The 144179-nt window shown below is 38.4% G+C and overlaps 3 protein-coding genes and 1 long non-coding RNA gene across 12 annotated transcripts; 1 reads left to right on the top strand and 3 right to left on the bottom strand.

The window, feature by feature from the left end:
* Positions 1 to 6477: 6477 nt before the first annotated feature.
* LOC125094017 (60S ribosomal protein L27a-like) lies at positions 6478 to 6960 on the bottom strand. The gene has a single exon (XM_047719797.1). The coding sequence runs from the start codon at positions 6958 to 6960 to the stop codon at positions 6478 to 6480; it is 483 nt and encodes a 160-aa protein (XP_047575753.1).
* Positions 6961 to 48867: 41907 nt separating this feature from the next.
* On the bottom strand, positions 48868 to 94924 carry TRIML2 (tripartite motif family like 2). Of its 5 annotated transcripts, XR_007125402.1 has the most exons (10): positions 94603 to 94924; positions 94245 to 94340; positions 92222 to 92413; positions 90972 to 91112; positions 88875 to 88897; positions 88590 to 88690; positions 84183 to 84247; positions 56714 to 56860; positions 50420 to 50542; positions 48868 to 49110 (listed from the first exon to the last, which is right to left on the bottom strand). XR_007125402.1 is itself a non-coding variant. In XM_047719770.1 (7 exons), the coding sequence occupies exons 1-7, from the start codon at positions 94789 to 94791 to the stop codon at positions 83658 to 83660; spliced, it is 1332 nt and encodes a 443-aa protein (XP_047575726.1). In that variant the 5' UTR covers positions 94792 to 94924; the 3' UTR covers positions 83610 to 83657. The 5 variants fall into 5 exon arrangements, 1 of the variants encoding a protein (XP_047575726.1); XR_007125403.1 differs by lacking the exon at positions 50420 to 50542; XR_007125405.1 differs by lacking the exon at positions 56714 to 56860.
* A 4688-nt stretch (positions 94925 to 99612) lies between these two features.
* Positions 99613 to 110130, bottom strand: LOC125094328 (uncharacterized). The gene is made up of 4 exons (XR_007125463.1): positions 110072 to 110130; positions 109427 to 109603; positions 108910 to 108968; positions 99613 to 99708 (listed from the first exon to the last, which is right to left on the bottom strand). It is a non-coding gene; the product is annotated as an uncharacterized LOC125094328 (long non-coding RNA).
* A 6690-nt stretch (positions 110131 to 116820) lies between these two features.
* Positions 116821 to 125637, top strand: TRIML1 (tripartite motif family like 1). Of its 5 annotated transcripts, none has more exons than XM_047719768.1 (8): positions 116821 to 116843; positions 117787 to 117854; positions 118676 to 119009; positions 119253 to 119348; positions 120580 to 120810; positions 122055 to 122077; positions 122269 to 122366; positions 124366 to 125637. In XM_047719768.1, exons 2-8 carry the CDS (start codon positions 117820 to 117822, stop codon positions 124914 to 124916), a joined length of 1368 nt encoding a protein of 455 aa, XP_047575724.1. In that variant the 5' UTR covers positions 116821 to 116843; positions 117787 to 117819; the 3' UTR covers positions 124917 to 125637. The 5 variants fall into 5 exon arrangements, with proteins under 5 accessions (XP_047575724.1, XP_047575723.1, XP_047575725.1 ...); XM_047719767.1 differs by having other exon boundaries at positions 116826 to 116869; XM_047719769.1 differs by lacking the exon at positions 118676 to 119009 and having other exon boundaries at positions 116832 to 116843.
* The last annotated feature ends 18542 nt before the right edge of the window (positions 125638 to 144179 follow it).

Genomic DNA, 144179 nt, shown 5'->3' with positions numbered 1-144179 from the left:
ATCTTGGATTTCAGGCGTCCAGAATGTGAGAAAATAAATGTCTGTTGTCTAAGCCACCCAATCTGTGGCATGTTATTACAACAACTCGAACAGATTACACAGGCCACTTTGTGGAAGTGCAGTCAGAAGAAAGAGTAGGAGCAACGGCACAGAGGCCAGAAACAGCATCCACAGGCAGGAATAAACGCTGGGCAAGAACTTCCAGAGAATAGACTGGAGGCGTGCATAGGTGCCTTAGGCTAAAGAGATCTTCATATTGAGCCAAGGAGCTTTAAATTCTCACAAGTAGAAACTTAAGCCTTTGAAGGGAGAGTTCTAGGTCACTGAGGGTGTTTTGTTTTGTTTCATTTTAATTGCTTTTGTTTTAAGAACTGAGAACATTTTCAAGAAATGTAGCAAAGTATAAAGTGCAAATAAAAGAGAAATACACTAAAATTTTTACTAACTAGAAGGAACCTACTGGTGAATACATTCCTTAAATGTCAGAGAGTTTATTCAGAAGAGCAATACGTTCAGATCTACATGTTCTATCTAACACTATCGTGTGACCTGTGGATGTCAGCATCTGTGAAGCAGGGGAGGAGAACAGATTGAGAAGATAGGTCTATTTGGAAAAGATACGGAAAGCCTGAAAAAAGGCAAATACTGTAGGGATAAAGAGGAAAGAGATGAGTAAGGTAATGGGTAGGTGAAATCATCAGGCCTATGGTGATGCATGGGAGGAGGAAGAAACTTCTGGAATGGTCTTTAGGTTTCCAGTTTGGAAGAGTGAGTAGGCTATTGATACCAGGAAGGGAAATGGAAGCTAAAAATGCAGGAGGAGGAGAAAGGAGAAACTATGTGCTATGTTCAGTTTAAGAAGAGACTCATTGTGTGTGTTGGGATAAGAATAAGAATCACTATAAATCAAATTTGAGGAAGCTAAGAATTCACATTCCACTATTTTATGGACTTCTTAAGACATTTAAACTCTGCATTGCAAAATAAATAAATAAATAAGTAAATAAATCAGAGAGGATAAGTAGTATTTTAACAGATTAAATGTGAGATAGTTTCATTACATTTTCAACCCACCAGATTGACTAATAAGTCCGTGACAAACTTGAAACATGTAAAATCAAAATCAAAACAGATCAAAGCCATTTTTCTGTAGCAGTCAAATATTTATTTGCACATAAGATAGATATGATCGAGAATGTCCAGCCAATCTTTAAAATAATTAGGAATTCAAAGACCTGTTATCTAGAAATTTCTCTAGTCAAAGAAATAACCATAGTTGTAAAATAGCTGACAAGCCATTTATTAAAACAGCAGGCGACTAATGCTTCTCCTTGTTACAAGGTTACATTATAAATCAACTTAGAGGGGCAAAAACCTTGTAGGAGACCTGTAGGAGGATGAGCAGAACAATTTAAACTATTAAAAAAAAAAGTCCTAAAGTGCGTATCTTACTTACAGAAAGAATGAGGTTTAAAAGGATGATAATTAACAGAAATTGACACAGCTGGCATCCAGCAAGTTTCAACTGCAAAGATCATATAAATTGATTTATAATGTTCCCATGTGACTAATGAAAGTAGATTGGTGACCATATTGTTCTAAATGACTGCATTAGAGAACATTATTACTTTAGAGAAGCCCACATTAATAATAAAATCATTATCACCAAGGAATAAATAAAGTAATACTTTTCAGAATCAACGTGTTGGATTTTAACACTCATACTTTATTATTAACCATCTTTCAAAATGATTAAAATGAAAACTTTAAAGAAGCATCAGTTCTATTCTTCATTTTATTTTTCCCTTGGAAGAAAGAAGGATTCAAACCTTCCTGATGTCAGCACTTAGAAAGGTTAATTATTCACACAGAACAATGAAGAGGAAGCACTAGATTTAATTGGACACATGCTTTTCACATTTAAAGATAGGGGAGTAGATAATGATGTCCCTTTTGTGTCCTTCCAAAAGAAATATGGGGAGCTGATAATGTCTCACATAAGTCTTAAAGGAAGAAAATGTAGAGCATGCATTTTCGTAAATCACTCACTCATTAAGGAAAAAACTCAGAAGAAATGTAGTCTCAATAAAATGTAATCCTTTCACAGAGCTTAGATATGATCATATTTAAATATCTTACTTTGGAAACAGTAAATTTGACATCACTAGCCTCTGGAGACTAGTAGGAAATTCTGACATATAAAGTTTGTTTTTTTTGTTTTGTTTTTAAAGATTTTATTTATTTATTTGACAGAGAGAGAGATCACAAGCAGACAGAGAGGCAGGCAGAGAGAGAGAGAGAGAGAGAGGGAAGCAGGCTTCTTGCTGAGCAGAGAGCCCGATGCGGGACTCGATCCCAGGACCCCGAGATCATGACCTGAGCCGAAGGCAGCAGCTTAACCCACTGAGCCACCCAGGCGCCCCTGACATATAAAGTTTTATCTAAATACAGGGACTTTCTGATCAAGGAACTAAAAGGAATGAACAAACAAAAAAATTGGACCACAGGGCATTCCACCAATGAATTCTGGTGAAAGCTTACATAGAAATGGTGACAGTAATATTCTTTTGCTCAAAGTAAATAAACTATACTGTAAACTGCATGAAGAAAGATAAACTAAAACTTTTTGTTTATCTCTATATCCCCTGTGCCTACCATAGTATCTAGTATGTAGTAAGTAGGCAGGGACTAAACTATATGTTGAAAAAATGAACTTTGGAAAGGTCAATTCTAGGACATGTACTGACAAGAAGTAGTAAGTATTCTTAGAGCAAAAACCATTCATTTACCAAATTTTTTTTAATGCAAATCCCTTTTTGACGTATTAGATGCAGACAAATGTATATATCCTGAAGTCATTTGCATTCCACTTGCCCCCTTCCAGACATTATCCACCCTCACCCAAGACCACTCTGCTGACCTCTAACACCACTGTTACTGTCAATGGCATCTGGGAAGTTTCTGGTTTAAGGCTGTTATAAATAACACTGCTATGAATATTCTTATGTCTTTTGGAGGAAAAAAAGTTCTCATTTCTTCTGAATATAATTAGAAATGGAACTGCTCATTCTTTGGATATGTATATGACGAAATTTAAAAGATATTTTCAGTTTTCTAAAGTGAGAGGGAAAATTCCTCTAAAGAGTTGTCTTAAGTGATGGGTGGGAGTCCTTTATTAGTTGTGTATGTGCTCAGTTCCCTCCCCCATGAACCAGGTCTCCAACATTCTCTACCTGGTCTACCCTCTCTGGTGATCTCATCCAATTTTAGGCCTTCATTCTATTATTATTTTTTTAAGATTGTGTTTATTTACTTGTTTATTTACTAGCGAGAGTGCGAGCAAAAGCAGCAGCAGGGTTGGCGGGGGAGAGGGAGAGTCAGCCCGAAGTCTGATGCGGGGCTTGATCCCAAAACCCTGGGACCATGACTTGAGCTGAAGGTAGATGCTTTACCGAATGAGCCACCCAGGCACCCTCTGTGGGTAACATAATTCCTCAAACGTATACTACCTACTTATCACCTCCACTTAAATATCTTCTATGAATCTCAAATTCAACATGTCTTTATCTCTACACTTCAAATTCCCCTCCCTCCACTCTCTTTTGGTGTTACTCTTGCATGCTCAGACTCCTCTCTGTCCACATTGACCTCCTTATTCCACAAGGAAGGTATAAGTATGTTTCCACTTCATATGTTTCCACTTCAAGGCCTTTATCCGTGCTGTTGTCTATTTCTTCTGTCTGGAAGACTCGAGATATCCACCCCACTGGATTCCCCACCCCATAATTTTCATTAAGTCTTTTGGGGAAACTTCTCAGCAAGATCTTATCTAATTACGGTTTTCTGCTTTATCACTCATCACCATCTAATATATATTTTCTTGTTTATTTGTGTTATTTTCTATCTCTCTCCTTTGAAATGTGAACTCTATGAGGGCAGGAATGTTAGTTCACTTCTGTATACTCCATGAGTTCAGTAACTTTGTTTTGTTTTTGCTATATCCTAAACATCAGTAAGAGAGTCTAGTGCACAATAGCCATACAGTAAATATATACCAAATGAATAATAAACTTATTGAAATCTTATTTGGCAATGTTAATAGCCTGAAATTAGTGATAATACTACAAATAGAGTCTTACAAGTAGCCCACAAAAAGAAATTATAATCTATCTTATGTACTCTCTCTTACATATGTGAAGCCTTCTCACAGATAACACAAAATAGTTTTGAACAGTTGTTTCATTTATACTCTCTGAATCTCTAGGTTTTTATGTGCTGCAACCTTTCTCAGTATCTTGCCTGAGTCAAAATAAGCAATATAGAATTTTACCCACTATACGAAGATCAGCCTAAAATTCATTCCATATTTTACTCTCTATATATATTTTAGTACTCTAATACAAGATACACAATGCATCTTCCATGTCCTAAGAATTTTAAAAATACAAAAATCTAAAAATTATAATTAAAAAATAAAAAATACAAGAAATATTTTATTCACTACAAAACAATAAGCAAAAGTACAATTCGAGTGGCATATACATGAGTGACAAGGGGTTATCTGTACAAGCTTCACTAAAATGCTAATTCTTCTATCTTCTACTCTTGAATATAGAAAAAGAGCGATCAGTGAGAGTACTTCATTCTTAAAATTCCAGTAAACTATATATGAATTTATAGGTTGTATAAAGTTTATAAGCATTTACTTTCTACTTATTATAATTTTTGATAATGGAAGTAATACATGATTATGATGCACAATAAGAGAATGTACAGGAGTGCCTGGGTAGCTCAGTCAGTTAAGCGTCCAACTCTTGATTTGGGCTCAGGTCATAATCTCAGTGTGGTGGGATTGAGCGTTGCATCAGGCTCTGTGCTGGGCACAGAGTCTTCTTGGGTTTCTCTTTCCCTCTGCCCTTCCCCCTGCTTGTCTGAGTGCTCTCTCTCTCTCTCAAGTAAATGAATTAATCTTGAAAAAAAAAAAAATACAGAGTGAAAAGTTAGCCACATCACACCCCCCTACTTCTTTCTTCATATGTCATTACTGTTAAGTGTGTAGTATTTTCCCTCTCCTTGTTTGCATCTGAAAGTGTATGTGTATATACCTAAGTTTGTAATACATATTTATAGCATGCATGGTATGACTTTATCTCCCCCATGAAACTCTTGCTATATGTGTCTAGATATATTTGGATTTTTTAAAAAATTGGCTACTTTGAATATTATATGACCATGTTTTACTAGTAGCACTATATTCTAGAGGGTTTTCTGTATATAAAGGTCTACCCATTCTTTTTAATGACTGCATAGTATTCCTTAATATGAATACATTGTATTTTATTTAACCATTTGCTATCAGAGAGTATTTAAATTATTTACAATGTCTTGTTATTATCAGAAATAGTATAGTAAATCCTGGTGTATGACTTGTGCATAAGTTGTGACTATTTCTTTAGGTCAGTAGTTCTCAAGAGTGTGAGTCTGGAGCCCCCTAATATGTTATTTACCTTTGTACTTGTGTCAATATTTACACCTATGAGGCAAAAGCAACAATGAATAAGCCAGTCTGCAGTTTAGAACAAGTCAAGGCACTGGCACCAAACTGAACTAGAGTCATTATATCCTTCTCTACCATGCATCAAACACTGACACTTTTATAATGAAAAAATAATTTATAATAGACTGCATCTAATCCAAAATTATAATCATAATGGTTATTATGATTATGGTTATTATGATTATTAATGAATGGTTCCAAATTCATATATAAATTCTGTTAACTTCTGTTCAAATTAAAATTCTTTTGACACATATCTCATAAATTCCTAAATTAAACTCATAGATAAGTTCACTCCAAGTCATCTAAATGAGTTGATTTGGGCTCTGTGCTAGATAGCCTGCCAATATGGCTGCCAACAATTCTTCCCAACTAACCCTTCAAGCACAGACCACTCCTCACATCAAGAGTAGATTCTAGGGCACATGGGTGGCTCAGTTGGTTAAGCAACTGCCTTTGGTTCGGGTCATGATCCTGGAGTCCCGGGATAGAGTTCCACATCAGGCTCCCAGCTCCACTGGAAGTCTGCTTCTCCCTCTGACCTTTTCCCCTCTAACACTCTTTTTCTCATGCGCGCTCTCTCTCAAATTAATAAATAAAATCTTAAAAAAAAAAAGTAGATTCTATTTCCTCTCCATTCGAAGATGAGCTGTATTGTGACTTATTCTAACAATAGAATTTGGCGGAGGACACATTCTGGGACTTCTGAGCCCAGGCTTTTTGGAAGAAGTTTCTAATTATAAAGCAGCTAAGGCTAAACTATTGAATGAAGAGAAGCCCTAAGAAATGACCACCCATCGGGTATATTCCTGCCACTGCTGAGCTTTTAGTTGAACACAGCAGAACAAATACCTTCATCTTTTTTTTTTTTTTTTAATACTTGTTTAATGAGCATTTAATGAACCTCCCCCCAGGAGGCTTCAAGCTACTAGAATGAAGGTGCCATCCTCACCCTTAATCTTCGTCTCTGCTCTTCTACTGAAGAATTTGACCTTCATGATGACAGGCTGTTTTGGGAGTTTTCTCTTTCCCAAAACTTTATAGTAGCTGGATCGCACCACATCAATGGTAGGAGAAGCTCCAGTCTTGTTTTTGGTGGCATTTACCCATGTCTGCTCACTAATTAAGGTCCTCAGTTTATCAAAGTTGACAGTTGGGCAGAAGCTCTGGTTCCTCTTTAAGTGGTCATGTCTCATACTAACTTTTACAAAGTAACCTGGGGGATATTTGTCTAAGTTGATCCTATGGTGATGTATCCTACTACCAGCATTACCCTGGTTTCCTGGGTGCTTCTGGTGCTTTACAATGTGGCTGTGGCCGTGGCTCATGTGGCCCCAAAGTTTTCGGGTCTTCCTCAGTCTGGATGGCAAGTCAGCAGCCCAGAATACCTTCATCTTATGCATTGTGAAGAAGAAAAGCTTCCCAGCTGAACTCAGTCTACCCTCAAGATTATAGATAAAATAATAAATTGTTATTTTAGGTCACTGAGTTGGTGTTTTTTAATTATTTAGCAACTGAAAAATCACTTTTTTCAAAGTAAGCAATGAATAATTGACCATTCAACCATCATATTTGAATATCTAACACTAAGCCACATGAAGTTTTTTTCAGAGGGAGGCATTTTTTTGGTTAATATTTTATTATGATATAATTACAAACTCACAGAAAAGTTGTAACAAGAATAGGATGAGGGATTCCCATATACCCTTTACATTTTTATCATCTTTGCTCTATGATTCTCTGTCTCTATCTGTCTCTGTGTCTCCTTCTCTGTCATTCTTCCTTACATTTGAAAATAAGCTAGAAACATCCTATCCCTTAATTCCTAAACATTTCAGTGAGTATTTCTTAGAACAAGGATATTTACTTACATGAATACAACACAATTGTCAAATTTAACTTTGATAAAACTATTATCTGATAGGCAATCTCTATTTCAAATTCTGTCCATTTCCCCAGTAATATCCTTTATGGCTACTACCTCCCCTGTCCCCTGGGTTGAGGATCCAATCCAGGTTCACGTATTTATTACATGACAATTGTCATAACCTTTTCCTTTCCTTTAATATAGAAGAGTTTCTTAGCCTTTCTTTGTTTTTCTTGACCTTGACATTTTTGAAGAGTACAGACCAGTTATTTTGTAGAATGTCTCCCAAATTGGGTTTGTCTGTTGTTTCCTTATGATTAGACTCAGGTTGTGCATTTTTGGCAGAAATATAACCATAGTGATTTGGGGGCCTTCACTGTGCATTATATCAAAAGGCACATGACATTGATTTGTTCCAAGGCCAGGTTATCTTTGAGCACTTTGTTAAGGTTGTGTCTGTTATGTTTCTCTACTGGAAAGTTACTGTCTTTCTTTTGTCTTTCGTAAGTAATTTGTGGGGAAAAACCTGGAGACTATGCACACATCCTGTTCTTATCAAACATTCACTCAGTAGTTTTAGCACAAACTCATAAGAAAAGGAATATTTTGAACAAATATATAATAATAATTAACTATTAAGAAACTTCTTGAAGCAGAATGTTAATTGTATTTTAACTATAAACAAATCAGAAATGTATGGCTTCAATTTTCTATAAAATATGTTTACTGAAAATTCAGTGGAGATGTGCTTCACAAAATGCATTCTAAGGCTTTATTGAATGAAATATATTTTCAAAAAACAGACTGATATATTCATAAATTTCAAAATCAGAGCTGCTCAACCCTACTAAAAATTTTTAACTATCTTCACAATTTACTTACCAACCAAAAAAAAAAAAAAAGAAATGTTAGTATATATAATACACATAGTTTAACCTGATTCTATGACAAAATTAAAAAACTGTTATACTGTAAATGGAAAAAATGCAGATTTTGTATTTAATTAACATTTATTGAAAGTCTATTACCTGCTAAGCATTATGATACACACTCCCATTCATACTAAGTATCTTATTTTATTATCACAATTCTATAGAGTAGCTGCATTGTTTTTTCACATAAGAGAAACTTTGAGAGGTTTATTGACTTAGCAAATCATGACTACCCTGTGCCAAAATTGTTAAGCCTTAGAAATACAATATGGATAAAGGTAGAAATGGCTCTCTTATAATCTAGGCAAGACAGACAAGTAAACAGCCAATCATAACATTCTGTGCCTAAGTTTAACAAATGGTAGGACTGAGCTCTGTGTGGTATAGTAAGAGAGGCCCATAATGCAGACTCTGATGTTGTGACAGACTGTGGACAGAACTGATGTTTAGGCAGAGAAATGAAAGGTGAGCAGGAGCTATGTGGGTTGGTAGTGGTGGAGAGAGGGCCCAAATATCCCTGGAACATTTTCAAAGGTCCCCTGGCTATGCAGACATTTTCATTACAATGGGAACAGGGAGAGTCCGGGCAGATGATAAAACAATGCTGCAAGGGAGATAAAGGCTGAGTGAAATAAGAGCTCCTTGAAGACTGCACTCTCAACTCACCACTTGAACATCGCTCAGGTATCACTCCTATCACTTTGAGAAGGTTTTGACATAGTTTACACTGATTTTAGTTTGTTCATTTCGGAATCAAAGGATGGCAGTTTCTGCTGCATCTAGGATGTTCTGAATCATTAAAATGCTGAAACACTTTGAAGAGTTTATTCTGGTCCTGCCCAGAAGTCACTAACCTAGCTGAAACATCAAATACCAAGGTAATTTGGCTGAAAATAAATAATAGATTATGTTAATACAGACAAGGATTAAATAATTAGAAAAACTTCTCAGTTCTACAGCATATTGAATGGTTTATTTATGAATCAAAATGAAGCAAATAAATTGCTTTAAATGATTACTCTTTTAGGTGTTCTTAATACTCCCATAAATTATAAATTAGGATAAGCAAGAAAAGACCTCTACATTACAGAGTTAAATTATTTTATAATTCTGACAGAGAACTGAACTACTTCTTCTTCTTTTTTTTTTTTTTTTAAAGATTTATGTATTTGAGAAAGCACATGCAGGAGGGGGAAGGACAAAAGGCAAGGAAGAAATGCAGATTCCCTGCTGGGTCTGGTTGTGGGGTGGGGGGAGGGCAGGGGAAGGACTCCTGGAAGAACTCCTAAGGGAGCCTGAGCACAGGGCTTGTTCTCAGGGCTCTAGAACAAGACTGGAGCCGATATTGGCAATGGAAGGCCCAAAGGACAGAGCCACCCAGGGGCCTTTCCAACATAATATTGGTCATATTTGTTGACCACTTACTATGCATAGTCACTGAATTCTGAATTTCTTACATCTTTACATATATATTAAGTCAAATATCAAAAATTGCCCCAAATCTCCCTTACAGAACTGATAAGTCGTATTTGTATTGTCTTATTTCTTAAAAACCATTGTGTATACTGAACCACAACTGGCCTCAAGGGTTCTGGAAGAGGGATTTCTGGACCTATATATTTAATATGCCAATTAATAATTAACTGCTGTATTAATAATTAACTTAGTATACCCATTAAAATTAATATTTGAATTAAAATGAATATTTTAATGAATATTTGAATCCAGATATCAGTATAAAGAAATTGCAGAATATCAAATAAGATTAAATTATCACAAGTTTTAGAAAGAATTATGTTGTTCCTATCTGACAAATCCAGGTGGTTGTTCTCTCATGCAGCATCTATGGATTATGGCCTAGAATTTAGTGTAGCTGGAATATGAAACACTGAATGGAACCAATCACTGTCCAGGACGTGACTGGAGATCCAGTTTGAATCTTTTGTCTTTAGTTTAATAAGTTATATAGCAATAAGGAAATTACCAAGTATCCCATGCCCTAATTTTCATTTCTGTAATATTATGATAATAATTTATGACTCTGGGTTACTCTGAGAATTGAATAATAAGATAATGTGGGTCTTTACATCTAACCTCTTAATAAACATGTAGTAGATGGTAACTATTATTAAGTCTAATAATTATACACAGGGATAATATTTTTCTATCAAAGCTGACAAGGTTTTGATTAGGTAAATGTCTTCATAAATGTTAAATATGCTGAAATATGTAAGAAGCGTACCTGACATGAAAAATTTCTCGTAGTGCTAAAGCACTTAGTGATAAAGCAATTGTGGAGATTAGCTTCTGGAAGGCCGAGCTGGAGAATGACTTAAACAAGCAAACTGAGGGGCACCTGGGTTGCTTAGCGGGTTAGGCATCTGCCTTTGGCTCAGGTCATAATCTCAGCATCTTGGGATAGAGCCCCACATCAGGTTCTCTGCTCATCGGGGAGTCTGCTCCCTGTCACTCTCCATCTGTGCTCGCTTTCTCTCTCAAATAGAATCTAAAAAAAAAAAAAAAACCCATAAATTATAAACAAGCAAATTGAAATAAACATTAGAAAATGATATATGCTATGGGGGGAATCAGGAAAAAGCAGAACTGATTTTAAACAGATCATGGGGGACTGAGAAGGCATGAGTTACAAAGGTAAAAAGGTGGTAAATATAGGCTGAATTAAGATCATGATATTTGATCTGAGACTTGAAGTAGGTAAGGGCCAGGTAGATATCTGCAAAAAGAGTTATTTCCGGTAAGGAATTTCTAGGGCAAAGGCCCTAATCAAGAGCTGTGTGCTAGGATGGATAAAGCCCTAGGCTTGCAAGCCCTAGGCTTGCTTGAACCTCTGAGATGGCAAGGGGCTACAGGTTGGGGTGGGGAGACCAAACAGACACAGAGATAGGAGATTGGAGGAGGGTAAGAACCACGTAGGATTTTATAAGCACTCAGATGGTTTCTCCAAGTGTTATGGACTTCCACTTAAAATATTCTGGCCCTGCAGCAATGTCCACAATAGCCAAACTATGGAAAGAACCTAGATGTCCATCAACAAATGAATGGATAAAGAAGATACATACATACATACATACATACACACACAATGGAATACTATGCAGCCATCAAAACCCCCCAAATCCTGCCATTTCAACAATGTGAATGGAACTAGAGGGTATTATGCTAAGCGAAGTAAGTCAATCAGAGAAAGACAATTACCATATGATCTCTCTGATATGAGGAATTTGAGAGGCGTAGGGTGGGTGGTCATGGAGGGCAGGGAGGGAAAAAATGAAACAAGATGGGAACCAGGAGGGAGACAAACCATAAGAGACTCCTAATCCCAGGAAACAACTGAGGGTTGCCCAGGGGTGGGAGGGGAGGGATAGGGTAGCTGGGTTATGGAACTAGGGAGGGTCTGCGCTATGGTGAGTGTTGTGAATTGTGTAAGACTGATGATTCACAGACCTCTACCCCAAGCAAATAATACATTATATGTTAATATAAACAAACAAGCAAACAATATTCTGGCCCAGAGTCCAGCAAACTTTCCCTGTGAAACTCCAGATTGTAAATATTTTAAACGTTATAGTCCAAATGATCTCCATTGCAACTACTCAACTTAGTCCTTATGGCATGAAAGTCATAGGCAATATGGAAACAGATGAGCATAATTCAGTTTCAATAAACTTTATTTAGGGGAAAAAAAATTAGGCCACATTTTGCCTACTGGCCATGGTTTGCCAACCTCTGCTTTGGCCTAAATTATGGACACATTGTTTTCGTCCCTGTTTTTTTTTTTTTTTTTTTTTTTTTTTTTTTTTTTTTCCCCAAGAAGTTTATAGTTTTATTTTTACATGTAGATCTAGGACCCACTTTGAGGTCATTTCTGTGTTATGAGCTAAGAACTTAGTTTCTTTTTTTTTTTTTTTAACTTGTTCTTTCTTTTTTTTTTTTTTTTCTTTTTCATCTATGGATACCTAATTGCTCAGCACTTTTTGTTGAATAGATTAACTTTTCCTTTTACCCTGGCACTTCTGTCAACAATCAATGGAATGTGTGTATGTGCTATTTTTGGAGTCTATTGTACTCCATTCATTTCTGTGTTATTCTTACACAAACACAACACTATTTTGATTACTCTAGCTTTATGGTAAATCTTGACTTCAGGTAATCTAAGACCTTTAACTTTGTTCTCACTCAAAATTATTTTTGTTATTCTATGCCCTTTGCACTTGCATGAATATTTTAGGACCAGCTTTTCAATGTCTACCAAAGAACCTATTGGGGTACTGATCCAGATTTCAATGAAAGCCATAGATCAATCTAGGGAATATTTACCTCTTAACAAAGATTTCTTTGATAAGGTGCCAAAGGTACATTTAAAAAATTGAAAACTGCACTTCACCAAAATTCAAAAGGCACAAAATATAAAAGGACAAGCCATAGACTAGGAGAAAATATATGCAAAAGATGTATCTGATAAAAAAAAACTTGTACCTAAGTACATAAATTATATAACTCAAAAGTAAAATAATAATCAAGCTAATTAAAAACCAGCCAAAAGATCTGAATAGAAAATTCATCATAAATATATATGATGGCAAATAAATGCATAAAAAAACACAACATTGTTATTTACTGGGAAAATGCAAATTAAAATCATAATAAGATACTAACACACATCTACTATAAGACTGAATTTAAAAAGACTGACACTATCAAACATTAAAAAGGGTGTGAAGCAACTGGAACTCTCAAACATTGTTAATGGGAATTCAAAATGATGCAACCACTTTGGAAATTAGGCAGTTTTCTTAAGAACTTTACCATGTACTTATGGCAAACTCACTCCTAGGTACTTATCCAACTGAAATGAAAAATATGTCCACAGAAAGACTTGCACTGCAATTTTCATAGCACCTTTATTCAAAATTGACAAAAACTAAAAACAACCCACATGTCCATCAACTGGTGAGTGGATAAAACAGAGTATGGTATATTTATGCAATGGAATATTTCTGTGAAATCAGAAGAAACTGAGTGAGACATCCAACAACATAAGCAGATTTTAAAAGCATTTGCGAAGTGAAATAAGCCATATGCAAAAGGATACATATTGTATGATGCCATATAAACAAAATGAATTCTAGAAAAGGCAAATCTATGGTGACAGATCAGATCAGTGATTGCCAGACACTTGTCAGCAGATAGTAGGGAATGTGATAGAAGGACTAACTAAAAGGGATATGAGGAAGGTTTTGGGATTGAATTTTTTCCATTTTGTGATTCCTGTTGTTCTGTGACTTTTTGTGCTTGTAAAATCTTAAAGAATCACAATAATCAAGCAAACTGATGAAAGCTGGACCAATGTGGTAGTGGAGGAAGTTGGTGGAGAGAAGTGATCAGATTTTTTATTTACTTTGAAAACAGAGTCACAGGATTTCCTAACAGCTTGGATGTGAAATATGAGAAAAAGAAAGAAGGGGGTAAATGAACCTCCAATGACATAAGATATTCTTTCTCAACCGTTATCAAAGACTGTACTACACGCTCACTGGGAAAACCCACTTGGGAGCAGTACAATACAATAGTAAACAGGCTAGACTGGGAGATATTGCTGTGGCTTGTAGAGGGCCCTGCAAACGTCTTAACCTTTCTCAGCCTCCTCTTCTCATTTTGTAAAATGGGGTTAATCCAATGTCTATCTCGTGGGCCTATTTAAAGTATGAAATGAGTTAACACATACAACATGTTTCGAATGGGGCTGACACACAATAAGCCCTCAATGAGCATCAACTCTTACTTCTCAAAATCAGATTCAAGAAATAAACTTAAAGGAGCACTCAATTTTTTCCCCCTAAAAGGAATATTTAGTCAGCTTAAAGCTCTTTGTTTGGGGAAACAGCTCTCTGTGCTTGACCAACTAGCCTATCTTCCCATCTTGAACGTCAGTCTGCAAGCTAATTGCTCCTGACCCAGGTCTAGCCTACCTTCAAAAACTGCTGAGCCTTGGCACCAACTGGTGCCAGGTAAATTTTGTCTTTCTCTCTCTCTCATTTCTATAAATGTCTCCAGTTACCATAAGCAAGTCAGAGCATTTTTTTAGAACAGTTTTAGATTTACAGAAAAATTGAGAAATAGAAGAAACACCCATATACTCTAGACAGCCCTTATGATTAATCTCTTACATTGGTATGGCACACTTATAACAATTTTTGAACTAATATTCATACATAATTTACTCAGACTTCTTAATTTTAACCTAATGTCCTTTCCTTGGTTCTAGGAACCTATGCAGTATAACACATTACAATTAGTCCTTAGGTTCCCCTTTGGTGTCTCCCTAGGTTCCTCTTAGCTGTGACAAGTTTCTGAGACTTCCCTCAATTTTTATGACTTTGGACTTTGACAGTTTTTCAAAGTACTGGTCTTGTATTTTGTAGCATGCTCTTCTATCAGGATCTTTCTCCTGTTTTTCAAGATTAGGTTGGGTTAATATGTTCTGGAAAGGAAGACCACTGAGGTTAAGTGCCATTGTCATTATTTCATTACCGCAGTTGATGTTGGCCTTGATCACTTAGCCAAGGTGGTGTTTCATAGGTTTCTTCACTAAAAAGTTAGCTTTTTCATGCTGTAGTCTTTGGAGGGAAGTCAGCATATGCAGCCTATATTTAAGTTGTACTCCCTTCTCCATCCATGGCATGTTTGTGTTTTTGTTTTTAAGATTTTATTTATTTATTTGAGAGAGAGGGAGAGCACAAAAGGACAAGGGTGCAGAAAGAGAGGGAGAAGCAGGCTCTCTGCTGAGCAGGGAGCCCAATGCAAGACTTGATCCCAGGACCCTGGGATCATGATCTGAGTCTAAGGCAGTTGCTTAACCAAACAAGCCACCCAGGGGTCCCCATCCATGGCATTTTTAAAAGTGAAAATTTCAGGCATTTGAAAGCAACTAAGCATTCTGCTATTTTACCTACTTTTATTTCATGGGTTCCCCCTGAAGTTAGATGATGTTATAAATTCAGGGCCCCAGCCCAAAAATTCAAATTCAGTACCTTGAGGGTGGAGCCAAGGATTTAACAAATGCCCCTAGGATGATTCAGAGGCACATACTCCAGCAGTCCACTTTAAAAAGCTCTACTCTAATCACTTACTAATGGTAATTATTCTGAACTAAAGACCTTTTTACTGACTCCAGAGCTATTTTTCCCTTGGTTAAAGGTTTTTGTCATTAGTTTCCTGTCAGAGTTGGGGGAATACCTCTCTGCCCTTGTCTGCCTGCTTAACATTCAAAATACCTGAACTAATTTAGCAACCACATAATTATTATTCATTGCCCATGAGGAAATTCAAATGCAGTGTACAGTTCTGTGTCTCTTACTCCTTCCTACCAAAAAAGTCCCAAATACATACAAATTAGTGTATAAATTATTGAAAATGCACTTAAAATTAATCCCACGATTTCTAAAAATAGCGAAGTCAAGGCAATTGTTAAGAATTCTTCTAAAGATGGGGTTATGGACATTGGGGAGGGTATGTGCTATGGTGAGTGCTGTGAAGTGTATAAACCTGGCGATTCACAGATGTGTCCCCCTGGGATAAAAATACATTATATGTTTATTAAAAAATTAAAAAATTTAATTAAAAATATCATTTATTAAAAAAAAAAGAATTCTTCTAAAGTGGGGCGCCTGGGTGGCTCAGTGGGCTAAGCCTCTGTCTTCAGCTCAGGTCATGATCCCAGGGTCATGGGATCAAGCCCTGCATAGGGCTCTTTGCTCAGCAGGGAGACTGCTTCCTCCCTCTCTCTCTACCTGTCTCTCTGCCTGCTTGTGATCTCTCTGTCAAATAAATAAATAAAATCTTAAAAAAAAATTAAAAATAATTAAAAAAAAGAATTCTTCTAAAGATTTGGAAGGAAGGAAGGAAGGAAGGGAGGAAGGAAGGAAATAATAGAAGATATTCAATGAGGACAGTAGTTTCTTCTGAGGAGAATATAGAATCTAATGCTGAGAATTCAATGAATCAACATCCTGACTGGCCTTTATCTCTAATTAGCTGTGTGACCCTAGGCAATGTACTTAATTTTTTTACTTCAATTTCTCATCTGTGAAGAACAAACAAGCAACAGTCTTACTATATTGAGTTTGAGTTTAAGATAAAATGGGATACTGTATGAGGATCTGAGGATTAAAGATCTCAATGCACAGATATGAAGTTTCTTTGTAAAGCAGAATTTGCCAATGTACTTATGGGATCAAATAATTCAACTTTCAATGTTTTGTATCATAATTATTGCATGTCCATATCTAGAGTAAGGAAACAAAGTACCTCTGATCCTCCAGTATATAAAAGAACAGGCCAAGATATATACTATACAAAACTATTCACACCTAAAACCTAAAATAATTTCCAGAAACTCTAGAATATTCATATTGTTATACTTTAGTTGTTTAAAGTAATTATATTTGCATTAAAAAAATTAAACAATATGACATTTCTGAAACTTTAACACTGGCCTTTCAAAATGGAGGCCCAATAGCCATTTCATTAGAGAAGCTATAAGTTATAAAGGCTTTGGTCCCTGAATTATGGTTGTAAATTCTGGCTCTGCCACTTTGGCAAGTTTCTTGGGCAAGTTTCTCAACTTGGGTTATCTTGGGAAAGTTTCTTAACTATTCAGTTTTCATATCAGTAAAATAAGGATAATAACAGTACCTACATGGCATATTATTGGTGAGTGATTAGAGTCAACATGTGTAAAATTCTTTAAAACACTGGCACATGTGATACTATTATTATTATTTACTATTAGCCATTTTAGAGGATTAAAATCTATGGAAGCCAATGAGATTAATTTTTAAATAAGAAAAAGAAATACTGGCAGTCAAAGTTTGCAACTACTTTATGTAACAACTGAAAATTATTTGGATTTAGTCAAAATTTAAATTTAAAGTAAAACACCAATATCTACTCCCTCAAGTTAAGTACCAGATAGAAAATGGATAGAAAAAGAATTAACTGGATGACCAAACGATAGTTGGTGACTCAATTACTTCTGTTTATTAACTAATAAAAAAAAGTCTGAAGAATTAAATTGGAAAGACTTTACTGTCATGAAAAATTGAGTTAGATAACTAGCTACACAATTCTATATTTTCTGTTAAATGAGACAGGCCTTACTCTCAATCATGATATACTATCCTATTGACTAATATTTAAAACTGCAAATCAGTTATCAAAATCCACATTTTAAAGATTAAGTTCAACTTCTGACTCCATCACAAAGATTCTTTGACTACCCTGTGGAGAAGTGAGTTCTTCCTCTCCATGTGCAGATGAAGATGGGGTACTGTAATTTTGGTGATTATTAATATCACTAGCATAGTTTCATATAGCACCTACAACAAAGGAATTTGTCTTATACTTATTTTTGTACACCCTCACTCCACCAAGCACAGAGTATAAAGGTATCTGTCCATGGCCATGCAAATAGATGCCAACATTGGACTACAACTCAGATCTTCTGACACTGTTTCAAATATGCTTTTCCTCACACTTTTCACTCATATATATGCCCCATCTAGTCTGAAACTCCAGGACTTGAAAATTCAACAAGAAAAAAATTAGCTGAATAATAATAAGGAAAAAAAGACACTTTTTCATTTGATCAGTTTTTTTATACATGACTACACAGTCATAATATACATGAGGTAGTAATACTCTCCATTTTCAATAACGAAATAACATTCCACAATGTAAGTCCTAACCTAGAATTCATTAAAAATGGAAGTATTTGGTTCTGCTATGGCCAATATATTACTTTTTTTATATGTGTTTGCTATTAAATTTGCTATTAAATATAGGTAGGTAAATATGTAATTATGGCAATGTAGCAGGATACAAGGTTAATATGCAAAAGTCAATTTCCTTCCCATATAGCAGGAATGAACAAGTGGAATGTGAAAAATGCAATACCATTTATACTAGTACCTAAAAGAATGAAATCCTTAGGTATAAATCTAACAAAATATGTCCAAGATCTATATGAGGAAAATATAAAATTCTGATGCATAAAACAGAAAGGAACTAAATAAATGGAGAGATATACCATGTGCATGAACAGGAAGACTCACTGTCAAGATGCTAGTTCTTCACAACATGATCTATAGATTCAGTGAAATCTCTGTCAAATTCCCAGCAAATTATTTCACAGATACTGGCAAACTGATTCTAAAAATTATATGGAGAGGCAAAAGACCCGACTAACCAACACAATATTGAATGAGAACAAAGTTGGAAGATTGCCACTACCCAATTTCAATACTTATTATAAAGCTAGAATAAGGGACGCCTGGGTGGCTCAGTTGGTTAAGCAGCTGCCTTCGGCTCAGGTCATGATCCCAGTGTCCTGGGATCGAGTCCCACATCGGGCTCCTGGCTCGGCAGGGAGCCTCTTCTCCCTCTGCCTCTGCCTGCCACTCTGTCTGCCTGTGCTCGCTCTCTCTCCCTCTCTCTCTCTGACAAAATAAATAAATAAATAAAAATCTTTAAAAAAAAAAAAAAACAAATAAAGCTAGAATAATTAAGACAGTGAAATATTTTTGAAAGAATAGACAAACAGGTCAATGGGACAGAATAAAAAGTCCAGAAATTGAGCCTCATATAGTCAACTTATCTTTGACAAAAGAGCAAAAGCAATATAACGAAACAAGTATAGTCTTTTCAACAAATGGCACTGTAACTGCTGGGTATCTACACATTAAAAAAAAAAAAAATCTAGACACAAACCCTACATGCTTCATAAAAAGTAATTCAAAATAGGTTACAGACCAAAATATAAAAGGCAAAGGTATAAACTAAGTATAAAATCCTGGAATGTAAGGCAGGAGAAGATTTAGATGACCTTGGGTATGGCAATGACTTTTAGATCCAACATCAGGGGAAAATCTATGAAGTTCATTAAAATTAAAAACTTCTGCTCTGAAAAGACTATGCTAAGAGAATGAGAAGACAGACTGGGAGAAAATATTTGCAAAGATATGACTAATAATGGACTATTATGCAAAATATATAAAGAACTCTTAAGACTCAACAATAATCCAATTAAAAAATATACCAAAGACCTTAAGAGACACTTCACCAAAGATGTACAGATGGCAAATAAGCATATATGAAAATTTTCTATATCACAGGTCATCAGAGAAATGAATATTAAAACAAGGTACCACTATACCCACATTAGAATAGCCAAAATCTACAACACTGACAACACCAAATATTGACAAAGATGTGGAGCAACAAGAACTCTAATTTATTGCTGGTTCATTGCAAAATGGTACAGTCACTTTGGAAGACAGTTTGGTAGTTTCTTACAAAACTAAATATATTCTTACTATATGATCTAGCAATTGTGCTCCAAAGGAATTGAAAACTTATGCCCACACAAAAACTTACACATAGATATTTACAGCAACTTTGTTCACAATTTCCCAAACTTAGATGCAACAAGAGGTGCTTCAGCAAATGGATGCATAAGTAAACTGTGGTACGTCCAGACAATGGAATATTACTCAGTGCTAAAAAGAAATGAGCAATCAAGTCATGAAACACATGGAGAAACTTTTTTTTTTTTTAAAGAAATGTACCTTTTATTAGCTCATACCCTCCCCAATGTCCATCACCCAGCCACTATTTCCCTCACCCCATCCCCCAGAAGCCCTCAGTTTGTTTCCTGATATTAAGAGTCTCTTATGGTTTGTCCCCCTCCTTGATCCCATCTTGTTTCATTTTTCCCTCCCTTCCCCCCATGGGCCCCCTCCCTACCCACATGGAGAAACTTTTAAGTACATATTGCTAAGTGAAAGAAGCCAATCTGAAAAGGCTATATACTTTTATAATTCTAACCAAATGACATTCCGGAAAAGAGACAACTATGAAGAAGAGTAAGATCAGTGGTTGCTGGAGGATGAGGAGGGAGAGATGAATAGGTATAGCACAGAAGATTTTAGGGGAATGAAAATATTCTGCATGATACCATAACGATGGAACTATGTGATTATACATCTAGCCAAATCCATAGAATATAAGACATCAAGAGTGAACCATAATTTAAACTATGAACTTTGACTGATTATGATTTATCGACATAGATTCACCAGTTGTAATAAATGTACCACTCTGTTGGGAGATGTTGATAATAGGGAAGGCTATGAATAAATGGGGCCAAGAGTTATGTGGGAAATCTCACCTCCCCCTCAATTGTGTTATGAACCAACAACTGTTGTAAAAAATAAAATATTAATTTTTAAAAAGCTACACAGAAGAATAAAAATTTTAGGCCTTCCGTATATGTGTGTGTATACACATACATACATGTGTGTGTGTATGTATATATTTGTAGGAGAAGAATATATTTTTGAATTCAAGGATTTTGTTGAGTTCCTGATTTTGAGATCCATTCAGGGCAAATACATTTTCTGGGTCTTAAAGATTCTTCCCTTTATCTTTAAAATCTCATTTATGCATTGAATTATTTATGCTCTAAAGTTCCTGTCTAGCTAATAACAGGTGCTTACTGCTAACTCCCACAGCTGTCTTTATTTAAGTGTATATGTTAAGTTTATTTTTGGTACAGTTACTTTAAAATATTTATTTTACCAATGCTTAACTTTAAGTGGATTGTGATATAAAGAAAATCGTGGTTAATTTTTTTTGTTAAATAGGTAATATATTGGAAAAGAAAAATAATCCTGTTTTTAATTTAAATGATCTTTTCCAAATAATCTTTTTTTGATTGTCCATTTGTTTTGTTTTTACTTATTGAACCTCTAAAATTTAGAGGAAATGGAACATTTAGAATTTCATATCATGCACTTAACATTTTCAAGTGACATATGTACTTTAGGTCAAGCTCCTTTTTTATACTAGCACTGAATAAAGGAACAGAAAAAGATTTGTTTTGTTTCAGTTTCTTTCTTTAAAGATTTCATCTATTGGGGCACCTGGGTGGCTCAGTGGGTTAAGCCACTGCCTTCAGCTCAGGTCATGATTTCAGGGTCCTGGGATCGAGCCCCACATCGGGCTCTCTGTTCAGTGTGGAGACTGCTTCTCTCTCTGCCTCTGCCTGTCTCTCTGCCTACTTGTGATCTCTGTCTCTTTCTCTCTGTCAAATAAATAGATAAAATCTTTTTTTTAAAGATTTTATCTATTTATTTGACAGAGATAAAGAGAGATCACAAGTAGGCAGAGAGGCAGACAGATGGGGGTGGGGGAAGCAGGCTCCCTGCTGAGCAGAGAGCCTAATTTGGGGCTCGATCCCAGGACCCTGAGATCATGACCTGAGCCGAAAGCAGAGTCTTAACCCACTGAGCCACCCAGGCACGCCAAGATTTGTTTTATCATGAAAAGCAAACAAAATGTCATACACACTGATCTGTGTTTACTGTTCTAATTTCAGTGCTGTTTCCCTGCAAATATGAATATTACCTAGCCTTTGTTTGTTTGACAAAGCTTTCCTCCATGATAAAGCCAAGGGCAAAGCCAAGTACCTCTTTCATGAGGTAAAGAAAGATAAGTACAAGTTTATACTATGTGGGTGTTTAAGGCAGGGTTTTTTTTTAATTTTTATTTTTAAAAAAAATTTTTTATAAACGTATAATGTATTTTTATCCCCAGGGGTACAGGTCTGTGAATCACCAGGTTTACACACTTCACAGCACTCACCACAGCACACACCCACCCCAGTGTCCATAACCCCACCACCCTCTCCTGATCGCCCTCCCCCCAGCAACCCTCAGTTTGTTCTGAGAGATTAAGAGTCTCTTATGGTTTGTCTCCCTCCCAATCCCATCTTGTTTCATTTATTCTTTTCCTACCCCCCAAAGCCCCCATGTTGCATCTCCACTTCCTCATATCAGGGAGATCATATGATAGTTGTCTTTCTCCGATTGACTTATTTCGCTAAGCATGATACCGTCTAGTTCCATCCACGTCGTCGCAAATGGCAAGATTTCATTTCTTTTGATGGCTGCATAGTACTCCATTGTATACATATACCACATCTCCTTTATCCATTCATCTGTTGATGGACATCTAGGTTCTTTCCATAGTTTGGCTATTGTAGACATTGCTGCTATAAACATTTGGGTGCACGTGTCCCTTTGGATCACTGTATTTGTAACTTTAGGGTAAATACCCAGTAGTGCTGGGTCATAGGGTAGTTCTATTTTCAACTTTTTGAGGAACCTCCATGCTGTTTTCCAGAGTGGTTGCACCAGCTTGCATTCCCACCAACAGTGTAGGAGGGTTCCCCTTTCTCCGCATCCTCGCCAGCATCTGTCATTTCCTGACTTGTTCATTTTAGCCATTCTGACTGGTGTGAGGTGATATCTCATGGTGGTTTTGATTTGTATTTCCCTGATGCCGAGTGATGTGGAGCATTTTTTCACGTGTCTTTTGGCCATCTGGATGTCTTCTTTAAAGAAATGTCTGTTCATGTCCTCTGCCCATTTCTTGATTGGATTATTTGTTCTTTGGGTGTTGAGTTTGCTAAGTTCTTTATAGATTTTGGACACTAGCCCTTTATCTGATATGTCATTTGCAAATATCTTCTCCCATTCTGTCAGTTGTCTTTTGGTTTTGTTAACTGTTTCCTTTGCTGTGCAAAAGATTTTGATCTTAATGAAATCCCAATAGTTCATTTTTGCCCTTGCTTCCCTTGCCTTTGGCGATGTTCCTAGGAAGAAGTTGCTGCGGCTGAGGTTGAAGAGGTTGCTGCCTGTGTTCTCCTCAAGGATTTTGATGGATTCTTTCTCACATTGAGATCCTTCATCCATTTAGAGTCTATTTTCATGTGTGGTGTAAGGAAATGGTCCAATTTCATTTTTCTGCATGTGGCTGTCCAATTTTCCCAACACCATTTATTGAAGAGGCTGTCTTTTTTCCATTGGACATTCTTTCCTGCTTTGTCAAAGATTAGTTGACCATAGAGTTGAGGGTCTATTTCTGGGCTCTCTATTCTGTTCCATTGATCTATGTGTCTGTTTTTGTGCCAGTACCGTACTGTCTTGCTGATGACCGCTTTCTAATAGAGCTTGAAGTCCGGAATTGTGATGCCACCAACTTTGGCTTTCTTTTTCAATATTCCTTTGGCTATTCGAGGTCTTTTCTGGTTCCATATAAATTTTAGGATTATTTGTTCCATTTCTTTGAAAAAAAAGGGTGGGATTTTGATAGGGATGTTTAAGGCAGTTTTAAGAAAAATAGCCAGGGGCACCTCGGTGGCTCTGTCAGTTAAGCCACTGACTCTTGATTTCCTCTCAGGTCATGATCTCAGGATTGTGAGTCAAGCCCCAAGTCAGGCTCATATACTGGGTGTTGTACCCACTTAAGATTCTCTCTGTCTCCCTCTCCTGCTGTCCCTCCTTCCTTCCCTCTCTAAAATCAAAAAAAGAAAGAAGAAAAATCCAATGTGTTGAAAAAACAAAATGGTCTTGAACTACTACTTTTCACCCCCTAATAAACTGGTTCAAAAATTTCACATTGGTCTCCCTATGTTTAAGTATGATCTTCTGTTCAGTTTAAAACTTACATATACAGAAAAATGAAATGCACCACCATTTGCTAAACATTGATGTGTGATATCATTACTTTTGATGCTGAAGAAGAGCTATTTTGCCCTAGCCTTGTACTTTCTACAATTGATAAAACCTTACTGATGTTTCCAAATGACTTTTAGTATTTTCTTTTCCATTACTAGTAAGCCCCCAAATTAACTTCAGGTACTTGAAAACCTATTTAAACTTTTGTTATGGACTGAGTCTTTTTATCCCCCCACCCCCAGAAATTCACATGTTGAGCCCTAACCTCCAGTGAGGCAGTATTTGGAGATGGGCCTCTAAGGAAATAAGGGTAAATGAGGTCGTAAGGGTTGGAGTTTCAACCTGATGGAATTAATGTCCCAAAGAAGAGACATCAGAGAACTCTCTTTTATACATGCCATCAACTAAAGGCCCTGTGGAGACATACCAAGAAGAAACTATCTGCAAGCCAGAGAGCTCTCACCAGAAATAAAATTTGAGGGCACCTTGATCTTGGATTTCCAGTCTCCAAAACTGTGAGAAACAAATTTCTGTGGTGTTAGCCATTCTGTGTATAATATTTTGTTATAGCAGTCCTACTAGACTAATACAATTTGAAATCTTTGTTTACTCTCTATAAATTCATGTATCACTCTTACAGGAAACACAAAGTACACACAAATGAACAAAATTATTTGAATAATATTTTATTCTCAAAGGACTGAAGAACTTATATTAGTATAAGACATTCTTTGGTGGGGAAAATATTTGCAACTTCCTGACAGAAAATTTCACACCACAATTTTTATACTCAAGGATATAAAGGGACAATATCTATATTATTTTTTACCTTGTATGCTATGTAAATGAAACTTTTTTATAAAGGCATTTATTTATTTGAGGGAGAGAGAATGACTGGGGGGGGAGGGGGAGAGAAAGTGGGGAGAGAGAATCTCAAGCCAACCACACTGAGCATGGAGCCCAGCACAAGGCTTGATCTCACAACCCCGAGATCAATACCTGAGCCAAAACCAAGAGTTGGATGCCCTGTAAATGAACCTTATAAAAGAGTAGTGATCTCTTATAAAAAACATTTTTTTTCAAAATTGAGAAAAACTAAAGGATAAAAATTCAAAGAGACTAAGGAGGAATAAAACTAGTAAATAATGAATGTTTAGCTTATTCACTGGATAAATGGATATTATCAACTCAGGAATAGACAAAAATGCAAAATTCATGAGAATGAACATTTTTTTAAAAAGAGATAGCATTAAGCCAGTTTGTTTTTTCCTTTGCTTAGAAGAGATGATGATGCTACCTTAGGTTAGTATCCTTTTCTTTTTTTTTTGTTATTTATTATATAATATTTATAATAACCCTAATGTCAAAGATCAATAAACCAATTGTTAAAAGTTAAAACATGCTTCTCATAAAAATATAAATTGGACATTTATTAAATATTTATTTCATTCAATCATGAGGGAATCAGTAAGATCACTAAGCTAGTTCCAAAAGAATTTCTTTTGGAACTTCCAAAAGAAACTTGGTATTTAAGGCATTTAGAAAAAAAGAAAAGAAATATTAGAATAATGTTGGTAGGCTAGGGCTTTTTGTTTGTTTTCATTTGCTTAATATCTAACAGAGCAATAAACCATAATCTTTGGGTTATCTTTCTAGACAGAAATCATTCCCATCTTTGTCAGAAATAAAACTATAAGAAAGAAATTAAAAGAAATAAAACTATAAATAACATTACATTTTGCAGAAATTGAACCCTTAATAACAAGTAACAAATATAAAAAATGGTATTATCCTCCTGAAAAATTAGCATCAAAGCATGATACTAATTTTATGAACCCATATATTGGCCAACTGAACTCCAGAAAGGCTGTGTCAATCTTTACTTCTACCAGCAGTACGGAAGAGGCTTCTCTTAAAAAACATTTAATGTTATGTTATTTTTTTCTTTGGAAGAGAAAATTCAAAGTCATGAAGATTTCCAAAGCCCTATTTCGAAGCCGAGATTAGAATTCATTTTATTGCTGTATTCTCTTCCATGACTCTGGATGCCAATAGATTGCTAGTCTTGAGTTTCCTTCATTTATGAGTATTCTTCCTATTCCGGCCCTTCCCAAAGACCCACGAGTAACTCTGCTGCTAATTACCCATTGCCATACCGTTCTAAGGTTTGTCCTCTCCTCATAATACTTTGCTCTTTAACTGTTTTTAACCTAGCTCTTAACCCATTACACTTCAACTCATTTTGCAGAAATTTTATAGCCCCTACTTGGTTTAATACATTTGAAACTTTTAAGCCTATAATCTTAAACCAAAGGGGAAAGACAATATCAATATTTGGAGGTTTCACAGAGGTAGGGGTGGATTGAGAGGAGTGTGGGATTGAGGATCAAACGGCATTCCCCAAATCCTTTAAATCACATCATATAAACTAGAAGATTATCCTTTCCACATGCATGTGTACTAGCTGAAATTCTTATTTCCTACTCAAGAAATCCAGGACAAAAAGGTTCTGGAAGTATAACTACTCTAATTTGTGAATGATACAGTTTACAATTGGGGTATTTTATTGTCAGTAGCAAAGAACCTATCTCACAGTTGTGGATCAAGACAAATCCTTGTGCTGCTACACTGAATTTGAGAACTGCTGATAAAATTATCAGCTCTTAAAACGGCTCTGCTACTTGTGCCAACACTATCTTTAGAACTTTCACTAATCACCATGTCCTAACTCCAGTTGTTAGATATATTTTAGGATAGCATCATTCCAACATCTCCAGTATTCAATGCGTGGTAAAAAAAAAATACACATCTGCCTGACCCTAGAGCCTACCAGCCTGTGGGTAAAATGAGGGTCATCAGCATTTATAGTCATTTTATCAGTTCCTCTTACTCAGCCTGCTTAACCTGCTTGCTAGGACCTAAGCCTGTGTAGAGTCTTACCCAACATTTTTTTTGGCAAGTTCCCAATCAAGCAATCGGATAGTTTTGAAAAAAATCTGACCCATCTGAATACTAACATTTTTTTTTTTTAAAGATTTATTTGACATAGAGAGAGAGAGATCACAGGTAGGCAGAGAGGCAGGCACAGAGAGAGGGGGAAGCAGGCTCCTTGCTGAGCAAAGAGCCCGATTTGGGGCTCGATGCCAGGACCCTGAGATCATGACCTGAGCCGAAGGCAGAGGCTTAACCCACTGAGCCACCAGGCGCCCTTTATCTAGGATTTATTAAATTAAAATATCTAAAGTTATCTATAATTTATGATAATCTGCAATTTCAATAAATTCCCCAGCTGACACTTATGCACCTTCAAGTTTGGAATTGTTATCTCAAAGACATGATCACACAAGTGTGAAAAGTTAGTCATGGAAGCATTGTAACAGTGGAAAATTGGTACCTGGCCAAAAACCACATTAGTCTCAACACCACCTAGAAAATAATCTCATCACGGGGCGCCTGGGTGGCTCAGTGGGTTAAGCCGCTGCCTTCGGCTCAGGTCATGATCTCAGGGTCCTGGGATCGAGTCCCATGTCGGGCTCTCTGCTCAGCGAGAAGCCTGCTTCCCTCTCTCTCTCTCTCTGCCTGCCTCTCCGTCTACTTGTGATCTCTCTCTGTCAAATAAATAAATAAAATCTTTAAAAAAAAAAAAAAAAAAAGAAAATAATCTCATCAAACTGTTTATTGTGAATCTAACCCCAAGGAAACAATTAGACAAATGCAGTTCTCAGAATATCCTATATGATAGCGACCTCAGTTTTCAAAAAATGGCAATGCCATGAAAAAAAAAAAAGAATGATAATAATGTAAATTAATCTTGTCCATAAAAATACAAACTGTGTCCAGTGGAATGCAAACAATTACTGCCACAGATATACTGACAACACTAGTTTTTCCATCTATTTGGAAATCCATTACCACATTCCTTATTTGACATATATATGTAGTTTTTGAAATTCTCCTTTAAACTCATTATGATATCTTGCTTGAGTCCTTCATAAACTAAGAGAATAACAAAAATCTTCACTCATTTTTATATTTGTATGGGAGCCATGATTATAGCCTCTTTTAAATTTTGTCTTTGACAAATATTTGTCTTACTATGTTTTATAAAAATATTAATAGTATTTTTAAAAAGACATAGTATCGTATAAAATTTAAAACATCTAAAATGTGCTTATGGTTTCTTTTTCTAAAAACAACTTTTCATTGTAAAATATGTATACAGACACAGATGCACACATATAGTAAGATGTAAAACAGATCATAAAATAACCTTATATATGAAATATAAAGATATAAGATAAAATTATACAACCTGGAGCTCTAAGTTACCTACCTGGGCTGCTGTAACAAAGCCCAAAGCCAGAAGCCCTTAAGCAGAAAAAAATACTGATGAGTAGAATTATAGAAAAGACCAGACACCATTGAAGGCAAAATCTGCCTTTATTATATAGAGTCCTTACTGTCCAGCACAGTGAAGGCCTGAGTTTCAGGGAATTTGTTAGTTATTTATTGCTGTGTAATAAGTAATAATAATATTTTGTACCAAAATATTCATTGATTATCTCATAGATTCTTTTTTTTTTTTTTTCCTAAAGAGTTTATTTATTTGACAGGCTGATCACAACTAGGCAAAGAGGCAGGCAGAGAGAGAGAAGGAAGCAGGCTCCCTGCTGAGCAGAGAGCCCAATGCAGGGCTCCATCCCAGGACCCTGAGATCATGACCTGAGCCAAAGGCAGAGGCTTTAACCCACTGAGCCACCCAGGTGCCCCAATTATCTCATAGATTCTATAGGTCGGGGCATAGGGTTCGGGCCTTGTCCTAGTGCCACAACATCTGGGTCCTCAACTGGAAGACTCTAGGCTAAAGAGCTAAAGTCATCTGAATGCTTCACTGAGGCAAGGGAATCTGCTTCCGAGTTGGCTCCCCCAGAAAGCCGGCAAGTTGGCTCCTTTACACATGGGGACCTCTCTACAGGACTGACTGACTCTCCTACTAACAAGGTAGCCAGCTTCTCCCAGACTAATCCAAGAGGAAAAGGCCAAGTGGAAGCTCCCCTTTCCTTGGAAGTCACACAGCACCACTTCCACTCTCTTCCACTAAAGGAGAGTCACAGATCCCAGCCCGCATGCAAGCAGAGCGGAATTAAGTCTCCACCTAAGGAAGAGTATCAATGAATTTGAGAACATGCTAAAATAATCTCAAGGACACTGACCAAACAGTGAAGTCTACCAGCAAACTCAACTCAAACAACAGGTGAGGAAAGGAAAAGAAACAAAACTTTAATTTCAAAAAAAGCCATTAATTCTTCAATTTATTTAACCATCTCTTGTTTTTTTGATATATCTATGTTTCAAACACCTGAAATCTTCTTTCACCTCAAATCTTTTTAAATAAGTATCATTAAAGTTATTAGTTAGTTTTTGAATGACTTAGACTTGAACAATGACATAATAAAAGTAGAATCTGAGAAAAGAATAAGAACAACTAGATGGAGAGAGACTAGAGGCGTAAAAATCAGCTTTAAGGTTCTTGTAGAGATCAATTGGGAGATGTTTAGGTAAAAATCAGTATGGTTTAGTAATTAATTAAAAACTATAAAAAAATCTTTAAATATTGAGTTTTGAATACTGGGCTGGTAGTATACTCATCATTCTTGAGGTCTGCTGAAAAAAATTTTAAACTAGTAAAAATTAAACTAGTTTAAAATTCTTCAACATAAATCAGTTTAACTAAACCAGGCATAAATTACTGAAGAAAAATTTGACTTCTTTTATTTGTTACTGGCGAGAAATAAGCAATTTTTAAGGTAAATTAGAAAAAAACATTTTCATATTCAGAAACAAAATCCAAGTAACAATATTTGACAAATGTCAAATGCGTAATCATCTGGGTAATCAAAGTCCTATGTGGAAACAAAAGAAATTACAAAACCTTCCTGGCAAAAGCCATAGAAAGTGTTCAAATAGTCTCAAAATATGTGCTGTCACAACCCTGCTATTTCTTTGCATGGATTGGGTGCATAAAAAAGGACAGGCTATATATGTAAATTAAAAAATGACTTCTCTCAAGTGTCTTTGATTCTAAATTGAATATATAGTCATGTGTAATAATCTGAGAAGTCAGGAGGATGATCCAATTAAAGAACAAGTCTCTCTAGGAAGATGAGACAAAACAATAGAAGACTATGAATTCAAGCCTTCAGGAAAGATAGGAGAATTGCTTTGATTTGAAAAATATCCTAACAGGTGAGCCATTGTGTCATAAAGAAATCTGAAACTTGCTCCCTTTCAAGCCCTGCTGGGTAATAAGCAAATAGAGAAGGATGTTAAAAACAGAAACAGTGAAGAGGTTAAACAGTGAAGAGGTTAATAAAGTGTTGGAAATTCATCTGTGATAAAAGGTGATGCAAAAAACAATGAGCAGACAGGTGTGACATTCCTATAACAGTAAAAGTGAGTGATCTAAAAAATAGGCAGTTTCTGAAGAACTCTTTCAAAAAAGAATACTACTACTTCATAGTATTCTAGTAACCTTTGTGCCTCCCCCCATCTTTCATTCCTGTAAAGGATCTACAATATTCATTTTTTACTTAATAGATTACCTGTTATAAAATAAAGCAAAGTAAGTAACTTTCTGAAATGACTCCAATTTTTTAATGCATCTTCTTATAGATATATTTTAGCACAACTTATTTTTTAATTTGTGTGCAAAACTATACAATAATTTATTCATATAGTTAAAAAAGAAAATTATCCTTCCCATTATTTTTTATGCAAATGCAGCATATTATATACTCTCTGTCTATACCTTGCTTTTTTAACTTAATGATCTGTCTTGGAAGTCTTCCCTATTAGTCCCTTGAAAGTATCCTTATTTTTTGTGCAGCTGCTTCCTTCTATTTTTATGGACATATCATAATTTCTTAACAGACCCCTACCAATGGACATTTGGGTTTGGACATTATTTCCTCTAATAACCACAAAATATTTGCTTTTGACTTCTTACTTTATTCAGAGATCACAAGTAAAAGAGACTCAAGCACTCAAAATTATTTAGTTAAATACACAGTTCTGCTCAAACTGTCTTTTCAACTTAAAATTTTATTTTCCATTCAAGATAGACATCACTTAAATCCAATATGGTACGATTAACTTTTTCATGCTAAGTTAAAAACAGAATCAAATAAAAAATATCTTTCTATATACAAAAAAAATTTTTTTTTAAGATTTTATTTATTTATTTGACAGAGAGAAATCACAAGTAGGCAGAGAGGCAGGCAGAGAGAGAGGAGGAAGCAGGCTCCCCACTGAGCAGAAAGCCCGATGTGGGGCTCGAACCCAGGACCTGGGATCATGACCTGAGCCGAAGGCAGCGGCTTAACCCACTGAGCCACCCAGGCGCCCCTCTATATACAAAAATTTTAAAGGATTTTCAAAATTACTGTTGAAAGCCTCATTAGTTAGATTCTCTAATTGAAATTATGTGTTTTAATTTAAGTTTTTTTTTTTCTTTCCCTGCTAAAATCATTCTTTTTATGTGGCTATTCACTGTACCAAAAAAATGTGTCAAACATTTATCAGTTAAGTTTGATTATCTACCAAGAGTAATTTCTCTACATTTCACAAAATTAATAAGTTTTTACTCAAAAAACCTTAGAGTCTTTAGAATTTCAAATGAGATTTAATAAAACATAAAGTATGTGTTACTCAATTCCTAAGCTCAGCTACATGGCTGAAAGATCAAAAGTTCATTATATTCAATGCAGATCAGATAATACCACCATTCTCAAAATGAGTACTCAAATATGTTAAGTATATACATTTAAAAATAATTTTAGTCCTCTGTACATTAAAGATTTCAGTGATTTTTTTCCTGTAGAAATGTGATTATGTACACATTTTTACATAGGGATAGATACATAAAATAGTGATATTAAAAAAGAATGTTCTGCCCAATCGCTTAAATAAAATGTAAACTTTATTTCTTTTTCCTATTTTTTCAATGAGGGCCCAGACGACTGAGCAGCTCTGTTCCACATGGTCATTCAGGGATACAAGATCCTCCCCATTCTTTAGTTCTGCCACACCCTCCATTACCAACTACCTGGCTAAGGCTGGGTTGCTACCATGTTTCTATTGGAGCCGATGGGCTGGAGAAAATGAACTTAAAAATTCAGTTCCACAAGTGACATGAATTAGTTTCTCACTCATTCCATTGATAAGCATTGAGTAACAAGACCATACCTAACAGTGAAGAAAATGGCTCTATCAATGTTAAAGAAGAAGAAAATGGATTTCAGCTGTCAACTAGCAATATCCACAATCCTCTCATGTTTTTATATTTTGTTACTCTCTATATATATATCATTTATATATAAATGATATAAATTTATATATATAAATTGACATATAAATGATATATATAAATGATATATATATTTATATTTATATAAATATAAATATATATATATCATACATGGGAAAACAGACAGCTGGGGCAGGCCACCTATTTCCTTCCACAGTGAAATTCTAGAGTTGTCAAAGAAATAATGATGACAGAGAACATCCTATTTTTGTTTCTGACTTTAATCTTGCATTTCAGTATAACACTTGCTCTAGATTACATTTTTGTTTGCTTTCTTTCTCCCTTTCCCTTTCTTTCTTTTTCTTTCTCTTTGTCTTTCTTTCTTGTTTTACTATGCTAAATAGAAAAGGTCTTTCTGTACCTATTACCTAGTTTCATTAATGATCAATATTCTGTTCTTTTACTTCATTTATTATACCAAAAACCTTTTTTTGAGTATTTTAAAATAATTTCAGACATGACCTATCATCTATAAACATTTTAATATGCATCTCTAACAGATAAGGAAAAAATTTTTAAACAATCGTAATACCATCATCACATCCAACAAAATTATGATTCATTCTAGATGCTCTTTCCTATAATTTTTTTTTAACCACTAAAGTTTTTTTTTTTTTTTCTTCATAGTGTTCTCATGTATTCTTTGTGAGAGAACAAATTAGTTATTTTCCTGGAAGTATAAACCTCTGAAACAGGCAAATGGGGAGAAGGAGGTATGAAAACAGTTCACCAGGAAGCCTTCTTTTCTGCTCTAGGCCACCGTGTTTTCAACTGGTAGCATTCTTGGTTCCTGTGATACAATTTAGCTCTTAATTGTCAACTGTCTTTTCAAATTTCTCATGTATGGATCTGTTCTCCACCTATGCAGTGAACTCACTGAAGGTAAGGTTACTTATAATGCCTTATTTTACATGGTGCTAGACTCAAGCTCCCAACCAGTAATATTCTCTTTCCAAAAATTCTTTGAAATCTCTTACATTCTTTAAGTATGTTTTCAGTGACATTTCAGGACATGTATAAACATAAACAATATATAAATATATAAACATATAAACATAAACAATGAAATCAAGTGCCATTTTTAACTGTTAAGATTTATTTATTATTAAATATGCAGGAAAAATAAAGCTTTATTTAAGAAAAAAAGTTTAATGTTCGTGTTTTTCAGTCTGAGTCAAAATTGACATATAAAACTGCAACATCAAACCTCTGCATCAAAATGTCAAGTACCCACTGCAGGATACTGGAGTAGGGAATTGCTGAAAGACTGTTGGTTGCCTTTCTCTCACTCTTGTTCAAGTAAAAACCAAGGACAACAAGAAAATCTGGAGAGATAGGTTTCTTAAAAAACAAAAACAAAACAAGGCTTCTCAAATAAATATGACAGAGGCCTTTTGTAAGCATCTTTTATTCAGAAACCACTCACTGTTCATGTGTGTATCTAATTAGAAGAACTAGTAGAATGCCTAATTTGCATTTTTAAATACAAAGTCCAAGGATAATTTTGTATAAGTGATCAAAATAAAGCCACATAATTAAGAATGATTGTGGCAAGACTGCACCGAAGAGAAGTGGGGTTTATAAATATTGTTAATAATTACAGATAGTAAAGCATTATTTTAGTTACAGCTAATAAATAAAAACATGATTGCAGGTATGCCAGTGAACCAAGCAAACTGGGATATAGTAAATAGGTGTTCTTATACCAACCTTTTAAGAATTAGAATGCTAAGTTCATTATTTGGTATTGCCTGGGTTCTTACTAATTAGAACTTTCCTTTTCTGTCATTATCCCAGAATCGGCTCTTGACACTCTCTCAGCTCGACTTTTCATTCCTTTCCCTGATTTCCACACTTGACTTCCCCGTCCAGTGTTGATGTAAGTAGGGGGCAAGGCTAATATTAATTTGAATTGGAAAATATCTCAAAAATGATAGAGCCTATGCTGAATTTTAGATAGGGATACTTACCTGGAAATGAATACCAACATTTAGAGTATATTACTTAGAGAACATTTGTCATGAAATCAAGAAACAGAGGTTTATTTTATGAGATATTAGATAGCTATCTTTTTCTCCCTTGCTTAATTTCTGTACCTCTCTCTTAGGTCTCAAAATTTCTCCTATGATTCCGTTTGTATTGAACTGTTCACTTCCTGAATACCTCTTTTTTACCTCAGTATTTTTATGTCATGGTTTATACTGGGAATATCAGTGAATGACATATGTGAATTTAATGATAGGTATATATACATCCCTTGCAAGACAACCTGGGGAGAAACTTAGAGTTTAGTTCTCTTCAGCAAGTGTTTAATGGTTGACCATGAACAAGTCACCTAATTTCTATGACCTTTAGATTTTTCATCTGTGAATAAAGGGATTTGATTAAACTGATCCCTAAACTCTATTCCCAGTCTAAAATCCTATGAGTCCTTAAAAACTCTTAGTTCATTGGGGGTCAGATTTCTACAAGATTTTCTGTTTGCTCATGGGCCAACAGTCATGAGAGTATTAATAGAGTCTACCTTATAACCATCATCAAAAAAACTTCATAAACTAGGAAGATAAGGTAACCATGTGATTAACAACTGCTCAATAACAGAACTAAGTTTTATACATTAGATCTTCTTCAGGGTCTTGGAAAACCTTTGTGTAAATAAGATCATATGCACAGTAATTTGGAAAATCTTCTGATTCATAACTTGCCTTGTTAACTTAAAAGCTAATCAAAGTTGGCAAACCCGATGATTATAAAACACATGAAGCCTGAATATACATTAATCTTCTGTTCAAAGACCACCACCATTAGGGTGATATTTTTGGGTCGGTTCTGTCTTGCAAATATAAAACTACATTTTAAAAGTTTTACTTAATTGCTAAAGGACCTTGCTAATACCATCAAATTGGCTTTATTCTGCTAATATCTAATTCTCATGGTAGAAAGTTTCCAGATGAGAATTTTTTTGTTGTTTATTTTTCTGTTTTTTTAAACCCTGGCTGTATTATTTGGCACGAGCCAAATTTTGAGGTAGTGTCAATTTGAAATTGTGCCAGGCATAAAAGGCATTCAGCCTACTGGCTTAATTTATATGGCCACTGACTTTATAGCTTATCAGGCTTGATCTTGTCATTTTTGGCTGAGAGAGGCAGATTTTCACCTTCATACAAGGTTTCAGCTGTAATATTTGTTATTTTCAAACAGAGCCAACTGTTAATTAACTTTTTAAGAATAAGTAGTACATGTGTGCCCAGGATACAAAATTTGAAATACACAAAATGATATACAATGGAAAGTGTCCCTCTCATACCAATTTCCCAGCCACCCTGTTTCCTACCAGCTTGCATAATTTTGGCAGATTGAGATCAGCTTATAATTGTTTTGTCATCTCTGGGAAAAACTATTTAACTGGAAAATGAGGGAGCACTTTCCAATGTTTCTATAACCTTTATTAATTTAAGATGGACTTATGTAGCATTTTACAAGTAAAGCTCAGGATGCTTTACATTCTTTCAATAATCACTTTCATTTCTTCAGAAAATGAACTATTTCAGAACTGAAAGTGGGTACACTTTTTTTGTTAGCTGAGATAGTTTTTTTTTAATTTCAATAAACATTTATTTTACAATAGCTGTAGGTTTACAGAAAATTTGGATAACACAGAGATACCTCACATAACCTGCCCTCAATTTCCCTTATTGCTAATATATCACACTGTGATGGTACATTTGTCACAACTAAGCACCAACATTCATACTATTAACTATCAACTATACACAGTTTACTCTACTTCACTAGTGCTATGGACTGAATGCTTATGTCCACCATCCCCCCAAATTCATATGCTGAAGCATTAATCTTCCCTTTGATGATAGCTGGAGGTGGGGGTATTTGGAGATAACTGGGTCATGAGGGTAGAGCCCTTCTGAATGGGTTGGTGCCCTTATAAAAAGGGACACAAAAGAGGTGATCTCTCTCTCTCCATCATGTAAAAACACAGCAAAAGGTGGCTGTGGGTAAACCAGGGAGAGGGCTTTCACCAAGAACGTGACCACACTGGTACCCTGATCTTAGATTCCCATCCTCCAGAACAGTGAGAAATATATGTTGTTTGAGCCACCCAGTCTATAGTAATTTGTTCAAGCAGCCTGAGATGACTAAGAAATTAATTTTTCCTAATGCAAGTCTTCTTAGCCTCCTCTGGTCTGTGACAAAATCTCAGACTTCCTTTTTGATGACCTTGATGGTTTTGAGAAATACGGACAAGATATTTTACAAAAAATTCCTACAGAAGTTCCTCAATCGTGGCTTGGTGCTTTTTTTTATGATTAGACTGGAGTTACAGATTTGGGGGATGAAGATCAAGATGAAGTGCCATTCTTATCATATCAGAGTACTTGCTATCAACATGACATTGCTGACGATGTCAACCTTAAGCACCTGGGTGAGAAATGTTTGCCAGGTCCCTTTCCTATAAAATGACTCCTTCTCCTATTTCTTTTCCATACTCTAATTTTTTAAAACAAGTCACTAAGCATAAGCCCATTCAAGGGAGAAAGAAATTAAGCTCTGCCTCATTAACTGGGGGAGGTATTTATGTAAATTTTATGGAATTCTTTTCTATGGGAAATTTGTTTCTTCTCCACTGTTGACTCTACTTCATGTGTATTACAGGGTTCTTTGTATATGAGAAACACCAGCTCCAATTAAACATTGTTACCTGAGATATTTCTGTTATACCTCTAAGTGAAAAAAGTAAATGCTGAGTTAACTGTTAGTTTATCCAACTAACATATATTGAACATCTTTAGACAAGCTTCTTTATTAGGCACCTGATAAATACTACATAACACACTGAATGTTCACAATGAAACTTATAGTCTAACAGAAATATACAGTATGGTGTCATTAGTTAGTGTGAATATATGAATATACAGAACATACTAAGGACTTCTATTCAGAAGGAACTTATGGTCATCAAACTTAATAGAAGGAAGGGGATTCCAGGTAATTTAAATTACATTTGTGTAGATCTTTACACATTGCAAAACTGTCAACTGTTTATATGTGTAAAAATTAGTGGTAGATGGAAGAGAATAGGTACCTCCTACTAATATAGTTCTGTGGTTTGGTGGAATGATGTAAAACAAAAGGAAAAAAAAAACATGGTCTTTGGAGACTGACATGCTTTTTTTTTGACACCAATGTCACTCCCAGGTATTGTGGTCTAATTTTAGATTAGTAACTTTAATTCCTTGAGCTTTCTTATTGTCTCAAGGCTGTTATAAGTATTCAAGCTAAGTCAGCAAAAACAGCTACATATTTTCCCCATTCTTTTTTTTTTTTAAGATTTTTTAATTTATTTATTTGACAGACAGAGATCACAAGTAGGCAGAGAGGCAGGCAGAGAGAGAGGAGGAAGCAGGCTCCCCGCTGAGCAAAGAACCCAATGCAGGACTCGATCCCAGGACCCTGGGACCATGACCCAAGCGGAAGGCAGAGGCTTTAACCCACTGAGCCACCCAGGTGCCCCTATTTTCTCCATTCTTTATGCATGCCTCTGCAATGTGATTTTACATTTAGGTCACCAAAAGGTGAAGACCATTCTTCTACCCTTTAATCTAGCGTTGGCCTCTTATGACTTGTCTTTTGCTATTGGGAAATAAGTAAACATTATGCACAGGCTTTAAGAGAACTTAGTTCAGGGAGGGGGTTCACTTCTGTGCTGTTTCTGGAGTCCTGCTGGCATGTGCACAAATTCAGGTTTTCCTGTTAAAGGATGAGACCAGTGCGGGAGAACCGAGGTACCTCACCTATTAACAGCCACTCCGAGAAAGGCAGGTGAAGCCATCTGGATAAACCAACCCCAAGGAAGGCTACTCGCTAGCCAGAGAATGAGCAACTGACCACAAACACATGAATGAGCCCTTCCAAGAAAAGTAGAAAAACTGTCCTGATCAGCCTAGCCCAAACTGAGGATACAAAGGATGATGAGCCAAAAAATGACTGTAGTGTTCAGACACTGAGTTTCAAATGGTTGATTACAAAGCAACAGATAACTGACAGAATCATATATACCAGCTAGAATGGCGACAGGAACCAAACCTGGTAAACGTTCCAAGTTTCAGAGATAATACCTTTTTTTTTTCTTTATGAGTGAGGTTAGACTGCAGTATCTACTTAAGTTTAGAATGAAAATGGTATTCCCAAGCAGTCCCTAACCTGTTTCTAAAAGCCTTTACCCTAGCCATCTAATTTCCTACAAATTCTGACTAGTGATTTTCATAGTCCAGTGATTATACCATGTTACCTCTTTTCCTATTATCAAACAGTTGTGAATGTGCATGCTCTGGGGAAAGAGTACTTTCATATTCTAAAACCCCCTTTCAGGGGAAAAACTAACCTAGTTGTTTTTCCCCAGAGATGAAATAGTTTTTGCTGATCCTAACAGAAAAGAAGTGATTCTGACTTCGAAAGTACCACATTCGATCACTGTAATTAGAACAAGAGAATGCTGTGATTTTTCTCAAAAGAGTAAAGCTGACTTGTCCTGCAAAATAAAGATCTTTCCAATGATAGGGAAGAATGCAAGTGGGGGATTCCTAGCCCTAAGAATAACATGGATCCAGAAGGTAAATATGAGTCAATAAACATCACTGAGCCCCCACTGGGACTACAACAACAACGACAACGACAACAACAACGGGACCAACACTGACCCCTCTAGAGTTAAACTGAGGGCTCAGGGGATAAGCGCCACTGAAAATGGGAGTTGTGGCATGGTGTGGCATGATGACAAATCTATGAACAGGATGGATGTGAACCCATATATTAAATGAGGCTTCAAAGCCTCCCCAATAAGTGTCTCCTGCATATTTCAGCATGACTGCCATTGCTTAAAATGGTGTCACTTATTTGTGGAGCTTAACAAATAGCATGGAGGACAAGGGGAGACGGGGAGGAGACGGGAGTTGAGGGAAATTGGAAGGGGAGGTGAACCATGAGAGACTATGGACTCTGAAAAACCATCTGAGGGGTTTGAAGGGGCGGCGGGGGGGTTGGTGGGAGGTTGGGGCAACCAGGTGGTGGGTATTGGAGAGGGCACGGATTGCATGGAGCACTGGGTGTGGTGCAAAAACAATGAATACTGTTACACCGAAAAGAAATAAAAAATTTTTAAAAAAATGTTGAGCTCTTCATGGGGAACATCATGAGAAAGCTAGCTTATCATGATACAGACAGGCCTCATACTGGGAAGTACACAAGATGTAATGAGGAAGTCAATACTACAGAAATCAGGAGCAGAGGAAAAGGGGGAATATTTTGTCTCCCCTCCATCCCCGGGGGTGGGAGGAGGAAGGAAATAATGATTATCTCCACTCTGGTAAGCCTGAAAGATAACTACCATAGATTATAGTTTTCCTGTCAACTGTACCATTCATTGTATATAGTTTCTCAAAGTAAGTTCCATATCATGTTAATAGATGCTACTTAAACCAGTTCAACATCTCAATAATTGCTTATGCGCCTTCTCTCCCACCTTTGTTCCACCACTACATACACAAAATCACCCAACAGCTAATCACAAATAAGTATTATTGAGTTATTAGTTCATCAATAAGACTAAATGGATTGTGATGCCTTGGGTGGCTGAGTCGGCTAAGCGACTAACTCTTGATTTCCAGCTCAGGTCAGGATCTCAGAGTTGTCAGATGGAGCCCCATGTCATGCTGGACCTGCACCCTGCTTAAGATTCTCTCCCTCTCCTCTGCCCCTTTCCCCTCTCTCTCTCCCTCCGAGGGGGGTTAGGGAGAGGACTAAATGGATCAATAGGGTAATAGGATTTAAAACTTCACTTTGCCTCAGAAACCTAGTTATTCAATTATTGCCATCTTACTGTATGTCTATTTTGTAGGAGTTTTATAGGTAAAATAAAATTTACCTGAACTTAAAGGGAGAGAGAACTTCCCTCCGACCACATCAGTTAAAACTGATTAGAATTCATTATGTGTTTCTAGAGATTAGAGCAAGCAATAAATTGGAGATCTGACCAGTTCTGGAACCTAATGAGCTAGAGGAGATAGGATGGGAATCCAAGAGGTACAGAGAAAGAATAGTTATGAATGTTGACCCTGTCCTTGGTGATGGCTACATAAACAGATTATATACTAAAGACTTACTGCTCTTTTTTTCTAAACTTGTCTGAGTCTACTTTTATTAAAATATACAACCAAAATACTTGTTAGAAGGGTATGATTTTCAGGGTGAACCTAAATTTGAGAAAGAACCCTTAAAAATAGTGTTTGAAATATGAGATATAGAAAGAAGTTTATACTCACTCCACAGAAAAACACATTAATTTTGCAAGCACACATGGAATATTAAAACAAAATTTGTGTGTGTGTTGTAGGACACAAGAAAGCCTCAAAACATTCTGAAGATCAACATCAATCGTATAAATTACGGTCTGCTGTCAATGCAATAAATTCAAAATCACTAACAGGTTTAAAAGTTTAAGCAGGTTTAAAAGGCTTAAAGGTTTAAGCAGGTTTAAAAACAGATTTAAAGTATTACCTGGAAAACTAACAACGCGGCTCTTCAAAAGCTCCTGAGGGGTTTTAGTTCCAGCTGGTGACGGAAGAGTCCCCTGAACCCACATCCTCCCACGAACACACCTTACCCACAGTTACATCTGGGACAAGGGCCTCGGGGGGCAAGAAAGACCAAAAGCTGGTGGACCGACTCCTATGCCAGTAAGAGAAGGCCCACATCAGCAGGTAGGAGAAGCTGGGTCCCCATCTAGCCACGAACCCCATCCTTGGCGCAGTTCGGAAGGGAACTCAAAACCCTGAGCTTTTCCTTGAGAAGCAAGGGTTTAAACCCCACATCCGTCACCCCAAGTTTTTAAGACCTGCACCTGCATGCCGAGCCCCCAAAATACATAGCTCTGAAAGGCAAGGCGCCTCTCGTCCCCAAGACCCACAAGGCTATCCAGGGCTCGCGCGCTCGGACTCACCCGCCTCAGTGGTAGACGCTGAAGCAGCTCCTTGAGCGGCGAGGGCCGTCCAGACTCCGCGTGGGAGATGTTCCTTGCTTTCACTTGTCTCAGGGCTTGAGCCTGAGGGGCAGGCATGTGATTTGACACCCATTCGGGGACTTGCTGGGGGCCTCACCAAGGAGAGGGCCTGCTCGCCTTGGGAGCTGCGTTCGGCGCCCTCTCCTGAGCCTCAGCTTGCCTGTGGGTATCTCTCCGCCCGCAGCTTTATCCTGCGTGCGGTGCGGGGGTCATTGCGGCTGCGCGGAGGAGATGCCCCTTGATCAGGCTCTGGTGGCTGCGGGGGGTTGAAAGGAGTGGTGCTGGACTCCTGGGTCCTATGGGGCTTTAACATTCCGGGAAATCATTCTTGGCAGGGTACCATGCCCAGGGCACAGCACAGACTGACAGATCTGCCTTTTCTGTTGGGGGCGGGGGGGGGGGGGGGGGGGGGCGGAGGTTATTTGCTTGCCCTAAAGTTTACGCCTAAGAGGCGGGCTTTAGGTTTGACTCTCAAACCCCTTCAGATCCCTTTGCTCTCATGCTCTCAGGGAATGTAGGCTGGTGCACTCCATCTTTGTGCTTTCCCACTGCCTTGCTACAGCTTACCGTTATATCCCAGACCAGAGCTTATACACTCCTCTGGAGTCCCGATATTTGTGACTGCTGCCCAGGGGACAACTCTAGATGGCCTGACACTGGTGGTTCACAGGGCTTAGGCTTGCAGTCCCACTGGACCGTCTATATTTGCATACTTTAAAAGCTGCTCCCTGAGGATCTGGCTTTGCAGCACCGACAGGTCTTGGTACATCGTCAACTACTGGGAGATATTAAAAACAAAATAGGCTGCTTGAATAATCATAAAGTTTTGAGAGACCACTGAGAGGTAGGGCAAGGTTGAACAATCAGGTTCATTTCCTCTGAGTCTTCTCCTTCAAGACTGGAAGAGGTGCATATTTTATCTAGGGCATAGAGATCAACACAGAGAGTCAAGCAAAATGAAGAAATATGTTCCAAATGAAAGAAAAAAGTAGTATCTGAGAAAGGTGGTCTCTTCTTCATGAGTTAGATTCTTCATAAGGCTATTAGAGACAGAGAATTTATTAATAGTCATCCAGGAGTTTCAATAAAGCCATTTGGTGATTTCTTTTTTTCGAAAACTCATAAACTGAATACTCTCCTCATTGCCATCTTCATCTCTGTTTCTAAATGTGCAGATGTGTAGATGACTGGATTTAGAAAAGGAGTTAAAACTACATCAAATACAGGTAGAAGTTTATCCAGATGTATTGAAGGAGAGGATCACATGGAGAAAAAAAAAAAAAGTCAGTGGGCAAAAAATAAAATCACACAGTGATGTGAGCTGGCTGAGTAAAAGGAGTCTTGGATGATCACCTGAGGAGTGTTCCTGCAGAGTGGCCAGGATGGAGGTGTAAGAGGATGAGCAAGAAGAAAGCAACCAAGTTAAATGAACCCACTATCAGTAGTGACCATGAACTTCAGTTATAAGTATCTGCGAAGGCAAATTTGATGAGCCAAGGTATGTCAGAGTAAAAGCTGTCTAATACGTTAAGGGCTACAGAAGGACAAGTTTATCACAGAATCCAAATGGGCCAATGAGCAAGTAAGGCCAATGGTCCAGGTAACCACTAAAATAAAAATGCACATGGGCGCCAGGGTGGTTCAGTCATTAAGCATTTGCCTTCGACCCAGGTCATGATCCCAGGGTCCTGGGATCTCGCCTCACATCAGGCTCCCCGCTCAGCAGGAAGCCTGCTTCTTCCTCTCACACTCCCCCTGCTTGTGTTCCCTCTCTCGTGTGTCTCTGTCAAATAAATAAATAAAATCTTTAAAAAAATAAAAAGGACCATATAATCTTTTAAAAATAAATAAAAATAGTAAAATAAAAATGCACATTCATGGACTCATGATGGACAGGTGGTAGAGAGGCTTACATATGGCCTTATATCAGTCAAAGCCCATGGTTATGAACAGCAAATGTTTCCTCCAATAGCATGGCTGAGCTTCAGAGCCCCCAAAGGAGATGACTTCCTGAAAAAAGATCACAAATTATCCTGGGTACTACAATGGAGCAAAATATCCGGTCAGTGCTAGAGAGATTGCCTGAGAGAAAATTCATAGGGGAGTGTAAGGGTCCGAGGTCACAGAGACCATTATGAAGAAGTCTACCCTCATACTAGACACGAAAGAAAAAAACCACACATGTGTGCGCTCTCACACAAACACACATACTCACACACACACAAAAAAGTGAAAAGACACTGGATCTCTCTGGAATTGGAGACTTTCAGGAACACAAACTCAGAAACCACAGACTGGTTGGCTCCATCCATGGGCTCATATGATAGGTTCGCTATAAACCTGCCTTATCTAAAGGAAGAAAATAACGCAATTCAAATTAATACTATTATATTAATACCCTCTATGGAAAAGTATATACATTTTGGAAGTCAAATATTACCTGAGCATTTCACAAAAACCAAATAACATCTTTTTGGCCAATTTTATGTAGTTACATATGACAGTAACAGTCACTAAGTAGCCTTGCTAACACAAAGAATGATGCCTAGGAAAATTTGTTTAAATGGCAAGTCTTTCAAATCCTACATGATCACTTCTGGGGCAGTGGCTAACTCAAATGTAGATGTTTAAGCAACTGGGAATTTTGACAGTATAAAAAGCCAAATAAATTTCGAACATCTGGTACTATCCAAGTATAATGAGCCTAAATGAGATACATCAGAAAGAAGAATTGGACAAGGAAACAAGAAAAATAGGGAGTCTGGAAATGAGTCCAATAATCTAAAAAGGGAAAGGAAGCAAAGCAAAGAACTGTATAGCAGAAGACAGTAACATGTAAATGGCTTGTGTCCTCAGAGTTTCAAAAACAAGACTTGTTCCTGGTTGAATACACAAAACCAGAAGAAGATATCCAATTGCTCCTGAAATAATAATGCTGAGCCATCTCCTTTAGTTCTGAACAAAATAAGAATAATTTTATTTATTTATTTATTTATTTATTTATTTAGGTCTCAACAGAGCAGTTTATTGAGCCATAGTAAAGTGATAGTACAAAGCTCTTAAAGAGGGAGGGGACCTGAGAGGGTTGCCCAAGAATAATACTAAACAATTTAGAATTAAACAACAAAAACATCCTGTGTTAATATTTGTGGAAGAAAGCTAAAGCAGTATCTAGAGGGAAATAACTTTAAATACACTAATCAAAAAATAAGAAACTTTGGGGCACCTGGGTGGCTCAGTGGGTTAAAGCCTTTGCCTTCAGCTCAGGTCATGATCCCAGGGTCCTGGGATCAAGCCCCACATCGAGCTCTCTGCTCAGTGGGGAGCCTGCTTCCCTTCCTCTCTCTCTGCCTGCCTCTCTGCCTACTTGTGATCTCTGTCAAGTAAATAAATAAAATCTTAAAAAAAAAAAAAAAGAAAGAAAGAAGAAACTTTGGAGGCTCCTGAGTGGCTCAGTTGGTTAAATATCTGCCTTCAGCTCAAGTCATGATCTCAGGGTCCTGGGATTGAGCCCCAAGTCAGATACCCTGCCCAGTGGGGAGTCTGATTCTCCTTCTCCCTCTGTCCCTCTCCCCCATTCATTTTGTCTCTCGCTCTCTCAAATTAATAAAATCCTTAAAAAAAAAAAAAGAAATAAGAAATGTTGGCAACAGATAAATTAAGAGTTAACTTTTTAGTTTTCCTGAAGTACAGTTCTAGACTATAGAACGCTATGTTGATTAAATAATGATTCTCAGGATGGTGGGATTATAAATAAATATTTATTTCATTTATACTTCCATTTCTCAGATTTTTTTAAATGAAAAATGTCTAACCATACAATCGGGGTGGGGGGGAAGCATTCCTTTTGAAAAAGAAATCAGGCAATAAAGATATCTTTGCAACTCAGTAAAATTCCTCTCCTTTTCTTAAGTATTAAAACTTCTGTATATACATTTAAAAAAATTTAAGACTTCTCATGAAATCTGAAACCGAGGTCGTTTCTGGATGTTTTTTATGAAAGAGGCTCATACTAAAGTTAAGACCTCTGTTTTATGTCATTTTCAAAAAGATAGCACCTCTTGTGCAGGGGTATTGGTTCAATACTCACTCAGAGGAATGAACAGCACTTCCTGAATCACCAATACCTTTTTTCTACAGAACCTCAATTTTCCCTAGAGGCTTCCTATCCACACATACACAACACTGACAATACTCAGAGGTTATAAAACCTGACAAATCACAGCTTGAGGTGAAAAAGCTTTAGGACTGAAAAATATCAAGAGGAATTAGAAATGAAAGGTGAATGCAATTATATTCATTCATTTTATAGGTAAATTATGAGAGGGAGAAAAGCAAATAGAAATATATTTTTTTTAAATCTGAAGACTGATTATAACTATTAGCAGTATCATAATGTTGACCTGTTGTACATTAAGAATATCCTTTTTCAATGAGATGTTAAATTTAGTAAGTTAATGAAGAAATGACTTTTCAGAAAAGGTAATAGGGGAGTTTTTCATTTTGAATTTCATACTTGTGCTTCACTCTCTAGAATACTTTTATTTAGAAGACAGGGGTGTTAGAAAGATTGTTGATATAAGTTATTTTCCTTTCACAGACTGGACAAATAGAAATTGACTAACATAGTCCAGCTTCTGTTGATTCCTTTTCTTAAAATAAAAAAATAAAACCTTTTCTATAGTATCTTATAAAGTTTGTCTAACTAATTTAGCCACAAATATATACCAAAATGTTTCTGGTTCTCAAAATAATTTGATTTTAGAGAAGTATATGGGAACCAGCTGGGTCCTCATTTTTTTTTCTCCCAACTTTTTCCTTTGAAAATGTTCAAATCTATAGAAAAGTTGCCAGAAAAATCCAGTGAATACCTATTTCCATGGACTGAATTGTATCCCTCCAAAATTTATGTGTTAGAGCCTTCACTCCTAGTACTTCAGAATGTGATTATTTTTGAACATAGGGCTTTAAGTTAGTGATCACGTTAAGTGAAGTCCATTGGGATGGGCCCTAATTGAATCTGACTAGTATAAGAAGAGGAAATTTGGACACACAAAGATACCGAGGGTGCAAATGCACAGGGCCTATGAAGAGGCAGAAACACGCTAGCCATCTATAAGCCAAGGAGAGAAGCCTCAGAAGAAACCAGTCCAGCTGGCACTTTGATCTTGCTCTACAGCCTTCAGAAATGTGAGAAAATAAGTCTCTGTCGTTTAAGCCAGCCAGCTGGTATTATTTTATTATGCAACTCTAGTGAATACCCCTATATGCTTTTCATATAGAACTAATTAACACTTTGCTACATTTGCATGTCCCCTCTCTCTCTCCACACACTCACACAGACATGCACATGCACTAAATATAAAGCACACATACACATATATACACCTATATAACCACCTTTCGGCCAGGCCAGAGGAAGGGATGAACTATTTGAGTGTTAACTGCAGGCATCCTGATACTTTTCTCTAAATACATCAGAGTGGGCACTTCCCAAAGATTAGTACATTTTCTTATAAAACCACATCACAAATTTTACATTCAGGAAATATAAATGAAACATAATATATTAAATATACTGTTAACTGTTTAAATATACTGTTTAAATTTTCCCATTTGCCCTAACATAGCTAGGGGTTTTTTGTTTGTTTGTTTGTTTGTTTTAAAGATTTTATTTATTTATTTATTTGACAGAGAGAAATACAGCGAGAGTAGGAACACGAGCAGAGTAACTGGGGAGGGAAAGCAGACTTCCCACGAAGCAGTGAGCCCAATGTGGGGCTCGATCCCAGGACCCTGGAATCATGACCTGAGCCGAAGGCAGATGCTTAATGACTGAGCCACCCAGGCACCCCACCTAGGGTTTTTTGTTGTTGTTTTCTCCAACCCAAAATTTAATCAAGGTACACAAATTTCATTTAGTTGTCAGGTCTTTTTAATCTAGAATGGTTAGCCCCTTTTTTTAGGACTCTTATGATATTAACATATCAGAGATCACAAGTAGGCAGGAGAGAGGGGGAAGCAGGATCCCTGCTGAGCAGAGAGTCTGACGCGGGGCTCCATCCTAGGACTCTGAGATCATGACCTGAGTCGAAGGCAGAGGTTTAATCCACTGAGCCACCCAGGCGCCCCTGATATTAATTTTTTAAAAAAGCAGTTGTTTTGCAAAATGTCTCTGTTTGAGTTTGTCTGATGGTTTCTTCATAATTAGATTCAGGTTAAGCATTTGTAGCAGGAATACCTGCTCATGTGATGTGTCCTCAGTGTGTTGCATCAGGAAGCTTATGTCAGTTTGTCCTCTTATTGAGGATGCTAAGTTTGACTATTTGGTTAAAAAGGTATCTTCTAGATTTCATCATTGAAAAGTATTCTTTTATCTTTGTAATTAATAAGCTATTTTTTGGCTGATAATTTGATACCAAGTGACTGTCATGTCCCCCAGTAATCTTTTCTCATTGGTTTTACTTTGTTGATGATCCTTGTCAGAATAAATTATTATGATGGTAGTTATCGTATGGTAGTTAAAAATACATGTATTTGTTGGAATTTTTCTTCAAAAGAGAACTCTTTTCCCTCTTCCTATTTAAAAATAATTTCCCCTCCCAGGGGCACCTAGGTGGCTGTCAGTTAAGCCACTGGCTCTTGATTTCAGCTCAGGTCACAATCTCAGGGTTGTGAGACTGAGCCCGGTGTCAGGCTCTGTGCTTAGGCAGGAGTCTGCTTGAGATTCTCTCTATCCCTCTTCCTTTGCCTCCTACCCTGTGTGCACTCTTTCTCTTTAAAATAAATAAATCTTAATTATTTTTCTTTTTTTGCCAGAGTGGACTCCTTAATATTTATTTATTTATTTATTTATTTAATGTAAGTATGATTCATTTATACTTTAATAAATTAAGTATAATATACAAGTTAATATTAGCTGCAGGTGTACAACATAGTGATTCAACAATTCTACACATTACTCAGTGCTCAATGATAAGTATAGTCACCATCTGTCACAAAACATTACTAAATTATTACTAACTATATTCCCTATGCTGTACTTTTTTTTCATCTCTGTGACTTATTTTATAACGAAGAGTTTATATAACTTAATCCCCTTGATTTGAATTTATTTTACTCACTTTTTCTTTTTTTTTTAAGATTTATTTATCTGAGAAAGAAAGAGCATGCACGTGTGCATGCCCATGCCTGAAAGTAAGGGGAGGGGCACAGGGAGAGACTCTTCGAGCAGACTCCCCACTAAGCATGGAGCCTGATGCAGGTTTCCACATGGGGCTGCCATCTCAGGACCATGAGATCATGACCTGAGTCAAAACCAAGAGTCAGACACTTAACGGACTGACCCACCCAGGCACCCCATTTTATAACTTTTTCTAATACATTTCTGTCATCATTCATTTGGATGTTAAAATTGTTCCAAATTTCACAAGCAAGAGTGGTTTCAAGTTGACTCCTAACTCCTGGGTTTTTGAGCACGCCTTTGTTTTCTGGCACAAGAGATATTTGTTTAAACCAAAATATAATAAATGACAAGTATTCCCATTTTGCTGTTATACCTCTTAGGGTATTTTTTAATCTAGAAGAATTCCCCCTCTCTGTTTTAAAATCATACTGACGTATTGAAGAATCTGGTCTAGTAGCTGTAGTGTTCCACCTTCTAGATTTGTCTAGTTTCCTCATGGTATCATTTAACTTCCTTTATCACCTGTATTTCCTATAACTTGAAAATAAGATGGTTAATATATTATATTCATTAGTTATAGAGTAAACATTTTTGGCATTTTATAAGTTTTACTATACTTTATATTATATCACATTACGAGCCATATACTATTTAGTTGCCCTGCTATTAAATTTAATAGTCGCCCTACTATTAAATTGAGATGTTATTCCATCACGTGTGTACAATAAAATGTTTTACCACATTCACAAAACTCATGTTATTTTTCATCCAAATGAGAGATTATTACCTAATGAGATTTTACTTATTCCAATAAATGTATTTAATAGCTTCTTGAGAATATACTTGTAAATAATAGAAAATTGCAAGGAGAGGAACACCTGGGTGGCTCAGTCAGTTAAGGGGCTGCCTTCAGCTCAGGTCATGATCCCAGGGTCCTGGGATCCAGGCCTGCATCTGGCTCCCTGCCCAGTGGGGGGCCTGCTTCTTCCTCTCCCTCTGCTTGCTGCTATGCCTACTTGTGGTCTCTATCTCTCTGTCAAATAAATAGATAAAATCTTAAAAAGAAAAGAAAATTGCAAGGAAAGTAAATTATCAACACTTTTTAAAAATTAGATTCTAAAATCAGAATTTTCCTTTGGTCTCACCAATTCAATGATTAGATATTCCACAGACCCTTGTCAAGTTCATAAATATAATGTAGAAGGATATTCAAGACAGGAATACTTATAGTTACAAAAACGTAAAAATAATCAAGGGTTCATCAAGAGGGGACTTGCTGAACTTAATGTGGAACATTTACAATAAAAATGCCAAGTAGCCATTAAAGCCAATTAAGTAGTTCTCTTTGTATGCATACAGAATGCTGGGCAAGATTTATTTAGTAAGGAAGGCAAGTTTCAGAACCCTGTATATAGTGTAATTCCATTTATGTTTAAAAATTTTTAAATAACTGATTAAACAATTAGAGAATATCTGAAAACATACACAAGGAACTTTTACAGGAAAATGTTAAGTGATAACTTTGATAAGGTCAGAAAGGATTGCTTTTTAAAAAAAAATATCCAGGGGCGCCTGGGTGGCTCAGTGGGTTAAGCCTCTGCCTTCGGCTCAGGTCATGATCTGAGGGTCCTGGGATCAAGCCCGCATCAGGCTCTCTGCTCAGCGGGGAGCCTGCTTCCTCCTCTCTCTCTCTGCCTGCCTCTCTGCCTACTTGTGATCTCTGTCTGTCAAATAAATAAATAAAATCTTAAAAAAATAAAAATAAAAATAAAATTAAAATAATAAATAAATAAATAAATATATCCATTCTGAATAAAGATTTATTGAGGTTAAGACTTACTCCTGAGTCTTTAAATTTTTCCAGGTTACTTTTCAAGCATATATTGCATAAAGTCTCTATATCTAACACTTCTCAAATTTTTAAGAATAAAGGACCGTCTTTTGCAGAATTCAGTATTATTCACTATAAGAAAAGCAAATAAGTTGTATTGAGTTTATATCTGAGCAGGTCAACTTTAAAGCATTCTCTGGCTAATCTATATAACCACAAATACGACTCTGAAATTGAAGATCGACCAAAGATCCCTCTTGTTACAGAAAAACTAAAGCCCAGAAATCAGAAAACTTTATAGATCTGAAAACTTGGATTTCACAAAGATAAAAAAAATCACAATAATAACAACCATAGCAACTACTAGGAACAATTCTCTTGATAAATAGGAGAGTAAAGAAGCAGACTACTATAAAAATGATTGTACCTCCTCAGAGGAATAGTTTGTATTGAATGACCACCATCATCAACAACAAAAAATTAGTTAATTTAACTGATTTAGAAATTCAATTTAATAGCACACCTCTGGCTAAATGAAGGTTCTAATTTAAAAAAAAATTATCTGCAGAGAGCATTCATACACACCACACACACACACACACACACACATTTGTTGTTTGTTTTGCTGATTTATTCTCTTTTTTGAGATTCCCTAATTGAAGATTATACACACACGCACGGGTGCGCGCGCACACACACACGTACTGACTGACCGCTCTTCAATTTCAGGAGACTATGCTTTCCGTTTGTACATTCTCGTAAATGACATGTTCGGTTAGCCTGCAGGAACTACTAGTTCTTTGTGTTTCCCAGCAACAGTCTGTCCCCTTCTCTTTGGGAAGCACTTAATGAGCCATGTACTCTTGGAAGTGAAAAGAGAGCACACAAGGGCTCTGGTTCTGCTGACAGAGTAGTTTCCACCGCTCCTGCTCCTACCGTTTTTGCTTTTCACATTGTATTCACTTCACCTTTAAATATAGAAAATGAGTCTGGTTTCTTTGTTTCCTTTTGATTTTGGTCATCTTCCCCAAATTAACTTAAGGCTCTATCTCTAAAATAGAAAGCTAACATCCAGTCAAGTCAGAAATATGGGGGTAAGTTTATTTTTTTTTTTCTTCTTACAGATAATCTTACAGATATTGTTGAGATATTCAGCAAGACCTACACCTACATTCCAAGACTGCGGATTTAATTATATTGTTAAAAAAAAAACAACTGAACAACTAGGTGATCTTTGGTCATCGTCAGATACAGCTAACAAAGGATCTTCTTTGCTTGTAGATAAGATCCTTAAAGCTAGCAACAGACAAAACTGTACCCTTCTTTTATGTTATACCAGTTCAGTGGCATAGAGACCCAATGACCCCAAGCTGTCCAAGAACTGTGATATTTAAGGACACTGTAATGGCTCAGGCCACCTCCTGGCACTTTCCCAAAGAAGTTTTGCTAAAGCATCTCTCCTCTCAGATTTCAGCACACAACTGGAAAGTGACCTCACGAACATTCCCTCCATCCATATTTATGTAAGTTCTCTGTGTTTTTTTTTTTTAATTTTTTTTTTTATTTATTTATTTGACAGAGAGAGATCACAAGGCAGAGAGGCAAGCAGAGAAAGAGAGAGGAGGAAGCAGGCTCCCTGCCGAGAAGAGAGCCCGATGCGGGACTTGATCCCAGGACCCTGAGATCATGACCTGAGCTGAAGGCAGAGGCTTAACCCACTGAGCCACCCAGGTGCCCCTCTGTGGTTTAATTTAATAGAATTCACCTCCCTATCCAATCTAATTTTCACACAAAAACAAATACATTTCTACTTCAAGTAAAGGAATGGTAATATGCCTATGCTTTGCTTATCTCCATGGGCTATTGCATTGTGTTCTATCATAAGGAAGCTAGTCTTTTGGGGAATACACAGAAATTAGAGCAATTAGACAGCTCAATAAAATAAAAAGGAATTTAATTCAATCAACTGAACAAGGAGAATAATCACATTAAATACAGTACTAGTGTATGGTGTATGGAATATTATCACAGTAATTACAAGCCTCTTGATACACCACAAAGCACATCAAGATAAGATACTTCAACTTAGCTAACTGACTGGCAAGAAAAGTATGAAACAAACATTCCCTCAGTCATTTCTATTTTGACCTCATAATAATCTATATTTCTACTTTACTTTCTTTCTGTCTTCCCTGGTAGCTTACTATTTAACTTCTAATATAATACCTTCTATTCTCAGAACATTTCCAAAGTGTGTCTTTCTAAAGCAAATACCTCAGGTGGCACAACTAGTGGCTGATTTTCCTTTATCCCCTCTTCACCCTGCACAATGATCCCATTAACTATGTTAGCCTAAAACTCACCTCCCTGACTGCTTTGTCCCTCAAGGCCTTATTTTCTCTTTAATCCTTTTGTTGCCTCTCTCTCTTCAATGGCTTCTCTTGTAGGTTTTACCCCAAAAGATGTATCTTCTTTCTGTGGACTTAACCTTGGTCATCCCATAGTTACCTTGTATGCAAGTGAAATGCCAAGCAAATCTCAAACCCCAACCTGTCTGCCTCCCCTCGACCTTTTTTCCCATTCTCAGCTATTTCTAATGATGTCTTCTTTTTCTAAGATTTTATTTTCTTATTTGACAGAAAGAGTATAAGCAGGGGAAACGGCAGGCAGCGGGAAAGGGAGGAGGAGAAGGAGACTTCCTATGGAGCAGGGAGCCCGATGTGAGGCTCAATCCCAGGATCCCAAGATCATGACCTGAACTAAAGGCAACACTTAACCAACTGAGCCGCCCAGGTGCACCTCAAATGATAAGTCTTGAAATCATCTAGAACTGAACATATCCCAAAGGCAGCCCCACACTTTATTCTCTCTCTCTCACTCTGGCATATTCTACCACAGAGTCAAGAAGACTCAAATCTTTAGGATCACAGTTGAGATTTTGCCCTTGAGACCTCTAAACCCTCTCTCTCTCTCAGCTCCTGCTTCACCTGCACCATTTCCTTTGTTTATTCAAGTTCATAAAACCTGTTAAAAAATCCATTGTGATAATCCTTGAATTCCTCCACTAAATTTGAGATTTTCATCCTCTAAGTCTAGTATCCAAACTCTAGCCTCCTTTATCTGAGCCCTAACTTCTTCACTTAACTTTAAGGTTTGGCTTTCTAATTTTTTTAAAAATTGACAATAAAAATAATTTTCAAATGTACAGTTTTACTTGTATTTAAAATTGATGTAAGAAGTTTTTTTAAATGCTTGTGTTTCATTATAAAAACTAGAACAGTTTTTTTTTTAAAAGATTTTATTTATTTATTTGACAGAGAGAAATCACAAGTAAGCAGAGAGGCAGGCAGAGAGAGAGGAGGAAGCAGGCTCCCTGCTGAGCAGAAAGCCCGATGCGGGGCTCGAACCCAGGACCTGGGATCATGACCTGAGCCGAAGGCAGCGGCCCAACCCACTGAGCCACCCAGGCACCCCAGAACAGTTTTTTGTTTTTGTTTTTCCAAGACTGCATTTATTTATTTGACAGAGAGACATGGCAAAAGAGGGAACACAAGCCAGGGGAGTGGGAGAGGGAGAAGCAGGATTCCCACCGAGCAGAGAGCCTAATGAGGGGCTTGATTTCAGAGCCCCGGGATCATGACCGGAGCCGAAGGCAGACACTTTAACAACTGAGCCACCCGGGTGCTCCTAGAAGAGTTTTAGATTTGAAAAAGAGCAAGGGCTGGGATGCCAGGGTGTGCAGTCAGTTAAGCCTCCAACTCTTAGCTTCAGCTCAGGTCACAGTCTCAGGGTGGTGAGATCAAGCCCTGAGTCAGGCTCTGGGCTCAGTGTGGAATCTGCCTAAGTTTCTCTTTCCCTCTCCCTCTGCCCATGCCCCACACATGCACGTATGCACGCTCTCTCTCACTCTCTCTCTCTCTCTCTAATAAATAAAATAAATCTTTGAAAAAGAGCAAGGGCTAGAACAATTATTTTATGTATGCACATAAACAAAAGAAAAAATAAGTGTTATTTATTTTAACCACCAGATTGATCATATTTGTACTATGAGCTTTAAATGTGTTTGTACTATAAACATGTACAATGTAAACTTCATACGTGTACGTGCTTTATCTCCAGCGACTACCTAAGTGCCAGGCATTTGATCGGTCTCAGTAAATATTTGCCGAGTCCAAAAATTATCAATTCCAACAGCTACTAGCAGGTATAAAGTAATTTTCCCTTCCATCTCTCCAAATACTTAGTTTCTATCCCCAGAGGCAATTACCACTTTAGCATTTTCTTTTTTTTTTTAAGTGATTTTAAAGGTGCGTGATGGATATTATTTTTTTTTAAGATATTATTTATTTATTTGACAGAGAGAGATCACAAGTAGACAGAGAGGCAGGCAGAGAGAGAGAGAGAGAGGGAAGCAGGGTCCCCGCTGAGCAGAGAGCCCGATGCGGGACTCGATCCCAGGACCCTGAGATCATGACCCGAGCCGAAGGCAGTGGCTTAACCTACTGAGCCACCCAGGCGCCCTAGCATTTTCTTTTGTATTTTTTTGGAGGTATTGTTAAGTCCGATCAGCATGTGTGCATCTATGCAGACAGGCAGATATATGAGTTTGTGTGTGTATGTGTGAGTGTGTGTACACACCATAACTTATCTTTTTTCTCAAGTGGGAACAATCTATACAAATTTATCTTACCTTTTGAATTTATATATTTTAGGGATCATTTCTTTTTGGAAAACTGTCTTATCTTTATAAAGATGACACAGTATTCCTCGAATGAACATGTACTCAATTGATTTGATCAGTCTGTTATTGGGAGTGTTAGGGCTACCAGGATTTTGTGATTTTTAAACAATTCTTGTAGGGATCTCATTGCTCCTATGTGCCAGTATACGGAGGATAATGTCCTAGAAGTAGAATTGCTACACCAGATTAAATGCATTTAAAATTCTCATTGATATTGGCAAATTTCCTATCATAGACATACCAATTTATATTTCCACCAAAATGGTGTATAAGAGCACCATTTTCCTTCATAGTGGCCAAGACAAGACCATGAATTTTTTTTCCTTTTTTTTTTTTTAAATGTTTCCATCATCTGAGTTTTTTATTGTTTTGTTTTTTTAATTCCAGTGTATGGGGCGCCTAGGTGGTTCAGTTGGTTAAGCCTCTGCGGGGAGTCTGCTTCTCCCTCTCCCTCTGCCTCTCCCCTGCTTGTGGTCTCTTTTTCTCTGTCAAATAAATAAATAAAAATCTTTTTTAAAAAATCTGTTTTTTGGTTTGTCTCTCTTTCTTTTTTCCTTTCTTTGTTTTATTTCTTAAATTCCACATGCGATCAAAATCATACGGTGTTTGTCTTTCTCTGACTGGCTTATTTCACTTAACATTACACTCTCTAGATCCACCCATGTTGCAAATGGCAAGATTTCACTCTTATTTACGGCTGAGTAATATTCCTTTATATATATATATATATATATAGCCACATCTTTATCCACTCATCTAACAAGATCATCAGATTTTGAGATCATTTCCACGTATGAGTTGAAAAATGGTATCACATTATAACTTTCACATCCTTTTTAAATATAAATGAAATATGTTCTGTTTAAGAGTCCTTACCTTTTATAGACATCTATGGAAACATTTACGAATGCAATTGTATAACAGCTGAGATTTGCAGCAAAATAATGAGAAGAGGGGAAACAGATATGAGTATAGAAGAAACAAGATTATTCACAAAGATGGTTGAAGGGTACAGGAAGATTGCTTATGTTTCTCTGTCAATTTTTGTGTATGTCTGCAATTTGTCATAACAAAGTATTTTTAATGTGCATAAAAATTTAATAAAATAATTGTCTTTTTCCTGATACCAGAATAAAATTATGTGATGTTCAAATTCAAAAAAGAAAAAGAAACGTAAATAATATATAATATATGTTAATATGTTAACAGACATATTGTATTAATTATTCCCACATTTTAGGGGCCCCTGGGTAGCTCAATCAGTTAAGTGTCTGCTTTGGGCTCAGGTCATAATCCCAGGGTCCTGGGATAGAACCCCACATTGGGATCCCTGCTCAGCGGGGAGCCTGCTTCTTCCTCTCCCTCTGCTGCTCCCCCTGCTTGTGCTCTCTCACTCTCTCAGTCAAATAATAAAATCTTTAAAACAAATTATTCTCACATTTTAAAGACATTTGTCTTTTCATTTCTATGAACTGCCAGGAATGCTATATATCATTAACGTTATTTTTACTGTTTTCTATTCTATTATAATTTAAGTCGTTACCTTTTTCTCACTTTCCCACCTTACTGGCTTTGCATTTGCAATCCTCTTCCTGAAACGCTTGTTAGCAGCATTGCCTTATATCTTAACTGGGAATCCTAATTCCGTATGCATAGAGTATCTCCAGGTGGTGGTTCAACCTGTACCAGATCATTTCTAGGTAGACGAACTGGGTGAACGGAAACAGAGATTAGACTTCTCATTGCAATAACGTTCATACTTTTGGATTTTATACAATGCTTATATGTAACCTATACAGGAGCAAACGCACACATTAACACACACTTGTTAATAATTCACATCTTTGTTTTTTTAGGTATAGCTTCAGTGCAATTTTGAGCTGAAGGTTATTTATCTTTACTATAATGAACACTCATAAAAACTAACTATATACGCATAATATATTCTTTGAATTCTGCCAACGTGCCTAGCACATTCCTTAATCAATGTAGGTACTCAAAAACTGTTTAATTCATTTAGCAAACATTTATTGAGCTGCTGTTCTGGGAAAGTATCTTGGTAATAGGATTTATAGTCATAATCCTTGCCCTTAGAGATCCCAGTTAATGATGAAAATAAACACAAAGATAAATAACATTAATAGGTGCAATTGAGACATGCAAAGAAAGAAAATACTAAACACGAAGCGATTATCTATCTTAGCAATTTCCAAAGACTGAGTCAAGTAGCCCCTTCTCATGTTAATTTTAGTTGGTCACCAGAAACACTTTTTTATTAGATAATGATTTATTGCAAAAATAAATTACAAAAACCCCATAATTTGTGAAGATTAATCTGGTATGAGGTTACAGTAGACAGTTAATTTTAAGAAGTCAGTCACAGTAAAGAAAAACTAAGTAAATAAGAGTTTAAAGAGAACACAGCTCTTGCAACACTAGCGAAGCAGAGGTAAGGATGGTGTTTGGTGTTTGACAAATGTTGATTGATCACTCGCCAACCAGAAACATGTTGCATTCATAATGATGATCATAATTAAATATTATAATATTATCCTTTTTTGAGGGTTTACTCTGTATCCACAATTAGGTATGTTTTTCTATCCATCAATAGTCACAATATCCCAAAGACGTGTACCTTCTTGAGGAAACAGAGATTAAGCGAAGTGATGGCAGACATAAGAAAAAGTGTATTCTTTAATTTCTGTACAGTCATACTTACCAGGTGCTGAGTACTGGAGGAAATAATAGTTAAGTTTACTGACGTGACCTGACCTTGTAAATTTTGGATTTGAGTGGGGAAAACAAATGCCAGGTTAATAATTGCCATTTATGAGAGATGCTATGAAAGGGGACTCCAAATGAGCATTTGTGGCAGAACAGTTAGGGGTGGGAAGTAAGGACAGAGAAGACTTCCTTCAGCAGGTGATGTTAAATTTGGCTCTCACGAATTAAATAGCGGTTCCTGGGCACTACACAAAGAAAGCTTCAGTGAAAGTTCCTAAGGAAGGGTATAAAAAAGTCCAGTGTGCTTGGGTACAGGGAATTCTCCAGTCCCACAAACAGTGACAGAAGAGTGCCTGTGTTTCCACAGCCCTGCCAAGGGTAATTGTCAAAGTTTTGGATTTTTGTCGGTCTCGTGGGTAAGAAATGGTATGTCAATAGAGTTAGGTTCCATTTCCCTTATTATGAATCTCTTTTCTTAAGTTTAAGAGCTATTTACATTTTTTTTTCCATAAACATATTATTGGCACATTTTTCTATTTAAGTAAATTCATCTTTTGTCTACAATGTGAAGTATGTATTTTCTAATTTGACACATACCTTTCATTTTTATTATTTTAATTTTTTGGTGATGAAGAAAGCTTCTATTATTTTTTAAGCCAAATCAATCTGTGTTTTATGTTGTTTTTGAGGTTAGTGTCATACTGAGGAGTGTTATAAAACCCAAGATTACAACCTATTCTTCTGTGTCTTCTTTTAGTACTTCCATTTCATCAGTTTTCAAGTGTAAATACATGATCATTGGGATTTATTTTGGCACAAGGTGTGAGGTATGGATACCATTAGATCTTCCTTGAATTATTTCCACTTGCTGCAACACCATTTGTTGAAAAATCTATCTTTTCCCAATTGATTTGAATGTTGCCTGAATGCTGCCTTAATCCAACGCCAGATTCTTGTATTTGAGTCCTTTACTGGATCCATTCTTTTTTTTTTTTTAATTTAAGATTTTATTTATTAATTTGAGAGAGAGAGAGAGCAACAAGCAGGGTGAGGGGCAGAGGGAGAAGCAGGTCCACCGAATGGAGTGCCAGACGCGGGGTCTGATCCCGGGACTCGGGAGTCATGACTTGAACCAAAGGCAGATGTTTAACGGACTGAGCGACCCAGGTGATGAGTCTATATATTCCTGCACTACTAAGGCCAAGATTTAATTACTATTGTTTATATTGTTTTGTTATCTTGTAGGGCACTCACCTGCATAGAGTATTCATCTGTTTTAGAATTTTTCTAGTTTTTCTTATTTAAAAAAATGTTCTTACACATTAAAATTGGCTTTCTGCTTTAAAATTTCTTCTTTTAATTAAAATGTGTACTGAGAATTAGATTGAAGGAAATGAGGGAAGGAGCCAGGGAACTATTTTAGGGAGAACATTCTGGGCCAAAGAGATACAGTGTGTCAGGACCTAGAGCGGAGTGTGTCTGATGTGTTTGAAGAATGTGGAGACTGGAATATTGCTGCAGCAGAGAGAATGAGTTGAGTAAAGATCAAAGACAAGATCAGAGAGGTCATGGTGGTGGGGGTATGGAATGTGAGGGACAGAGCCCCACTGGTCCTTATAGATCATTATAAGGATTTCGGCTTCTAGACTGAATAGGATGAAAAGTTCCTGGCAGATTTAGAACATACGAAGCAGAGTAGAGCAGAGAAGTATCATATGCAAAATTTTTAAATTTTTGGTATCTGTTAAATGTCCAGCCCGTTCAATTCTAGGCATCCATCTGAAAGAGACGCAAACATACACAGGGAAAAAGAGAAAAAGAAAAAGGCAATCTACAAAGATATTTATTGCAGCATTGTTTGCTGGAGTGAAAATCTGACAACTGAAATAGCACAATAGGGAAATGGTTATTAAAAAAATTCCATGCTATTGACACACTATAGAACACTAAGAAGCTGTTACATGCACGGAGTAGGTTTGAAAGCACAGAAAAAATAATGATAGAGCTATTATTTCAAGGGCAAAGTGGCATAATGAGGGGAGCGCAGGCTCATCTTCTGGAGATGCTCATGGATGTGTTTGTGGATGAAGGGATGTGACATCTGGGATCTGGCTTGGCTCCTCCAACAGGCAGGAGCAGGTGTATGGATAACAAGAGTTTCAGTGAGTGGGCACTTACTGAGGTTAAGTTGCTGGCATAAGAGGATTAATTTCATTTTTCTCTCTACTTTGAATATGTTTGGAAAATTCCATAAAAGTAAAAAAAAGAATTTAAAAAGAGTATCAATTCATTAAGGATTAAAAACGTCAATGAAGAGGCACCTGGTGGCTCAGTTAAGCATCTGCCTTTGGTTCATGTCATCAACCTGGAGACCCAGGATCAAGATCCCATCGGGCTTCCTACTCAGCAGGGGAGTCAGCTTCTTCCTGTCCCTCTGCTGCTCCCCACTGCTTGTGCTTTCTCCCTCACTCACTCTCCCTCTCAAATAAATAAATAAAATCTTTAAAAAAATAAATAAAACATCACTGAAACATAAAAGTCAAGAAATAATTCCATAAAAGCCTTGGCTGTTTTCTGTACATTCAAGGCAGGTTCTTATTAGGAAGATAGATTTGTAATAAGTGTTTGGATATAGGAGACAATTGGTGTTCTGAGAATTAAATGAGATGATACATGTAAATTGTTTAGCCCAGGATTTGCAATACATATAAATCCAGAAGGTTTTCTGGAAGTTGCTTTTATCACTCAAAATGTATCTCAGTAATCTTTTTCACCTATCTTTCCACCTATCTATCCATCTCCTGGGTAACAGTCACATGATGTTTATTTATTTGGCTCTTCCCCATTGACATTTTCCCCTCTTGTAACTACCTTACAATGAATGTCTTCTAACACGTTTGTGCACCTGTTCAATTATCTCCATGGGGTAAGCCCCAGAAGCAGATTTGCTGGATTGAAACCAATGCATTTAAATAGATTTTTCCACGTTACCCTATAAAGAGATTGTACTCAAATACATTATCTCCAAGTAATTATTAAAGAGTCTATTTCCCCACAACCTTGGCAAGAGGTGCTATAAATATTTGTACATGTAAAAAAAAAAAAAAAACATTGTCTTCTTAATGCCCGAATATGTATTCCATGCATTATTAGTGAGGGTAAATGTATATTTATGTGTCTATTTTTGTTTCTGTCATTGCAAAATACTTTTCCACTTTTTTTTTTGTTTTGTTTTCCTTATTTTTCTATTGGATTCTTTGTCTTTATTGATTTGTTGGAGCTCTCTATATTAAGATTATTAATACTTTGTCGTATGTGTTGCAAACTATTTTCCCTAGTTTGCCATTTGTTTTTATGTAGTTTTAAATATTTTAACCTTTATTTTATGGAATCCAGGATTTATGGCTTGCTTAGAAAAGCCTTCCTATTCCAAAATTATAAAGCTATTTTTTTCTGTAGTCTCTCACACTCTTGGATTAATTTGTTTGCATTTGTAGCTTTAATCCATCTGGTCTTCATTACTGAGTTTGAGGTAAGGATACGCATTTTATTGCTAAATGCAGAGCCAACTGTTCTAGACTGCTTACTGAATAATGTATTGTTTATATCCAATTGGGAGTGACCATCTCATTATTATTTTTTGGATACTATGTATCGGCTCTTTTCACACCTTTGTTATTCCACATACACTTTAGGACCATTTGTTGTGTTTCAAGAATATCCTGAAAGGACTACATTTGAAATTACTTTAGGTATTAGGTGAGAATTGCCATTTGTGCGGCATAGTGTGTCTTCCCACTTCTAAGATATTTAGATAAACTTTATCATTAACTTCTCCATAAGTCTTTCAGTTCTTGTTAATTCCTATATATTGTATCATTTTGAGGGTTCTTTATACTTATATACGTATATGTATATACATATACATATATATATTTAATTTTATCTATTTATTTGAGAGAGAGAGAGAGAGCGACAGAGAGCATAGGTGGGGAGGAGAGGGAAAAACAGGAGCCTGTTGTTGGACTCATCCCAGGACCCTGGGATCATGACCCGAGCCGAAGGTAGATGCTCATCTGACTGAGCCATCCAGGCACCCCTTAAGGGTTTGTTTCCTTTCAATGAGATTATTTTTGCCTTACATTATTTTAGATATTGCTACATTATTTTAGATATTGCTAATGTTACATCTTTAACATACAGTGGATCTTTGCATGTGTGCGTACAGACACAAACACACACACACACACACACACACACGTGTAAATGAGTTTAATAATAGAGTGCTAAAGGGCGCCTGGGTGGCTCAGTGGGTTAAAGCCTCTGCCTTCGACTCCAGTCATGATCCCAGGGTCCCGGGATCGAGCCCTGCATCAGGCTCTCTGCTCGGCGGGCAGCCTGCTTCCTCCTCTCTCTCTGCCTGCTTCTCTGCCTGCTTGTGATCTCCGTCTGTCAAATAAATAAATAAAATCTTTAAAAAAAATAACAGAGTACTAAGATGTGCGATGGATATGAACCTATGAACCTTTGGGTGCATCATTCTATTTGCACATGTTTCAGGATTCTATGGCCCAACAATTACCCTCCCAGATAAGTGAAGTCAATGCATGTATCCACCAAAAAAATGTGTATACAAACATTTATAGCGGTTTTTTTTCACAAGAGGTAAAAATCAGAAATAATTCAAAATGTCTACCACTAGGAGAATAGATAAATTGTGATTTGTTTATGCTATGGGGTATTACACAGCAAACCAACAATAATAAAATAACTACTGATACAAGAAACAGCATGGAAAAATCTCATGAACAATATGCCATCATTCTACTTTGTGAAATTTGGGAACCAGCAAACTAATCTTGTAATAAAACTCAGGACAGTAGATACTTTGGGAGAGGTTAGGTATTGTCTAGGAAGGTGGGCTAATGACCTTGGGGTATGATGGAAATTTTTTTAATCTAAAAGTAACTCATAGTATCACTGGTACATAAATGTACCAGTAAAAGATAATTGAGTTACACGCTTAAGATTTGTTCAGTGTACTCAACATAAATTTTACCTACATTTTTAAAAGTAAGCATCCTAATAGGTTTGTGCCTATCCAGTCAGTAAAATAAAAATCAGAGTGGAAAAAAAAAAAAAGAAAGAGAAAATAGTTGTCTGACCTGCCTCAAAAATCCGCTCTTGACCATAAGACTCATTCTAAGCCCCTATGCTTTGGTCTGCTTTATCTGGATAGCCCCCAATATTCGACGCAGCATGCTCCTGGAGGATCTTTACTCCTACACCTGCTGCTCCTTATGTGTCCTATATTTCTCTTCGTGACATTTCTATCTCCTAGTCTCCCAAGCTAAAAGTTACAGCATCATGTTTTATGCCCTATAATAACTGAACATCATCTCATATAAATCTCTTTTCCCCTTTTTACTAACACTATCTTCGAATGGACTAAAAAATAGCCTTCTGATGGGATATTCCCTACACAATCTCTGTCCTAGTGTAGTTTGCAAAATGTTCTCAGTTTAATTTTCTAAAACGATGCTCTCTGTAGTGAAGGAAATGTTCTATAGCTGTACCATCTAACGTGTTAGCCACAAGCCACAAGTACTGGGCACTTGAAATGTGGCCAGTCTGGCTGGAAAACTAAATTATTAATTTCATTTCACTTCAATTAATTTAACCATAAAGAGCCAAATGTGGCTAGTGTCCAGTGGGTTGGACAGTGCAGTTCTGAAGGCACAGCTCCACAGATGGGATTAGATGTTACACCTTCGCTGACTCTGGACCTGAGTAGTTCCTGAATCAATATCAGTTCAATTGTCCCTCGTAGTCAAAAACAAACAAGTCATTCAGCCTAATAGACTTCTCCAAGCTGGGTTTGTTCTTTTAACATGGCTCCAGTCCTCGAGTAGGAACACTTTTTAATGCAAGAGCTCTTCTCAGGGACACATGGGTGGCTCAGTTGGTTAAGTGTATACCTTTGGCTCAGGTCATGATCGCGGGATTCTGGGATTGAGCCCCGCATCTGGCTCCTTGGTAAGCCAGAGCCTGCTTCTTCCTCTGCCTGCCACTCCCACTGCTTGTGCTCTCTCTTTCTCTGACAAATAAAAAAATAAAAAAATAAATCTTAAAAATAAAAAAAAGAGCTCTTCTCACCAGTGACCATAAATGCTAGATTATTTTTAAGTTGTCTAACTCTGTTCTACAGGTGTCCCAAAGGTTTCTACTTACCACTTCCATTTATTTTTTTTTAAATTTTTTTTAAAGATTTTATTTATTTATTTGACAAAGATCACAAGTAGGCAGAGAGGCAGGCAGAGAGAGAGGAAGGGAAGCAGGCTCCCTGCCGAGCAGAGAGCCCGATGTAGGACTCGATCCCAGGACTCTGGGATCATGACCTGACCTGAAGACAGAGGCTTTAACCCACTGAGCCACCCAGGTGCCCCACCACCCCCATTTAAAAAGCATTTTATTGCAGCCTCCAATCCAAATGACAGATACTATGTGTGACTGAAGCCAGGCTATATTGTCTATTACATGTACAGATAAGCAGAAATTATAAACTTAATTGGATCCAGTCAAAACTTGGGTGATTCATTTATGGTATACCAATAGGATATTACTATACAGCTATTAAAATGATTTAGATTTGTACTGACACAGAAAGATATTTATATCAAATTATAATACAAAATCAGCAGGATATCAAATACTAAACATTCCAATCCTAATTTATTTTTAATATGAAAATATGTATACATTGACAGAGGAATAAATTGAAGGGAAATACATTAAAATGTTAACAGCAGTCGTTTATCTCCAGGTGGTAGAATTTGTAGTCAATCAAAATTTTCTATGCTAATTGATATTAACACTCTTTAAAAATGAAAACAGCATATTCAAATTCAGCAGGATATTTCCAGACCAGATGTAATTTCTGAGTTAGTAACCATTATCTGCAAAATCCGTACATTGCTACAATAACAGGCAAACAGAAATCCCAAGGTTAGCTTTTTAAATTATTCAACAATAGGTCTCTACTGATGGAGATTCTGGAAAGACTCCATATATGTCCCCAAACAATGTCAAGTGTAATTCTACGGTGGGAATAGTATTCTAAGAAATGTTTACCAATTCCAAAAATTGGAAGTGTATATCTATTCAAAGATTTAAATTGAAAAGAGGAAAGGAAAACTAAAAACTAATCATTAAAAAGGGGATTAAAAAATAATGTCACAATGGAGATGACTTTTCTAAACACAGCACATAACCCAGACACTGTAGAAGACTCAGCTACATGACAAAAACTACAAAAAGCAGTATCAAAACAAATGACTGAGAAGTATGCAACTAATATCCAGAAGAAATTTCCTTAATACATAGGTATTTTCTATAAATCCAGAGAACAGAGAACAAAAATATACATGAGATATAAATGCAAAACTCAAAATAGTCATTATTTTGGGAAAGGAGAAAAAGAAAATTAGAAGCTGATAGATAGTTTCTAAGGTACTTGTAAGCTATTTTTTTCTTTCAATTAAGTGATGGGTTCACAAGTGTTTGATTATTCTATAATCACTCTGTGTGGATGTGTGTGTGTGTAGTCTATCTATCTACACATGTATATTCTGTATGTATGTTTCCAGAAAAAATTAATTGTTAAACAAGATTTGATTACCCTATGGGTCAGAGTAAAGAGAAAAAAACAATTTTGAGTGAAAATGTATGTTGATATTTCTGTGGAGAACTATGACATACATAAAAATTATAAGGTACATACTTTTGACCCAATATTTCTACCTCTAGGAAACTTACTCTAAATATATACTTGAATGTGTCTTATATGAAATTACATTATACAAGGCTATTTATTGTAACATCATGAGTTACAGTAAAAATGGGAAAACAAATTATTGACAGGGAGCCTAGTATATAAAACACAGTAGTATATTCTTTTTTTTTTTTAAGATTTTATTTATTTATTTGTCAGAGAGAGAGGGGGAGAGAGAGCAAGCACAGGCAGACAGAATGGCAGGCAGAGGCAGAGGGAGAAGCAGGCTCCCTGATGAGCAAGGAGCCCGATGTGGGACTCGATCCCAGGACGCTGGGATCATGACCTGAGCCGAAGGCAGCTGCTTAACCAACTGAGCCACCCAGGCGTCCCCACAGTAGTATATTCTTAATACACATGCAGCTGTAACAAAGAATAAAGAAAAAAAAGAAGACAGATAAAGGAATTTCATGATATATTATTTTGTGAAAAACTATGTGGAAAAATGTGCTATAATTAGTTTATTAAAGAGATACATGCTTGTGTATTTACAGACTCTCTGAAGAGGGATACTTGGTTGGATGAAAGAGCAGATGGAAGAAAGGGTGAGTGCTATCTATTTATTTAAAAAGTTTCCACATAGCTTTGTAATTAGTCATCAAAGTAAATTAAGTGCATTTTATAATTATACACAGTATGATTCCAGTTACATAAACGAACACCTTAACAGAGGAAAGGAAATTGCAAGAAACACTCGATAGCAAATTAATTATAGTTGCATTTTTGTGACCGAGCTCAGAGGCTTGTTCACATTTCTCCTTTTTCATAAGGACAACTCATGGACACTTAACAACACAAACTTCCAGTGTTTTTTATGAGCTATCATAAGGAGTTGGTCCTGACAAAATTTGAAAAAAGATAAAATATTAGTTCCTTCCTCCTGTGTGGGGAGAATTTTCAGTTACCCTCTCACATCATTTAACAAAAGCTGGAGTAACAGTTCATAGCTTGTTGGTGAATGAATAAAAGACACCTCCTCAGTTTAACTGGAAACATACAATTCTGTTCCAAACCCTCTCTGGGAGAACAGAAGAGATTCAAACTTCCCAAGTGAATTGTTTTCTTCCTTGAGGAGAGGGAAGAGGTGAGGAGGAAGTGTTGTAACTATTCTTCTAGTCAACAAGAGGATCTAGGCCAGTTTGTGACACTGCCCTGTGAGAATACCACAACACAGCCCCCCAAAGACTACACAGAGTTATTTGATTTTGTCACATCAAAACTAGAGACTCGATGTGTTTGTGAGTGGAGAGAGGTGATAAACCCAATGCAGCAAAATTCAAAGTTATATTGATGTTCACTGATAATCTTTTCATTTTTTCTATAGGATTTTTTGTTTGTTATAAAAAGTTGAGTTAAAAAGGAAAGAAAAATTTGGCTAGGAAGGATTTCCTAACAGTCAAAACTTAATATAGAAAGTTCTCCAGTCTCAGCCAATTTCTAATACAGGAGGCCTAAGAGTGGAGGACTAGGGTGTGACTGAGTGGGCTTATCTGAGCCTTTGGTTACAGGGGTAGTACTCTTATATAAAAGACACTACTATGCCTTACCTACGTATTTTTTAACACATTGGTATCATTCTGGTCTTTAAGAACTATCATTACAACATATACCCTACATTAACTATTTCTTGCAGTATAACAATATTACTATAAATTTCCTACCTCAAAACATTTGTCATCTCGCAGATAAGGTGTTGGAATGGCTCACCTCCCGGCTCTGCCATGCTATAATCTAGATGTCAACCAGGGCTGTTATCTTTTGAAAGCTTTTTTTTTTTTTTTTTTAAAGATTTTATTTATTTACTTGGGAGAGAGAGAGAGAATAAGAAGGGGGAGGGTCAGAGGGAGAAGCAGACTCCCTGCCGAGCAGGGAGTCTGATGCGGGACTCGATTCTGGGACTCCAGGATCATGACCTGAGCTGAAAGCAGTGACTTAACCAACTGAGTCACCCAGGCACCCATATCTTTTGAAAGCTTTAGTGGAAAAAGATTCCCTTTCAAACTCTTGAGATTGTTGGAAGCATTTACTTCCTGGATGTGTCTTGGACTGAGAGACTCCGTTTCGTGCTGACTGTTGGCCAGAGGCTTCCCACCGTTCCTTGCCATAATGACCACCCCAAAGTCCGCTTGCTTCATCAAAGTCAGCAAGGGAGAAAGCCTCTCCAAAAGATAAATGTTAGAATCTTACATCACATAACAGATGCAATATCTTGTCACCTTTGCTGTATTCTATTCTATTAGAAGCAAATTCCAGGTCTTGCCTATACTCCACGGGGGTGGATTAACACACACACGAATACCAGGCAGTGAGGTCAGGAGGCCCTTTTACAGACTATCTGCCATACCACCTTAACAAGAGAAAGTTGTTTGTTTTTTTTTAAGACTGTTCAAACTGCTCTTCCTTATATTTTCAGAGATCATGTGCATCATTTATCATCATCTTTAAGACCCTCATCATATTTAAGTCCCTTTAAATAGTTGAAGCCCAGTCTCTCCTAGAGGATATTTGTATTATTTGTTCCATTTGATTCTATTATTAATAGATATTCTATCTATTAATTTGGATATTTCCAAATTAGGAATATTAAATAATCTAGGAGAGTCTTTTAGCCTAGCTTACACTGTTCTTATGTGTATATAATCAATCTTTACTGCAGGGCATTTTTTTTTAAGATTTTATTTATTTATTTGACAGAGAGAGAGCACAAGTCGGTAGACAGGCAGGCAGAGAGAGAGAGGAGAAAGCAGGCTCCCTGCCAAGCAGAGAGGCTGATGCGGGACTCGATCCCAGGATTCTGAGATCATGACCTGAGCCGAAGGCAGAGGCTTAACCCACTTAGCCACCCAGGCGCCCCTACTGCAGGGCATTTTTACTGAATGCCTCCCAGCTGCCAGGCAATGGGATATTTTGGGGGGATGCAGACTGACATTCTAGGAACTCATATTCAATAAGAAGACCATCCTTCTATATGATGCAGACAATTATATGAAGATGCAACTTACAGCTATAGTTTTTCTGTGTAAACCTGTGCATCAGAGAAAAAGATGAAACAAGACACGGACCTTTCTCTGAGGGAGAAACTCTTTCTCTTATTGGTCTGTCTCTGGTCCTCATATCCCTTCTTAAGGTTATCCAGAATATCTTCAATCTCCTGAAAATGAAATACATGTCCTCTCTACGGCTTGCACCCTTCAAAACTGCCCAGTCAATACGGGGCTGTCAATACTCAGTCAGCAGTCGGTATCCATCAAGTCAGGGCCCACGTGGGTTTCTCTGACCCTGGCATCAAAGGAGAACCATCAAGGGATCTTTATTCTTTCTGGGATTGCTATAACCAAACAAAAAGAGCTTTAGAGTTATTGACTTATTTAATACTTTCTAACAACCCAGTGAGATCTTTATTATTATTCCCTGTTTTATAGATGAGGAAATTGAGGTACAAGAGAGGTTACATAATTCCTTCAAGGATTCATATCTAGTGAAGAGGAGGCAGTAGACTTGGGGCCAAGCCGGCAATCCAACCCAATATTCTTCTGCAGCCTTTGGTATCAATTCACTAGCTCCCCATTCCTGAGAATGGAAATAGGACATGGAAAAGAGTGGTGCCTGATTACGCCAACGGCATAGCTTTGACTGCTCCAGAACAGTTCCTCCTTCAAAGTAAGAGTGATGCTTGGCTTTCTTGGTCAGACACGCATTCTATCATTGAAAAGAATGCTCGTTTTTTTTAAAAAAAAAAAAGGGCGCCTGGGTGGCTCAGTGGGTTAAGCCGCTGCCTTCGGCTCGGGTCATGATCTCAGGGTCCTGGGATCGAGTCCCACATCGGGCTCTCTGCTCAGCAAGAAGCCTGCTTCCCTCTCTCTCTCTCTGCCTGCCTCTCCGTCTGCTTGTGATCTCTCTCTGTCAAATAAATAAATTAAAAAAAAAAATCTTTAAAAAAAAAAAAAGAAAAGAAGGGCGCCTGGGTGGCTCAGTGGGTTAAGCCGCTGCCTTCGGCTCAGGTCATGATCTCAGGGTCCTGGGATCGAGTCCCGCGTCGGGCTCTCTGCTCAGCAGGAAGCCTGCTTCCCTCTCTCTCTCTCTCTGCCTTCCTCTCCGTCTACTTGTGATCTCTCTCTGTCAAATAAATAAATAAAATCTTTAAAAAAAAAAAAAAAGAAAAGAAAAGAATGCTCGGATGCAAATTAAAATTGGGTACATCTGCTCTTGATTTTGTAAGGATTTATACTTATACCCTTCTCTGGTGCTTTCTTCAGTGATTATTATGTAGAGGGAAAACCCATTTTTCAAGAAGCTTCCAAAGCCAAATCGTGCCTGGGGTAAACCTTGAGAAAACCACTCCCCCCTCCAACACCGGTCATACTAAAACCCCATTTTTCTACAGGTATATGATAAAATCAGGAGGGTTCTTTTGATTCTTCTTTTTTGATCCTAGGCAATGTCCAAAGGTCATTCTGTCTCCTCAGACCGAAGTCATTCTTTTCATTAACTGTAATTGGCTTTAGGATACTTGCTAATTCTGCCCCTTTTGTTGGGTGTTCCAAGAGTCAATAATAGGTCTCAGTGCCCTCAGGGCCTCCCTATCTCAGTTTCCCAGATATAAGGATTCCTAAAAGAATCCAAAGTTCTTCCCAGGGGTCAAAAACTAGTAGACAAGCATTTCTTTGTTGTTAGAATTTTATTTGAATTCAAATAGAAATACTGATTTGTATTTCTCTTGGAAGATCTGGCAGCAATGGACCCTTTGCTTCTAACCAGCAAATATTTTTGTGGAATGGAAAGCCTCTAGTTCACCCTAGTTAGCACTTTCCTGCTTCATTCTTCTTTACACCTGTAGGAGTTCAATTCACTAGTCTAAATCTGTGGTCGCAGGGTGCTCTGTAGCTAAGTAGCACCAGCATTACCTAGAACTTTCAGAAATGCAGAATTACAGGCCCATTTCATATCTGCTTCATCAGAGTCCACTTTTTTAGCAAGAAGCCTAGATTTCATTGTACATTAATGTTTAGGAGGCCCTGATCACTTCCTGTTTTACCTTTACTCACCATCTACTAACGTGCAATTTTATACTACAGCAATACCGTGATTTTCCTACTCAAACCAGTGTCTTGTCTTCTTGACGTTATGGTGCGATTTGTTTTGCCGAAATGGCCTTCTACAAGCCACCCACATTGCTGTAGAAAACTCAGACTCATCTTTAAATTTCTGCATAGAGGGCACTTGCCTCTAGGACTTTTCAGCAACCCATCCTCACCCCAACTATAATGAGGTAAAGCATTCCTCCTCTGTGTTCTAATACCCTGTATGTGATTCTTCAAGATCACAGCCGTTGAGTTCTGTGGTTGTATATACCGTGAACTCCTGGTGAGCTCAGTGAATGTTCTAATCATTTTTCTCGGTCTAGGTCATACAAGTGGGTTGAATGGTGGCCCTCAAATAGAGATATATTCATGGTCTAATTCCATAAACCTGTGGCGATGACCTTATATGGTAAAAGGGTCTTTGCCAGTATAATCAAGTTAAAGACCCCAAAATGAGATCATCATGGGTTATCCTGTGGGCAATAAATCCACTAACAAGTGTCCTTATAAGAGACACACAGAGAAGGAGGAGAAGGCCAGCTGAAGGTGGAGGCGGAGATTGGAATGATGCAGGCAGAAGATGCGAACACTTGGAGCCATCAGGAGTTGAATAAGCACAGGAAGATTCTTTCCTAGAGCCTTCAGCAGGAATACAGCACCCAAACCACCTTAATCTTAGACTTCTGGCCTCCAGAACTGCCAGAGAATATACTTCTATTGTTTTAAGCCAATCAGTTTATAACAACCTGTTACAGCAGACAGTCCTAGGAAACTAAGAAAGTGCCTGATATATTTGATAATTTTCCAATTGCATAACAACTGCATAACAATACTGAACTCCTACTAGCTACCAGGCTTTTTTTTTTCCAGGTACTTTTCAAATATTTTGAGAGATAAACTGCAGGACAGGTGGCAAGGTGGCTTGGGAAAAGGGTGTGCAGACGTACAACGTAGAAGGTGCTCAGAGGAGGATAGCGTTTATCACATGCATTCCCATTTAAAGAACTGGACTGGCAAATTCTCATTTAAAGAACCAGAAAATTTCAGATGAAATTTTTTAAAGAAGATTTATTTATTTATATTAGAGAGAGTGTGCTCCAGCGAGTAGGGGGAGGGACAGAGGGAGAGAGAGAGAGAATCCCGAAGCAGACTCCCCGCTGAGCTCAGACCTGCTCAGGGGCTCAATTCCTGGACCCTGAGACCATGATCTGAGCCGAAATCAAGTTGGATACTGAACCAACGGAGCCACGCAGGTGCCCCCAGATGAAGTCTTTAATGACCAACCGGAGAAGATGAGCCACACCCGTAAGAGTTCATCGGCTTATTTCACATGCCAGTCAGCTTGCTCTAAGGCCCATGAAATCTTGAAAACAATAATACAGCCAATCAGAAAGAGGACAACTTACAGGACAGATGGGTCCAAGAGTCAAAGAATACCAAAACCTAATTAAGCTCGGTTTCCAAATGCATGAAAAGTGAAACACCTTTATGTTTTTCATAACTTTCCCCCCTCATAACCTTAGAGGGCCTACAGGAAATGCTGTTCTTTATAGCAAATGAATATTAAGGTTAAACAATTCTTCGATTTTTTCCCTGAAAAATTAATTATAGTTATTTTAAAGTTTTTTTTTTAAAAGATTTTATTTATTTATTTGATAGAGAGTGAGAGAGAGAATGACAGGGGAGAAGGTCAGAGGGAGAAGCAGACTCCTCATGGGGCTGGGAGCCTGATGCGGGACTTGATCCCGGGATTCCAGGATCATGACCTGAGCCAAAGGCAGTCGCTCAACCAACTGAGCCACCCAGGCACCCCTATAGTTATTTTAAAATCAAACATGTGGTTAAAGAGTGGCACCTATAGGTAGTGCTGGGCCGGTCAATGCTTACCAACCAGCTGAGGGGAGCAGCTCTGATGGCAGCAAGGCGGGGGGGCATTCACTGTGACCGATTTTAGGGATTGAATGTGATGTCAGCTGGCTGGCACATTTCCTGAGAATGTCACAATCAGCTCTAGCAGGCTCTAACACAGTAACAAGAAGGGGGGACTCACACAAAAGAATTATCAGCATTCAGATTAAAGAAGTCTACTGACAAAATGGGGACCAATAGGAACTGGAAGAGGCTGAATAATGCTTTCCAACTCCCTGAGTAACACAAAGGAAGAAAAAAAAGGGGGCATCTCTAATGTGATCTAGTTTTTATGATACTTTATCTTTCCACACACTCAAGAGATACAGAGAGAAACACACTAAGTTGTTTTATTTAATTCTGTACATGACCCAGTTAAGGTAAGGGCAGTGTTCTGGAAACTATGAAAAATTGTGCCTACGAAATGAGAACTGAAATCAACATAACGCCCCACCCCTATGTTAAACATTAAGACCAAAGGTAATTGTGCAACTGACTTTAGGCAATTTACTCCTGAAAGATAAGACTATGAACCACCTAAAACGACTGGATTAGCAAGACCAACAGCGTGCTCTGTGGTCACCTCACTGTGATCTGTGTTGTGATGTCGCAAACTAGGCTCCAACTCTATCAGCTCTCTGCCTTGCAAAACCGACCTTAGAAATTACCAACCACAGGCCCTTGACAGCCTATATTCTTCACTCACTTCCCAATTTATCTTAAAGATTCTCAAAAACACGTATGTTCCCTCCCTGCCCAGCTCTGGATGCTCTTATTTGGACGAATTCCCAGAGCTACAACCAGTGCCTGTGGTCAAAGACAGACCCCTCTCAGGACAAAAGGCAAAAAGTTGAGAAAGGGAGGGAGTGGGGAATGGATGGAGTATGGCCAAGGGTGAAGAGGACACGGACCAATCTTCAGGAGGTGGGGCTGTCAAATCAGTCTGGGATTCACCAGCCTTCCCTCCCTGTTTATGAGGGCTATAGAGGGTTCCGTGCTGCCTGTTACTCAACATGGTTAGGGCAGAGGGAGAGCATTTCCAGTGAGCTACACACCCGCAGGAAGAGCATGCACAGAAACAGAGGCAGGGGGGCGCCTGGGTGGCTCATTGGGTTAAGCCTCTGCCTTCAGCTCAGGTCATGATCTCAGGCTCCTGGGATCCAGCCCCACATCAGGCTCTCTGCTCAGCAGAGAACCTGTTTCCCCCCCTCTCTCTGCCTGTCTACTGTGATCTCTCTCTCTGTCAAATAAATAAATAAAAATCTTAAAAAAAAAAAAAAAAAGAAACAGAGGCAGGAACCCCTAGTAAGGTCACATGACATTCCCCAATTGTTTTCATCAGTAGCAGAGAAACTTCACTGGAGGAAGGCAGCCACGCAGAGCAAGAGCAGACAGCTTGGTATTATCTTCCAGTTGCTATTGACATCCTTTGTATAAGTCTCATGACAGATCCCAAAAGTACAGTTTCAAGCTGAATCATAGACACTTTATATGCAATGCTTAATCACCATTCAAAAATACAGACATGATTTGTTCATAATATTTCCACTTCTAGAAATTCTGCAAACATTGGGATCTACCTGGTACAGAAAGTGTCAGAACACCTCATTATCCTGAGGGGACAAGAAAAGCCAGTCAACCCCTAGATTTATTGTTCCCAATCTCCTTGTTATTCTGAGTGCCTGGAAGATCCTAGCATTTCCACAATTGTCAGCTGATTAATTTATGACCTGTTAATTGTTGGTATTAACTTAATATAAATAATATTAAGGAGTATCAATTTGTCACATATTAATTAAGAGTAAACATTTTTTTTAAAAGATTTTTTATTTATTTATTTGACAGAGAGAGAGATCACAAGTAGACGGAGAGGCAGGCAGAGAGAGAGAGAGGGAAGCAGGCTTCCTGCTGAGCAGAGAGCCCGATTCGGGACTCGATCCCAGGACCCTGAGATCACGACCCGAGCCAAAGGCAGCGGCTTAACCCACTGAGCCTGACCCAGGCGCCCCAAGAGTAAACATTTATTAATTTTAAATATTTAAAACAATTCCCATCCATCCAGGATTCAAACTGGTGCTTACTACTTGTTTACAGCTGTCAAACTTGGAAACCAGTAGCCTGAAAAGCACAAGTTTTTTGTTAGACCCAAGTTTAAGGAAGCACAGCAGTATTGGTGGAGACCAAAATCACTCACAATATAACCAGCAGCTAAACACTGGGCTCTGTACCAAATCCCAGCTGGAACGTCTCATGTGGTGTTTTTTTTTTCCTCCAGCTATGTTCTTACAAGAATAATTTTCTGTATTAGACTTTCATTTTATCAAGTTTCTTTTAAGTGCCAACTTCAGCGATCCAGCAACAGTGGATAGTTTATCTTTACCCAAGTTTCACTTTCTTTGCCAGCATTGAAGCTTGTCTGACCAGCTCCCACTGCCTTGTCTCCTTATCTCTCATTGCCTTTTTTTCTCCTCTCTTTAAACTGGTGAAATTGAGGTGTGCATGTTTTGCTTTTCTTCAGAATTATGTAATTTTCTCATGAGCTCCAAAGATCTTGATAACACCACAGTTAGGATACTTTAATACTCTCATGGAAATAATCTGATAGTCAAGGTAAACGCTGAGATTGTGTGGTAATTATAAATTAAATGATACCATTTACTCTCCAGTGTTTTTACTTTTTTCAAATAAATATCTTAGTTCATAAGATCGAGAAGTGCCATGAGGGTTATAATGAAGAAAAATCAAAATGAAAACTGTATGTCCAAGCCTTCCACCTCCCTCCATTCCTGCTACATAGACATAATCAACTCAATACTTACAGAATTTAGATTTCTTAATGTTTCATTTTTAGGCATTATCAGTAGCTCCCTACCATAAGAACTCAGAATTTTTATTATCTCCCACCTCCAGATAAATTTCCCATCCCCCATCATTCCAATAAAGTGATGCCAACATTTGACTGAAATCACGTTTCACTGAACTTTATGACCCAAGACATATCCTTCCGCTGAGCAAATATAAATACTCTTCTTTCACCAACACTGTTTTCTATGGAGTTAACCATTAAATAATTTTTTTTATATGTTTTCTTTCCTTAGTTTTCAAAGTACCAATCACTAAATCATTCCTTTAATTTTCCTATGGAGCTATCAAGCTCTTGTTAGATATCTCTCAAAATCAATCCTATTTATTTTTTCTACTTCCTTCCTTGAGTCTTTTGTTCTAATTTGGGCAAGCTACTGCTCATCTTCAGGATTTTTGTCTTTCACCATCATTTTGGTAATTCCTTTACCTCTTTCCTGTGTTCCACTGACCACTTCTGAGATTTTTTTTTTTCTTGGTATACTCCCTCATTATAATGGAGCACATTCTATTATGGCATTGCAAGCAAAGATATTCTACACAAAACTGGTAATTTGGCTAGATATGGAATGTAAGTTGAAAGCATTTCTCCCCCAAACTGGGAAAGGCATGAGTCCTTTAATTTCTATTATCAACTTTCTAGTTATCAATATTGCAAAATCCAAAGCCCTTCCGAAATTGGATTTTGTTATGTGCAACCTATTCTCTCTTCTCCTGGAAGTTGTTAAGACTCTTATCTTTATCCTGATATTCAGAGATAGCCCTAGAATGTTCTACCTTGATGTGGATGTTTTCATTCATCATACTGGCACATGAGGGACCCTTTCAATGTAAAAATCCATCAGTTTAAAATGGTTTGAAATTTTCCTCCCCTCCACTTTCTCAGTTCTCTTTGTAATTCCCATTGGTCACTTGGCAAACTCTCTGGATTAGATTTATCTTTTTCAACTATTTTTCATCTTTTTGTTTTTCCTCTCTAGGACATTTCCATTTTCTTCCGATGATTTCACTCAATTTCATTACTGCTGTTTTTTATGTTGTGAAGTTTTTTTTGTTGTTGTTGTTTTATTTGTATATAGTATTTCTAGAATATCTTTTTATTTCTCTGAGAAAATGAATGGCTTCGAGGTTTTCCTCCAAATTCTACTTCTTACTGTTGGTCTTTGTCTATCACATTCCAGAGTTTTCTTAAATTATTTGTTGCCATTTTAAAAAAATATTTATTTGAGAGAGAGAGCGAGCAAGCAAGCCAGCAAGCGGGAGTGGGGGAAGGGGCAGAGGGAGATAAAGAATCCCAAGCAGATTCTACATGGAGCCCCCATTCAAAGCCCAATCCCACAGCCGGATTGTGACCTGAGCAGATATCAAATCAGGAGATTAACTGACTGAACCACCCATGCCCCCTTGTTGTTAATTTTTATCTGAGTAGGGCACGTAAAAGGTGACTGAGAAGCTATGTGAAACACCAAATACAAGGTCTTCCCTCTTAGTTTTCTAGTCTTCCTTGGGGCAAGGGATAAACCTGACTGACAACATTCCAGAAGCCATTTAGGGACCTAGGTTTCACTGTTCACTATGCAAGCTTTAACTTATTTTCCCTCTTTTCAGTAAACTCACTATCAACCAACATATTACAAGGCCTTCTATTTTTTAAGATTTTATTCATTTATTTGAGAGGGAGACAGTGAGAGTGCAAGAGTGGAGGTAATAATAATAATAATAATAATAATAAGATTATCTTTTCCAAAGGGAAAATGCATTATTTAAGCTATATGCTATGAAAGTATAGCTCTATTGTCAAAAATAAGCCACTAATCTTCCACTAGGGGAATAAATCTCGTCATGTTCTCAACTAGCTAGTGGTCTTATATATGTCTGTATCTACACATATATGTATATATACTTTTGATACCTAATGATATGCATTATCTTCTCTTGGACCTAGTTTTTAAAATGACAAAATAGTTTTAAACCTTGTGTAGAAACTCTAATTTAGGGAAAAGTAACCAAAGAGAGGAATGGCAAATGCTTCAAAACTGAGAAACCATTAGCCAAACAGGACTCTTAAGAATGCCTTGTATTTTGATACTCATGTGAAAGCCACAGGGGAGTTTCCCAGGGCAACTAATATGAACTAACAGGGAAAGGGCTCTTGGGATTTCTAGTTAGACAAAATCTTAATCTATAATGATCCATTTTTATGAGTAGCTGTAGCCTTTTATAGAACGCAGACTGAGGAAGACAAGAATGGAAGGAACGCTTCAGAAAGGCCACCACAGTTGTATGGGTGAAAGACAAGTTTGGACTAGTATTGTAAGAGGCAAAATAGTTTAAAAACAGAAAAGTCTGAATTGGGATATATATGGAAGATAGAGTTAACAGCACCTGCTGATGGATTCAATATAGAATGGGAGCGAAATAAAGTCGTCAAGTGAGACTCCTGAGTAATTTGAAACAAAGTTTCACGAAGTTTACATAAAGCACGGGAGGCCTAAGATGTTGACACATTTGGGAACCTAGTGGGCTCTGAGGGTGAGAAAGATATTCTTGATGAATATTCACACGTCTTTTTCATCAGGTTTTAAAGAAGCTTTGGTCCTAAAGAGGTAAGGCATGTCACAATCCGTCTCCAGTTCCTCAAATTACTCGACCCCGAAACTAGTGTGTCTGCCTTTTCCTTCAAAACAAGCCATCTAACTCCACGATAGTGAAAAGGATAGTATATTCTCCGAGAAAATTCACACTTAAGGTTCCTCATCTCTGAAGTTCTGAATTTCAACACCAAACGTAGGAATAGCTTTTAGCTTCAGAAATTTCACAGGCCAAAGAACAAGAGTTAAAGAGACTGCAACAAGTACCCTTAGACCCTCAGATCCATCCCCTTCTTCACAGGAATATCCACTAGTATCTCTGAATTATCTAGAATGACCACATAGTTCTATCTGTATTAAGAAACACATGAGGGGCGCCTGGGTGGCTCAGTGGGTTAAGCCGCTGCCTTCGGCTCAGGTCATGATCTCAGGGTCCTGGGATCAAGGCCCGCATCGGGCTCTCTGCTCAGCAGGGAGCCTGCTTCCCTCTCTCTCTCTCTCTGCCTGCCTCTCCGTCTACTTGTGATCTCTCTCTGTCAAATAAATAAATAAAATCTTAAAAAAAAAAAAAAAAAAAGAAACACATAAGGAGGGCACCTGGGTGGCTCAGTGGGTTAAGCCTCTGCCTTCGGCTCAGGTCATGATCTCAGGGTCCTGGGATCGAGCCCCGCATCGGGCTCTCTGCTCAGTGGAGAGCCTGCTTCCTCCTCTCTCTCCGCCTGCCTCTCTGCCTCCTTGTGATCTCTGTCTGTCAAATAAATAAATAAATAAATCTTCAAAAAAAAAAAAAAAAAAAAAAAAAAGAAACACATGAGGAGTATCTTTAGTTGACTAGAGAATATCCATTAGAATAAACACAAAGCTGGGACGCCTGGGTGGCTCAGTTGGTTAAGCGGCTGCCTTCAGCTCAGGTCATGATCCCGGCGTCCTGGGATCGAGTCCCACATCAGGCTCCTTGCTCAGCAGGGAGCCTGCTTCTCCCTCTGCCTCTGCCTACCACTCTGTCTGCCTGTGCTCATGCTCTCTCTCTCTCTAACAAATAAATAAAATAAAAATCTTTAAAAAAAAAAAGAATAAACACAAAGCTCATTAAAATGCTCATTTAGAAAAAAAAATATTCACCTAAGTTCTAATAATTTGTTAAAAATTTTACTATACAAATACATAATGTAGAATTATTTTCACAAAATACATTTACCTCTCCATCAACTGCTTTTGAGAAATGTGAATTTCACTTTACATCTTATCAGGCTTTGACTTCCTCCACCTTCCCTTCCAGTCAATCCCAGTTATCTGACTGAATACCTTTTGGGAAATACAATCTGTGGTTGAAGAGATTAAGTTGCCTGTTATTTAAGAGTTTCTATTAGTATCTGGGGATTTTTAGCATATTTCTGACTCTAAGAGAGTTAAAAGAACGAGTTAAAAGAACAAGATGATACATATAAAATTATTTGGAAAGTTACCTTGCAGACAGCATATTATAAACTTAAATTATCTTAATATGTGGTATTTAAATTTACTATCATTTTTGTCATCCTACCACATTCATCTATTGCTTCAGAGAATTCCTCTTCTCCTGTGGGTATGATTTCCAGTTTTACACGAGGTTCTTCTCAGGGCAAATTTTCCATTCTCTCCTATACTTTCCAATTTGTCAAGACACAACTAAAATGTAACCTTCTCCATCTTTTCACATTCCCTGTCTATTTGCTTTTAAACTTCTGATGGATGGCGTTTATCACGCTGTATCAGGAAAGCCAAGGAATCAGAACCTCAAATGATTTCCCATGAATTCTTTATCTTCTCTTTATCCTTTTCTTGCTTTATACAAGATCAAGAAAATTAACTGCAGTGAGGTCACTTACCTTTCCTTCATTTTAGCCACAGACAGATTATTTCAAGCAGCCTGCCCTGACTCTCAACTGAAGGCAGGAGTAGGTCTAGACTGGTAGCTGCTGTGAGCCTTCCCTTAATTCTTAACCCAGAAAGGTATCAGTAGTTCATCTATAAAGAGCCTCACAGCTTGACTTTGCTACATATTTGTAGAGCACTATTTCCAAGTTGTAAGTACAGCATGAAATTGGATTTTTAACTTAAAATGTATCCCAGGTGAAAAACTTAACCATATGCAAAATGCTTTAAGGGTAGCAGTATCTCCTCAGTGTGGTGGGATGAATCTAGGCATTTCACACCACTGGTGGCTCCTGATGACCCAAGATATCCTTTAGCTTACTTACCCCAGATATCTGAGACATAGTTTCTTTCTTTTTTCTTTTTTTTTTTTTTTAAGATTTTATTTATTTATTTGACAGAGATCACAAGTAGACAGAGAGGCAGGCAGATAGACAGAGAGAGAGGGAGGGAAGCAGGCTCACTGCTGAACAGAGAGCCCGATGCGGGACTCGATCCCAGGACCGTGAGATCATGACATGAGCCGAAGGCAGTGGCTCAACCCACTGAGCCACCCAGGCGCCCCTGAGACATAGTTTCTTAAAGCAACTTCTATTTTACCTTACCTACCAACAGTTTTCCTAAAACATCAGTCTGACTGGCAGTCCCAGTCACCTGAACCACACAGGCCTGCTCATCACTAGAGGCCAAAAAAAGACTCTCATCTGAAAACCAAAGAGCCCACCTTCCTGGTATTATCACCATGTCTTTACACTTTAAGACTTCTGTGAGCCACACAAAAGGCTATAGCCACTGACCAAACTAGATGTTTTGTTTCTTGCCTCTACTAATTTTCTTCTTAATCTTGGCTGCACATTGTAAACACCCAGAGAGGTCTGGAAAAATGATGCCAGGGTTCCAACCAAAATTTGAATGTAAATGGTGTGTGTCCTGAGGGGTGACTTAGATATTCAGATTTTAAAAAACTCAAGTGATTTTAGGATAAACCAAACTTCCTGTACCTAGGAATATGACCTTGTGTATAAATATGGTCCTTAAAATGGGGCCATACTGTAGGGTGGGCCCCTAATCCAATATAGATGATTCCTTCATAAAAAAAAAACAAAAAAACAAACAAAAAAAAAAGTCAAGTGAAGAGACAGAGCCATAGGGAGAATGCCAAGTGAAGATAAAGACAGAGAAGGGGATGGTATCAATATCAATAAGCCAAGAACACCAAAGACTGTCAGCAAACCACCAGATTCTAGGGAAGCAACATGGGACAGTCTTCAGAAGCAATCGACCCTGCCAACACCACGATTTTAGATTTCTAGCCAGAACTTGGAGACACTACATTTCTGTTGTTTAAGCTACCCGTTTTGTGCTACTTCAGTATGACTGACTGCCCCAACCAACTAAACCACTTCGCGTGAATTTTCTTTTAAAGGTTTTATTTATTTGAGAGAGAAAGCACGAACACAAGCATGGGGAAGGGGCAGAGGGAGAAGCAGACTCTCCCCTGAGCAGGGAGATGGACACAGGGCTTGATCCCAGGATCCTGAGATCATGACCTGAGAGGAGGCAGATACCCAACCGAGCCACCTAGGTGCCCCTCATCCCAGACTGGCACTGCAAGGACATACTGCACTCTCTTGGAGTCTAAGTTTTGGAAATAATTCTTTTTTTTTTTTTTTAAAGATTTTATTCATTTATTTGACAGAGAGAGATCACAAGCAGGCAGAGAGGCAGGCAGAGAGAGAGGAGGAAGCAGGCTCCCCGCTGAGCAGAGAGCCCGATGCGGGGCTCGATCCCAGGACTCTGAGATCATGACCTGAGCCGAAGGCAGCGGCTTAACCCACTGAGCCACCCAGGCGCCCCTGAAAATAATTCTTAATAGTTAAGTTCAAAAGCAGGAGAAATCTGACCCAAGATGTGGATGGAGTTTAAGAATTACATAGACATTAAATTCTCGTATTCTTACATAATGCATCATTTCCCTCAGGAAACTGGAGAGAGGCTTGAGAGCCACTGCTCCAAATTCTTAATCTGTGTCTCAAATAATTGTTTCACTTTCAACTCACTCACCTAACCTAACCCTCCACTTCTCAGATGGGGGCTATTTTCCCCCAAGACTTTTTGTGATTTGTGCAATGACTTTTTCCTAAGCTTACATCTTTACACACACACAAATTATCCATATGATGTAGTAAAAGCAAATTCTGAGAATTGCAAATAGTCAATTAAAAAAAATCTGCCCCAGGGGAACCTGGGTGGTTTAGTTGGTTGAGCATCTGACTCTTTGATTTCAGCTCATGTCATGATCCTATGACCATGGGATTGAGCCCTACTTCTGGCTCCATTCTCAGAAGTCTGCTTGACCCTCCTCCTCTATTCCTCCCCCGCTTATGCTCTGTCTCTCTCAAAAAAATATTAAAAAAAAAAATCTGTCCTCCAAAATAGGTAAATAAGACTTTACACCTTCTCAGATCCCCAAAAGACTGAAGCCATTTTGTAATATTTTCCTTTTCTTCCCCTTTACTCTGTCCTTCCTGAAGAACACAGCCCCCACAATATCTACAGAAACAAATACAAATGTTCCTGCCACTTCCTATAGAAATTAGCTTGCATTTTTGGGAAATCTGAATAAAATTAGACCACTGACCTACCTAGTCATATAAAGGAACCTACTGCATAAGCAACAGGATTTGAGTCAGAGCTTGCTTTTTTACAGGATGATCCAGATTATCCTGGTTACTTACTGTGACTTTAGGAAAATTAAATCACCTCTGAGTCCCAGTTTCTACATGAGGAGTAAGATTAATATGTACTTCTAGGTTGTTAAAAATATGAAGGGAAATACAGTATGATAAACCATTCACGTAAAAGTCTCTTTATGAATATTCTGTCATCATCATCTCAGCATTGTAGAACCACCCCTGAGCAAGGCTGCAGAAAAACCTTTCCAGGGGATCCCTGAAGGCAGAAAATACAAAACAACATTACAGTTTTATTTCTATGTTCTAAAGCATTGAATTATCAGGCTTCTTTTAAGAAACCTAATTTTCCTTGCAAGAAAGTAGTAGAATACTTGAAAAATTTTTAAAAAAATATTCACATTTTCTCTAATACCACCTCCCCACCCAGATAAAATACCCAGGGAAATTAAGTTCTCTGTTTAGAATGATATCAGGAAGTCTTGACACTGTCAGTAATAGGATCAGTCTTAGGATGTCTTCATTTCATATGTCACTATGATGATATCCTCAAATCTAAAGTCTTGATTATATCTAATTGCATTTTCAGAAATCACTAGAGTCCTTAACTTAGTCTTAGAGATTCCAGACTATATTACTTTTCTAAGTTCCCAATTTTATGCTGCATATGCATTTATTGTTCTAATTAGTGTACGGTCCTTCCATTATCATCATTCATCACTCAGTTTCAACATAACCTTTTTCACTAAATACGTGTTGAAAGCCACATGAATGCGAAAACTCTGGGGTAATGAACTGGATTCCAATTCAATCAAGTGTTAGAAACTTTTATTGGATTACTTTATATGGATTATTTTACAAAGTCAAGCTCTTTACTTTCTGGCCCCTTGTGGTTTTAGATTTCATGCCGAGGAAGACTGTGGACTAACATTAACATCACAAGAAGAAACATGAGGAAAGCAAATGCTTAGAGAGTCTGAACTTGGGCCTCCACTTGGAAGACAAAGAGAAAATATGGGCCTGACAGCTCCGCAAAAGGTGAGAGAAGAGAAATTATAAACGAGGGATCTATTTGTCACATCATAGAAGGCTATTTGCCCATACTCGCGGTCTAGGAAGACTCCAACTTTATGCATTTGCTCTCCTCTCAAGAAGACCCTTTTCAGAGGCGGAAAGACCCAGAACGTATAATCGGTTCCCATCATAGAACCTGTGAGTAAGAATTTATCTCTGGAAGCAGCGGGTAGGTCACAATTGCTGCTGGCAGGGTCTTCGGATATCCCCAACTGCCACCTGATTGCCTTTTCCACATCTACCTCCCAGTAGTGCCTCCCTGAGGTGAAACCCTCCACACCCAACACAGTGGCACCAAAAATGAATTTCCCTGGGCTGCCAGGAATGTCCTGCTGGACATTTCTGAGACTCACACTTCTTAGATCCTCAGATAAGACCAGAAAGGGATGAGCTGTTTTAGGATCCAAAGTGACAGCTCCTGCAGGGAGAAAGAAATTCATTTAAATTTGGTTAGAGTCATCCATGCCACCACCAGACATGGAGGATTTCTAACAAGAGGAAGCTTGTCAGTGAATGGGTACAAGTTGCAGGCATAGATATGGGAAAAGGCAATCTAAAAGTTCAGCAAAGGTGACCTCTGAGCTTTGTTTCAAGAACTGGACATCACAGAAGAGAAGGTCAGCAAGATACTGGAAAGAGATGCAATCTGAGGAGGAAGAAGACTAACGGAGGTTAGAAGTTAGTTAGAAGACTACTCGGAGGTTTAAGAGAACCTGTCAGACCAGAAAGGAATTTTGGCAGACTGTAAAAATGGTATCCAATTTTAGTCACATTATCAGCTGGGAGCCAACTCTGTTCCCCTGAAGATCTCCAATCCTGGAACTCCAGGCTTCTTTCCCCTAAAGACTCATTAGAATCTCCTAACAGAGCAGGCTTTTCCCAGTGACTGGCTGTGATTCCCCGTGATTCCTGGGTTTTCCCTGTGACTGAATTGCTCTCCCCTTAAATATCACCACAGTGTGACACAGATGCCTAGAAACTGTTGCCAGCAGGCTCTTAATACTGAGTAAATCAAAAGAACATATTAACAGAGGGGAAAGCCTGTGGGAATCCTCCAGAAAAAAATCAAGCTGTGAACAAGAGAGCTCAATGTGATTTCTTATACTTGAATGAAAGTGACACTTTACTTCGTATCTCAAACTGTTTCTTGTCTCTTTCTCCTCAACTGTTAAATATTGTGATTTCTCAGGGCATAGGCTGGATCTTCCTTTTCATAGCTTGTACTCCTTTCTCCCTAGGTGACTTCACCTAGCCTTAGTTTTCAATACCTTCTATAGGTTCATGGCTTACTTCGTAAAGAAGCTGCCAAATACCAGTTAGAAATAATGGAAGCATTTCACACATACTATGTCCAAAATGGAACTTCAAAACTACCCCTTTTCAGTTCTACTTCAGTTAATAGCATATTTACTTCTTCAGTTGCTAAACCATAAACCAAAAAGCCTGGAATAGTTCCTTGTATCTTACTTTAATGTCTAATCCAGCAGAAAGTTTTGCTGCCAAATGAACTGGAAGGATAATTCCAGACTTCAAATTGTATCAAAAAGCTGTAGTAATCAAAACAGTATGGGGGTGCCTAGGTAGCTCAGTTGGTTAGGCATCTGCCTTTGGCTTGGGTGTTGATCCCAGGGTTCTGGGATTGAGCCCCACGTCGGGTTCCCTGCTCAGCAGGGAGTCTACTTCTCTTTCTTCCTGTGTTCTCTCTCTCTTAAATAAATAAATAAAATCTTAAAAAAAAAAAAAAAAACCCAAAACCAGTGTAGTACTTCACAAAAACAGACGGAAAACCCAGAAATAAACCCACAACTATATGGTCAATAGATCTTCAACAAAGCAGGAAAGAATATGCAACAGAAAAACAAAACTGGACAGCTACATGCAAAAGAATCGAATGGGACCACTTTCTTTCTTTATATGAAAAAATAAACTCAAAATGGATCAAAGACTTAAATGTGAGAACTGAAACCACAAAAATCCTAGAAGAGAACACAGGTGGCAATTTCTCTGACATAGGCCATAGCAACATTTTCTAGATAGGTCTCCTGAGGCTAGAGCAATAAAAACAAAAATAAACTACTGAGCCTATATAAGAATAAAAAACTTCTGCACAGTGAAGGAAACAATCAACAAAACTAAAAGACAACCTACTGAATGGGAGAAGATACTTACAAATGACATATACAATAAAGGGTTAGCATCCAAAATACATAAAGAATTGATACAACTCAACACCTGAAAAACAAAAAAATAAAACTAAAAAGGTGGCACCTGGGTGGTTCAGTGGGTTAAAGCCTCTGCCTTCGGCTCAGGTCATGATCCCAGGGTCCTGGGATCGAGCCCCACATCAGGCTCTCTGCTCAGCAGGGAGCCTGCTTCCTCCTCTCTCTCTCTCTCTCTGCCTACTTGTGATCTCTGTCTGTCAAATAAATAAAAAAATTTAAAAAAAATTAAAAAAAATAAAACTAAAAAAAGGGGCAAAAGACATGGGCAGACATTCTCAAAATTAGATATACAGATGATCAACAGACACATGAAAAGATGTTCAACATCACTCATCATCAGGGAAGTGTAAATCTAACTATAATGAGATACCATCTCATACCCGTCACAATGGCTGAAATCAACAACACAAGAAACAACAGGTGTTAGTGAAGATGTGGAGAAAAAGGAACCCTAATACACTGTTGGTGGAAATGCAAACTAGTACAGACACTGTGGAAGTATGGTAGCTCCTCAGAAACTTAAAAATAGAATAACCTTACAATCTAATTGTACTACTGGGTATCTACCCCCAAAATACAAAAACACTAATTCCAAGGGCCACATGTATCCCACTGTTCGTAACAGTCAAGATATGGAAGCAGCCCAAGTGTCCACTGACTGATGAAAGGATAAACTGGTATATATATATACACACACAGACACACACACAATGGAATACTATTCAGCCATACAAAAGAATGAAATCTTGCCATTTCAAACAACACGGTTGGAAATACATAGTGTTGAATGAAATAAGTCAGTCAGAGAAAGACAAATAACCACATTAATTTCACTCATATGTAGAATTTAAGAAACAAACAAAGAAAAAAAGAGACAAACAAAAAAAGTATTAATTATACAGAACAAACTGATGGCTTCCGGAGGGAAGGTGGTGGGGGATGGGTGAAACAGGTGAAGGGGATTAAAAATACACTTATGATAAGCACTGAGTAATGAACAGAACTGCTGAATCACTATACTGTACACCTGAAACTAATATAACACTGCCTGATGACAATATGAGGATTAAAACAATAAAAAAGAAAACATAAATCATAGAGTAAGAGAAATATTTGCAAAACATCTGAAAAAAGGACTGGTAATCAGAATAATATATAAAGAAATCACAGCACTAAATAATACACAACACAATTTTTAAAAATACTGAAAATGTTTATAGATATACTTCAAAGAGATACAATCAAGTGCAAATAAACACATGAAAATATGCTCAAAATCACTAGTTATTTCAGAAACACAAATTAAATTTAAAGTGAAATACAACTACATACCTACTTGGTCTGCTTTATTTATTTTTTTAAGTTACTTTTTTAAATATAATTTTAAGTTTTTTGTTTGTTCTTTTTTTTAATTTGAGAGAGAGAGAAAACATGAGCAGGGAGAGAGGGAGAAGGATAAGAAGACTCCCCCCTGATGAGGGAGTCTTATGTGGGGCTCAATCCCAAGACCCTGGAGATCATGGCCCAAGTCTAAGACAGATGCTTAACCCAATGAGCCACTTAGGGATCCCAGGTCTGCCTTAAATAAGTAAAAAAAAAATGACAATACGAAATGCTAGTGAGGATGTGGAGTAACTGAATCTCATACATCACCAGTGGGAATGCAAAATGACAAAGTAAGTTTGGAAAACAAATTTTACAATCCCTTTCCTAGATACGCAATGAAGAGAAATGAAGTCATGGCCGCATAAAACTCTGTAAGCAAGTATTTGCAGCATAGATTTGGAAACAACTCAAGTGGCCTTGGAATTGCAAGAGAATAAATGGTGGTATCTTCATAAAATGGAGTATCCCACAACAACAAAGAGGAATAAACTACTGATACACAGCAAACCTGGATGTGCCTCAAATGCTTCACACTAAGTGAAAAAAGCCAGACACGAAAGGCCACATACTGTATGGATCCACTGACAGGGCATTCCAGAAAAGGCAGAACTATGGGGTAGGAGATAATAAATCTTTCATTATACTTCCTGACATTCTTTCTTTCTTTTTTTAAAGATTTATTTATTTGAGACACAAAAAGAGAAAGAGAAAGAGAGAGAAAGTAGGAGCCTGAGGGCACAAAGGGTGAGGGAGGGAGAGAATCTCAAGCAGAGCTCATACTCAGGATCCTGGGATCATGACCTGAGCCAAAATCAAGATGCTTAACTGACTGAGCCATTCAGGCAACCCAACATTTTTTCCCTAGAAGTTTAGTTTTTTCCTTTTTTTTTTTTTTTTTTTCTATCAGACTCTGCTTGCAATCCTGTTTCAGGCTTGGAAAAGTGGGAAAAGATATGCAAAAGAGAGCCTTTCAACATAAGATCATACAATTATTTTCTTGATAGTTATCCAACGTATATAATGTATTAAACTCTCCAGTCATTTTAAATCCTTAAGCTCTCTGGAATCTACTTTTATTTATGGTAGGATGTTCACCTGATTCTCAGATACAAAAATCAAGTGTCCTGTTACTATGGATGTGTGTCAACTTACTTTGGAGAGTGTTGAGCATCGTGCTCATTCCTGTTACTTGGCATAGACTCAGGTCTGTGATATGAGCGGGCTCCAGACACTCAAGCAGTACTGATTCGCTCCTATTAAAGAAAAGACAATCTCAGCTATCTGTGCAGACCCAAGGCCCCCACCAATCCAGAGAATGGATGTCATTACATGACCTCATGATCCTTACTTACCCCAATATCTCTACTCTTGCGTGCTCACGTTTCAGACCCTGAATCCCACCCCAATGTTTCCATTCCTTTCCAAAATGAAACTTACCTTTCCACAGAATATTTCGCATTCTACAGGGTGAGAAAGAGATAAGGTTACTATCTGAGCCACACTTCTGGTATTTCAGCCATGCCTCTTCTGAGCTGTGCCCCTGAAAATTATGTTCTAATGATGAAACTTGATTTGTATGTAATTTCCCCAGCTTTGTGGTGCTAAATCTCAGAGATCAGATTTTAACACTGATTAGTAAAAGTCAGAAAAATGCTTGAAATTATTGTTACATTCCCAAGGGAAATGTTCGTGTTTTTTGTCTTCTTAGTTTTATTACAGTTGGGTACTGTATAGTTATTTTATATGGAATCTGGAACCTGCTCAATCAGATGATGTCTTGGCAAGATTTATATTTATTCTGGGTATCTTTTCTTTCTTTTATTAAATAAATTTAACATGTAACAGTAAGTTTAAGGTGTATAGTGTGTTATTTTGATACTCTTGTATAATGTAATGATTGCCAATATAGCAATATTTATAACATCATACAATTATAATACTGTATTGTTTTATATATTCATTATACCATGCATTAGATCTCTATGGCTTATTATTATTCATTACAAGTTTGTACCTTGAAACACCATCACTCTTATCAATGCCCCTCCACCCCTACCCCACTTCCCCAATAACCAACATTTTACTTTTGTTTTTTAAACACATTTAAATTTTTTTAGATTCCACATATAAGTGACATCATGCAATAGTTGTCTTTCTCCCTTATCTTGCTTAAAGGTATCATGTGCTCAAGGTCTATCCATGTTGTCTAGATGGAAGGATATTTTCCTTTCTCCTGATATTCCATTATATAAATGTAATATAACTCTATTATATAAATGTACTACATTACATAAATGTAATATAATCCCATTATATAAATGTACTACATTTTTTTCGTTCATTCATCTGTTAATGGGCATTTGGGTTATTTCCAAACATGGGAGTGTGTGTATCCCTTTGAAATCCTGTTTTCATTATCCTCTAAGTCCTCTAAGTATATGCCCAGAAGTGGAATTGCTGGAACATACAGTTAATCAATTTTTAATTTTTTGAAAATTTAAAAAAACCTCCATATTGTTTTCCCTCCCTTTTTGCCACATCTTCACCAGCACCCATCATCTCTTACTGAAGAGAGCCATTCTAACAGCTGAGAGGATTTACCTAACAGCTGTGGTTTTGATTTGCATTTTTCAAAGGCTGTATTTTCCATACCTTACCTCAGCTATCTTATCCTGAATAGTCATCACTCGAACTCTGCCCATTTACTTTCTTTTCATACACTGGGGAACAAGAGTTGAGTAGGTGAGGAACGCGCTAATAAACTGAGGACAGTGGATGGAACTAGGTCAGAAGCTGAGCTTAACTGAGTCACACCTACCTTACCTGTCCTGAAGTAGGTTTGGCCCTAGAATAGAACCTAATGGTTTAAGTGTAAAGGCTTCTCAAATAAGAGCACCCACTTTGCAAACATAAGCCTGGTGGCAGAAGGATATGGATAGAGTCTTAAAAAGACAATAATTTACTTTTTGAAAGGTAATGCATGCTACAAGGTTTAAAATATGCAATATTATACAAATAAATCTCACCCTTGTTTCTCCAGGGTTACTGCTCAATGTTTGTGTTCTAATCTTTGTGTTTATTTTGCCAAAGGCAGTCTGTGAATGTTAATGAGCATATGTCTATACATAGATAAATATTCACTAAAACCAAACAAAAGGCAGTTCTACATGTTTTCACTTTAACTAAATATCCTGAAAATAACTTTACCACTATGGAATTATTTCATTCTTTTTTTCTGGTTGCAGAATATTCTACTGTACTGATGTGTCATAATTTGACTAATCAATTATTTTAGGGACCTCTCAATTCAAACTAATTATTGATAGCCTCAAGGTGAGAATTCATATCATGAAGTAGCTTTCCACTAGGCCAGGATTTTAGACAACTTATAATGTTTTTGGTGACTGAAAAACAGCCTATACCACCCTCATGTATGTTTGAAAACCATCGAATATTCTACAACTGACCCCTAATGAGTACTGTCCACCTCTCCCTTCTCAAATATTGTAATGACGATCATTTCTGGAATCTTACCTGGAGAAACGCTAAGTTGTATTCCCCACACTTCTTCTCTAGCTCTGCAATGATCCTTTGGAGGCTGCAGATATGTTCAGAAAGCCTGACTTCACTCTCCTTCAGCTTATTCATGTTCTCTTTCCCCAAATCGCTCAGTCTCTGCAGAAGCATCTCCTTATTAGTATTTAACAAGTGGTTAACTTCTTTTATTCACTAATTTAACCATCCCTTAAACCCGACTCACTGCCTGCCATTTCAGAAATACATATAATTAGATAAGGCCCAATACCCCTTTGTGTTAAGGAAGACATCTCAATTGAAACTTGATTCTTTGACACAATGTATTTATATTGCTGTGGAAGGTGTGCACGTAGACCACTTATTCAGAAAACAACCCGACCGTAAAACCAATCATATTATTTTGCCATTTTGTTCAGAAAGTTTCCTATTTCCTTTATTAAGATTTGATTCTATTAATTTAATCAATTAATAAGAAATAAACAAGCCACTGATTTTTTTAATCCTTTCAAAGATGCTGTTATTTTTTTTCTTAAAGAACACAAATGATGCGTATTATACCCTACTGCTGATGTCACAGCTTTTTTTCTTAAAAAATAATATGCTCTTGGAGAGCATTCCTTATCTGTACACATAAAGCTGTGTTATCTTTTCTAAAAGCTGAAGAGCATCCCACTGTAAGTACATAAGACAACTTATTTTGAGAGTCCTTTATTGATGGATAGAGGTTGTATTTAATCTCCTGCTATCATAAACATTACAGTGTTAATAATAATGCCTAATAGTTACTGACTGCATAATATGTACAAACACTGTTTAAAGAGCTTTATGTAGATTATCACACTCAATCCTCACAGTAGTATTATAAAGTAGGGGCATTATCCCCATTTTAATAGTGAAGGAAACTGAGTCACAGGTTGAACAATGTGTACAGGTTAAATTAGCCACTTATAGACTAGTAAATAGCAGAAGCCAGATAGGAACCTCATCAATCTGGCTTCAAAGACTACCTCTAAACCATGGCTTTATACTGGAATATTTACAGCATTCCCTATTCTTATATCTTTTTATAGGCGTGTAAGTATATTATAAGAAAATGATCAGAAATAGAACTGCTGGGTGAATATATATATTCTTTTAATACATTCATGGTTGTCACTGGATGTCTCATTTTTAGAATTGGCATAATGCTCGGCTCTCCTTTCTCTCATTTCCCAAACACTGTGAGCATGTAGTTTTCCACCTCTCACCTGTAGCGCTTCCTGGGATTTCTCCTTCAGCTCTGTGGCAAACTCCATCAGTTGATTCAGACCATCTTCCCTCATGTTGAAGTTGAACACACCCCCTTGCAGCCTCTGGAAATTCGTCTTCTCTTCAACCATCAACTGGAACCTTATCCTATATTCAGACTCAATCATGTCTTTAAAATCCTGTTCTTCTCCCTTCAAGACAGATAAAGGTATGACAGACTTCAAGTTAAACACCACAGATACATATTTACGGTCAGTTTCCAGACCTAACTCTGATATAAAGACAAAATCTGAAGTACAGGGAAAGAAATAAAAGGCATAAATACAAAGGAAAAAGAAAGTTTTGAGCCAAGATGAACTAACACATCACCATAATCTTAAAATGTGAAATGCAGGTAAAAAAATGTTAATTGACTTAGAAAACTGAGAAATCTAAGATCAACATGACAAAGAGGAGATGAGGAAAACTGAAAGGTGGGGCAAATGGCTTTTGCAAACGCTTTGGATAGGGACAATGAGGATACAGGAATGAAAGGGTGACTCCCAAGGTTTTTAGAGAAAGCAACTGGAACAGAAAAAGGGAAACAAGAAAGAGAGAGATCCAAGGTGGGGACTGTATCAGCAGCTCAGGTTTTGACATCCTGATTCTAAATAGTCACTTAGACATCCAAAGAGCGATGCTCAGTAGGAAGATGAACATGAAAGTCTATCTATCACCTGGAAGACTGAGCTAGAGATGTACATTGGGAGTAGACAGCTTAATTATATTTCATCTCATGAGACTTCATGGAATTGAGATTTATCCAGAACCTGACCACTGCTCATGACCTCAACAGTCCCCCCGTGGGTGTCCCCACCTCTGCTCTCACCCTCCTACAGTCTAGTCTTAACCTCAGCAGCCAGAGTGCTTCTGTGAAAACTGAAATTCAATCAAGCTACCCCTGTTCAAAATTTTCCACTGGTTTTCCTATTTCATTCAAAGTCAGCAGCCCTATATGATTTGGCCCCCTTATCTTCTGACCTCACCTACCAGCTTCCACTGCCTTCCCAACCCCAAATGAGTACATACCAGATTCTTCCCAAGACTGCCTAACTCAATTCCTCACCAGCTTGAGTTTTTTCAAATGCCACTTTTTAATCAAGGTCACTTTATTTCAAAGTACACCCCATTATGCTTTCCTTTTTTTTTTTTTAAAGTCTGCATAGCATTTACCACATAACATTCATTTTACTTGCTTTGTTCACCTTCCTTCAGTTACAGAAGGGCTGACTTCCCCCCCCCCTCCTGCTGCTAAATCCCCAGCACCTAGTATAGTCTCTGGCAAAAGCAGGGCCCCAATATCTGTTGAATGTATGGTGTTTAAGGCTGAAAAAATGGGGATCAGTTGAAAAATTCTTGGAGAGCCAGTCAATTCTCCTCCTCTACCATCCTCAAGTGGCCATTTATTCTCTTTAAAAACTGAAAGGAAGAAGACCCAGAATCTGGGATACTTGGCACAGAACACAGTTAAATACGAAGAAAAGATGTGAAATCAGAAGTGAAATGCGGGCATAACAGAGGACAAGCCCTCATTTCAGACGTAATTCTCAAACTGCCTTTTAAAATCGTTTCAAGATTTATATGGCTACCAACAGTAGAGGAGATATTCATTCTCCCCTGGCTTGGTATAAACTGTGTTATTAATCTTCTTTGCCTGTCAATAAGGCTCGCAAGTGATGTTTCACAAATTTAAGAGTTAATCTGTACTTCTCTTATCATAAACAAAGTTCAGGATCTTTTTAAATGCTCAAAAGATAGTTGCATTTTCTGTTCTGTGAAAACTCCTTCAATTATTTTTCCATTGAATTTCTAGCCTTTTGCTTATTGACTTTTAAGAACCCTTTATTCGTAAAGAAATTAACACTTTTCATACCTATGGATTTCAAATATTTTTCCCGCTTTGTTATTTATCTTCTGACTTTATGTTATTTGCTATCCAACATTATAGGTAATTGCCTGCTCAGACTGGAGATAAGCACTGACCTGAATCATCACCATTCTTTCTTGCTCATCAGCCAATATGCTTTTAGCTACTTCAAGTTTCTCCTTCAATGTGTTCAATATCTCCTGGAATAACTCCTGCAGAGAAACAGATCACAGAATTCTAGCTCAAGTAATTGCTTTACAACAGTTAGCTTTTTAATCGGAGACTTCGGAAAAGGCCAATAGCCCCACATTGGCTTAGCCTCGAAGTTTGTCTAAATATGGTACTTATCTAGTACTCTTTGATAAACAGAGCCTGAGGCAATGGTCTTGGGGGGTCAGGAAATCTGTCCTCCAAATAAATTAGTAAGAGGAGGCAGCCAGTGCCTAAGTGTTCTGGGATCTGCAGGAGGCTCACCCTGTAACTGCCAGCAGCCTCTTGGACTCCGAACACCACGTGACTCTCGTGCCCCTCGGAGTGGAAGCACTGGCCACAAAGCAGCATTTGGTCGTCATCACAGAACAGCTGCAGTGGCTGTTGGTGTTCCTCACAGTAGACATCTTCTGGGATTTTTTGCTGTAACTGGGAGCTGAGCTTCTTGGACATCCCTGCAGGTGCCCTGGACGATGGCTCCTATCGTGGAAAACTCCCCTGCACTCTGAACCGAAGAGAGTCACGGTGAATTGGGGGCACTCACACTTGCCGACCTGTCACTGTGCAACCCACAACCAAGCATCAGAGCAGGTCCACGCCTTCGGAACTCCTCAAACTAGCAGGTCTTCCTCGGCCACACGCTTGGGGGAGAAAAGACACAAGGAGTTACACCAAGTCCTCAGTTTGGAGGGGCTCTCGTGTTTTCTGCGGATTTACAGCTATTGGCTGAGAATTAGTTATAAATGTTCGCACATCGTTTTCATGTAAGGTGTTTAAAAAGAAAAAAAAATGCAGCAAAAGATAAAAGAAAAGGTACTTACGGAAAAGCAAGGCGCGTTAATAAGCATTGGAGGAACATCCGGGACTAGAGTGACGCAAAAGCCTGGCTTTAGGCATTTAAGGAAGTGCTCCCTCTCCCAGGAACTGCGCAAACCATAATGTGCTGGCTGCTTCCCGTGCCTCCTTAAGAGGGAGCGGCACGTGGGTGCCAACTTTAAGGAGGCGCCCATTTTCAGGCTCTTCTAAGTCCGCATGCGCCTGAGAGCGAGGCACCTCAAGTGTCATGTACAAAGCCCAACACATGTGTCGCCTGAGAGCTGGCCAATAAAGATACCGGTTAAAAAAATATAAAGGCAACCCCCAAAATAACAACTTTCCAAAAATACTAAAGAGATTTTTTTTTAATTCAGGAAACAGAACAAGGCATTATCTCCAGCATCCCCGTTTCCAGACAATTCTGATTCCCTCGAGCGACAATTCTATGTCTTCTCTAGAAACATTATCTCAAAAGGGGTTAACCACTGAATTTGGGAAACTTTTTTTTTCTTTTCTAATTCCATCTCCAGCCATTGTTATGGTGGTCACACCATAGTACAAAGTATTGATTTCTTTAAAAAAAATTCCTCTATCCTATTTACATTTGTTCCCATTTCATCTCATTAACCACCTCTTTGGACAAAGTCCCTTGAAACAAATCAACCTGACAGACCTAAAAACCCTCTAATCTGTGGATTTACTACCTTCTCCCCTACCCCAGCCCCATGCTTTCACTACCACTGAAACCTGGTGATTAACTAGACCTCCCGCCCTTTCATTATTTTTAAGATATGCAAAACATTTTTATAATTCTGAAGTTGATTAACTGTATATATGAGATAACTTCGTTATTTGTTAGGATAAATATAAATAAAGCAGCCATTTTCAAAGTATGGTTCTCAAGACTTGATTTGCCTTTTTACCATGTTGACATGTGCACTAATCACAGATAAAACTGTTGCCATCTTTCCATTAATCAAGGAAGTAGCACCAACTGTTGTCATGTATTGTATTTTTCTTTTTTCCTTTTTGAAAATTTTTTCTTTATTTCAGAGAGAGAGCAAGCACACAATCATGAGTTGGGGGAGGGGCAGATGGAGAAGCAGACTCCCCGCTGAGCTGGGATCAATACGCAGCGTTGATCCCACAACCCAGGATCATGACCTATGCTGAAGGCAGATGCTTAGCTGACTGAGCCACGAAGGCGCCCCTGTACTGTATTTTTCAATTTCTACATACTTGCATACTCCCAGTTAATTTTTTTTTACTTGAGTATTCTTAATTTCTTAATTCCACTCTTGAGTACAGGATTTAATTACTATTCTTGGGTGACAAAATGAAAATTATGTATAAAGCACTTATGCTGCATATAGGAATACAGTGGTTGTTTCAAGAAAAACACTTTCTATAACTGAGTTACAAGCCATACTAGCCACACTTTTTCACAGCACATTTTTTTTGTTGAAAGAAGAAATGAGACAAATGTGGTTATTCAGATGTAGCAAATTGGAAGATATTTTCTCAAACACTAACAGAGTGACCCTGTCATTTCAAGGAAACCAACTGAGTGTCTTAGTTGTCAATGATAAAATTCTGGCTTTGGAAAACTTGTATCTACTATTGAAGCCTGACAGCTTCTCAAGACCTTGACAGCTTCTTTTCTGACAAAATTGGTGGTGATATTAACAAATGTGACTTGGATATTGTATATTGAAATACATCAACATGTGGAAAGTCTGAAAACTCAGTGAACCAATATTTTCTGAAAGACCAAAACGTGATATTATGAGATTATGCAAGGGTAAAATGTGGATGCAAAGTGTAAGATAGACCAATATTTTAATGTAACAGAAAACATTATTGGTGATTTCAGGAAGAAAAGTCACAATTATCTGAAAAAAAGCTATTAGAATGTGCTCTCCTTTTCCAACAATGTACTTCTATAAGGACAGATGTTCTTCATACAAGTAAAATAGCACTGCAGTAGATGGAATGCTGGAGCAGATGTAATAGGTAACAGCTACTGAATGAACCAGAAATTAAAGAGATTTGCAAAATTGTAAAACCATGTCCCTCTTTCCTGTAACTGCTCAGAGGATTCCTCATAAAAATGTTAGGTTTACTTTTAATAAGTTGATACTTTTTTTTAACCTAAGTTTTAACTTGTAATACAAGGACTACAGATAGGACACACAAAATGCTTTTTGGGCTCTTCATCAATAATTTGAGTGCAGAGTAGTTGTGAGGCCAAAGTTCAGAGAAGGCATATTCCTTAGAAATGGGATTCCTGGGGCGCCCGGGTGGCTCAGTGGGTTAAAGCCTCTGCCTTTGGCTCAGGTCATGATCCCAGGGTCCTGGGATGGAGTCCAGCATCGAGCCCCGCACCGAGCCCACCCCCCCCCACCACATCGAGCTCTCTGCTCAGCGGGGAGCCTGCTTCCGCCTCTCTCTCTGCCTACTTGTGATCTGTCAAATAAATAAAATCTTAAAAAAAAAAAAGAAAGAAATGAGATTCCTGGTAAAAATATACCCATAATTTTGGTACATTTTACCAGATTCCAATCATAAATTTGTACAATTTTGCATTCCAAGCAACACGAGAAAGGGTGTCAAATTTTTTGCCCACTTGGTAGGTGAGAAATGGTATCTTTATATATTTTCAGTTTACACTTTATAGAAGATTTATTTATTTTAGAGAGTGAGTGTGCATGAGTGTGAGCAGCAGGGGGAAGGGGCAGAGAAAAGAGGACAGGGAATATTAAGCAGACCGCATGCTTCCAACGTGGGGCTTGATCTCTGTGGGCAGCTGAGATCTTGACCTAAGACAAAATCAAGTGTTTGCTGCTTAATTGCCCATCCCATCCAGGCACCCCCTACATTTTATTTTCATATGCTAAAGGGCTATTTCATTTCTTTTCCTGTGAACTGTGTTTTAGACTTTTACCCGTTTTCTTTTACTAGGTTTTTGTGGTCTTTTTTCCTTCATTTTAAGAGCTATTTATACAGTGAAAAGAGCATTCCCTTGTTACACAAATTGCAAATATTTTCTCTCTCCTTGCCATCCATTTTGAATTTGCTCCAATTTCTGTTTTGCTGCTTGGGTTCTTGAGCGTCCTTGTAGTTTCCTTTGTTTTGCTTCCCTAAACATGGCCCAGACCACTCAACTGAAAAGACTGAGCATTTGCCAACCGAACACATTCACAATCCAGCAGCCATTCCTGGTTTTATCTTACTCGATTTCTCAGCAGCAGTTAACAAAGTTGACCAAGACCCTCCCCTTTCGAATGTTTTCTTTCCTTTGCTATCAAGATCATAGATCTGATATCCCTCCTACTTTACTGGTCTGCTTCTCAGTAATCTTTTTTGAGCTCACATCCTCTAGAGCCTATAAGTTTTGGGGTGCTTCAAGGGTCTAATCCCTTATTCTAGTTTCAGTTTCTCCCCAAATAATTATATATCCAAAAACTTAAGTACCACTATCCAATTTAATCTTCTACCTCCATACAATACTTCCAACTCATTTGCAATTAAAGGTCTAATAAGCACCCCAAATTAGCAATTCTAAAACACTATCCAGGATTTCAACCAATGCCTTTCTTTTCCCAGCTCACCCTAAAATTAGTTCATTTATAACATCTCAACTAGTTTATGTTCAGCCCTGCCCCTACTCACACCTCCATATCCTCAGTTCGACCATAGTACTATTTTAAACCTAAATCAAGGTTTCTAACAACTTTCCAGTACACTTAAGATATAATCCAAATGGCTAACCAAGTTCTCTGTGGTCTTCCTGCCTGCATATAATCTCACCTCTAGCTTTACCGAACCATTGTCCATTCCAGTTATGATGATAAATCCATCTGTGCTCTTTAACTTGGCAATGATTTTCTCTCATATTTTTGTAATTCTAGTTTCTTTTTTCTTACCTTCAGTTCTCAGTTCAAATGTCCCTTCAAAGAGGTCCTTTTGGAAATACCTCCCACCATTCACATCCTCTCATTTTCTTTGTATCTAATATAAAGTATGAATGAATATATTTGTTGGCCACTCTCTATCCACAAGAAACTAGAGTTTCTTAGATGTATCTGCACCTGACATACTAGATGCTCAATAAATATTTTTTTAAAGAAATATTTTAAATCAGCACAAAGTTAAAAGGAAATAAGAGGACAGTGAAAAGAGTAGATATTTTTACAGAAAACAAGAGAAAGTAAAGTTGGAGAATAGTGTGTCTTCCTAGAATGTTGACTATGTGCTAAACTTACCAAAACTTATTTCATTTTTCTTAATTTCATTTTTTTTCTCTGACTTGGCTTTCTCATTTTTTATATGGTTACATTCCATAATATACATTAAATCTTCCATAAACATTAAGATCAACTCTAGATATTTAAAGAAAACCATGACTACGGAAATGGTCTTCAGAGAAAGCTCACCTTTGTAATCCTGGATATTTCCCTTCAGGGAAAAAGCCGAAGAGAAGAGCGGTAACTGAAGGGCCTTTATCTGTTCAGCTGCTCCCCGGTCTTCCACTCCCATCCTCAGGTGGCAAACCTGTGATGTTTCAAATTCTATCCATATAATAAATCTAGGATAGTGGTTATCAAACTTCAGCAAGCATTAGAATCATTTGAGTTTATGGAATCAGACTTCTGGGCTCCACCCCCCTCGGATTTGATAGAGCTGGGTGGAGTCTTTTTATATTTTAATGAGCTTCTAAAAGGTTCAGGATAGCCAGTGATCTTGGTTTAATCTCTTTGGGTGGGTCACTATTTTGTTCTATCTCCAAGGTTTTAAACAGTGCCTACTGCAAAGTACCCCCTTATTTTTTTTTTAATTTATTAAAATTTTAAACTATATATATAACTATATATAGTATATATAATATATATAATAAATATATATCCTTTTAAATTAATTAGTTTGTTCGTTCATTCATTCATTCATTCATTCACAGGAAGAAATCCTTCTACAAGCCCGTACCCCAGGATCTCACTGTGTTTTCTCCTTAGCCATACCATTTTTTTTAATTCGAAGTTTTAATTAATTCCTGGAATTATTAAAAATAATTCCATGAATTCTGTAAACCACTGCATAAATGCTGTAGTGTAAAAAAATCTAAACAAGTGTTAACTTGAAACAATTCACTACAAAGAAATGATGATGCGTTATAAATACTACCTTCTGGATTAAGAAATTTCTGTTCCAGTAACATTATCATCGAAATACTCAGAACACACATAGATTGACGCTTCCATAAATTAATCCACATGAAGCAACCACAGAGGTGTCCGGCGATCCCAGTTACACAAACAGCAGGGGCTAGAACCTGACCACTAACCGCGAACACTGGAGTCCAGAGGCCGCAGAAACGCGGTGGGACTGAACGCAGCAGCCCCCATCCCCCGCCCCCTCGCGCCGGGCGCTGAGGCTGCCCACCTATGGAACTGCGAGGTCCTGAGATGCCGGGCTCTTGAGGCCCTCGGGGTGGGGAAGGCTCCCTCAGAACTAAGCCATACCACTTAATCTTAAAAAATCAGAGAAAAATACCTGAGTTCACTGTTAAGTTTTCAACGTTCACTGAAGAAAGTGATCATGGCATTAGTTGTGGGTAGAAAAATCAAGAGTAGAAATAACAGCTTGAGGAATGTGTCACAGATGGGAAGTCTGGGGACAATCCCATAGTTCATCCTTGGCCTCAGTGTAGAGAAAACACGCACAACTTCCCAAGTTTCACAATTCTGCCTCTGAATATTTTTCACTACGTCCGTCAAAACCCTGCTAATCAAACTAGAGTGATTTTTTTTTTTTAACTGCAAGCAAGACAAAGAGAAATTCCACACTTGCTATCTATGTAATCTGATTTTCCAAAACCTGGCTCCACCCCAAGGAATTTTAAGTACATCTTTTTCCTTTATCTCAACACTTACTCCTTTTCTAAACCCAGATCCCCCAGGCTCCTTCAGAGAGACCACACTCATATTTGCTTGCCCCTTTCTTCCTCAGCTGGAACAGTCTCCTTTTCTACTCATTTTTTTTTCTACCCAATCCTGTTTTCCTAAGCCTTGATGCCCCCAACTTGTGAAGATTTTATCAGTTACTCTGTCATTTATTCTCATGATCCAAGCTTCATAGTTAATAAGATTTCATTTTGACAAGGAACCCTTCACAATCTTCACATCAAAAGGTAAAAACATCAAGCAAAATTCTCCTGTCTACTATTGTAGTCTCTTAAAGCCTATCTTAGATTTTAAGCAACTAGTAAATTAACAATTCTAGAAGATTAAATATTTTAACTTAAAATAATTCTAGTAGTTGTGTTACATAGTGTGCTAAGAAATTTTTCTGTTTATGTATCACACAGTCCTGTGAGACAGGTAGTATCAGAATACATTTTACAGCTGATAAAGCTGATAATTTAGAGGTTAAGTCATTGACCCAAAGTACTCAGTAACAGAAAATTACAGATCTAGGTTTTGAGTCAAAAGATTGTGATGCCAAATTTCATGATACTTCATTACCTTTATTAAGCATTATTCAGGTACATTGCCTGTTAAAAGAGAAAATGCTTCAGGTTTGCATTACAGTTTATCACAAGATTCTTTTATAGGCCAAGAGCAACATTATAAAGAGCGCAGATCATTTAAAGTGTTAACTTTTTACATAGGCATGCCCTTGATTAAAAAATTTTTTTTCGGGGTGCCTGGGTGGCTCAGTGGGTTAAGGCCTCTGCCTTCGGCTCTGGTCATTATCCCAGGGTCTTGGGATCAAGCCCCACATCAGGCTCTTTGCTCAGCGGGGAGCCTGCTTCCTCCTCTCTGCCTGCTTCTCTGCCTACTTGTGATCTCCGTCTGTCAAATAAATAAAATCTTTAAAAAAAAAATTTTTTTTTCTACATTGTCAGAGAACAAAATGATTGGGTCATGGTCCTTATAGCTTATTTCATGCACAGTCCTATCACATTTGTTAGCCATGGGTCCCCTCACCACAGACCCCAAGGTATCATATGCTCAGCTTCTGAGGAGGACAAATATGGCTGGTGCCAAACAAGGTATTAGTTATTACTTCCGGGCTCATTCTGCTGCATTAGAGCCCCCTCATCCCATTTCAGAAAGTAGTGGAGATGTGGCTCTTGGTCAGCCACCTTGTAGTTATTCTTCAGGAAGGGCTAGCTGTTCTCTGGTTTCTTTTCCAAGGTGGTTCTATCAGCAGCAATGGCTTAGCACTTGGCCTGCTCCCCACAACTCCCAAGAGGTCCAGAAGTTCAAGTCCATCTATTTCCTTGAAGGATTATTTAAGAATAAACATTCCTTGCAGACTGCTATGATAGGACTGATGCCTTTCCCTCGCAAATCAGGGCTTATCTAAACCCAACCTATCAGGTTTTTTTTTTTTTTTTTTTTTAACTCTTTCAAAGGAAGCTAATCCTTCTAGCTAAGAGGAAGAGGTCACCTTTACCTCATTTAGTCCAACATTGGGATCGGTCCTCTCTTTTAACCAGAGAATCTTCAACAAAGCAGAGGGGCTCACTGTAGCTGGGGTCCGTTAGGACCCTGAGCAAATGAAGGTCAGGTTTTTGCCCAAGATCACACACTGAGAAGACTTTCATGTCTAACTGATGAAGTTAGCCTAAAGTGGATTTTGGTTCCAGCTCTGCCCCCTAACTGCCATGACCTTCAGCAAGCCACTGAATATTGAACATCATCTGCAAAATGAGAATCATTATGACCATCTTTTGTTTACATGGGAGCATTACGAGAAGTTGTATGAAACACAGGAGCAAGGGGGTAACAAGAAATTTCTCTCTGCAGTAATATCTTTCCTTCCTGAGTCAGGAGCATTGCCTTCCCGAAAAGGGAGTGTGCAACTGAGGTGGCAGAGAAGGTACAGAGGAGTTACAGGGAAATGAGAAATAGAGCATTTTTATGCCCCTTTAAGAGTAGTAACTAATTTGTACTGAAGCACATACTGTTTTTATTAATTAGATGTTTATCCTAGAATTTCAAGATCACTGGTCTCTATCATGTCCCTACTTAGGAAGGAAATACTTTTCAATCATTATCTCCATCACCAAGATATTAAAATGTGCTTGCGCACGATCACTGTAAGTGATGGATCCTTATCCCTTCACAGAAAACAAGGACTAAAAAAGCCTGCTGCACACCTTGAAGTCATCTGAGCAACTAGGACATCTTGCAGGACCTGAAAGTGTACTTGTGTTAAAAGATTAACATCAAATGTATAAAGATTGCTCAAACTACTGGCTATGAGCAAAAGCCAACCTTATAGACTTGACCAGAACTGGTTGCAATGTGAATGTAATAGCAGGAACTCTAGCAACTCTCTTGGGTCAAATATTCTATGGGGGAAAGCTATACATATTAAGGGAAATAAAAAGAGAAGTCTAGGTCCTTAGATGTACAGTGCCTTTCCAGATAGTAGATTGAGTAAAAGAACTTCTCTTCTCTTATTTAACCTGCCATTAGATTTTTACTGGTACTCTTCTATCTTGTTTAACCTGCCATTAGTTTTTTTACTCCTTTAGTGCCCATGGTTCTTGGTTATGCTGCTTTGAAGAACCAAGAGGTAAACCTGATGAAGAGTGGTGAGAAACAAAGCAAAGTTTATTGAGTGACAACGAAGTTTATTGAGCCACAGTTCAAACCTGCTGAAGAGGAAAGGGACTGTAGAGGGTTGCCACAAAGTTTCTAAGTCTAGGGGTTTTTAATGGGCTCTTGGGGCTGTTTTAATCTGATTAACCCTCCAAGAGCCCGTCATCCAATCAGATTTTTGTCATCTATCTATCACAGGGGAAAGGGTGGAGCGCTCCTTCCCAGGTGGTGTCAAATCCTTTCAAATGTGGCTTCCTCTTGGGGGTGGGGTGGTCCTTTGTCCCAGCCTGTCAGCCTTCCGCTATCCTTCATCAATACCTGAGGGTTCCTTTAATAACACTGCTTGTCCCAGAGTTAGCTCTGAAAGACCCAACTCAAATGGCTTGTTGTGGGACTAACAGTGATCATTCTGGTTATCTTTGTTTTCTTTTAGAGAAAGTGCTGGGGGATAGGAGATGAAACTAAGGAGGGAAGTAGAAACTAGGGAGGAAAGACCTCTATAGAGAACTATAAGAAATAAGACCTCTATAAGAACTATAAGAAATTATATCTGCAATGTGCCATTTATGCCAGCATTTTGGAGGCTAGAATGAAGAATTATTTTCCTCTGGTATGAAAGACTGTATCTTACAGTTATCTCGAGGGGTGTGATACAGGACTTTAATATTTGTCCTTGCCTGGGTGGGATGCTAGGAAGGAGTTTAGGCAAGGAAAAGTGGTGAAGAACTCAGACTATCTGTGTTTTTTTTTTTTATTTTTTTAAAGATTTTATTTATTTATTCATTTGACAGACAGAGATCACAAGTTGGCAGAGAGGCAGGCAGAGAGAGAGGAGGAAGCAGGCTCCCTGCTGAGCAGAGAGCCCTATGTGGAGCTCGATCCCAAGACCCTGGGATCATGACCTGAGCCGAAGGCAGAGGCTTAACCCACTGAGCTACCCAGGCGCCCCCTATCTCTGCTTTCTAAACCACTTGCATTTAAGAACAAAAAAAAAGACAGAATATATTGGAAAGCAGCAAACCCAAACGATTTCTCTCAAAACTGGCAGACCCTAGCAAAAGAGGGTAGGAAAAGAAAACAGTATTTATATCTAGGCTCTGTGTGTCAGGAACAGTTCCATTTGATCTTAGACCTATGTGGATAAGCCTTGGTCTTTACTGATTGCTCCAAACTTGGAGACGTAGTAAAATGATAGAACTGTCTATGTTCTTGTTAAGTTAGCTCAATTTCACCATTGCTGAACCTCACCTGAAAATCCTCATCCGTTCTAACTATCTTTGTGGTCAAGACTCAAAACCACCTTGGAAAAATTAATAATCTTAAAATGGTGTCTGTGAACAAGGATGGAGTTACTGTATTTCCTTATTCCCTTCTCTCACTGGACTCCCTCGATAAATCCTGCCTGAAACAAAATACAAAATGGACACTGGTAGGCAGGCCCCCAAATGGGCCTGAATTAATCAAGTAAGCCCCTAAAGAGGGCTGGGCTCTTGGTGGAAAGAAAGATTCTACAGGAGGGATGTGGGGCTTAGGCGATGGTTGGGGCACATGGGGCACTCATCAAGGAATGGCCTCTAGGAACTGGGAGCCATCCTCTCCTGCTAAGAAAATGGGTCCTCAGACCTGTTACAGCAAAGAACTGAATTCTGCCTACAATCTAAATGCATTTGGAACAACATCTTAAACTTTAGTGGAGAGCACATCCCTGCCAACACCTTAATTTCAGCCTGATGAGATCCTGAGCAGAGAACCCAGCCATGACGTGCCGGATTTCTGACCTATGGAATAATGAGCTTATAAGTGAAGGTTTTCAAACTGCTTAATTTGTGGTAATTTGTTACACAGCAGTGTAAGGCTGATACAGACACTGGTGAACTACCACTTGGTGCCTCAGAAGAGAAATAGGGTTAGAAATGGATTTTTCAGGCAACTTCTGCAGCTTATGTTGGATATGGAGAACATATTAAGAATTCTGTTTTAACAAGATTTTGTTAGATCACAATGAAAGCCTCAAAAGTGAGCCTGGGATACCTTTGACACAGACTTTAACTTGGAAAAAGAATTTCTGAGTTGGGACATTTTTTTCATGACCAGTATAATTTATACTTCCTGTAGAGGGGGAAGACACTTCCTTCTCCCTAAATCAAAAGGTTGGACATAATTTCTTATTTTCTAAGGATTTGCCCTACTTTACCTGTTCACCTGAGTTACCTGAATGTCTTAACATGTTCAGTAAAATGAGTGAATTGCTGTTGGTTTCAGCAGCTTTCTGACCAGATTCTGCAGAACTCTCTCTTGTAGAGAAGTCTCCTATAGATATGAAGAGTCTTATAACTTTTTGCAACAGCTTTAACTTCTCACCCATTTATAAAAAGGTTTGTTGTTAGATTGTCAGTGAACTGTGAAATTCCATCCTGGTTGAAGTTAGTGGCATGTTTCAGTCTTACAACTAGTAACAAGTACCTATTCTTAGCTATAGTTGTCTAGTTTAAGAAGTGAAATCCTTCAAAGGGAGTCTTACAAAGAACTGTAACATACAGATGAAAGTTAAACTTCTCATCCAGCCATTTTTTAAAATCTGACTAATTATCTGCTTCCATACCCACGGAATTGTTACAACAAAATGGTATAAAAACACAAACATTTTCTTACCTTCGTAGGTTAATTTGTCTAGCCTGTATGTTGCTATCAGTTTATTGAATCATTACCACAATTAAAAAATAATGACTCTGAGTACCTTCTCCTGGCAAAGTTAATTTGGGGGACACAGTTCATGAAGCACTCATATTAAAAGCCTTTTTTCCAATGTGTCACGCACAAGAGTTTGAAAAAACACTGACACAAGGAAATTGCAATCTAATGCAAAAGATAGATAATTTAAAAAATAATAAACTGCAACACAAAGACCATGAAGGAGAGGTACAAAGGAATAGAAGGCTTCTAGAGGAGAAGAGGAATTTGGTTACCTAAGAAGGTCTGGAAATGCTGCCTCAAGGAAGCTGACGCTAAGAAGGTAGGACATAGGGGAGGGCTAGGAAAGCCAGGATTCCCCGAATCCTGCTCAGGTAGCTTTCATTCATCTCTTGGACTCATTTTTAAGGTGCTTCTTATTGTGCAAACAGTCAAGCAAAAGCTTGATATCTTCTTTAAAGTGATTGGTGGTTTGAAGGGAAAGCTATTATTAAATACAGAACAAACACATTCTTTGTTTTTTCCCTCTATCATCTAGATGTGTTTGGTCTCCACCTTCCAAAACCTTTTATTAGACTTACACATGGTGTTGCCTATGGGTTTTCCACACACGGGCTTTCCTGTAGAACACAAGCTGGGGGTAAAGTGTGCCTCCAAGGAATTTAGACTGTTTGGTTTTAAAAACACCAAATTTGCAAACTCAAGAATGTCTACGTTTTAGTTGAGTCTTGTTATATAATTCTAGCAAACTTCACCATACAAAAGGCCTTGTGTTTGGTTCCATTTGTAGGGCTAAACCATTTCAGGTAGTCGAGCTGTAGTTATCAATTGAACCTAATCAGTATCTTTGACTACTTCAGAGGTTTGACTTAAAACCTCCCTAGGTATGACATTCTTGTGGTAACTTAAGCTTATAGAAATAATGAACCTGAAGTCGGTAAATATTACAGTTCTTTGCATATATTTAGATCTCTAAGATCTACTTAGAACCCAAATCTAATGATTCAGTTGTAGGTTGTAATTGGAATTACGTCGCTATTACGCCAAGCCACATTGTCCTGCGTATTAGAAAGAACACGGAGTAGATTTCACATGTTCAATACAAAAATCTTAAGAATCTGGTTATAGTTCTTACTTCAGTTAAAAAGGTGCTAATGCACTAGGGAATATTTAGCTTCTTCATTAAGTGAAGTTACTCTGGACTGGGAACTTCAGTTGGGTATGAGTGTGGAGGCTACAGATAGCCAGAGGGTTCCGTCAGGGTCACTTAGGAACCAGAGATTGCATCATAACTGATAAATCCTGTCCCAGGTGCATTTTTATTTATTTTTAGCAGTTCCTTTGCAGCCTGCTTCAAGTGGCAAAATAGATACACACACAGGGATCCTTACCGAGATCTTGTTAGAGGCCCTGGCAGCTCCCTCAAGTTTACCATGTTAGTGACCTGAGAGCCCCTCCAGCTTTCTATTCCTAAGCCTAAGACACACCTCCCTGCTCTTAACAAGCACCTATCATTTGATAGATTTTTATATGACTGTCTTCCTGGACTCTTTAAGTGTCCTTTTCATTTAAATCCAGCTTGATCTTGAGGGGAATGCTCTATTTTCTATATATAGGTATTTGTTATGTAACATATTTTCCTAAACACACACACACACAACCCCTCACTCCGCCAAATCATACACTAATAGTGCTTTTATAAGTGTTGGAACAGGACACTCAATCCCGGTGCAACTTGAACCAGATGCTTATAAAAACATTAACAGTCTTCAAAAAAAAAAAAAAAAAAAAGTCATGGAGTAGATTAAAATACATGATGAACAACAACAACAAAATATCACAGTTTTTTCATGGAGTAAAATTATTTGACAGGCTTTGGGAAGGGTTGAGGCTGAGGGAGGTGGGGAGGCAAGGACAAAATGCACACAGGAACAACCCAGTAAGCATCTCCAAGTTAGTGTCTGGTTAAACCGAGTCAGGGAGTGTATGAGGTCAATGGCCGTCATGTCAGTGGACAGGTTACCACAGTGGTGATTCCTGCATTTGTCTGTATCCACGTACTTAACCTTCAGCGGATTTTACTTGGAGCAAAACTGCAATATGCTGGTTTGAACTAGTCCTGTCTAAACCAATGTGATTTTCTGCAACAACTCTTTTATTTTACATTGTAGAGCATGGAATTTCTAGCCCAATGGTCAATTTCTAGACCTACTATAATTCCAAGGATGTCAGATAGGTAGTTGGACTTGGAATTTCACCTGTCATCAATGATCATTGCATCGAGGCCAGCCTTTAGTATGGTTCAGGTCCTTGCACTGGAGTTAACTGGTGTTTGGATGCTCTGGTAAAGGCAGAACTATAGCCTAAAGACGGAGCTGCAGCCTTGGGTTCACTGAAGACTCCTCCTTGATTATGTGTGCCTTCTGATTCAGCAGAGTCTAGGTACACTTACCTGCTCATTTCTCTCTTCCAAGGGACATCCTCTCTTGTCAGGATTTCTTGGACCTCATTCTGAAAAGAAAATTTCACTCTTCACTCCTCTCAGAAGTTGCTATGCTAGAACTATACAAATGTAAGTTATAGCACATGTAGGCAGGATTTACAGGGTGAAAATGACTCCTAGTCAAAAAGCATCTTTTGGGGCTTCCAAACCTCCATGATTGACAGCTCAGGGATAGGAAAATAATTTAAATGCATATCATATTAAAAACCCAAAGTAGTAAGATTGAGACTGAAAGACAAGACAATCTTACCTCAAAGAGTCCCATCTCCTTCTCAGTGGTAAACACAGTGAGACTCCTGTTCCCAAGAGAGAAAACAAATCTCACGAAGGAGCATCAGATCTACTATACAGACCCCCTTCAGTCTCTCTTGGTTAGGATCACATATGAGTTTTTAAGTCTATTTCCCGAGGACTTTGTTATCTTAGCCATCATCCCTACCTGCGGGGTACACCTCCAATCTCTCACCTTGTACATATCCTTGACCTTGAGGCAGGTGCAATGGGGGCTTTCCTTTCAGATTCTTAAGAGACACTCATAGAAAGACCTGTGTCCACGTTCAGTTGCAAATGGTTCGAAGAGCATAAGCAGCTAGAACAAGTCAGCTCTTTCAGGAAGTCTGGTGGATTGGAGGTGGCCATTGTCCTTTTCAGTAGGGGCAGAGAAAGATTAAGAAGGGGAAACAAAAATCATTCATTCCAATCCACTCTTTGGCACGAGCAGAGCTTTGTCTTTGGCACTGGCTCACGATCACATTCCTTCATCCTCTCTCGTCACTCACGGCTGTGTTTTAATTTTTTTTAATTTTTGAAAAACATTTTACTTATTTATTTGACAGAGAGAGATCACAAGTAGGCAGAGAGGCAGGCAGAGAGAGAGAGGGAAGCAGGGTCCCTGCCGAGCAGAGAGCCTGGATGCAGGGCTTGATCCCAGGACCCCGAGATCATGACCTGAGCCGAAGGCAGAGGCTTAATCCACTGAGACACCCAGGCACCCACAGCTGTTTTTAACTGCCATTCTTACCCCATTTTGAAGTTGTCTGGGACTTTAAAGGCCCTGCTCCTGACTTCTCTCAGATGCTCTTCACCCCCTACATCCATGCTGGGAACTCACCTGCCGCTGCTCTGGAACCTCATGTGTGTGGTGTAGTTTTGCTAAAGTTGTGGTTCTCAAACATCGTTGCACAGAATTACCTGGAGAGCTGTAGCTATGGTGACACCTTTGTGGCTTCCAAACTTTAGAATCCAAACATCAGAATCACGTGGGCATCTGGTTAAGGCATAGATTGCTGGACTTCGCCCCCCCCAAATTCTCATTCATTGGGTCTGAGTTGGGGCCCAAGAGCTGACATGTCTAACAAGTTGTGGTGATACTGAGCCCAAGTCCTCCATTCCAATCAGGGCACTAGGAATTCAATCAGAATCTCTGGAAAGAGACCATGGGCTTCAAGTGTTTTCAGGTGATTCTATATGCAGCTAAGCTTGAGAACTACAACTCTAAGACTAGAAGGATCTAAAGGAGGCATGATGGGGCACCCAGAAGGAAGCATATGTGAAACGTAAATCCTAACCCAGCCTGAGACCACAAAATAGGCTTTGTGCCCCAGTTGTCCTGCCAGCAAAGACTTCAGTCTTTTAGGGAGTGTGCCATCCCTGATACCCCTAAAAATCTTTCTTTAGTTTTCCTTAGCTTTTCAACCAGGATCACAGCAATACTGCCTGCCTCCCCACCCACCCCCAAGGTCACAGCTCCCTACAGGCCTTCAGCTTTTAGTTCTTATACACGCAGTAGTTTTCCCCAGTGACACACAGTGTCTCGTAAATGGCATGAGTTGCTTTGGTTCATGACCTCCTATGGCTAGGACCTACATTCTTTAAAATTCTCTCCAACTATATTGGCACTCTAGCCCCACAAATATTTTTTTAGTTTGGGCCTCAAAGGCCAAGAAAGGACTAGGATGGTGAAGGCAGCACCAATTTTGTTTCTTCCTAAGAGATCCCACCAGCTCTTTTAAAAACCTATGTCTCCGTCCATCATAGGGAATATCGTCAATACCGTAATAACTTTGAACAGTGACATAAAATAAGTAAGAAGTTGTGTCATTATAAACTTACATATCTCAAAGTGAGCACCCTCTCTGATCCTAACACCTGGGGTTGCAAACAACATATAAACTTGTGAGGAGCGCCCCCTGGCTGTTTGTGGAGCCAATTACCATTAGATAGATGGGAGAGGCTGGGACAGTGCTCAGCCAGCCACCTTTAGTGGCGGCTTGACTGGATCCTTGCACAATCAGCAAACCAGTGTTTGGTAACGGTTGTAAACACTTGGAGTTTAATATTTGTGGCACAACGGAAGTCTTGCTCTGTGGGTATTAGCATGGACTCTGCAGTCCGGCCACCTCTGTGGATCTAGGGCAAGGTTCATAACCAGTTTGTTTTCTCATCTGTAAACGGTGCTAGAATACCCACGTCATAGGGCTGCGGGAGGATTAAATGAGTAACTATATTAAAAGATTGAGAATGGTGCCTGGCATAGAGCCAGCACACTCTATTTGTATTACTCAGTCTCATGGGTTTTTTCCCCCCATAAAAATACTGATTTATGATGAGAGATTAAGAATCTTATAAACAAACGTTAAGATTTTCTTAAGAGACAAGTAAGACTTCCCCATTAAAAGGATGGGGACCTACATGTATAGACATAAGCATCAGTTTCTTACCTATAAAATACTAGTTTAATAGGGATGATTGTTCATATTTATGTAATCTACTGGGTATAGTACACCACCAGCTACGTGAAAATGTTTCATAATTTCTGCAGGATTAAGTGACAGACAGAAGGGGTGTCCTATGATAGGAGTAGGACAAAAACAAGTGACTTTTGCACTCTTAAGTTTTTTTATTTGTATTTATTTTTTATTTTTTAAGATTTTATTTATTTATGAGAGACAGAGAGAGAGAGGCAGAGGGAGAAGCAGGCTCCCCAACTGAGGTGGGCCTCCATCCCAGGACTCTGGGATCATGACCTGAGCCTAAGGCAGGTGCTTAACCGACTGAGCCACCAAGGTGCCCCTTAAGTTGTTGTTTTGTTTTGTTTTTGTTTTTAAGAAAAATCTAGTCTTATCCTTTATGGATGGTAATCTTAGTCACCTAGTAGCTCAAATTATCTGTAATAATCTCAAGCCCCATAATCCTCATTAAAAAGGAGAAAGACTTTAAGAGTCTCTTAGCTGTCCATCTTCACTTTAGACTATGTCTTTTTATTCTTAATTGCCAATATGTGTTTGAACGGCTTTTAAAACGTTTTCTGTTCCTATCCCAACTCCTACAGTTTCTTTGGCTTATCTTTTCATTGTTTTAAGAGACAAAGGACATAAACTGCCCGGCATGAAGCTGGGAGCAAGTACATTTCCAACAGTTAACTTTTCATAAAGCAAAGTGAGGAACAAGAAAGGGTCTACTCTAGAGAAAAACAAACAAACAAAAACACCTCCCCTGAAATTCTTGTTTGTGGTCAAAAGTCTGGAAGCGGACTCCCCACCTGCGTATGTCAGCAGGCGGGATGGCTGGGTTGCAGCTTTTCACCAGAATCCTGAATCCTGAAGTTACAGCACCAGGGCTCCTTCCCTGATGAGCGGGCCTCCAGGGATCACCCATCAGACCAACCTGCTACCTGTAAAGAATCAGAGAGGTGACTATTTCCAAGCTGAATTGGTTTTTAAAAACTATTTCTGAGACAAAAAGAATGTTACAATAGAGACTTTTTGTTATTGTAATATTTTCACCCACTGTCAGAGCGTCTATTATTCTTTAAATTTACCAAAATTTTTCTTACTTCTAAATAGTAGCTGTCCTTTTGTATGAAATATACGTAAGCCCTTAGTTTAAGTCAAATGCAGTTTCTCCCAAGAAGTTTTCCCTGATTGTTCCAGCACTAAAAATGCCAAAATTTTAATAAATTTAAATACTCCATGTGTGCTTCAAGCACACCTCTTTAAATGCTTTACAAGGTTGTTGGTTTTTTTTTTTTTTTTTTGCACACATATCTCCTTCTCCCAAAGAAGAGAAATAATTTTTAGTCATATTTATATCACTTGCTGAGGTTCAATATCTAGTAGTTACATAAAAACTATGTTGAAATCATAAAGTCACCACCAACATTTTATTATATTACAGCTGAAACCAATCCTCTGAGATATTTTTATCCCTCAACCTGAAGAAAATCACCTCATTAATTGGTTTACTGCAAGTCACACCTCATGTTTCTTTGCTCCTGCCCTATTCCCCAAAATTTCTTTACTGCCAAAATGTTGAAAACACGTTAAGAAGTTAGAAAGAGAGAGAGAGAGAAACTATATTTTTATACAAAATTTTATAAAATAAAGAAGTAAAAGTGAGGCCTTCCAATTCTCCAATTCCACTGCAGCAGTATATATCTTTTCATATGTTTTCTTTCCTTTTAAATGTTATTTTATTGTGGTAAGAACCCTTAACATGAGATCTACCTTCTTTACAAAAATTCAAGTGTGCCGTATAATACTGTTAATGATAGGCACACTGCTGTTCAAGACATCTCTGGAATTTCTTTACTTTGCCTGAGACTTTATGCCCCTTGATTAACATCTCCCCATTTCTGTCTTCTCCTGGTCTCTGGCAACCAACATTTTCCTTTCTGATTCTGAGTCTGTTTTTTCTATTTTTATTTTTCTTAAGATTTAAAAATTTTTTTAAAGTAATCTCTACACCCAATGTGGTGCTCAAACTTAGAACCCCGAGGTCAAGAGTCGCACGCCCCACTGACTAAGCCAGCCAGGCGCCCCTGAGTCTATTTTAAAATAACATACTTCATGTCAGTGGAACTTCCAGGATTTGTACTTTCGTGACTGCCTTATTTCACGTAGTTTGCTGTCCTCACAGTTCATCCAATGTTGTCACTTATCACAGAATTTTCTTCTTTCCAAAGGCTGAATAATATTCCCTGTGTATATATGCACAGTTTTCTTGGTCCTTTCATATATAAATGGAAATTTAGGTTGTTCCCACATCTTAGCTTTTGTGAATAAGGCTGCAGTGAACACTGGAATGCCAACACCTCTTCCAGAACTTCAGTTTACTTTCGGGTGAATACCCAGAAGCAGGATTGCTGGATCCTATGACAGTTCTATTATTAATTTTTGAGACATCTCCATCTTATTCTCTATGGCAGCCACATCGTTTTGCGTTCCCACCAACAGTGTACAATAGTCCCAATTTTTCCACATCCTTATCAATGTTTGTCCTCTTTTTTCCTTTCTTTCTTTCTTTCTTTCTTTCTTTCTTTCTTTCTTTCTTTCTTCTCTTTTTAATGTATAGTGGCCATCCTGACAAGTGTGAGGTGATAACTCATTGTGGTTTTGATTTATTGTTCCCTGATAATTAGTGACATTGAGCATCTTTCCAAATACCTGTTGGTCTTTTGTGTATGTTTTCTAGGGAAATGTCTATTCAGGTCTTTAGCCCATATTTTGTATTGGGCAACTGGGGTTTTTTTGGGGGGGCTATTGATTTATAGGACTTCCTTATGTATTTTGGAAATTAATCCATTCTGATACATGGTTTGTAAATATTTTCTCCTATTCCAATGGTTGCCTTTTCACTCTGTTGTTTCCTATGTAGTGCAGAAGCTTGTTAGTTTGACGTAGTCCCATTTGTCTATTATTGTTCTTGTTGCCTGTGCTTTTGGTGTCATATTCATGAAATCTTTTCTTCCTTCCTTCCTTCTTTCTTCTTCTTCTTCTTCTTCTTCTTCTTTTTTTTTTTTTTTTGAGAGAGAGAGTGGGTGTAGGTGCAAGCAGTGGGGGAGGGGAAGAGAGAGAGAGAGAGAGAATCTTAAGCAGTCAATCACGCCACTCTGAGATCATAACCTGAGCTGAAATCAAGTCATATGCTTAACTGACTGAGCCACCCAGGCACCCCAGAATCCATACTCTTTCTATGCCTTCATGTACACAGATGCATTTTCAATATCTATAGCATGACCTCATTTTTGTAGGAAAAAAATATATATAAATAACCTATTTTTCATTATTTATGCTTAAACTATTTGTGGGAGTAAAAATGTATTCTCCTGTTAATATCATATACTGGATATCATATCATGTCAGTGTGTATATACTGATCTGTCATTTCTAAAATGGCCATTTAGTAGTAAGAAAAGCTATATTTTTTTAAAGAAGAACTATTATTTTTAAGTATATATTTATGTAAGCCCTTTTTTGTAATTTGTGATTAGGTATTTTATGCATGTGTTCCAAATTCTCTTTCCCAGATTGTAATGAAAAAAAAAAATAAAGTTATTTTATTTACTTTGCTGTATAAAAGTGTTTAATTTCTATTTAAATTTATTAATCTTTTATTTAGTGGTGTCTAAGCTCTGATGCATGCTTTAAAAAGTCTTTTCTAAGTAGTCTATTTTAAATTTCTATGTTACCAATTATCTCCTCTTATGATGTGCTTCATTTTTTGGACACAATAATTGACCACATATTTAACAAATATTCTCCTCACTTGCTAAATAGATGTGGGGTACTCTAGAACAAAAACACATTCAAAAATAAAATAATATAAATAAGGTAAAAAAAATACAATACAGAGGGAAATAATAGGAGTATAAATTCATGATGAGAGTGGGGAAAATACACACACACACACACACACACACACACACACATCTGGAATACACATTGGTATAAGTTGTTAGGTAGAGATCCAACTTTGTCTATTTTTTTTTTTTTCAGATGGCTACCCCCACTTGTCCCAAACCAGTTGTTGGATAATCTATCTTTTCCATACTGATATGAAATGACAGACATATTTTTTAAACCAGGCTTTCAAGCAATATGTTTTTCAAATAAGTCCCCATCTAGCCCACTGCCTTCACCAATAAAGATGCTCTCACTATATTGTTAAGATTCATCTTTTCCATGTGCTCCAGCCCTAATAACATGTAGATAGCAGTTGTGACTGTGGACATCTTAAGGTATTCCTACTGTCACCTCTCTCTGCAGGAGATAGGTCAGAGAAGAAGCTCTAAGTTGTTGATCTCAGAAATCATGTCTGGCAGTGCAGTGTCCTGAAGATTGGTATAATGTATTTTGGGATGGCTAGCCCACTCTTTTTCTATGAGTTATGTATAAATTTCTTCATCTATGAATTAAGCTCAGTCAGTGTGTTGTGAGAGAGGGGAAAGAAGTCTGTATCACCAGTAATGAGTGTAGCCAGCGATTCAAGATACCATTTGCAACATCACACCATCACAACAGCTGTCCAGTTTCCTTCTGAAACATTTGAGCAATGTTCATTTTATTGAGAGACCTGGAAAATTTCAACCATTCCCAAGTCAGCAAGTGAGATGCAATGTAGTACATGGACAAAAGAGAATGACTGGGAGGTAGGAAGCCCAGTTTCCTAGTCCTGACTTGATTCATGTAGTAAGCAAGTAGTCAGGGGACCAACTTAATTTATCTCAATTTTCTTCACTATCTATAGAAAGTAGTTGGACTATATAATTCTTGGTTTCCAGCTAGATAAAAGACTGTGATTCTATAAAAATATGGTCCCTATAGTTTTTTTCATTTACAACTTATTTACAAAGAATTTGAGCCCTTGCTATATGCAAAGAATTCTTCTAGTTACTGATGAGTAAGGTACGCTCATTGTGTTAAGGAGTTTATGAAAAGAGTTTGCTTGACAGAGGGACATGGGATGGAACAGATCAGTGTGACCTGAACTTAGAACATCCCAGTTTCCTCATTCCAAATTGGAATATAGGATCTGTGATGCCTCGTATTTCTATTGTAAGGTTCATTCTAATGATCCTGGCCAGTGTTAAAGTCTCCTTCTAGGTTTGTGTGGGAATAACACACTGAATGTAGGTGGTAGTTCATAAATCCTTTTTTCCAGTGAAGGTGGTTAGTGTTGTTACAGGTTTTTTGGTTTTGTTTGTTTGTTTGTTTTTTGCAAGACCCTTACTTAAGACTAACTCCCAATCAATATTGTGAAGCTGTACCTCAGTTACTAGGCTAGACGGAGTCTAAGGAGTAGAGGCTTAATGACCCCAAACTGGGGCTACCTCTCTTTCTATCTAAATTAGTATAACTCCGCTGCATTTTGCTGTTGTTGTTTTTGTAAATTCTCATCTCAGTAATTTACAAATGCTACACAAAGGACATATGATTAAAACATTGGGATTGATAACTTCAGAAAGATGAGTTTTGACTAAGAGAAAGGAACATGGAAAAAAAACATTTCAGTCCAGAAAACTTCTTTTTACAAAAGTTCAAGGTATGAAAACATCCAACATCCTGTTGGAGATAAGAGGGAAAGAAGAATCAGCGGGAACCATGAAAGTCAGAAGGAAATCAACGAAAAAGTATGGGTGATGGAGACCCATGGATGGTTGTCAGTGCTGGAGTATGACAGGCTAAAAACAGAAATAAGGTATGAGGAACTTAGTGGGAGGGTGAAATGGGCTAGACTTCAAGGAAGAGCTTTTGAGTTTTGCACTTTCTGGCAGACAGTGAGCAGTGGTAGGCCATGGACAAGTACTGCCTCAGATCCATATGGCAATGCAAATGTATAGGTTAAGGCACTCATAATCTCAGTGGTCATTGTATACAGTCTCTATACTATACATTTTTCCCCCAGGTCTAAAAATATGTGAGCATTGGATTTCTTTTCAGTAAGAATTGATAGGGGGTTTAAGAAGGCCTAGTTTCAAAGAGTGAAAATAAGTGAACAAAATTATATTTACACTATAGTACAATTTTTTTTCCATCCACTCCACAGTGTTGTGGACTCTTGAAGTAACTCCCAACAAGAATGATGTTTTACATGCTGCTTATGGTGGTGGAGAGGTGAGTATCATGGTCTGTAGGACAGAGCAATAAATATAACTCTGGTAATCCTTTGTACATTTAAAGTTTGGGAATATTTCAATGAATCCATTCTCATTTTGTTAGGTTGAATAAAATTAAAGTACACAGTACCTGATTAAGGAGCAAAAAGATTTTAGGCTTTGGTCAAGCACATAAAAAGGGCCTAATGAGAGGAGGAATATATGTTACAGTTTTCTGCCTTCAGTTGCTCAACTAGATTCTATTAGTGGAGTTTTCTAAAAGATTTGGACCATATTTCCAATTTAGATATTATTAGAGTTCATCGTAACTTAAATCTCTGTACTGGCTTACACCAAATTACCTAACCTTCCAGCCTAAAATCAATGTACCTAAATGTTTTCCTGGTGCTATATATTTATACACACACATACACACACTGTAGCCCACTCTTGAAAGCAGAACTTTGTTCAGAGCAAGTACCCTCAGTATCCAGCATATAGCTTGCACAGTGAAATATTCCTTGAAAGTTTGGGGTTGATTATGAACCCAGTGTACAAGGGTTCCACATTAAGTCATAATTGGCTTTGTGTTGGGACAGTATGTGCCAACTGGTGAAATCAGGCACAGAGGAGAGTAAGAGTTTCTTATATCAACAGCGTAACAACTGATCACCCACCTGTTATTTAAAACAATAGAACGCCAGGGAGGACTTTTCTAATGCTGGAATAGAGGCGTGCCCTTGCCTTGATGTCTTTATTGGAGAAAATGTCTACAGCAGATCTGATGGAGAATCTGAGGGAAGAACTGACCTGTTTCATCTGCTTGGACTATTTCACTAGCCCCGTGACTACTGAGTGTGGGCACAGTTTTTGTCTAGTGTGTCTCCTGAGGAGCTGGGAGGAACACAACACTCCTTTATCCTGTCCTGAATGCTGGAGGTCCTTGGAGAGCCCACACTTCCAGCCCAATGAGCGTTTGGGGAGGCTGGCTGGCATCGGCAAGCAGCTCCGATCCCAAGTGCTGCAGAGTGAGGGTGAACAAGACATCTATGCGAGAATGCTGGCAGGCACTAAGGTGTTCTCTGAGGATGGGCAGGGTGTAAACATTTTCTCAACTCAGTGTCATGGAATAAACAGATCGCATCCCTTGAGTGAGGCTGAGGAGCGTCACAAAGTAAGATTGGCTGCTCAGTATAAATCTCAGAATACAAATCCTGTTCCATCATTTATTCCCATAATATTCTCTATTGGTGACGATTACAGGTGCTGGTCTCCAGGCACCAGACCACAAACTTGGTGTGGATCCTGCCTCACCCTTTGTGTTAGATCCCGCTCATCTTGTGTTCACTGGTCCTCGAGGCTTCCTCACAAGTTGGTGCTCTGCTCACTTGCCACAGAGAATTTGTTTCTATTGCAGGAGAAACTCCAGGAAATCCTAAATCTTTTGCATAAAAAGAGAAAGGAAACTCAGGTTGTATTAACCCATGAGAAGGAGAGAGTAATACTGTGCAAGGTCAGTATCTGTCTTACTTTTGGGTTTTGTAGATGATTCTATGAGGGAGACTGGAGGGATACTTAGTGAAATACCAGGGGAAAAAGACACAATTTTCTAATCACAGTCCTACAGTATGCAATGTCCTTAGTTTGGGCTGTCTGCCTCTGCTTGTCCACCTGGGAATCCCAAGACTCAGTTCAAACAATTCCCCCATCCCTAGGCCTGCTTATTTATTTATTTTTTCCTTCTTGGTCCATCCATACAACTTGATGGCTACCTCTATTATGGCTCTGATTATAATTATTTAAAATTATAAGTTATAGACAACATAGGATGAAAATCCATAGAAAAGGAATATCTCAAATGCTTTTGGGAAAAAGGAGAGTGCAAATAAAAAAAAAAATAAAGACAAAGGGATATAAAGGCCAAATAATAGGTTGGATTAATACACCTGAACAAATGCTTGACTTAGTGACAGATTTGAAGTTGAGGTGTCTAACAAAGGCCTAACTGTTTAAATACTTAAAAAATATGTGTGTGTATCTTATTCTCCCAATACAACGAGTTCTTAAATGGGAGTGTTTGTGATGTGCATCTCTATTTCTAGGATGTGATCCAATGTCTACTTTCATTGGATATTTAGTAAATAAGCAAACACATGCTTTTTTTGTATTTTTGTCCTTTATTTTATTTTATTTTTTTACCGTGGTATGGATCACCACCTGTCATAGTTCATTTTTGTTTCTTTCCACACTAGAATGACAGCCTTCTGGGAATAGGAATTTTGGTTTTGTTTACTACTGTATATGTATATACTTTCTAAAATATCATGCTATCTACCCCATTACTTAAAACTTATGTGTTACTTAATTACTTAATACTTAATATATGTTGCGTGTCAGTCTTCAAAACTTGTCACAGCAGAACTCTAGGACTTTGTAAGGATTGAAAATCTACATAGGCATTTCTTTTTTTTTTTTTTTTTTTAAAGATTTTATTTATTTATTTGACAGAGAGAGATCACAAGTAGACAGAGAGGCAGGCAGAGAGAGAGAGAGAGGGAAACAGGCTTCTTGCTGAGCAGAGAGCCCGATGCGGGACTCGATCCCAGGACCCTGAGATCATGACCTGAGCCGAAGGCAGCGGCTTAACCCACTGAGCCACCCAGGCGCCCCTACATAGGCATTTCTGCTGCTAACTTTATTATATCATCCCTGTGTGTGTGTGTGTGTGTGTGTGTTGACGGCAGGAAGAGACAAAAGCCTGTAAACAGGTTGTTGTGTCAGAATATGCAAAAATGCACCAGTTTTTGAAGGAGGAGGAGCAGCTGCAGCTCCAGTTACTGGAAAAGGAGGAAAGAGAGAACATGAAGAAACTAAGGGACAACGAAATCAAGCTGGCCCAACAAATAAGAAGCCTGAGCAAAATGATTGAACAGATAGAGTCCACATGTCTGAACTCCATCATAGAATCTTTTGAGGTAAGAATGTTGGGAAAAATCAATGGAATAACCACAACAGTGTGTAGTAACCCATAATTTTACAAGCCATGCAAAATAAGTTTTTCTTTATTTACCTGAGAAACTCAGTTCTGGCCCCAAAACAGTTCTCCTTGTGAATTAATATATTCTTTTTTAAGATTTATTTATTTATTTGACAGAGAGAGGGGAGAGACAGCGAGAGAGGGAACACAAGCTGGGGGAGTGGGAGAGGGAGAAGCAGGCTTCCCGCTGAGCAGGGAGCCGGATGCAGGGCTCGATCCCAGGACCCCCAGGATCATGACCTGAACTGAAGGCAGTCACTTAATGACTTAGCCAGCCAGGTGCCCTGAGAATTAATATTCTATAGTATAAATTAAGTCTTGAGGAGAAAGAGAAAAAAAACAAAAACAAAACAGTGGAATACCTATCCAAACCAAGCCTGATGAAGAGTCCAATTTCTGCTCTGCTTGCTTGTCTGCAACTTCAGCTTCATCCATTATTTTAAGTTTAATGAACATTTCCTAGGTGCTGCTGGCACAGTAAATTCCATCGTCACAAAGACCTGATGAAGTTAATTATTGTTATATGCACTACAGGTGATTGTTGTCTACGATGTGGGTTTATAGCGGCCCTCCTTTAATAATTCAGACCCACGGCAGTTAGGAAATTTGCCCGTCAGATAGGTAATCAGTGATCGAAATGAGGTATTTGGTATGGAGCCCGGATTCTTCACCATCTTTGCTCGGCCGCCTTCCGGGGCTCCTGCTTTATTCTCTGGGGCCTCTGTAAACACGAGCTGTGGGACCCGGCTGCAGCTGTAGTTCTCCTTCCTAGACTCGCTGGTGATTTTCCAGCAACCCACTCCACCTGCATGCATGCTTAGCCTCAGCGCTCAGAGGGCCCCTTGCTTTTGCCCATCGTTGACTCCCTGAGGCAACAGGAGACTCCCTGGGTTCCTACATCAGCATCAGGTTCTCTTGACAAAGTGACGGTACAAGGAAAGAAAAGGACAAAGTAGTCTAGTCATTGTGAAAACGATCCCCTGTTCATAGGAGACCCCTGCCCCCCACCCCGGGAAGAAGCTGGGGATGTTTTCCTACCACATGCTCGCCCACTCAGGGTGTTCTAAAGCCATGGAAAGTGGCTTCTGTGAGATTACCAAGGACTAAGTTCTGTCTCTGGATTCTGGCTTTGCTAGAGACCGAGGTGCACAGATATTAACCCTCTTTCTTTTATTCCCTTAGGATGTGAAAGGCACCCTGGAAAGGTAGGTGTGCATTCCGTGTCCAGTGGACACAGGGGTATAAGTTATAGGGCTGCACTGCTGTGGAGATCAGGTTGTGAGAGTGGGGATGAGAGTGTCCAGCTGTTGGGGCAAAACAAGTGTAACCCTCATGTTGGAGCAGGTCACGCGGTCCGAGGAGGGGACACAGAGTGACGGTCTCTGCCCTCTTGCAGGACTGAGCCACTCTTGCTTCAGTGTCCAGAGGCCACCACCACGGAACTGACTCTCTGCCGCATCACTGGAATGAGGGAGATGCTAAAAAAATTCAGCAGTAAGTCAGTCTGATTTGCCAAACCTCCAGGGATTTGCAGAGTTAACTTCAGGGTGTACTAAGGCATGCAAAATCGAGCTTTAAGGCAGTTTCCTCTGACATAGACTGTTCACCATCTGTGTGCCAGGCTCTCTCACAAAGGCACCCTGAGTCAGCACGAAACATCAGGGAGGGCTGGGGCCACAGACCCTCTCTGTTCTGGAGCAGACAGAAGCACACTTGATTGATGTCTCATCTGCCTTTGTTTTCTGTCTAAGAAGTCCTGGCACTTCCTTTGTTTGTTTTTATGGTTCTGTTTTGTCCATTTCTTCCCCTTGCCTATACACACACAACTCCTCAGGGGTTTGTGCATTTCTACCCCTGTTCTTGTCAGCATAAAAGCTACTTAAACTTGAAAGTTCTCATGAGGCAACATTCAAACAATCCTTTTATATATAAAAAAAAAAATTTAAAGGTTTATTTATTTGAGAGAGAGACAGAGAGAGACAGAAGTGAGGTGGAGGGGGGCAGAGGGAGAGAGAGAATCTCAAGCCCCGTCCAGGCCCAGTGCAGAGCCAGACTCGGGGCTTGATCTCAAGACCCTTGAGCTCATGACCTGAGCCTAAAACAAGAGTCAGACGCTTAGCTGACTATGCCACCCAGGTGTCCCTCAAACTATTCTTTTAGAATGCTCTAGATATTTAGGCTGGCTAAGACCAAGAGAGGTTAGCCTTAGTTTTCAACTTTTACCTTCAGAGGTAAAACAATCTGGCCTTCAGGGGAAGGTCTGATGGACTTTGGAATCAATAGAAATTTGATAAGTGAGTACTATATGCCCCACTCCATGCTCTTCAGTTCTAAGTTTTCTCACAGTGATGAGTAACAGGCTTGCCTTTGCTTTTATAGAACTTCCAGTGGAATTGAGGAGACAGATGTTCATCTCAAATAATGAGTGATGATTAGGATTTGATCTATAAGTAAGAGTATGAAATTGTGTGGTAGGGGCACTTAGTCTTGTTTCGGGGGATCAGTGATGGTTGGAAGCCTCTTCTGTGACCTCCTCTCAGAAGATAGGAGAGGGGAGTCTCTCACTGGTTCAAGATGTACTTACCGACTGGTCTTGGGCAGGGAGGGTCTCACTAACTCATAGGAGCTGCGTTGAAGCCTGACATAATGAAACCTGCCGACTGGAAACTGCTGTGCAAACACTCAGTGATTTTGTAATCTTGGTCAAGTTTCCTAACCTCTGTGAGCTTCAGTTTCCACTTTTATAAAGATGGGGGTGGGTGGAAATGGCATGATTAAGTGAGATAGTGTACAGAAAACTCTTGGCAGGTAAGCAGACGTTCAGAGCAGAAGTGCCCCTGTCTCTGTCTCCCCCTTCAGGTGGAGAACCACAGCCAACCTTGGCTCAAGTGACTACAAATGACAGAGTGTGCCCCGTGTGGATAAATAGCTCTGAGTTTTAAACCTGTGCTCTGAACAGAACAACTTCCACTCCATTATATCAGAGACTCCTCTCTTCCCTCTCAGACATGCTAAATGTCACCATCCTCATGACTTACATCTGTGTCTTTTGAGGAATTTACACTTGGTGTTTGTGAAATAGTGTGAGAAGGGTCCAGAGATTCTGCTCTGAGCAAAACAAAACTCTTTACCACACTCACCTCAATTATACATATTTTAAAAGTAGGATTGGAAACTAAGAATTTAATTTAAATTCCACATGTAGGGGCGCCTGGGTGGCTCAGTGGGTTAAGCTGCTGCCTTCGGCTCAGGTCATGATCCCAGGTCCTGGGTTCGAGCCCCACATCAGGCTTTCTGCTCAGCAGGGAGCCTGCTTCCTCCTCTCTCTCTGCCTGCCTCTCTGCCTACTTGTGATTTCTCTCTGTCAAATAAATAAATAAAATCTTAAAAAAAAAAAACTGAAGTTATATTTAAAAAAAAATAAATAAATTCCACATGTATAGAAGGGTCTTTAAGAACAGAAGGGAGGATTCACTCTTTTCTCCTCTTGCAGCGGATATAACTCTGGATCCAGCCACAGCCAATGCCTATCTTGTCCTGTCTGAGGATCTGAAGAGCGTGAGGCACGGAGGAGTCCGACAGCACTTACCAGACAATCCAGAACGATTTGACCAGTCAGCTACGGTGCTGGGCGCTCAGATCTTCACCTGTGGGAGACATTACTGGGAAGTGGAAGTGGGCAACAAGACTGAGTGGGAAGTAGGCATCTGCAAGGACTCAGTGAGCAGAAAGGGCAATCTACCAAAGCCACCGGGGGACCTCTTCTCACTTATAGGCTTAAAAATTGGAGATGATTATAGTCTTTGGGTCTCATCACCTTTAAAAGGTCAACATGTCAGAGAGCCTGTGCATAAAGTTGGTGTTTTCTTAGACTATGAGTCTGGACATATAGCGTTCTACAATGTGACAGATGAGTCCCTTATCTACAGCTTTCCTCCGGCCTCTTTCCAGGAGGCTCTCAGGCCTATCTTCTCCCCTTGCCTCCCAAATGAGGGGACGAACACAGGCCCTCTTACCATCTGCTCACTGAACAGTTATGTCTGAGGAAGATACCCCGGAGCTTTCACTACGGATGAGGTCTAAGACCAACAGATGATTATTAATTAAGATGATTAATGCAATGGTACTATTAACATCAGGTGATCTGAAAGGAAAGCCCCATCCCCCCACCCCACCGAAGAGTTTCCATTAACTTGAGCCACAATCGACAGCCAAATTGGACAACCAACTTTCAACACCATAGAAGGCCGATCATATCCTGTCTTTAACCAAATTCATTATTTAGACTGCCCCACATATATGCTGGTCACTAAAATTGTAGAGATAGAACTCGCCCTCATTATCCCTGACCCCACTGTCGGGCCAGTTTTATAAATATATGTCATGTTTATGAGTGTATTTATTTATTTGACTCTAAAGAACTCTGCTATTTGAATGTGTCTTTGTTCTATGTGTAGAGCTCTGCGTGCTGGGGCAATCCTAACTCCTCTGGGGCTGGGTTGGGAGGGGGGAACAGATGCAAGGGTCTTCTTTTCAGGGTTGATGAGAGGGACTCATGACCCAACCTCCACTAAAAAGTTGCCTTTCTTTCCATCCCATGAGGCCTGGAATATCTGCACTCAGGAAGACTTATGTCTTCAGAATGCTGCAAATATAGGCGTGGATATCATATTATTCATGTCTCCATACCCACAAGAGGCTGGAACCTTCTGTGAATATGTTCAAAGATCACAGAGCAAAGTCTCTTTTCAATAAATGTATCAAGGCTGTGGGTGCCAAATGACTTCACTGAATTTTTTATAAGGTTATTTTCTGTGCTTTTGCTACTTGCTACAAGCAGAAGGCTTTTAATCACTGCAAGGGGAAATAAGTCTACTCTCCATTCCAACACGCTAGGGTTTGTGAAGTTTTGTGAGCAGATCTTCTTTCGGCTGCTCTCAGATAACCTTCTGCTGGAGGTCTGCCCTTATGTGCCCCATTCTTAGGGCTCTGCCCCTGTAGAGGTTTTTTTGTTGTTTGTTTGTTTGTTTTTTTCTCTGTAGGTTTGTTTGTTTCTTTTAACTTTTTCTTCATGCTTACCTTGCAGAATGGCACCCATCACAGAGCCCTTACTGCCTCTTCCAACTCACAGAACTCACTGTTCATGTTTTCAGTCTCAGACCAGAAAACTGATGGGATTTAACCCACCCACAACTGCAAGATTGTTAAGAAAAATGTTTATCACAGATTTTGGTCTTTAGATGAGAGACTAAGCTGGGGAAGATTGATAATTGAATCTGTTAATGAGCATAAAAATAGCAGGGAGGGAAGTAAGTAAGCGGGGGAGGCTAGCTAACCGGCTTTATTTTAGGATTGGTATTCACTCTTCTCATTAATCTAGATCTGCTTTCTCTTTCAAACTTATGCATGTTCATCTTGTGCCCTCACAGGCAGGGGAGCAGATCTGAACTAGACTTTGGATCCCAAATCATGCCCTCTTTTGTTCTCTGTATTCACTGTTTGCATTTCCCCCCTGACATCACATATATTTGGAATCGGAGAACTGTAGAGGGAGCCAATCATGCTTTCCTGGAACAACTTGTAGCTGTTCCCCCATTTTAAAAATTTTATTTTATTAAATTTTACTCTTGATTTATCACCTCAAAAAGCTAAGAAACAAATCATGAACGGCAAACACCAAATATATTTGGACTATATCTTTCTCAATTACAAAAAACCCCAAAACATTGATTTTTAAAAATTTTAATAAATGAGGGGCGCCTGGGTGGCTCAGTGGGTTAAAGCCTCTGCCTTCGGCTCAGGTCGTGATCCCAGGGTCCTGGGATCGAGCCCCTCTCTGCTCGGCAGGGAGCCTGCTTCGCTTCCTCTCTCTCTGCCTGCCTCTCTGCCTACTTGTAACCTCTGTCTATCAAATAAATAAAATCTTTAAAAAAAATTTTAATAAATGAATAGAAAGTTCAGACATTGTAACTTAGTGTGCATTATAATTAAATTAAACATACATATATTGAATTGTGTGGTGTAACTGAGGTGATAGCTCTTTTTTTTTTTTTTTTCCTTTGTCCTAAAGGGGTTGATGTTATCAAGAAAACCAGCCTATTTTTTTTTCCTCTGGCAAAGTCATCCCATGGACAGCATTGTCTGTATGGGCCTGCCACTGAATCTATACTACTTTTTTAAAAAGATTTTATTTATTTATTTGATAGGCAGAGAGGCAGGCAGAGAGAGAGAGGAGGAAGCAGCTCCCTGATGAACAGAGAGCCTGATGCGGGGCTCGATCCCAGGACCCTGGGATCATGACCTGAGCTGAAGGCAGAGGCTTTAACCCACTGAGCCACCCAGGTGCCCCTGAATCTATACTATTTTTTACCCTGCTGAGTTTGCATAAGCCACCATGAAAAAGTGGCAAGAAAATTTTCACCCAAGGCTTCGCAACATAAACTCTAAGCCAAGCAGATGTGGTGGTGGGGGGGTGGGAGGGAGAGCAGCTGGAATGAACAACTGAGAGTTGCACCCCCTTGAGGGCAAACTCACCCCCTTGCATTTTTCCAGGGCCTCCTCTTTCTGCCCCTGTCTTTGAGCATTTGACAAAGACATTTTCTCAAATACGAATAATGTCCCACATGGGACCTGCCACCATTACTCAAGCTATCCCCTTTCCCTCCTATTAACGCCTTCTCTGCCTCCCAAATCTGTCTTCTATCCCTTCCTTCAGGGAAGATATCCCCAGGAGATAGCAAGTCACAAGTAGCCTCTTGTAGTACCCATTACAAAATGGAATCCAGAATCCTGGCCATTTCCCTCTTTACCTATTGACTAGAGGAGACAGGGTATGTCAACTCCTGAGGGCAGAGGACATCAAGAGTTGTCTCCCACACAGGACTGCAATTTGATTTTTTCATTTTTTTTTTTTAATTGTCTTTGCTTATCCTAGAGTACCTTAAAAATAAAATATTATGGGGTACCGGCGTGGCTCAGTCAGTCAAGGGACTGACTCTTGATCTCAGCTCAGGTCTTGATCTCAGGGTCATGAGTTGAATCCCCATGTTGGGTGCCACACTGGGAATGGAGCCTAGTAAAAAAAAATAACAATAAAAATAAAATATTATACCTCTTTTGCCCCCAAAATTGAATTAACTAATAAAACCCTATTAACTCTTCAAATGAGGTCTTTATCTACACTCCTCCCCTAATTACCCCTTGCCCAACAATGTAACTTAGACCTATTATGCTTCTAGTACTTACTTTGACACCTCATCTTACTTTGGATTACTTTACAAGGCCCTCTTAGTGATAGAAGTCAGCAGTGTGCCCAATCAACCTTTCTCTACTCTTGAATTTCTCCCTGTGCATATACCCTAAGAGTGTGGGAACAGATTAATAGTAGGCCCCAGTAGGAAAATTCAAGAATGATAAGATGCACAAAGGATAAAATTTTAAAACTTGCAAATGGCCTTACTACACAGAGATTACGAATGCTTACATTACAATGCGTGTCTATTTTTTTCTACACATATGTATTTTAAGCAACATGAAAATTATCAATTTTATATTTTGAGCTTCTTGTATATCTTCAAAATATGACTTTTTGTCCCAAATATAAAAGCATGTATTTTCTAAGAATTAACCCATTTTGTTAAATTACATTTATTTTTACATTCAACATTCAACAAATGATATTGCTTGGTAAATTATCCATATTAAGTATTTTCCAATTAGCCCTTTAATGTTCTTTGTAGCTGGTTGGTTTTTTTTTTTTTTTTTTAAGTTTTCCAGTATCGGGGAATAATATAGGATTGTGCATTAAATGTAATTGTCTCAGAAAATATGATTTTTAATGTCAGTAATATTTCATTACATGAGTGTCCCTAATTTATTGAATTATTCCCCTACTGTGGGACATTTAGATTGTTCTCCATTGGTAGCTATTATAAATGACACTGTGATGAATGCACACGTACATAAACCTCTGCGTGTATCTCTAATTATTCACCAATATGTCTCCTGCAGGCAGGAAAGCTGCCTGTGGATCTTGGGGGCATGTTTCCAGCTTATATATTCCTCTACAAAAGTTTTATGTGCACTGCAGGTAGTCTGAAAGCTTTTACTCACTGGCATTTCCACACTGAAGATGCAGACACACAGTTTTTAGACAAGTGAGAGAACATGTTTCCCCTTGCCCTATGGTCTTGCCAGAAGCACTGCATTTATTTCAAAAAAAACCATCCTGGGAGGAATTGGGCAGTAGTGCCAGGGCTTTGAAATAAATAGCCCTTAGCTGGAACACTAAACTTCATTGAAAGGTAACTGTTTCCACTTTGACAAATTCTTTTAACTTTCTGAGCCTTCATTTTCTCTTCTCAAAAATGTGGAAAATAGGTATGTATTGTGATGATTATGGGAAAACACAGAAAAGCAATTAATCCATGGTGCCTGATGAATTTTTTTTAGTTCCCTTCCCCTACCTTCCCTTTCCCCTTAGAGACTCCATTTTGCAATTTATTAGAAAGGGGCCAGAAGAGCCACAGAAACCTTGTGTGGAATATAGAAAACATTGGCACAAAGATTGTTGAAATGTTTCCAAATAGGTGTCCTATTTTAGAGGGAAAAGTTTTAACATAAAATTCAATTGAAGGAAAAGAAAACCTCTATGCATTGTTTTCTTATCTTTTATGGACGTCCTTTTGACCTTCACATTTACCTAATTTTAAAGTAAATTAATATTAAAATTATGAAAATAGAACTGCCTAGGATCCAGCAATCACACCGCTAGAGATTTACCCAAAGGATGTAAGAACACTAATTCAAAGGGATACATGCACCCCTATGTTTATAGCAGTATTATCTGTAACAGCCAAATTATGGAAGCAGCCCAAATGCCCACCAGTTAATGAGTGGATAAAGAAGAAGTGGTCTATATATACAACGGAATATTGTTCACCCATAAAAAAGAGTGAAATCTTGCCATTTGCAAGGACATGAATGGAGCTAGACAATATAATGCTAAGCAAAGTGAGTCAGAGGAAGACAAACACCATATGATTTTGAAAACCCATTTGTGGACTTCAAGAAACAAACGAGCAAAGAGGAAACAAGAGAGAGACAAATCAAGAAACAGTAGACTGATGGTCCCCAGAGGGGAGGAGGGTGTGGGGATGGGTTAAATAGGTGATGGGGATTCAGGAGTGCACTTGTCATGATGAGCACTGGGTGTTGTACGGAAGTGTCGCATCCCTATGTTGTACACCCGAAACTAATCTCACACTACATGTTAACTAGCTGTGGACTTAAAAGTCAATTAATATAATAACCAGGAAATAAGTAAAAATAAAACCTACTTTATGGTCGTAATCTCATTTTCATTCCTTGGCCGTCTCACACCCTTTTCTTTGGTCTCTGTAGACCTGGTAAGAACTTTGCTAATCATGAGCTCTGCCAGCCCTTAAAGCACTTCACTGGGGAAGCGGGACACAACCTTCGTCACTCGCTTCACCTCGCTCAATGGCGCTCCAGGAGATTAGAGGTGTCTGTGGCATGTGGTTTGGTGTGTGTGTGGTGTGTGTGTAGTGTGCTATGTGTGTGTCTGTGGTATGTGGTGTGTATGGAATGTAGTGTGTGTACTATGTGTGTGTGATGTGTGGTGAGGGGGGTGTGGTAAAGAGAGAGTCTGGAGGGAGCTTAGTTTCTCTTCAGAGTCTCTTCTCTGCTCCATTTCAAATCGTACCCTTCCCTTCATGTTGCCGCTCTACCTTCCCTTGATTCTCATCTTCCAATTCTCCAGTTTCTGGGAAATAAAGAACGGGCTCTGTAAATCTGCTTTGAGAAGAGAATCTCCTCAGGGGTTTCTTGGACTCTCTTTCTGCAGTTGGGGCGGTAAAAGGTGAGGAAGAATTGCTGCAGAAGGCACAGAGTGGGGCCAGATGGCCGCTGGTGACATTGCCCCAACGCATACCTGCTTCCCTGCAGAAGTCAGAGACCCTCCCGAGGCTCACCAGGATGGACTCATGCTGCTTTTACATACATCCTATTTATTTTATAACTAGCCCTTTTCTATTAATGAGCATCACTCGCAGCTCAGTTTTAAGCCATATAAATATTGAGGACAATATTATACTACATACAATACTCTAAGCTTTGCATTTAAAGTCTAAATCTCTTTTTCCCTCTGTTTGAGCTCTGGGCACTATCTTAGGAAATAATGTAAGATTGCTCCTTTCTGTCTTCTCTTTGCATCCATCTAAAAAACTGTTACACTCAGTTAAAAGTTTATTAGACATTTTAAAGCGTTACTGTGAAATGTGTTGTCTCTTTTGAGGTGCTGGAAATAGTCTCTGCTTATCTGATTACATCTTGTGTTCAGTTTGTGAAAATATATTGAGCTGGAAATTTATAAGTCTAATTTCTGTATGTAAATTGTACTTTGGTAAAAACTTTAAAAAAGTGGCTGCTTCTTATCGTAAGTCAGGAGTTTAGCATGCACATTCTTCATTTGCTTAGGGAATGCTCTGGAGTTCAAGAATCTTCCTTCTTCCTTCCCTCACTCCTTCCTTTCTTCATTCTTTCCTTGAAACTTGATTTATATTTTCCAAGTGGTTAAACTACAGGTTTTCATTAAAGTATCCTGTGAAATAGCCCTATTTCCCTGTTCTTTATTTTCTTTTCTCTTTTCCTTTTATTTTTACTATGGTAAGAACACAACATGAGATCTATGCCTTATAGATTTTTAAGTGTGCGACATAGGGTTGTTAAACATAAGCATGATATTGGACAGCAGACCTCTAGAATTTAACCATCTTGTATAACTGAAGATTTATACTTGCTGATTAGCAACTCCCCATCTGTCTTTCTCCAAGCTGGTGCAACCGGCATCCTCCTCTCTGCTTCTCTGAGTTTGACCAAGGACTTCTCAGTGGAGGAGAAGGAAGCAGGAATATGGAGAGGGAGAAGTCCAGCTGAGATAGAAGCCCAGCGACAGACTGCCTTGGCTGAGCACAGGAGGAGCTCTGGAGCTCAAATGCCTTTTAGACTAGAGTTATCTAAAACCCGATCGAGTTGGCCCAGGCTGTATTGATGTGCCATCGATGTGAGGTGCCCTTGAGTGAGGTGGCTCTCTGCCACTGAGACATTTCTTTAAGGGGCTCACAGCTGCACTCTCTCTGCCCATGGTCCTCTCAGCAACAAGGACAGCAAGGCCTTCTTTGCTGGAGGATCTGGGAGACGCATCAAAATGTCCATCACAACAATGCCAGAGACCAGGACTTGAATACGAGAGGGGAGGAACAGGGTTCTGTTGGACTTTACTTTAAAGCTCTCTATTATCTAAAAAAACCAAACCAAAACAACAACAAAAAAAGTGTGGGTGCATTCCTTTAACTAAATCAAAGTAGTATTTGACATGTCCACACAGTAGAATCATTACTTTAAAATCATATCTACCATATGATTCTGTAACTAATTTAATTTAGAAATTTAAATGACAGCTTGTTATTCTAAATTGAAATGTAAGTGCCCATGTGTATGTTGCTTTGTTTCAAGAGTCTTTCACAAAGTACTCTTTCCCTGGAAGTTATATTTGTCTTATTTTATTCAGCATTTGCCTTATTTACTACTTTTTACTTTGATTGACTTCCATTCATGAATTTTCATCTTATTTTGGACATCAGTTTTTTTTTTTTAATTGATGGGACTGACTTGCTCTTCCTTACATGCTTTTAGTCAACTTTTATCAAATTCATTGCTCCCTTGGTTAGCCTTTATGAGGTAAGAGCATTCAAATAGGAAACACATTTCAGTGGGAGAGAGAAGTCTGAAAGCTACGGCGGCCATGAGAATGCATGTGGAAGACCTCTAATTACTGGAGTATCATTGACGAAGGGCCCAGCTGCTGAGTTTTGAAATCCATCAGAGCGTCTGAGCATGAACCCTGCTTCCTGCAGGCTTCTCTTGACCCAGAGCAGAAGGGATACTAACGCAGACTCATTCCTGGGACAGATAGAATTTGCTCTGATGGCCAAACTTTGGCTGGCCTAAGCAGTCATCCAAATTCCCATCCAACATTCTTTCCCTCTCTCCTTCACTTTGGGGTGCAGCCTTAGCACCTGTTTCACTTATAAAAGGGTATACTGGATCCCACTGGGCTGGGACCAGCTCAAGAAGATTGTGTGTATCTCTTCTTAACTTGGGGCTCAGGGACACCATGTTGATAGCCTGAAATAGGCTACAGTGGGAGTAATTACAACAAGTAATATACAAACATTACAGCAGGTCTTCTCCCTATAGAGACCTATTGGTTGGACAATTATCTGCACATTATTGACCTCATCAGCATTTGCCTTCATAAAATCCCTGTGCATTTAATTCCCTTTGGTGTCTGTTTCTTAGAGTACCCATATTAACACAAAAGCGTTAAGGAGAACAGATAAAATCAGTTTTGGATAGGTTGATACAGCAGATAGAAATCTTGAGACCCACCAAGACCATCAAAGTAAGGTTGCTTTCCCCAGTAGGAAATTTAGCAGCCAAGACTAAGTTGTTGCCCTCAGGAACTAAAGCTTAGGATATTGGCTTTTAACAAAAGTAACTCCAAAGATTAAGGTAGTGCACCTTTTCTGGTTTTGTGGCCTCTAAAACCTTCCAAAACTGACTTGGCTTCTAGGCTTCTTGTCTACAAATTCTTCACTGGGAATTATTTTTCCTTAAATGTATTTTTTACTTCCCTAAATTCATTTATCATCATAGGGCAACCTTTTCTCAATTGTCCCTCTATTTCCAAATTCTTACTACCTCTCTTTGCTGCTCTTGAAAATCTCCGGAATCTTTTTTAAAATACAAATCCATTACAAGGCCATTCATGAAATTTGCTTTCCTTTTTCTCAGGTGGGCTAGCTCCAAGTCTGCAATTTTTAACCATTATCTTAGTTGCAGAAAAAAACAAAAAAACAAAAACAAAAACAAAAAACCAAAAACCCTTCATATACTAAATGTACAAAGCTATACTTATTAACTCTTCAGGAGTTGGACAAATAATCTGATTTGTTTTTTTCTCATTATCTTCCCCTACAGGGAAGAGGTTAAGTGTAAGTCTTTAGAAAGAGCAAGCCGGGGCAACCCCCTGGGATACCCTCCTTCCTTGGGATCCTTGTACTCTGACTTCACTCAATACACTTTGCTTTCCTGTCCACCAGGTAAATAAAGAAATAAATAAGATAAAAAGAGCAAGCTGTGGAAGACACGAGATCTGCTTAAGAGGGCTTTAGCGTTGTGCTCCTGGAATCAGATTCCATTTTATATACTTCTTCTCATCTTTACCTTTCACTTTATGGAGAATATCTTGGTTCTGTGTTTGGGTTCAGATCCTTATCCTTTTCCTGAAAGCTTGGCTTTCTGGGGACTGTACCCTGGTTTTCTATAACCATGGTTAATCATCACAGCATAGTGCTTAGATTAATAAGCCCACTCAGATACCCTGAGCCATTGCTTTGAAACTGATTTAGTGTATTTATGAGGTCAGACAAAAAGAACTGCTGGAGATATTTTTTATGCATATATATTTTATCTCTAATAAGATAGCTCTTGGCTAATGTATCCCAGATGAAAATAATTCCTTACATTTGTTAAATACCTATTGCAGGCCAACAATCACGCATAATATTTCCACTGCCTTTAAGAGGTTAAAGAATTTGCCAATGCCACTCATCTGTCAAGTGGAGGAACTAGATATCTAACCAGGTCTACTAACTCCAGAGCCCATTTTTTAACATTGTGTTATGTTATTCCTCAGTAGAAATTAGCTAGGTGAAGGAGCCAGTTTTTGTTTTTGTTTTTGTTTTTTTTAAGATTTTATGTATTTATTTGAGAGAAAGCGAGAAAGCTTGAGTGTGTGTGTGTGGGGGGTGAGGGGCAGAGGGAGAAGCAGACTCCCCACTGAGAAGGGAGCCCTATGTGGGACTTGATCCCAGGACCTGAGCTGAAGGCAGATGCCTAACCGACTAAGTCATGCAGGTTCCCAAAGGAACCAGTTTGTGTAGCTGAGCACTGCAGTTCAGAGGAGCATGTGATACATTAATATGAAAAGAAGAGTGAATCCTTTGACTTTTTAGGGATAAAAATCAGTTTTGCTAAGGCTTGAGGAAAGATTTTTCCAGTGATTGTCATATACATAATAACTCCTGGCATATACATAATTTACGCCTGAAATTGTAAGATAGCATCACTTAATTCTAGTAAAGACTGAGGATCAAGAACACAGGGTCAAGTATTGAGCTTTAGAAGAAACTCTGCATTTAGCTTAAAGAAACAGCAGACCGGGGCACCTGGGTGGCTCAGTGGGTTAAAGCTTCTGCCTTCAGCTTAGGTCATGATCCCAGGGTCCTGGGATGGAGCCCCACATCGGGCTCTCTGCTCAGCAGGGAGCCTGCTTCCTCCTCTTTCTCTGCCTGCCTCTCTGCCTACTTGTGATCTCTGTCTGTCAAATAAATAAATAAAATCTTAAAAAAAAAAAAAAAAAGCAGCAGCAGCAGCAACAGCAGACCAGGAAGGTGGAAGAATGTCGAATAAGGGTCTGTTGGAAGCTTTGGAATCAAGGCAGTGGTTGCTGGAATACTGGGGACTATAGTACTATTTTAAGGTATATAATTAATCTGTAAATAATTTCTAAGAGAAAAAAGATTACTAGTGGGAAGGATTAACATGTTATAATTGACTCATTTTTTTTTTTCTTCCCAAGTTTGAGTTTCCTTCCTCTCCTTCTTCATTCTCTAGTTGGGTTAACCAGCACAGGTGAAAATAATTTTTTTGTTTTTTGTTTGTTTTGGGACACAAAATGTAAGATCTTTAAATGACGATAAAATTTAGTCATAAAACTTGGGATCATTCTAGTAAAATCTTATTTTCTTGGTTATTAAGTAACCAGAAGGTATTAACAATACTTCAAATCAAGTATCAGTACTCTGGATCCTGAAACAACCAATAGTTTTCTCAATAGGACTGAGGACTTGCTGATTGGCAGATGGAGATGTCCATCAGTGTGTTCCTGACAATCTGGGGTAATTGGATAGAGTGTCAACATCTTGGGTAGCATGTTTGCCTTTAGCATATTAATAATAAGTGGTGGCTCAAGACCAGTCTGATTAAGAACTGTTGGGGAATCACAAGGTAAATCAAGAAAAAAAAAATAATCTCTGGGATTTATAAGAATGGATTTTGTACATGTTTATTTTTTATCATCCTTTAAAAAGGTCTTTAAGGAAGAGATTCAAGATTATTTTTGCCTTTTCCTTCTATTGAGATCTACACAACGAAAGCTTCAAGGACTGTGAACTCTGTACTTTACCTGAGAGGGAAAAAACAAACAAAACCCCCAAATACCAAAAACTGTTTGAGAAAAGTTGGTAGTTAAGAAACTTCCTATTAAATGACTGGAAACAAAGGAAAGGAAAACAATTTTGTCAATTTGGGTCAAGGCTGTCCAGCTAATTGTTTTGCATGCTAATTAAAATTCAATGAGAGAGAGGGGGAAAAAATCAATGAGCTGAAAGGCCATCTTATTTAAATTAAGAAACCTACTCAAAAGTTTGTGGATGAATTCTCTTTTTTAAAATAATGAAAATCCTCGCTAAGTCAACACATGCTAATTTTGAGTTGATGATCTCCTGAGCCTAGGCTGCTGCAGCAGTTCCAAGGAAGGCCAAGTGCTGTAACAAAGGCACCCTCAAAATAGGTCAAGCAGCAGAGAGTTTGCCCTTTCTCTCATGCAACAGTCCTTAGTAATATAGTGGCCTCCACCTACAAAGTCAGGCAAGGACTCGGCTAGCAGAGTGGTCTCGGCCACACCCAGCCCATGGCTTCCGTGTTAATTTCAGCCTTGACCGTTTCAAGAGAATGAGAGCCCCAGGGTATGGAAAAGTTGAAGTCCAGAGCAAGAGATGTACTTTGAATCATGAGACACAGCAGCTTCACGGTATCCTTCATCTCAGAATCCCTTAGGCGCGTGGTCATACGTGTCTGCACGGGATGGCGCCATCCCGTGTAGCCAAGTGCTCAGAGAGAACACGTGTGGGGCAACCAGCAGTTTTTTTGGCGGCTACCCTGAAACTTGACTCTTTGCTTCCTGGCTGCAGGAATGTTTTGAAAATCATTCACGTTTTTAATTCCTTATCACCTTGGACTAAATATGTTTTGGAAATCAGGATTTTTGCTTGATAGAAAAGTAATAATTTACACATACTCTGTGTTGTGTAACATGCCAGCGGAGTTTGAGCAGTACCCACTAATCAAATCAATTAATATTTCTGTAGTGTAATGTAAGATTATTCATACTGAGATGATATCTTCCTGGCCATGTGGGGCAGGTTTGGCCTCTGGTTAAATTTGCACCAAACTTAAGAAAAACACTTTTAGCTTTGAATTTTGAAACAGTGGATAAGGAATTGTGGAGCTGAATTAATAGTAAGATTGTGGAGTTAAGCAGGATTTAAGAAACTTGAAAGCAAATTTTTTTTTTTAAAGATTTTTTTTATTTATTTGACAGACAGAGATTACAAGTAGGCAGAGAGGCAGTCAGAGAGAGGAGGAAGCAGGCTCCCTGCTGAGCAGAGAGTCCGATGTGGGGCTCGATCCCAGGACCCTGGGATCATGACCTGAGCTGAAGGCAGAGGCTTTAACCCACTGAGCCACCCAGGCGCCCCCTGAAAGCAAAATTTTAAAAACAACAATAATGGTAAGAGGCCCAAGAATTCTTATTTAAATTCTATCCTTTAAAATTATGGTTCTTTTATACACATCTATCTTTGTGACAACTACACCTAAATAATGACAGGATGGCTTGGAAGTTTAGGGAAAAAAATAGCTAAAACAAGTTTCATGTCCAGAGCAACAAGGCCAGGGATGTTGGATATGATGACAGCGAGGGAGACAGGATGGGAGACCAGAAGGGGGAGTCCCTGTGCTCCCTAGGAAAAAAATGAATTTTGGAACACTGAAAAAAAAAATTAAATTAAAAAAATAAATGAATGAATAAATAAATAAATCTTAAATAAAATAAATTCCTCATGGTCAAAATAAAATTAAAAAAAAAGAATATATTGGCATTGCAGTTGTTAAGATGATGAACAAAACACAGAGAAAGCAGCATGCGTGCCAGAGAAGGTAGTCAATGAATGGTACCAAAAATACCATTTCTCTCTCATTTCTCTCTCATCCAGTATGGACTCTCCTCAGCTTGACTCCAGTATCTCTCCTTATTGGGTTAGAACCAGATTAGACCTCTTGTCTTCAAGTACTGCCCTGCACATTCCTTCTCTTCCCCCCACTTTTTTTCCTTTTCTTCCTTCCTTTCTTCCTTCTTTTCTTCCTTTCTTTCTCGCCCTTCCCTTCCTTCCTTCTTTCCTTCCCTCTCTTCCTTCCTTCCTTCCTGCCTGCCTGCAAAAGAAACCCACACTGGATGCACTTTCAGAAACATGGGCATGTTACCTGCCCCTTGTGCACCCACACTGAGGTGCTCATTTGTTTCTCTGCAGGGTGCAGAAACCACCATATCAAATTTATTCTCAAGAAGAAACTGGTTCAGGCACAGGAGTCTCCCGTAACAGATGTTTGTGCCTGATCAGTGTAAGAGATACAAATTTGGTGGGAATGCCAGCTGGCGTAGTCGCTCTGGAAAACAGTATGGATGTTTCTCAAAAAGTTGAAACTAGAGCTACCCTATGACCCCACAATCGCACTACTGGTTATTTACCCCAAAGATACAAATGTAGTGATCTGAAGGGGCGTATGCACCCAAATGTTTATAGTAGCAATGTCCCCATTAGCCAAACTATGGAAAGAACCTAGATGTCCACTGACAGATGAAAGGATAAGGAAGACGTGTTTTATATATATATATATTGCTGGAGGGGAGGGATGTGGGAGGGATGGGGTGGCTGGGTTATGGACATTAGGGAGGGTACGCGCTATGGTGAGTGCTGTGAATTGTGTAAGACTGATGAATCACAGGCATGTACCCCTGAAACAAATAATACATTGTATGTTAATTTAAAAAAATAAATAACTGGAAGAAAAAAAAAGGAAATACAAATTTGGTACTTCTCCTCTGGATGCTCTCAACTTTTCTCAGGGCACCATGACTGCACAGTGAGGGTTGGAAAACCTCTATGCAAGGAATGACATCAGTTGAGGAAGTCTTAAGGATTTCTTTTTTTTTTTTTTAAGATTTTATTTATTTATTTGACAGAGAGAAATCACAAGCAGGCAGAGAGGCAGGCAGAGAGAGAGGAGGAAGCAGGCTCCCTGCTGAGCAGAAAGCCCGATGCGGGGCTCGAACCCAGGACCTGGGATCATGACCTGAGCCGAAGGCAGCGGCTTAACCCACTGAGCCACCCAGGCGCCCCGAGGAAGTCTTAAGGATTTCTCGATGAAAACTAATAGTTGGGTTGAGCTTGTCCTGAATACATATCTATAATGTCTGCATTAAAGTTCTTGTCAAAGAAGGAGTTAAAAACATAGACTTCAGGCTCACAGCAAAATTGAATGGAATGTACAGAGATTTCCAATATATCCCTTGCTGTTCACACATGCCCAGCTTCCCCCCTTATCAGCCCCCCCCCCCCACTAGAGTGTTACATTTCCTACAGTTGATGGAACTACAATGACACATTATCATCACCAAAAGTTCATGGTTTACATTAGGGTTCACTCTTGGTGTTATACAATCTTAGGGTTTGAACAAAGAGATAATGACATGTATCCACTAATGTAGCATCATACAGAATGGTTTCACTGCCCTGAAAATCCTCTGTGCTCTGCTTATTCACCTCTCCCTCCCTAAACACTGGCAACCATGATTTTTTTGCTGGGTCCATAGTTTTGCCATTGCCAGAATTTTAGACAATCGGAATAATTATATGCTATGCAGCTGCAAGTTTTTGGACCAAGAATTCAATGGAACTTTCCCTTACCTACCCTTTCTCCTGTGTCTCTGTAAGACATCTTTACAATCTCTTCTTGATTTTTGCCTTTAATATCAGGGAATGAATCCTAGTTCTCACCATCTGTCTGGTAATACCCCAAGATGCCAGACAACTGAAAACAACTTAAGTTTAATAGTTTGATAAGCTACTATCCTTTAGCATATCTCCCCCAGGAGGATCTGATCAGAACGCTCACACAAAAATGCAGTCAGTTTCACTATAATTCTTGTTTTGAAAATGTAAATTTGTTCCAGCAGAATTGATGTATCAAAGGATAATTTGAGCATAACAGGAATCTCATGTTTGCTTACACATGATTTCATCCATGAGAAACACTAGGTAAGCACAGCATTTAGCTGAATCTAGCCACCCAGGAATGCACGACAAGTGCGTGCACACACACACACACACACACACACCCCTCAAACATCTGCCAGCTACCTCAATTCATGGCATGTGTTAGAGCCACACCCATTCACATTTGGCATGACAACCTCGCACCTGACTTCCCTCCTTTCTTTCCTTTTGGATTACCCTCCCTTCTTTCACAGCTTCACAGTAACTCACAATTGCTGTCCTTCTGATGCCTATGTCCCCAAGCAGACTGCAGGTCTTTTTCAAGGTAAAGTGTCATATTTATTGTAGCATTTATGTATTTCTTAACTATTTAACAAGTGTGAAACTGTGCTGTGATATTTATTAGGCATATATACACACACACACACACACACACACATATATATATATATATACATGTATATATATATTTTGTATTGTGTCACTGGGAAAGTTTTTTAAGTATTATGCCCACAAACCCATAACCCCTGTGGTTTTTATTGCATTATTTTGCATAAAGTGGTGATTTGGGAACACATGTGTCACATCCAAGCAGAACTGACTCTATAGGACAGGATGTGAAACTGGAACTCCTGCTCCTTACGGTTCCATTGAGGATCAAGATCATCTATATGCCAAACTCCTCATTTTTTCCTATGTTAAACTTTGCAAAAGCATTGGGAAAATAGTCACTTTTTCACATACTCTGGCTTTAGGTGGGCCAGTGTTAAAGTTTAAGCATCTAGGCATTTCTTTGGAACTCGGAAGCTTTCTTTGGAGAGAGGGACTGAGCACTTGGGACCCTAGATCCACTCTCTATGGGAGAAGGACAGAGCTAACTCTCCCCACCCCCATGCCTGGTAAGAGAGACTTTAAGCTGCCAAGCTAGCTTCCTGTGACCACACAGAGCTTGTGATTACACAGTCGGGTGGCACTGGCCTTAGGCCTGAAAAAAACTTATAGCCTAGCTGATGCGTTCTGAAATATACTGATCGACACTCAGTTTTGCGTATCATGCTATGACTACTTGAAGTAACCATTCAGTCAGGTGTCACTGGACAGGAGAAGAAATGGAAGTGATGGCCCAGGAGAAGTGCGGACAAGAAGGAAGGATGTAAGCAGAGAGCAAAGGAAGATAAGACACTAACTGGTCTCCTAGCTCTAAGAATAGAGGAAGGGACAATGAGCCAAGGAATGTAGGGAGCCTCTGAGGGCTGAAGAAGTCAAAAATCCAAATTTCCCCCTAGACCTTCCAGAAGGAACACAGCTGCCTATACTTTGAATCTAATCTAGGCGAAAAACAATTTTAGACTTTTGATCTTCAGAACTACAAGATAAGAAGTTTAAGTCACCAAGTTTGAAGTAATATGAGAGGAATAATTTTGGTGAATAATTTGGTCCAAAATATAAAACAAATGCGTATTGAGGGCAGAGGGGAAGAGGGAGGAGAGGGAAAGACCTTCGGTTCCTACTGGAAATTATGGATTACAATCACGTGTCCACTTAGTGCAAACTTAGCTTCAGAGGCCAAGGCAGACTTTGCTTGGGACCAGGATGAAGACACTTCCAAGTGTTGAGACCATCTGGTAATGCCATAGCCAGTGGCAAGGGGGGCAATCTGGGCAGACACATCCTACTGACTTTATTGATGACATATTTGGATTGCAATTGGCAAAAATCTCTTTTCTCTATGAGTAAAATGATGTTGTTGAAAGCAAAGTTGAAAGTATAATTTTTTTAAAGATTTATTTATTTATTTGAGAGAGAGGGAGAGAGAATGTGCACGAGTGGGGGTTGGGGCAGAGGGAGAGGGAGAAGCAGACTCCTTGCTGAGTGTGGAGCCCTACAAACGGTTCGAACCCAGGACCCTGATATCATGACCTGAGCTGAAATTGAGAGTCGGATGCTCAAAAACCAGACACTGAGGTACCCCAAAGCGTAAAAGATTTCAATAAGCTCCGTGGGGCCTATTAGATTAGAGATCCATGTTATGCCCTCCAGTTTGAGTAGCGTCCTTCTGTGACGAGCCAGAGGACCCTGAGTAGCCCACTGTGCAAGGACGAGGGAGAGCTGCTAGGAGTATTCGTGTGTGGAAAGATCTTCGAATTGTCCCCGCTGAGTGGAAGCGCAGGCTGAAAGAGCTCAAGTGTTTCTTCAGACTGAAGGAGTGGAAGTAAGAAGTTAGAAAATTTTTCTCCTCCTCCTCAACTTGCTCTTCGCTCTCTCTTTCCCACCTGACTCTGCACTTAGATTCATTGATTTTGACAGAAATAGGGTTCATCTTCAGTTGTCTGCTGATCTTTTTACTCTCTAACTTCTTCGACTCTTTTTGCTTTTCAACCCTTTACAGGACCCGGGACAGAAGTCAAGTGAAGCGGGGCTGGATTTCAGGCCCTTCACCTTCTAGCTGGTTGACCAGGCCCAGGGCCTGCTGGCACATATGGACTACGACACAAATGTTGCTTTTTGTCTGATCCTTCTATGATAATACCTGCCATAGGGGCGGGCACACATCAGAAGTCCAGAATCCAGTCTCAGAAAATTGTGCTGTAGGTTCAAGCCATGAAGATACGGGGACAACAATTAGTTCTCCAATGTGAAATCTCAGGAACATCTCTGGTCTGAGTGATCCGGAGAGCCCTGGCTCCAGAAACACCTTCTGTTGAAGCTATTCAGTTAGGAAAAGGGACTGATAAATACTGCATGCCTACTATGCTCTGGGTATTGATCGAAGTGCAAGGTGCTTAGAAACATTTCTCTTCTTCTACTTCTTCTTCTTTCTTCTTTTTAACATTTCACTTTACCATGTTTTTTTTTTTTTTAAAGATTTTATTTATTTATTTGACACACAGAGAGAGAAATCACAAGCAGGCAGAGAGGCAGGCAGAGAGAGAGGGGGAAGCAGGCTCTCTGCTGAGCAAAGAACCCGATGTGGGACTCGATCCCAGGACCCTGAGATCATGACTTGAGCTGAAGGCAGAGGCTTAACCCACTGAGCCACCCAGGTGCCCCACTTTACCATGTTTATATTTATACCGTGGTATAGATTTCTTCATCAGACAGCTAAATGTTAGGGGCTTAATATACGTTAGGAATTCGGAATCAGAATAAGATTTGAGTCTTCACTTTGTTTCTTCCAAAGTTTTTGACCTCAAACAGTTTTCTTAACCTTTTCAAGGCTCATTTATTCAACTGACCTTTTATGGACTACCTACACTGGGTTCACCATGGAGCCGTCCTAGAGGCATTACAGAGAAAAGACAGAGCCCCTGTCCTGCAGAGAAAACCATTAGCCTTTAGTTTCCTCAAGTGTCAAAATTTGGATAATAGTACCCATCTTGCAGTATGTTGTGAGGATTAAATGAGATAAATTTTTATGAGAGTGCTTCACATTTAGAAGAAACTCAATAAATGTTAATTTCTTTCTTTCCCTGGTGGCAGCCTAGTGGGAAGGAAATGTTTCAGCTGGGAAATCTTTATTTGTGCTTCTCAAGTAATACTAACTGTGCCTTGGGGATGACTGGCTTAGAATAACAACTATGAAAACAATATTAGAATGAAGGTAACTCCCTAGATTGGTGAAAATCATACTGAGCTTTTGGTCAACCTTCAAATTTGGAAATAATCCTGTGTAAGAATGACTTGGGTATATACATGTGTTCTGTGGTCAGATGTCCTGAAGATAACCCCTTCTCCACCACCAGGGACAGGTGGAAAACAGGTGATATTTAAAAAATCAAATTAGTGGAAGTAATATTAATGCTCTTAGGTTTCTGAGAGAGTCTGTTGTGGCGAATGTGGTAGTTACTGGAATGTCAGACAGGCCAAAAAAGAGTTAAATATCTTTTACTACAGTGAGGCCATGATTGTTGTTCCACAAAGGGAAGACCCAAGTTCTACTAACAGGAAGAATATTATTTTCTCATATGAAATTAGTCTGTCTTTTCCAAGAAAATGTAAGCTCATCTTCGAGGCACACTTGCTCCTTGGGTGAATCATGAGGAGG

The sequence above is a fragment of the Lutra lutra genome, chromosome 2 (genome assembly GCF_902655055.1).
Source record: "Lutra lutra chromosome 2, mLutLut1.2, whole genome shotgun sequence".
NCBI lineage: Eukaryota > Metazoa > Chordata > Mammalia > Carnivora > Mustelidae > Lutra > Lutra lutra.
This window is presented reverse-complemented; position numbering and strand designations above follow the sequence as displayed.

Excerpts from the sequence above, each read along its gene's own strand:
- LOC125094017 (XM_047719797.1), bottom strand. The coding sequence starts at position 6,960 with ATGCATAAGATGAAGGTATTCTGGGCTGCTGACTTGCCATCCAGACTG.
- TRIML2 (XM_047719770.1), bottom strand. The coding sequence starts at position 94,791 with ATGTCCAAGAAGCTCAGCTCCCAGTTACAGCAAAAAATCCCAGAAGAT. Across the intron at positions 88,691-88,874 it reads GCGAAATATTCTGTGGAAAG|GAGCGAATCAGTACTGCTTG; the intron begins GTAAGTTTCATT and ends TTTCTTTAATAG. Across the intron at positions 84,248-88,589 it reads GATGCTCAACACTCTCCAAA|GAGCTGTCACTTTGGATCCT; the intron begins GTAAGTTGACAC and ends TTCTCCCTGCAG.
- TRIML1 (XM_047719766.1), top strand. The coding sequence starts at position 118,584 with ATGTCTTTATTGGAGAAAATGTCTACAGCAGATCTGATGGAGAATCTG. Across the intron at positions 120,811-122,054 it reads CCATCATAGAATCTTTTGAG|GATGTGAAAGGCACCCTGGA; the intron begins GTAAGAATGTTG and ends TTATTCCCTTAG. Across the intron at positions 122,078-122,268 it reads GTGAAAGGCACCCTGGAAAG|GACTGAGCCACTCTTGCTTC; the intron begins GTAGGTGTGCAT and ends GCCCTCTTGCAG.